The following is a 144179-nucleotide window of genomic DNA, read 5'->3' on the forward strand; positions in this document are numbered from 1 at the left end:
CCATTTTGGTCCAAGGGTGTGGATTTTACAGCTCTTTCTATTTAAGGTTTGTTTTTCGTTCTCGTCCCCAAAACTCCCAAAAACTTCAAAAATTTAAGTCCGACTTTTGCGGCTTCTAATAGTACTGATCATTACCTTTCCAACGCATGTCTAATTTTGAAAATCGGTTAAACCATTCAATTAGTCTAAGAGCTAGTGAACCCTCCGACTAACGGTCGTCCTGTAAGGCTAGAAATTTGTCTAGTGATAATTCATAGCACACCAAGGCTAAAAACCATGACCTGGCAGGCATCAGCCGTGCACGTGTATCTACCAGGTGAATCGAAAAGTGCAAATTTAGGGGGTAAAATAAACTTTCCCCTGTAAAGTTTAAATTTAAATATGCGTTTGAGTAAGTCATTTAGAAGAAATATGTAAAATGACAGGCGATTCTGAAGAGCATAAGACCTTGCCAGGCGAGGGGAAAGATTAGAGGTTTTTCCTAAAACTATCTTTTTTGCATCGAACAAAGTTTTTTTAGGTTTTCTGAGTCATTCCAAACAGAAAAGGTCTTTAGTGACTTTTCTCTTAGGTTAATAGTTTTTGTTATATAAGCGATTAAAAATTTTTAAAATTGCGAAATTGGCCATTTTTAACCCTAACTCGGACATTTAACTAAAAATTTCAATGTTGCCAAGGTAGGTAGATATTCTTTAAATATTGATTGATGAAATCCCGAAGAGTCTTTTGCAATACAATATCGAAAACCCCTTTGTTTTTTAATTGCTAATCAAGCGGGCGCTACACTGTAGTATAAGTGAAGACGTTTGAGTTTTGCAAAAATTCAGTATCTCGAGAATGGGCAAATTTGAAGAGAAATCCTCAGACAGATCGACTTTTATTTTTAAATTAGGACTTTTTGGCATATATATAATACTAGTGACGTCATCCATCTGGGCGTGATGACGTAATCGATGATTTTTTTAAATGAGAGTAATGGTTGTGTGATTGCTCATTTGAAAGGTTATTTGATTCTCTATTCAGTAATATAAACCTAAACATAATTATTTATACAGGGTGTACAAACAATTTTTTTCTTCTTTTTGTCTAAATTAATTTAATAAAAAAATTTTTTTTATACTCGCTGTATAAATAATTATGTTAATGTCTATATTACTGAATAGAATATTAAATAACCTTTCAAATGAGCTATCACACAAACCCTACTCTTATTTAAAAAAATCATCGATTACGTCATCACGCCCAGACAGATGACGTCACTAGTATTATATATAATGTATATGCCAAAAAGTCCTAATTTAAGAATAAAAATTGACCTGTCTGAGGATTTCTCTCTAAATTTGCCCTTTCTCGAGATAATGAATTTATGCAAACTCAAACGTCCTCACTTATACTACAGTGTCGCGCCCGCTTGATTAGCAATTAAAAGACAAAGGAGTTTTCGATATTGTATTGCAAAAAACTCTTCGGGATTTCATCAATCAATGTTTAAAAAACATCTACCTACCTTGGCAACATTGAAATTTTTAGTTAAATGTTCGATTTAGGGTTAAAAATGGCCGATTTCGCAATTTTAAAAATTTTTAATCGCTTATATAGCACAAACTATTAACTTAAGACAAAAATCACCAAAGAACTTCTCTGTTTGGAATGATTCCAAAAACCTAAAAAACTTTGTTCGATGCAAAAATAATAATTTTAGGAAAACCCCATAATCTTTCCCCTCGCCTGGCAAGGTCTTACGCTCTTCAGAATCGCCTGTCATTGTACACATTTCTTCTAAATGACTTACTCAAACACATACTTAAATTTAAACTTTACAGGAGAAAGTTTATTTTTTCCCTAAACTATGCACTTTTCGATTCACCTGGTAGATACACGTGCACGGCTGATGCCTGCCAGGTCATGGATTTTAGTCTTGGTGTGCTATGAATTATTACTAGAAAAATTTCTAGCCTTACAGGACGACCGTTAGTCGGAGGGTTCACTAGCTCTTAGACTAATTAGTTAACGAGCTCAGAAGTATGACTCAATTTTTATTTAAAAAAGGGAAACTGTGAATATGTATGTATATGTGTTTGAAAGTTAAACCAATTTGATTGTTTTTTTTTGTGTTTGAAGAGGGGGTCTGGGCAGATTCAGAACTGGTGTAATTTGTGACTTTTGACCACCCATAAGCCAGCTAGAGGACTTGGTAGGTACAAAACGGCATATTTTTGGGGGTATGTATCTTCGGATCAAGAAGAGACCGGAGAACCGCAAATACACCAGATCAATAGTGTTGAGTTAAGCTTTCAAATGGTGTTTAAGCCGTCAGGATCAGATATACACACGGCTCAGTATAGCCGAAAAACTGAAAAACTATACTTTGACAATTTTGGTTTTTCGACAATTACTCAAAATTTCAACCTACGAATTGCGCCAATAACTGAGCATTTGTAGAAGGACTCTAGACGAATCTAACGGTGTATCCGTTTAACGGTGTGTAAAAAGGTTTCATTTAAGGCTTCATAAATATGATCAAATCTATTTCCTACGGGAAAAACGGTTTCTCAAGCTCAATAATTCCTGTAATAACTTCGGTTATCATACTTGACCTCAGATCCATCAGATACTACTGGTAAATACGTTTCAAACTCATGTTTACTGATCAAAATCGGTTAAGCCTTTTAGAAGTTATTAAGCTACAAAAGTATAATCCAATTAACGATTACTCCCGAAATGGTTTATGTAGTTGTAGTGATTACGACGCTAAATTTGATCTGGCAACGGGCAATCCTACTTCACTTACCGGTCATCTCATATTTTTTTTTTCAATCTATTTCGAAAAGAAAAAAATCTAGTGTACATTTGATGGACACTAGATCATTTGGGAGATATTGCAATAAAGGTGACCATTTATAAAGCTTAACGAGTAATAGAGGAACATTGCATTCAACTTCATACATTTAATTTATAAATAACTTTGAAAAACTCTTGATACAAGGATAAAAAACCGCTAAACGCCTTAAAAATGAGTGGCGCATACAATATTCCAGCTACAAAAGATCTGATATGAATATTACGTGGCGCGAAAATGTATTTTCATTTTGATGTAAAACAAAATTCTAGTTTTATTTTAAAAGATTTTTCCATAATATTTGCTAAATTTGAAGTAAACGCCCCACAAAAGAGTTTCAAAATTCAAACTGTATCAAAGTTACTCTTTTGTGGCGCGCTTACTTCAAATTTAGCAAATATTATGGAAAAATCTTTTAAGAGGAAACAGTAGCGATCAACAGGTAGCGAAAACGCGTTCCAAGATTGCGGCTGTAATTTTGAATATTTTTTCGAGATATTTGGCACACGTATTCGTAATATAATAAAGAATGGCGGTACAGAGCCCAATTTAAAAAATATATTAATATGTTGAAATTACTCTGTAATTAAGTACAATATTAAAAAAACGAGCCTGTACCGCCATTAAGAAGAACAAAAAATACACTTTCTTCAAATAAACTTTTTTATCCGATGCCTAGATTTTGTGTCATTTTGGAACTACTAATGAAATAAAAAATTTTAGTAGTTCCAAAATGACACAAAATCTAGGCATCGGATAAAAAAGTTTATTTAAAGAAAGTGTATTTTTTTGTTCTTCTTAATGGCGGTACAGGCTCGTTTTTTAAATATTGTATTTAATTAGAGAGTTATTTCCACATATTAATATATTTTTCAAATTGGGCTCTGTACCGCCATTCTTTATTACGAATACGTGTGCCACATATCTCAAAAAAATATTCAAAATTACAGCCGCAATCTTGGAACGCGTTTTTGCTACCTGTTGATCGCTACTGTATAAAACTAGAATTTTGTTTTGCATCAAAACGAAAATACATTTTTGCGCCACGTAATATTCATATCAGATCTTTTGTAGCTGGAATATTGTATGCGCCACTCATTTTTAAGGCGTTTACCGGTTTTTTATTCTTGTATTATACAGAATGGGAATTGAACTGCCTGAATTAAAACTTGTAAGATTTTTAAATCTTAACATTTCAGGGTACTTTTTCTTTCTCTGTGTTTTAATAATTATCGTACTATAATTGCGCCATTGTAAATCTATTTTTTAAATTAATTTTCTAGAACCTTGGTGTTAAAAGTAATAATAATAAAAAATTAAATTAAAATTTATTCTTATCTATTATACACTTAACACTCATGAAAATAGGATTTATCTAATCATATTCATCTAATCATATACTTTCTATTATGGAATTAGCAATCATTATTAATAAAAAATAAACACTTATATACGTTTCTTAGATATGGGAAAATTCCTAATTCATGTAGGCCTACTATTAATTTTTAGAGAATTAATATTAATTAAAATTAATAAACTCATTATTAAATGTACTCAACATTTTTCTTAAACCTGCAGGATACAAGTAGGTTGCAGGATACAAGTAGGCTGTTCAAAGTAAGGTCGTAAGGTCTTAAAGTTGTAAGGTCTATTTTTTTTAAGTGTCCCACGTTTATTTGTTGGACAAATAGGTACCACAGGTGGTATCGTGGTATTCTAGGTTTTTTGGAACGCTGAATCGAATGGAAGTGGTCTGGAAGCCCAAATATGGTCAGTTTAATTGTTATCAGAGGCGGCGTAGGGCGTGGGCGACGTGGGCAACTGCCCAAGGCTTCGCGGTCCGAGGGGTCTCGCGCCATGGAGATTTATGTATCTTTACTTATTAAACTTATTGTATATTTACTTATTAAACCTAAGCCATGAACGCGCCGAAAAAAGTGATTGCGCCTCTTTCGCTCGCGAGAAATCCCCGCTGCATTGCAAGTCACCGCTGGCCTAAAATTTCATTTATTTATTTAAATTGATATCAAAATTTGATCCTATTTTACGACAAGATATGAGACATATTACTGACAAACAATGAAATGAAATGAAATGAAACGATATACAAAATGAATTGATCACACTGATGTCAAAACAAATAGATGTACAAAAAGCAAATAGATTGACAGGACGCCTTAATAACACTATATGGCGAAACCGACATATTAACACTGAGATGAAGTCAAGAATTTATAAAGCCAGTATAAAACCAATAATGACAAAAGCATCAGAAACATGACCCGATACAGCCACAACATAAAGACTACTGGAAACGGCAGAGATGAGAGTACTGAGAATAATTACAGGAAATACACTGAGAGATCAAAAAAGGAGCGAATATATTAGAAGACAATGTAACGTACAGTGTATAAACGAATGGACACTAAATAAAAAAAAAGAATAGAACAACCACGTAACCAGAAAGGGGAGACACGTGTGGTCAAAATAGCACGAGATAAATCACCAATCGGCAGAAGTGACAACCTTCCATAGAGGTATCAATCCGCCAATGAACAAGCAGAATTGCTTATAAAGAGGAAGAAGAAGAAGATGTCAAAACGGTAACCGGTGAAGTGATCCGCAAATTAAAAGAGGCAAAATATTATTCTTTTTTGCTTGTGATGTCTGTGAACTTAAGATTTTGAAATATATCAATGGGTACAATAGAAGAACACTTTATTGGATTTCTTGTTGTACACAGGCCACAGGCCTATATGTGAGCAACATTTTATGTGGTCCACTAAAGCATTAATGTCGCTGGTTTGTGTATTCATTATAAACCTAAATACCTTATAATTCCCATTTTTTCTTGTCTTAAGCAAGCAAAATCATTTATATTTTAATAATATTTACACATTACACCATTGCGGGGAGTTGAGTAAATTAGAGCATGTGATTTTCGATTGCGCAAACTTCCAAATGCTGGATCAACAGTTATAATCTAGGCGCCAGAGGGGTCACCGTGTCCTTTTCAATTCTGATGGACAAACTCAACGGTTTCTTATGGATTTTTGTGTGGGCAAAAAACTGTTAATAACAATTTAATTGTTTATAAGGCTCTGGCTCATAAACTAAAAGAGATAAAAAAATGTTTCAAATAAAATTGGTTCCTTAATAAAAATCGAAGAAAAAAAAACGTTTACTAAACTTAAATCCAACAATTACAGCTCAAGATATTGTAATATTAGTGCATAATGCAAATTGCAAATTGCAAAACAAGTTTTTTCGAAGCTTTGTCAATCGTACGTAACTCAGCTTCTACGCATGCAAATGAGTCTTAAAAGATCTCATTTTAAAGCTTAATCAATAGGATTCCAAACAAAGTTTGTTATATTACTTTATCTTTATTTGTTTTAGATTCATACCCGTTTGAAGTTATAATTTTCTTAAAGTTATAATGTACAATTTAATTGTTTATAACAATTTTTGACCACTCGGATCGAAATCCGCCCTCGAAATTCGTAATCAGCAGCCAAAAATCCATAAGAAACCGTTAAGTTTGTCCATCAGAATTGAAACGGACACGGTGACCTCTATTTGGCGCCTAGACTATTTATTATACAAGAATCTACAAACAGTAGGAGTTACTCACCCCACCAATTTAAATTCCATTCTATGTACAAATGTACACGTCATATAAATTTCTATAAAATTGTTTATAACTACTTAAAATGTTATATCTGGTATATTGGTAATATACATATTATAAATAAATATCTTGTTTTATTATAATTTATTATGAACTCCATGTATGTATTACAAGATTACAAGATTACAAGTATGTCTAAATCTAAGTGTCAACGTTAACGTCAAGTGAAAAGACCACTCCCTTGTCACCTGTAGCCAACACACAATCATATATTTACCTACATTAAACATATTCAACACTATATACAACATCCCCCTTTTTACAAAATATAATCTTTTAACCTACTTGGTTGGTTAATGCTGCGACCAGACCTTGTCACATAACCAGCTTCATTATTACAAGGCTCAGCCACAGCACTAGTGCAAGGATCAACCTCTGTGACATTCTCAGAGTGATCCGGTAACACATTACAATGGTGTTTAGATTTTCTGACATGAATTGAGTTTCGCCTGACAGTATTACCTGTGTCTGTTTGTAATACATATGACCTGGGCCTCGATTTTTGACCCTTCGCTTCGTTATCGAACGTATTCGTTTCGTATACTAAACAGATACGAAACGAATACGTTCTATAACGGAGCGAAGGGTCAAAATTGAGGCCCAGGGCCCTTGACTCTGTAGTACCTTAGCTGGAGACCACGTTCTTTTGGCCAATTTTGTATTACCACATCATCCCCGGCTGAAATGGAGCTCTTTCATGAGCTGTGTTATTATAATATTTTTCAACCTTTTGTCTGTTTTTGAACAATTTATCTCTAACATTTTCTACTACTTTAGGTTCTAACATTTCTGCTGTGCATGGCATGGTACTTAGCATTCTACTCATCAATATCTGACTTGGGCTCACATCTAATCCAGCCACTGGTGTGTTACGGTAATAGAGCAATGATTTTTAATATAGTCTACTATTGTTAAAAATTATTAGTATGTATATCTAAATGTTACATTTGATATACAGGATTGGTCGAAACTCGGAATAAGTATTTTCTGAATTTTCTTAAATGGAGCATCCTGTATTTTAGTATTGTAACGAAATGATATGGTACTTTTTTATTTCTTAAGCATTCCCTATACCTAACTGCTTTAATTTGTGCTTAATTGTTAATCGCGCCAACAATGTTAACTACGTAGGTATTTTGATAGCTCAACCATTATTGGTAATTTTTAGGATCAGTCTAGATGAATATGTATCTATTTCCGAAAAATTATTTCCGATTGAATATGTTCACGACCAAACTAATAAAATTTCACTATTTTTTGTTTCAATTATTATTTGGCTTGAATCACCAATAACTCACAAACTAAAGCAGTTAGGTATAGGGAATGCTTAAGAAATAAAAAAGTACCATAACATATCATTTCATTACAATACTAAAATACAGGGTGTTCCATTTAAGAAAACTCAGAAAATACTCATTCCGAGTTTCTACCAATCCTTTATTCTAAAATTAAAAATTTAACTATACTAACAATTCTTAACAACAGTAGACTATATTAAAAATCATATGAACGTAAATAAAGTTTTTGATGGCAAACTACTACAATTCTACAGGATGTGAATATTGCTACGAAATTAATTCTCTTTTAAACTACCCTACATAACATTACAAAACCTTATATTTTAACAACGAAGACATCGAGGAGAATTTAAAAATGTAAAAATATACAGGGTGCCCCATTAAAAAAAAACGAAGTTATAAGCAACATCCGGTATAATCGGAAGTAGGAAATATATGAAAATACTTTCATTAAATAGATCACTCTTCAAAACCCTTTCGTTCCCATTTTCATGATTCTGTTGCCTTTAGTTTTCGAGATATTTCTAATAGCACATTTATCTGCCTCACCCTGTAGACATAGTAAAAACCAACCAAATTAATAAATGTCTGAACAACTCACATCGGGTGGGGTTTGAACTCAAGATCTAAATTATCCCTGCCCTCACTAACTGAGCTATCTACAATATCCCACGGGAGTCAGTCTGTCTCTTTAAACATTTGCATTTAATAACCTTATATTACATAATGTGCTAAAAAACATGGTTAAAACACAAAAAAAAACAAATAAATAACATTAACCCATTGATATAAAATTGCACACTCTGCAGAAAGTTTACAAGTACGATGTTTAATCTTTATACGATGCGGTATTTAGAATCCTACTAACTGATAAGGAAAAACAATTGAGTGTGTGTCGTATTATAAGTTTTATCAACTTAGGCGACGTATCTTTAAAAGTTTCAATAGGATATTACTGTCGGCGTCACAACACAGATTATTTTATGAAAGGACAGCTATTCTGAAAATCTAGACAATTAATATACAATTATTTTCAGAGCGAAGGCGTCCGTCGCCGTCGTCTGCTAGGAAAGAATGTATTACATAATATTTTATTTTTACATTGTAATAATTTATTATGACCTCTGAGTACGTGTCAAATAAATATGTCAAGTGTTCTTTTAATGAATATTTTGATTTGCTATGTATGTTTATTGTATTTTTGTTACCTACATATCTTTTTGCGTCTCATAGTCTCTAAGCATATAACCGAACTACTATATTCCCTAAAATGACACTCAATCCTAACTGCAAGACGCAAGAGTCTCGCAGGTTTAGTCTTGTTCTTGCTCGGGTCTTGCACGGTCAGTCTTGGTCTTGGTCTTGCTAAAATAAAGCGGTATTGGTCTTGATCTTGCGAAAACGCAAGAACAAGACAAAGACTGCAAGACCAAGACCAAGACCAATTTTGGGCAACACTTGTCTTAATTAACTAAATTCAAAAAAATATTCTTTGGACACCCTGTGTAAATAATTATGTTATTGTTTATATTACTGAATAAAGAATTGCATAACCGTTTAAATGAGCTGTCACACGATCCCTAGTCTCATTTAAAAAAATTATCGATTACGTCATCACGCCCACCCATATGCCAAAATATCCTAATTTCAAAATAAAAATAGACCTGTTTCGGGATTTGTTTCCAGAGTCGGCCATTTACGAAAAAATTAATTTATTCCAACCTTTACGTGCTCACTGTTAAAAACCATATAATATGGTCGTGCACATATACAGCACGACCGAATTCACTTTGTATTTGAGATTTGAATGCGCTCTGGTGTTGACATTCAGTTTTTCCAAATTTTCTGAATTTTATTTTGATGGTAACGTCTCGCCAAGTAAAATACCTGCACGGTACCAAAATAAAATTCAGAAAATGCGGAGAAACAAAATGTCAACAACAGTGCGCATTCAAATCTCAAAAAACATAAAGTGAATCTGGTTGTGCTATACAGGGTGTAATAAAAAGGCATGTCATAATTTAAATCACATATTCTGGTACTAAAAATAGTTTGATTGAACCTAACTCACCTTAGTACAAAAATGTGCACATAAAAAAAGTTACAGCTTTTTGAAGTTACAAAATGAAAATCGATTTTTTTAATAAAATTTATTAATGTTTTTAATAAATAACAGTGAAATTTGTAAACCGCATAGCAAATTTATAAGGGTTTTGTTCCCTTAAACCCCCCCCCCCAAAAAAATTTGTATACGTTTCAATTAAATTATTATTGTAGTAACATTAGTTAAACACAATGCTTTTAAAACTTTTTTGCCCTTTAATACTTCGTACCTTGTATGTGTAAACTGCACTAATAAGTATATTTTTATAGAAGAATAAAGTACTGAAGTAGTGAGAATTCTGACAAACTTGTGGGGGAAAGTAGTAGATTCCAATTATATGGTCTCATGGTTCCAAGAGTCTCATGGTTTTTACCACGGTTCATCCAAGGAAACAAAATCAAGAGCTTGAGATGAAAAATTGGTTGGTGTAGAATTTTAGAACGATATTGACATACTTCTTTTAGATGATAATCAATAATTGATAACATTATCGAAGTTGTTTATTTAGTCAAAAAATATAAATATAAGTTTATGAACCATTGTTAATGAACGTCATAATAATGTTATTAGTGAAATTGTTTTTTATCGTGTTCGTTTTCTACCAAACAGTGGAAACGGTATGTAAAAGACTAATACACAATTATTGACAGTAGATATTTTATATAAAGTGGATCCTCGATAAGTCGGATTAATAGGGACCGCGGCCGATCCGGGTTATAGAAAATTCGGATTAGCCGGAGAATATGGTAAAAATTAAACAGATATAAATAATAAACAAATACACATTATAATTACAAAATCATGAAATACATATGCACAGTACATCTAAACCATTACGTACAGTTGTATACAGTACCTATTGTTTATTGTTAAAAAACTCAGTCAAAGTGAAAAAATGTTTGTTTTGTCTGATGAAAATCGGTCCGGGTTACCCGGACTTCCGAGTTATCGGAGGCAGACTTATCGGGTTTTCACTGTACATACATTTATTATTCTTGAAGCTCTTATGAGCTTTGTCTATAAGGTGCTTTACTTATTATAGTTTATTAAGTATATTTAAAACTAAAATCAACAAAGTGACTCCCTGGCTTATGGCTAAAGTTGAAGTAAAACAATTTCTTCTTTTTCGTTTGCTTATGACTGTGTTTAAGCGTGGGCTATTTCTATGATATTAAACCTTTATCGATCTGGCTAAAAAAAGGTCCAAAACTGGCTAAAAAGATGGCGTATTAAAGCAAATGGATTGAAATGAACACATGTGACGTTTACCCTCCGCAGAGATACGTGCCCACCTGTTCAATTTATTGAGTGTCAACTTCTACAATCTGATAGCGCCAAATACCTCGGAATGCACCTGGATCGACGACTGACTTGGACAAAACACATATTCACTAAGCGCAAGCAACTTGGCCTCAAATTAAGAAACATGTATTGGCTCATCGGTCGCAGATCAAAACTCTTCATAGACAATAAAATATTATTATACAAAACAATCTTAAAACATGTGTGGACCTACGGCATCCAGCTGTGGGGAACTGCTAGCAACTCCAACATATCCATCTTGCAGAGGTTCTAAAATAAAGTACTACGAACTATTGTTGATGCTCCCTACTACGTCAGTAACGAAATCATTCAGCATGATGTCCCTTTGGAATCCATCAAAGATGCCATACATCGTTTTAGTGTCAACTATAGTGAAAAAGTGTCAGTGCACCCGAATCGGTTAGAGGCCCAACTAAACGTGCGCGATGCCAATGAAATCCGTAGGCTAAAACGTCTACTGCCATCCGATCTATCTATATTACACATACTTTAGTTCATTTTTTTTAAGGCAATTTATTGTTAAATCATACCAACCATGTTTAACTTAGGTTTAGATATATTTAAAAGAGATTATTCATCGGAATAATACTCTACATGTCATCAGCTTCATTGTCAGAAAAAATGCTTATTACCTCTAATAGGCAGATTGCAGATCTCTCAAGGAGTTAATAAAAAAAATTTCATTTAAAAAATCATTGATTACGTCATAACGCGCGGATGGATAACTTCACTGGCTACTTTTTTCAGGATTTTTCCTTAAACTCGCCGGCCTATGAAATAACGAATTTATTCCAAACATTTGCACCATACTGTATATATGTCCACAGTACCTAAATTTTCTTATTTTGACAATGTTTAGAAGCTCCACACCTTTATGTACCAGTTCTAGGACTCTTTCATTACTGGTGTGAGTAACCCAGAAAATTTATAGTGTTCTCCGGTAGCATCACAAATCAAACGCCTTCTTTTTCTTCATTTTGTCGACCTTTAACGTCCGTATTTCTCAACCATAAAGGAAACAAGATCACACATAACATTTCAGTGTTTTTAATCCCGTTTTCGTTGTTAAGTTTCTAGGCCTGGATCCCGCGTACCAAAAAAAGTTGATTAATAACAAGCTGAAAATTTTTTAATGGCTTAACCGTATCTAGTCGGACAAACTTTGATGTATGGGAACACTGGAACAGGGGAAATTTTAATTGTGGAACATGATTTTAAATGTGAATCGTGACAAGTTTATGATTGTGAATAGGTTGTTTCTAAGTTTTTTCAATAGCAAAATTTATATAATATATGAAAAAATGTTTGTCCGACAAATTTGTTGGGCATTTTAATAAGTCCGACACGTAGAACATGTCAAATGACAGGAATTATATTGGCTGTAAATAGCAGTCTGATTTTTGCATGAGAGTTTAATGAAAGGGTAACACATCAATTATTGGAAGTTCTGTCCGGCAAAATACATAGAACGTTTTCGAAGTCTGACGTTCGAAACCTGTAACCTGTTTCACAATTAAAACTTCCCCTGTTCTACTGTTCCCGTACATCAAACTTTGTCCGACTAGACACCGTTAAGCTATTAACAAATTTTCAGCTTGCTATTAATAAACTTTTTATTGGTACGCGTGATCCAGGCCTATTCTGAAGGTAAGTGTTGATTGCAATGTACTTAGTACAATGTTAATTAGAATAATTAAAGTTGAAGAAACTAGCAATTTTTGCTGCAAAAAAATACTCACCAAACCAGTGGTGTTTAAAAAGTAATACCCATCACATTTATTTGAGTTGTTTCAGCGTTTGCCTATTTTCTGCTATTTTATGAGCTTTCTTAGTAATACACTGGAACCTCGATAAGTCGGATTAATCGGGACCAAGGGCGATCCGGGTTATCGAAAATCCGGGTTAGTCAGAGAATATGGTAAAAATTAATAAAATACAATAAACAAATTCTTCTTCTTAACGTGCCCTATCAAGTCCCCTTGACGTTGGCGATTAACATGGCGAAACTGTCTCTGTTTCGAGCTATTCTAAATAGGTGTTCTGCTTTCTTTATTCCTGCCCACTCCCGGATATTCTTCAACCAAGGGGCCTGTTTTCTACCAATTCCTCTGCGTCCTTCGATTTTACCCATCATAATAAGTTGAAGAATATTATACCGGTCTCCCCTTACTACGTGTCCAAAATAGGCCATCTTTCTATATTTGATGTTATCAAGCAGCTCGCGGGTAGCATTTGCTCTCTTAAGGACTGCCACATTTGTCAGCATAGCCGTCCATGGTATTTTCAGTATACGTCTGTGCAGCCACATTTCAAAAGCCTCCAAACGGTTAATGGTGGATATTTTTCATGTCCATGCTTCGACACCATACAAGAGGACTGACCAAATGTAGCATTTAATTATGCGCTTTCGAAGTTGAAGTTGCAAGGTATCATTACAGAAGAATGACCTCATTTTTAAAAATGTCGTGCGGGCTATCTCGATTCTACTTTATCTCTTTATCTGGATCTAGTTGTTCAGTAATTTGGCAACCAAGATATTTAAAACTGGGTACTCTTTGAATTATATGACCATTAACATATAACCGTGAATCTTGATGGGCCAAACGGCTAAATACCATGTATTTTGTTTTTGAACAGTTTATATTTAGGCCAAACTCTCTTCCCACTGTGTCAATGGCATTTAAAAGGTGTTGTAATCCATTCATATCATCACTTGAAATAACTGTATCGTCTGCATATCTGATTGTATTTATCAAAATTCCATTAACTTTCACACCCCATTCCAAATTATGCAGCGCTTCCATAAATATTCTATCTGAATATAAATTGAATGACAGTGGGGACAGTATACAACCCTGTCTGACACCTCTTTGTATTTTGCATATTTCTGTTGATTTTTCATTTATGCAAGCTGTCGCTGTTTGACGCCTGTATAATTTTTCTATGATTCGTACATCTTGACTATCAACTGCTTTATCCTTTAATATTTTAATTAATTTGTGATTTTGTACTCGATCAAAGGCCTTCCCATAGTCAATAAATACAGCAAAGACGTCTTTCCTTTGATCTCGGCATTTCTGCAATAACACATTTAGTGCAAAGAGTGCGTCCCGGGTTCCCAGTCCATTTCTGAAGCCAAACTGTGTTTCATCCTGGTCTTCTTCACATTTATCTCTGATTCTACTGTGGAGGGTACGTAGAAAGATTTTCAAAGTGTGGCTCATAAGGCTTATCATTCTATAATCGCTACAGTTTTTCGGACGTTGTTTTTTTGGTAGGGTTATTAATTCGGACTTTAACCAATCTTCAGGGATATCACCAGTCGAATAAACATCATTGAAAAGTTTGACTAGTATTCCAATGTTTTTCTCATTTATGAGCGTTAACATTTTTGTAGGTATGTTGTCGGGACCAACGACTTTCTTGTTTTTTGCCAATTTCTGTAGCATGTAGTATTTCTGATTTTAGTATTTCTGGTCCTTCACCTTCATCTAAAGTCTCCAGTTCTTCGGGTCTATCATCATTATACAGTTCATTTATATAATTATACCAGGTAGTTCGAATTTCGTGTTCGTCTATTATCATTTTTCCCGACGAATCGGTTATAGTATGTGGAGTTTTCTTATGATAAAGTCCAGCTACTTCTCTAACTTTTTTAAACATATTAAACGTATTATATTTTTCATTTAACTTTTCTAATTCCTTGCATTTATCCTCCATCCATTTTTCTTTAGCTACCTTTGTTTTTTGTTTAATTAGTTTCTGTTTTTCTTTGTATTCTCTTTTGTTATCTTTCAGTTTTCTTCTCTGCTCCATCAATAACAGATTTCGTCAGTCATCCATTGTTTTTTTTTTGTGCCTCTGCATCGTTGTTGTATATTTTTCCATTACTTTCCAGGTAAGATCTTTAAACGTGTTCCATATTTCTGTATTGTTTTCATTTGTTGAATTCTTTAGCTGATTATTCAGGTCATTTTCTATTAGTGTTTTGTTGGATGCTGATATATGTAATTTTGTTGTTTTGGGGCTTTCTTCGACTTTTTTGAGCTTCACTTGGATGTCAGCTATTAGAGGGTTATGGTCTGAACCGATATCTGCACCAGGATATGTCGTTAATCTCTTGACACCATTCTTAAATCTCTTGTTTACTAGAATATAATCTATCTGATTTCTAATTATATGAAGTGAGTTATCTCCTGGTCCCTTCCATGTATATAATCTTCTTTTGTGTAATTTGAACCATGTTTGCGATTATCATGTCATGTTCTTGACAGAACTGGTATAATCTATCGCCTGTTTCATTGCTCTCCCCCAGTCCATATTCACCTATCAGGTCAGATTTTCGTCCTTGACCAATTTTCGCGTTAAAATCTCCAATAATATATGTGATTTCGTTCCTTTTTAGATTAAGTGTCTGTTTTAATTGACTATAGAATGATTCAACATCATTGTCATATTTCTTTTTTGAAGTAGGGGCATATATCTGGATAACATTGACATTAAATGGTTTACTATTTAATTGGAGTATCGCTAGTCTATCGATCACAGGTACAAAATTTTTAACATATTTCTTGAATTTAGATGTTATAAATATGCCAACTCCATTCCTATGATGTACGTCATCTTCTGCACTTCCAGAATAGTATACTGTGCCTTCATCTTGTTCACATGTTCCCGCTCCAGGCCAGCGCAGCTCACTGATGCCCATTATATCAATTTTTAAGGGTTTAACCTCTTGAACTAAGTTACTGAGCTTGCCTGCTGCATAGAGGCTTTTAACATTCCATGTGCCTAATGTGATTGTACTGCTAGACATTTTTAAAGTTGTCGTACTTTTAAATTGTAGGGGTTTCGTGTGGTGACGACCGGGAAGGCCCTACAGTCTGGTGCGCACCCTTCCCTGCTGGATCTTGGTTTCCGAGATCCATGATCAGTAATACTCTGATTATGTTTGGATTGCGCCATGTTAACTTTACTCGGGAGAAATAATTGGAGTGGTTTCCCGTTGCCTTCCCCAATGATTTTTCTGGCGCATTAGGTTTACTTCTGTGGGTTGGATAATCGGAAAGGATTTTTGGATATTTGTTAGGAAACTTGGATCGGGACATGACCTCCCCTATTTGGGTTTGGGGGATAGCCATGGCTTGCGTGAGCAGGTTCGCGTCCCTGAAATAGATCTGATTTACACCGGGATCGTATAAGTGTATCTATCCGCTACTACAATAAATAAATACACATAATACGCATATACAATAAACAAATACACATTATAATTGCAAAAACATCAAATACATATCACAGTACATCTAAATTACGTACAGTTGTATACAGTATTGTTTATTTCTTGGTAAAAAACTCAGTCAAAGTGAAAAAATAATAAAACTGTTTTAAAAGTGAAAAAATGTTTGTTTTGTCTGATGAAAATCGGTCCGGGATAGCCAGACTTCCGGGTTATCGGAAGCCGACTTACCGGGGTTCCACTGTACCCGTTTAAAGCTGTGCCAAAGCTGTGTGCCAAAAACTGTTTTTAATGCGTGAAGAAATTGATTATGCTAGTATCTTTTAATCTAAAATTAACGGTTATATACTTATTATTATTACGAAGACGATTATCTTTTTTATTTTAACTTGCTTATTCTTAACCTATTCACTCACAAAGCTCACTTATACTCTTTTAATTGTTTAAAGAAAATTTTTAATTTTAGTTTTAATTTTTTTTTTTTCAGAAGGCATCTCTACTAGATGTTAGTAACCTGGATGAAGATGAATTGATTGTAACGTTGTTAAAGCCCTCAAGCAAGATTCGCGGACACAGATTAATGACTCGATTGGGACAAGACTACTATGCTTTCCAAGATATTCCTTATGCTCAAGCACCAATTGGTAAAAATCGCTTTAAGGTTAGTTACTGTTCAGTTATTTAGTACATATTAAACTGTTTTGAAAATGATTAATCTCAATTATTTTTCAAATTCCTTCTTCCCATTTTGGTAGTCCTTTTCTGAATTTTTATTTGTCACACGTGGTCTCCGTTATATTTCTCAATAATTATTTATCTGTCCATGTTCTGCCTGGCTGCAGTCCATGTCTGCTTCAACGTAGCGACTCATACTATTAAATCTATAAGATTTGTTCTATTTCTAACGTGCCTGAGCTCCTTATTATTCCTTATTGTTCCTAGGGTTATTCGCTTATAGGGTTCTATACTAGTATATAGGGTTATATATTTCACTTAGGCAATACGCTGGTATCTGATGGGCCTATGGAGGAGCAGTACCCCAAGGAATAAGGGCTTACGGCTCAGTGATACCTCTCCATAGATCTCTATAGGGATGTATCTAACACTGCCTATTTCATTATTATCTGAGTTCCTTTGCTGACTTTTTCCTCAGTAGTCTCAGCAATTTCAGGAAACCTCTCGTAAGAGACTGACGTAAGGCGAATGCATTGCAAACCGTTAAATTCAAGCTCCCTGTGAAATAATTGCGCAACCAAATTCTTTCAAAATGTCCATTTTGGCTTTTCTTTTTTTTAAGAGGAGCATATTGATCGATTCGACCGTTACTTGATGGAAGTTCATTTTATCTAACAATAAAAAACTAAAAACTTTTGATTTCGATACTTCCACAAAATTTATTATAAAACTATATGGCTACAGCTGTTTCGGCTGCCTTTCTCAAGATGTTGAGAGAGGCACTCCTTTATAATAAATTTTGTGGAAGTATCGAAATCAAAAGAAGCATATTATTTTTGCCTACAATTTGTTTATAAGTAGATACATGGGTTCGTTTTTAAATTTAGAATAATGAATTGTCTCAATAATTGTACATTATATTTATTGATGCAGATAATACGGTCTATACATATGATCAAATAAAATTAAGAATGTGATCTTGAAAAGTAATTGGAAATTCCCCCCGATTTTAAATACAAAGCTCATTCACCATAGTCATAGCTACTTCACGATCTCTGACTTGCCTACCAAACATCTCCTATACATTACTACCCATAACATTATTGAACTTGCTCCACAACTTAAACGACGGTTGAACGTGTACTCACAAGCATTCTGCTTCAAGTGGAATTTTTTTGTTTATTTATAGGGAATTATAATGATTTTAATGTATGTATTACCATTGTGTATTCTATCTTTTCTTTGAATAAACATTATATATATTACTCTGCAAATCCCTCTCCGGTCTTCATCCACACTCCTTCATGGCCATCGGGAGAATGTAAGCCAAATCGTCAACAAAAAGCATATATTATTCTACTACACAACGATCCAGATTAGATGTAAGTGTCAAATTACAATCTTGCTAATTGATCACGTGAAAGCAATTTGGGTCCAATGGCTGGTTTGCAAACTTTCAAAGAAAAAAAGTTAACCTCTGTCTCAAACTCATACCGACCAAACACTAAAATTTGTACCTACCTCGAACTTTGTTTAAGTTGATTTTTTGACTGTATTGACGTTAAATGACAACCTCGCAAAGAAATCTATCATAAATATTGTAATTTTACCATTTCTTCACCACTGCCAGTGGCAGCGTACTGTCAGTGTTTTTTGATCATAAAGTAAATTTTAGTTTAAAAAATAACCTCTTTAATTTTAATTTTAGCCAGCAATTGCGTCAGAGGGATGGCCAGATATACTTGACGCAACTAGTAATAAAAAGAAATGTTTTCAGCCCGGATCACCAGTTCCATTTGATACACTAATAGAAACTGAAGATTGTTTACTTGTGAATGTATATACACCTGTGGTAAGTTACATGTTGATAACATGCTCATACTTAAATGTTTTTTTAAACTTTTGCTCATTTTTCAAAAAAAAATGCTAATTAATCTACGAAAGGGTACCAGTCCGAAAGTTCTTCTTAGTGACTAACCTGATGCAAGTATTTTTAACAATAGGTATACATCTCAATAGAAATATTAATCAAAACAATGATAGCTAATATGGTAGCCTAAATGATATCAAAGCGTCGATATTGATCATGGAACTAGCAGAAGAAGAATTGGTTCTGTCGCTCTTTACCATTTTTAATATTATCATAATATTATATTTTTATCAGAATATATTATTATCTTTTCCGCTTACATTCCGGTTTTGTAAAGTTCCGTCACGTTAATAAAATATATTATTTATCAGTCTGTCCCAACGATTCTGGGGGAATGCCAGAAGAAAAATTCTTCGAAATGGAAAATGCAATCAAATAAATTAAATGGAACGTAATAGGAGTCTGCGAAACAAGACACTGAGGTGAAAACTTAAGACACCTCTTCTACAGCACTGGCTCCGAAACCGAAGTAGTTGGAGTAGTCGGTTTCTTCGTCCATAAAAAACATAAAAAGAACGTAGTTAATATAAAAAGTGTATCTACAAGAGTGGCCTATGTACCTCTAAAGCTCAACAATATGTATAAACTGAAAATTATTCAGGTATACGCTCCAACAACACAACATCCAGTCGAAGAAGTTGAAGACTTCTTTGATGATATAGATGTACCTCTAAAAGACACACCTACCCACTTTATAATTTTGTACGGGGATTATAAGGCAAAATTAGGTCTTAAAGAATACGAAGCAGAGACATCACTAGAAAATGTTGGATCTCTAGGTAGAAATGAGCGGGGACAAACACTCGTAGGATCCTTGCTACAAAATAACCTGTTCCAAATGAACAGTTTTTTTGTTAATAAACTACATAGAAGGTGGACGTGGGAAAGTCCTGATGGTAAAACAAGAAATGAAATAGATTACATTATCAGCGACAAAAAACAAATTATCACAGACGTGAGCGTCCTTAACAAATTTACTACAGGAAATGACCATCAAATGGTGAGGAGCCACAGTAAAAATAGACCTCAAAAAAGAACGAAATCGTTTGATAAAAAAATAAACGCTGCTTTGGAAACACATACAACTCCAGATGAAAGTATAAATAACTTAAATGGAAACATAATTAGATCTATTGAAGAAAGTCAACTAAAAAACTGTTCAAAAAAAAGAAGAGAGATGAAAAAATAAGCTCACAAACTAGAGAACTAATCAAAACTCCAAATAAAATAAAAGGAAGTGAAAACACTGAAAAACGTGCGTTAACATACATCAACAAGAAAGTGCCAAAAGAAATCAGTAAAGACCTATGGAAGTTTAAAACTCAAGGCATCAACAAAACCATAGAATGAAACGGAAGTTTGAAAGTTTTATGAAGGGAATTTAATAATGGAAAACGCGAAATACATACATTAAAAAATAAAAAGGGCGAAATAACATCAAACAGAGAATATTTACTTAAGAGGAAACAGTAGCGATCAACAGGTGGCGAAAACGCGTTCCAAAATTGCGGCTGTAATTTTGAATATTTTTTCGAGATATTTGGCACACGTATTCGTAATATAAATAAAGAATGGCGGTACAGAGCCCAATTTGAAAAATATATTAATATGTGGAAATTACTCTGTAATTAAATACAATATTAAAAAAACGAGCCTGTACCGCCATTAAGAAGAACAAAAAATACACTTTCTTCAAATAAACTTTTTTATCCGATACCTAGATTTTGTGTTATTTTGGAACCACTAATGAAATAAAAAATTTTAGTAGTTCCAAAATGACACAAAATCTAGGCATCGGATAAAAAATATATTTGAAAAAAGTGTATTTTTTTGTTCTTCTTAATGGCGGTACAGGCTCGTTTTTTAATATTGTTTTTAATTACAGAGTAATTTCTACATATTAATATATTTTTCAAATTGGGCTCTGTACCGCCATTCTTTATTATATTACGAATACGTGTGCCAAATATCTCGAAAAAATATTCAAAATTACAGCCGCAATCTTGGAACGCGTTTTTGCTACCTGTTGATCGCTACTGTTTCCTCTTAATATTGTGGAAGATATTTGGAACTATATGGAAGCCAAAGGCAAAATAAAACTGATCTGAAGGAAGCGGTTTCAAAGAAAATAATAAAGCAAAGCTCCGAAATACTACCAGAGATAACCACTAGCGAAATCCATCAAGTACTAAGAAAAACAAAAAATTGAAAAGCACCAGGTGAAGATGGAGTCGTAATAGATGCCATTAAAAACGGAGGCCACATTCTTGTAGGTAAAATAACAAACCTCTTCTAAAAAACTTATGCCTTTATCAAAAGTCATTACCTGAATGGAAAAACGCTGTAACAATAGTTTTGCATAAGAAGGGAGATAAAACAGACTAAGAACATTACAGACTTATCAGCCTGCTAAACCACTTATACAAACTCTTTACAAAAGTAGTAACATCAAGAGTAGAAAATAAGCTAGATTTTTACCAGCCAAAAGAACAAGCTGGATTTCGCACCAACTTTGGAAGAAACGACCATCTGCAGGCAGTAAAGTTACTAATTGAAAAGTCAATAGAATATAATAAGCCCTTTGTCCTACTATTCGTGGATATTTACAAGCCCTTTAACACGATGGAGCTGGGTAGCATTTTAGAAGCTCTAAATGAAACACTCGTCTATAATATCTATAGACACTGGTCTATAATATTTATAAAGAGGCAACAATGAGTGTTAAGATACATATGATAAAACCAAACAAATAAGCATAGAACGTGTCGTAAGACAAGGCGACACACTCTCGCCAAAATATTCTGAACTGTTCTTGAATATGCCTTTAAGATGCTCAACTCGGACAATAAAGGGATCACAATATGTAGATGTAGAACAGTTAAATCATCTTCGTTTTGTAGATGACATAATATAATCCTTATAACTGATGGCCTAGGAGAAGTAAAGGAAATGCTAAATGAGCTAGACACTATCTGCTGGAAAATAGGCCTGAAAATGAACTTTACTAAAACTAAATGTATGACTAATCTGATTCCTAATTCCTAGCGGCAGCTGATTATACGTGAAGAAGAAGTAGAACTATAGTGGAAAAGAACGTTTACTTAGGTCATGAAATTAGCATTGGTAGAGACAACCAAACATGCGAAATAAAAAAAAGATTAACTCTTGCTTGGGCAGCCTACGGAGCGCTGAGAGACATATTTAGGAGAGGTATACCGATTAGTTTAAAAAGACAAGTGTTTGATCAATGTGTGCTACCGGTAACGACATATGGAGCAGAGACACTGACTCTAACCAAGGCAACAGCGTCGAAAATGAGGGTTGCTCAAAGGCGTATGTAAAGATCCATGCTGGGCGTAACCCTATGAGATAAAATAAGAAATAAAAATCTCAGACAAAGAACCGATATCACAGATGGTACACAACGGATCACCAAGCTCAAATAGAACTGGGCAGGATACGTCGTCAGACTAAAGGAGTTAAGGTGGACACGAAAGCTAATAGAATTGAGACCAAGAGAAGATAAACGCAATAGAGGAAGGCCGCATATACGAAGCACATATGACATCAGGAGCATTAGTAAACATTGGCAACAATCAGCACAAAACCATAAAGTGTCGAAACAATTGAGGGAGACCTATATCCAGCAGTGGACGTAAATTGATTGGACGATGGACCAAGATTTTGCGCCTACCCCCTTAAATATAAAGTTTGTCAAATATTATATATAATATATTTTGTTTTAGAAACCTGGCACTCGCCCTTATTTGCCTGTTTATTTTTGGATTCATGGAGGAGGTTTTAATACAGGTAACGGAGCAATTGGCACATTGGATCCCAGAAATTTTATGGACTATGACGTAATAGTTGTAACAATTAATTACAGGTTGGGAGTGCTAGGTAAGATGTTAAACATATTTATTATTATCGCTGCTGGTCGATATACATTTATTTATAAATACGCGACTACTGGTCGTATTATGGATTATGGTCCTATACAGTGCGTCCATAAAGTAACGCATAAATTAGATATTTCGTAAACCGACGACTTTAAGAAAAAATCCCGAAATAGGACGATGTTTATTTTTAAATTACGATTTTTTGGAATATATATCATACTAGTGACGTCATCCGTCTACGCGTGATGACGTAATCGATAATTTTTTTAAATGAGAATAGGGGTCATGTGATAGCTTATTTGAAAGGGTATTGAATTCTCTATTCACTAATGTAAATATTAACATAATTATTTACATAGGGTGTTCAAAAAAATATTTTTTAATTAAAATAATTGAGACAAAAAGAAGAATGTATGTCATTTATTTAGTTCAAAATGTGTTTTACTACTGTCAGAAAACAGAAAAAAAATTTATTTGACAAATAAACATTGATTTTCGCTTAAACGAAATGTTCAAACTGGCAGGTGGGTGACAGCTTTAACATTGAATTTAAGCGAAAAACAATATTTATTTGTCAAATAAACATTTTTTCCTGTTTTCTGACAACATTAAAACGTATTTTGAATTAGATAAATTACATACATTCTTTTTTCTCAAATTATTTTAATTAAAAAAATGTTTTTTGAACACCTTGTACAAATAATTATGTTAATGTTTATATTATGGAATAGAGAATTGAATACTATGGCGTCACTAGTATGATATATATGCCAAAAAATCGGAAATTACAAATTAAAATCGACTGTTTCGGGATTTTTCATTAAAGTCGCCGGTTTACGAAATAATGAATTTATGCGTTACTTTATGGACGCACTGTATATTTGGATTTTTGTACCTCGTGAAACAAATTTTGACTTCATCAGATGTTGCATTGCTAAGGAAGATCTGTTTCCTGTCATTATTCGCGTTTTAACTTCTCGCTCTATTTTTTTGTCATTTGTGATTTTTGCTCCTAGGTATTTTAATTATTTAACCCCTTCGAGGAATATAAGAACAGAGACAACAACACAAGCAACAAAAGCAGCGAGACTCGTGGTTGCCTCCGAGAAACCATATGGAGAAACAAATATCTGACCACGGAAGCCAAAATAAAAGTATACAAGACAACAGTAAGGCCGTCCGCACATGGGTCGATCGAAGACACGTCTCGAAGTTCGCGCGTCTTGCTCGTCTTCTACGAACCCTGCGGCACAAGCGATTGTTCTCCGCACACTAGTCGATTCAGTTTGCTCACATCTTCCAATCAGGAACAACGCATTTTTTATATATCAACCAAAACGACTATTTCGATCTATGAAAACTACGATATTGTTACATTTTTAGTATAATTTGAATACAATGAGCATTATACTGAGGACATTTTTCTACTTCCCCAACGAATTTTATACTAAACACCTAGAAACAGAAGTTCAATGTTTTCAGAATTTTATATTACAAACAATATAGGTATTTCCACAAAGTTAGTAGGTAGTATGTACTACAACTGAACATAACCTTAATGAAGTAGAAGCATCAGAAGACGACCAAAATCTATTAAAGGTAGAAAATAAGTTGCTAAAACGACTGATTACCGAGATGGAAGATAAAAATGGTATTCTAAAAGAAAATAATAGATTATTGTTGCAAAGAATCAACTTTTTAGAAAAAAATGTATATGGAAAAACCACTGATCAAAAAACTGTAAACAGTAATTATCAACAAAGTGAGAAAAAAAGTGAAAGTGAACCATCAACAAGTGAGCCCATGATACCCAAAAATGTCCAACAAAAACCTGTTGTAGAAGCAGAAGCTACCAGTGAGAAAAAAAGTGAAAGTGAAGGTGAACTTGGTGAACCCAAACTGATGTCAACATCACAGAACATGCGGCATGCACAGACGGTAAATAAAACCTACAGTGAGATTGTAGCAAACAGTAGATCTTTTACACCAAAACAGTTGACAGCTGGCAACATCAACAACAAATCAAATAATACTGTTCCGATAAATAGAAAAAAACCAAATAGTTTAAACTATGACAAATACAAACCAAATTTTTGGAAATAAAGTAGTCAGTAATTTTACGACCGTCCCTAAAATGGGTCACGTTCATGTGTCGCGTGTGGGTGTAGAAATGGAAAGTGAGGACCTTTTAAATGTTCTAAAAGAGACTGCTCCAGATATTAATTTTAAATGTGTTCAATGGCATAAAAAGGAAACGGCATCATCCTTTAAAGTTTCTTTCCCCTTAGAAAAACTTAATGAAATAAATAATCCGTCATTATGGCCCCAAGGGGCAATTGTTCGAATATTTAAATTTAATCGAAATTTTCAAAACAGTGCAGCCGTATTGGAAAAGGACTAGTCAACACAAATGGAAAAAATATTGATGTTAAGATTAATGTTTAGCAAATAAAATAGAAATGATTGATTTATTTTTGTTGGAATTTAACTTTGACGTTGTCTGCTTCTCAGAGCACTGGCAGAGTGAAGCAAATCTCAGATACATAAATATCGATAGGTATTTACTTGGTAGCAGTTTCTGTAGGAAGAATAAAAAGAACGGTGGTACTGTAATCTATGTTAAAAACACTTTAAAATTTGAAGCTATAAACTGCGATAGTTTGAATATTTTTTTTTTAATTAATGGCTTTGACATAGCCAATTAGCCAGATAGTTTTAATATTGAACAAACATCTGAATTTTGTGGAATTTTTCTTCAAGATACTAACACTGTTGTATTGGTAGTGTATAGTTCTATTAAATGTAACGATTTTAAGTCTTTTTTCAAAAATTTTGAAAATCTATTGGATCACATTATGAGGCCAAATTTGAATGTAGTGATTTTGGGAGATTTTAATATCAATTTTAAAGGAAAAACGCCAAACATTAGTGAATTGACTTCTATAACATCATCTTTTGGTATAAAACAATTTATGACTATACTCGAGTTACTGCTACATCTGCCACTTGTATAGACAATATTATGACAAATTTTGAAGAAAATCAGGTTCAGACAAATGTCCTTGAACCTTGTTTTTCAGACCATCGCGGACAGTATATTAATTTAATCAAATCATCAAATAAATTAAAATCAAGTGTTTGCACTAGAGCCTTTACACAGGAAGGTATTTTAAAAATGAGAAAGTTTTTATCAGAGTTGGACTGGAACATTTTTGATAGTGATTTTGATGTAGATTGCTTAGCAACGTTTTTAATAGATAATTATAATTATGCAGTATCTCATTATTTTCCACTAAAAACATTGTTTATTAAAAATAAAAAATGTCCTGTAAATTGGTTTAATGACAACTTAAAAAATATGAGAAATTATCTGCATTCTTATAAAATACGTGCTGATTCTAGTAAAAATCCAATACATTACAACGAATATAAAAAATACAAAAATCATTATATGTAATTCCGAGTTGAAAAACGCGAAAAAGATGGCTTATGAGAAATTAATATTAACATCAAAGAATAGATCCAAGACGTGTTGGAAGATAATTAACTATGAGCGTAACAAAACCAATAGTTCACATAATATAACAACCAATTTATCTTGTGATACTTTCAATAACTTTTTTGTTGAAATTGCTGAGAACATTATAAAAACCCTTCCTAATACATCAGACGACATAATCTTGAACTATCAAAACTTCCCAGCTCCATCGAGTTCATTCTTTCTATCTCCAACTACTCAACAAGAAGTATCGGAGGTTATAAATTCACTAAAAAATTCAAATTGTTTGGATACAAATGAGCTAAACACTTCTTTTATAAAAAATACTTGTGAAATAATTACTGATCCTTTAACACATCTCATTAATAACATTTTTTCAATCGGGATATTTCCAACTGGATTTAAATACTCCAAAATTGTTCCTGTATTTAAGAAGGGCGATCGTGATCTTGTAGACAATTATAGACCAATTTCTATCGTTTCCATATTCAGTAAAATAATAGAAAAAATTCTGAAGCAACGCATAATATCGTACTTTGAAACCAATAACTTTCTTACCAGTTCACAATATAGTGTAGGAAACAGAGGTGGAATTTTGCAAAATGGACACAAGTCCGGTTTTATTTTTTTCTGTTATATCAAGGGGTGCTTATTATAAGACTAACTTTTTCTGAAAAAACTTCGCCCCGGAATCCCCTTTTCACTCCTTTAAAGGGGGTAATTTGTGGTTTTTGCGGAACGTAGCCCTTCCTGTACCTTTTACAAAAAATTTTTTTTACAGAAACATGAAGAGGACTATATTTTCTACGATATATTTCCGATAGCATATGTCTATCATCCACCGTTTAGCGAGGGTGGCGCCCCAAAGTTGACAAGTTTTTAAAAAAGATGTTTTAAATAAATATATATTTTTCCCCAACTGTAACGGAAATTAAGAAGGAATCCTGCGGCAATTATTCACAAATAAGTAACTGATTTTTTGGTATAGGTTTCACTTAAGGGTAATTGCCCTATTTTTAATTACAGGGTGGTACATTTTAAAAAACCCCTTTCTATACCATCTGAACCGTTTATGCTAGAGTAAAAAGACTTTCAGCGATTACCCATGTACTGGTTTTATTTACAAATTTGTATAATGCACCCCCATTTTTCCCCGGAACCACCCAAAAAAAAAAGAAGAATTATAAATAAAGTGATTTTCTTGGAATATTTCACACACAATGCCTTTTATTAATATGCTTCATATATCATTTTGTGAATGTTATTATTACCCATGCATGGACACCAAAAGCAATTTCCTAGTGCAACCTCTGTAGCCAAAAAAAAAAAAAAAAATAAAAGGGGGGGTTTTTTTTTTGTTTTTTGCTTTTTGATCCATATGGGCATATGCTTCATCAATAGTGCTTTTCAAAAATATATATATGGTGATTGCAACATCCCTGCGGAAACCACCAGTATCCTTGAAAATATATTGCAGAAACTACCCCTATCCCTTGGCGAGGATGTTTTTACGATTTTCTCATTACCTATGCATTCTTTTTAAACAAAACTTATACAAGGTTAAAGACCACTATTTACTCTAAAAATTAGGTCCTATTCATTTTTTTCGTATAAGCAACCGTTACAGCACAGTGGCGCTTATATATGCTTTGGCGGGCTCCAGTTTTTGTTTTTTTTTCGTCATCTGTTCGTTTTATTGATAAAGTACTTATGTAAAATAAAACAACACAGTGTAACCTACAAATTATGACCTATGCACATTTTACATTCTTTGCTCCCCAAAGCCACAGTGGTGGCCCAAAATTTTTGCATATTTTCGCCACCTACACGCATTTTATTGCATTAATGCTACCTTAATAGCACAATATTCACCCCTAAGTGGTCGCTAAGCAGTGGCGGATCCAGGGAGGGGTGATGGGGGCGATAACCCCACCCCTCTCAAACAAAGTGAATTTAAAGATTATAAAAATATTCATTTATTTTTATAAGAAATACTTATATTATATTAATATAATTTTTATAAGAATGACTTTTTATGCTTTAGTGACAGTGGCGGATCCAGCATCGTTAAGAGGGGGTGCCAATTGGCTAAATTTCTATAAAAATAAATGAATATTTTTATAATCCTTGAATATAATATCACTTGGTTTGAGAGGGGGGAGGTGATCACCCCCATCACCCCTCCCTGAATCCGCCACTGCTTAGCGACCACCTAAGGGTAAATATTGTGCTATTAAGGTAGCATTAATGCAATAAAATGCGTGTAGGTGGCGAAAATATGCAAAAACTGATTTTGGGCCACCACTGTGGCTTTGGGGCGCAAAGATTGTAAAATGTGCATAAGTCATAATTTGTAGGTTACACTGTGTTGTTTTATTTTACATAAGTACTTTATCAATAAAACGAACAGATGACGAAAAAAAAAACAAAAACTGGAGCCCGCCAAAGCATATGAGGTTTACGGCGCCACTGTGCCGTAACGGTTGCTTATACGAAAAAAATGAATACGACCTAATTTTTAGAGTAAGTAGTGGCCTTTAACTTTGTATAAGTTTTGTTTAAAAAGAATGCGTAGGTAATGAGAAAATCGTAAAAACATGCTCGCCAAGGGATAGGGGTAGTTTCTGCAGTATATTTTCAAGGAAAGGGGTGGTTTCCGCAGGGAAGTTGCAATAACCATATATATTTTTGAAAAGCAATATTGATGAAGCATATTCCCATATGGATCAAAAAGCAAAAAACAAAAAAACTTTTCAACCCCCCATTTTTTTATTTTTTTTTTGGCTACAAGGGTTGCACTATAAAATCGCTTTTGGTGTCCGTGCATGGGTAATAATAACGTGCACAAAATGATATATAAAGCATATTAATAAAGGGCATTGTGTGTGAAGGATTTCAAGAAAATCACTTTATTTATTAATTCTTGTTTTTTTTTGGGTGGTTCCGGGGAAAAATGGGGGTGCATTATACAAATTTGTAAATAGCACCAGTACATGGGTAATCGCTAAAAGTCTTTTTGCTCTAGCATAAACGGTTCAGATGGTATAGAAAGGGGTTTTTAAAATGTAACACCCTGTAATTAAAAAAGGGCAATTACCCTTAAGTGAAACCTATACCAAAAAATCAATCAATTATTTGTGAATAATTGCCGCAGGATTTTTTCTTAATTTCCGTTACAGTTAGGGAAAAATATATTTTTTTTTAAAACATCTTTTTTAAAAACTTGTCAACTTTGGGGCGCCACCCCCGCTAAACAGATGATAGACAGATGCTGTCGGGAAATAAATCGTAGAAAATACAGTCCTCTTCATATTTCTATAAAAGAAATTTTTTGTAAAAAGTACAGGAAGGGCTACGTTCCGCAAAAACAACAAATTACCCCATTTAAAGGGGTGAAAAGGGAGGTTCCGGGGCGAAATTTTTTCAGAAAAAGTTAGTCTTATAATAAGCACCCCTCGATATACCAGAAAAAAAGTAAAAATGGACTTGTGTCCATTTTGCAAGGTTCAACCTTTGTTTCCTACACTAATATGGGTTTAGAAAGGATCGTTCCACAACTCATGCACTCTTAGATGTGATGAGTGGCATAGTGGATGGCCTGGAGAAGCATAACCAAACTGCTGTAACGTTGTGTGATCTTTCAAAGGTCTTCGACTGTGTTTCTCATGAAATTTTACTAAAAAACTGCACTTTTACGGCATCAGAGGTACTCCTCTAGAACTAATTAAATCTTATCTAAGTGACAGATACCAAGCAGTCAGATACGGAAATTGTCTCTCTGAATTTAAGCATGTTAAGCATGGAGTTCCATAAGGTTCTGTTTTGGGCCCTCTATTATTTATTATGTATGTTAATGACTTGCCCAATTTTATGGCTCCATGTAAAACAGTACCATTTGCAGATGACACTACTTTTATTTTTTCTGACAGAAATCGTTCTCTTTTAGAAACCAATTCTAGGAACATAAATTCAAATGCTCAATCATGGTTCGCAGCAAATAAACTTAGACTAAATGACACCAAAACCCAAAATTTATTCATTTCAACTAATCCATTCGATGCTCATGTGAAAAAAAATACTGTAAAATTGCTGGGCATGACAATTGACAACACACTGACTTGGTATAACCATATTGACCATCTCAAAGGCAAACTTTCCAGTACTTTATTTTTACTTAGACAACTAAAACTTGTTACAAGTGTTGATACCTTAAGAACAATTTATTTTTCTCTCTTCCATTACTTTTTTGGCTATGGCGTTATTTTGTGGGGAAACTCTTGCAATGCACTAACAATATTTAAATTGCAAAAAAAAGCAATTAGAATAATTGCAAAAGTTGGTTATTTGGAATCTTGCAAACCATTATTTATTAAATATAAAATAATGCCCTTGCCAACACTATGGCTATACAATGTTCTCGTGGAAACACACAAAACTGCAGATACTTTAATTAAACAGTCTGACTTGCATAATTACAGCACAAGAGGTGCAAATAATATCAGAACAGTCAAATATCGTTTGAGTAAATCACAAAAAAACTCAATTGATTTTAACATATACACTCACCGGCAGAGAAAACGGGCACCCCAAAAAATGGGTCATTTTTAATGTCTTGTATTTCCTAAACCTGATGTCCGATTTAAGTAAATTTTTTAATATGTTATAGCCTTATTCTTTATCAATATCGCTGTAATAATATTGTTGCTAGACAGGTACATTGTCATTGTATACAGGGTGTACGAATCAAACTGTGTTTTTTTCTCAAACTTTGGAACACCCTGTGGAATGTTCTAGCTTTTATAAAATACTAAAATTAAAACATAACTATAACCACAGATTTTCTTAACATTCTGTTTTTTTATTCATTCGCATATGTTGGATAATAAAAAAGTTAGGCACTTTAACAACTACCCATGTTTTTCGTCAATACAGGGTGTTTTTCAATAAGTACGGCAAGCTTTAAGGGATAATTCTGCATGATAAAATAATGACAGTTTGCTTTATAAACTGATGCCCGCAAATACTTCGTTTCTGAGATAGGGGGTGTTGAAATTGTTCTTACAAACTGACGATTTATTTATTTCTCTAAAACGGTTTGTGATATGCAAATGAAATTTGGTAGATTTTAAGAGCTAGTTATTGCGCATTTTTTGGCATACAATTGTGAATTTTATATTCACCATTGGCGTGCATACGGGATATATTTAAAATATTTATACCCGTATGCACGCCAATGGTGAATATAAAATTCTTAATTGTATGCCAAAAAATGCGCAATAACTACCTCTTAAAATCTACCAAATTTAATTTGCATATCACAAACCGTTTTAGAGAAATAAATAAATCGTCAGTTTGTAAGAACAATTTCAACACCCCCTATCTCGGAAACGAAGCATTTGCGAGCATACGTTTATAAAGCAAACTGTCATTATTTTATCATGCAGAATTACCCCTTAAAGTTTGCCGTACTTATTTAAAAACACCCTGTATTAACGAAAAACAGGGGTAGTTCTTAAAGTGCTTAACTTTTTTATTATCCAACATAAGCAAATGAATCAAAAAACAGAATGTTAAGAAAACCTGAGGCTATAGTTTGGTTATAATTTCAGTATTTTATAAAAGCTAGAACATTCCACAGGGTGTTCCAAAATCTGAGAAAAAAACACAGTTTGATTCGTACACCCTGTATACAATGACAATGTACCTGTCTAGCAACAATATTATTACAGCGATATTGATAAAGAATAAGGCTATAACATTTTAAAAAAACTACTTAAATCGGACATCAGGTTTAGGAAATACAAGACATTAAAAATGACCCATTTTTTGGGGTGCCCGTTTTCTCTGCCGGTAAGTGTATAATGTCCTACCTATAGATTTTAAAAACCTTACAATCAATAAATTTAAAGTCATTCTAAAAAAATATCTACTGAGATTTGCTTTTTACTCTGTTAGTGAATATTTCGATCATTTTAAAGCAGTATCATGGACATGAATATTACTCACTATGTTTTCCGATGTCATATTTTGTAAATGTGCGTGAATGTATTTATATTTCTATATGTTATATTGTATATATTATGTACACATTATCTCATGTATTTTATATATATCAAATTGACTTGCTACAATTCAAAAAAATTTTTTTGTAAACGTAGTCAATAAATTATTGAATCTTTTGAATCTTTGAATCTACAATCAACGAACATAACATGCACCGATCTTTAAATAAAAGTAAATTTCATTCAGCGCAAAAAACAACAAAAAACGAAGGAAACAAATAAAATAAACTACCTATTATGACTGGAAACGTGCGTCTCACTCGAACTTTCTCGTCCACTACGGATCGCAAGCGACGAGAGTCGTACAAGACGAGGAGATTTGCAATCCTAAACGCTCCGTGTACGGAGCTCAATGCCACAACGAAGGAACTTAACTGGCGGGGAGAGACCTACGTGACTGGAATCGAGTCGAGTAGTTCGAGCGTCGCCCCATGTGCGGACGGCCTAAGACTTATCCTAACATATGCAGTGGAGACAATGAAAGTATTAAGATCAATAGCGCGCATATCAAATAAGCGATAGACAAGGCAACAGAAGTATACGAGAACGATGCAAAATTCAAAATATTAAAAGGTGGATAAAAACAAGAAAGAAAAACTATAACGAACATGTAAACCGAATGGAACCAGATATATTTAGCGAACATCTCCGTAAATGCAACAAGCCGTATAGCAGAAGACCCATTGGAAGGCCACCGAAAAAGTGGAAAGACAATCTATTGTCAACACCAACTGAAACAGAATAAGAGGCAGACAAACAGGAGTAATCCTAGTCGCACGAAGAAGAACAACCCCTTCAAAATAATAATCGTTTATAGTAATGTTTTACCTTATTAGCCGTCGTTCTTGTTTTGAGACGACTATGTATTTTGTTTTGTCTTCATTTATTTTTAGACCCATATTTATGCAGCTTTCTCAAAGCTCGAGAAAATATCCTTAATGGCTTGATTACACGTAACGAGTACAGTGGCGAGACAGCAAACTGTTACTAGGCCGAGACAGTGGTGAGAGCGAGAGATGGTTTATACGTACATATTTGGCAATTTTTGAATTTGGAGGCGAGTCAGTTCAGTTTCGATTCACAAAAACAAGGAGTAGTGTACTTATGGATCATAAAGCTAACATTAAAAATACATCAAACGATACAAGATTTGACGGATATATTATGAGAAGGAGATAAGCGTCTTTGGACTATAGACTATATACAATGGATTTTAAGAAGACCAAATCTCGCTGCTCCCGATTTCTTCGATTCATTGATTTTTTATTTCTTGTCTAGGTATATGTCGAATTAAAAAAAAAATTATTTGACTTCTTGAGTTTTAAAACCAGCAATATTTATTTTGTCTACAATCCATACATATGCTGCATCACGTTTTTGTTTATTTTTATACTCCAAAGATTTGAAATTTCATAAGCGCGGGTGTGACTTATACAACTGAACTAAACTTTATAGTCCTATCTGAGTTCCATTTGTTAGCTATTTGAGCTATTGAGAATCAAAAATACCATTGATTAACACAAGTCGCCTCCTCTGATGAAGTGGTAATGTGCACAGTTACACAGCGAGTGTTGTTTACACATACCGAGTGGATTGGCGAGTATACGATTGAGGGGTGGGAGGTGGAAGACTCGGCCTAGTAAATAGAACAAGATCCGAGTGACTGTCTCGCCATATGACTGGGTCGAGTGCTCGGCCAAGTACTCGTTAGTATGTTTATACCAAACGAGCACTCGGCCGAGAACACTGTCTCATTGCAATACTCGTTACGTGCAATCAAGGTTTAACTTCTAATGTTGATTGTGCCACTGCATCTACGTCATCGGCAAAGGCGAGTACGAATTTTGCTCCCCGGGCAATTATGTCTGGTTTGATTTTTGGATAAATTTTTCGCATGACATATTCTAAGGACAGGTTAAACAACAATGGGGACAACGGATCTCCCTGTCTCAGTCCAGAATTTACGCAAGAAGCATTTGATATTTTTCCCCCTATAACTTGTGTAAAGGAGTTACTTACAAACATTTGTGTTTAGTTTCTTGGGTACGCCGAGCTCGATTATTGTCTTCCATAATGTTGCACAATTAATTGAATTATAAGCCTGTTTGAAATCTACAAAGATCTGATTCACGTCCTGACTATACTTCCAATACTTTTCAAGCATTTTGTCTTATTGTAAATATGTGAACAATGGTCGATCTTCCACTGATATCAGTCACTCAAAAATTCTAATCCCTGCTGAATTTTCAGAGACATTAATTAGTATAGAGTACGGAAGGCGGAAGGAGAGTGTGATCAATTCTGCTGAAAAAGGGATACTCTCTATACTCTACACTCTATATATATGAGGAATGATATCATTGAAGTATGTTGATTATGATTAGAAAATACCTTATGGACATTTGTGCCAGAAGAAATAGACGAATACAAGCATGATTTCGACTATAGCAGCTGTCATGCCATCCATTGGAGGTTTCCTAGAGCAGTGGTTCTCAACCTTTTTGAGTCATGTGTCACAAAATAATTTTTATTATTTTTGGTACCACCTAACTGAAATACCTATCTAGGTAGGTAATCTAACTAACTATAATAGTGGTGCTGCTTTTGGCTGTTTTTGCGTTTTGTGTACCACCACAAATAATGATATGTACCACCAGTGGTACATGTACATGTACCACAGATTGAGAACCGCTGTTCTAGAGGTCTTTTTGTATTGGATTTACGTGTTTTTGCCATTTTAGATTTCTGGGTCAATTTTGTCGATATCTATCTCACCATATCCTTAACCCCAGTTTCTCTTAGTGTATTCTCATTCCTTATTCTATATTTGAAGAAATTCCTATTATGGTCTTAATACTTTCATTTCTGAAGTTCTTTTTAATCTTTTTGTAAGTTGGGCGTCGTTTCAACTCTTGTTAACGCTTAGTATGTTAGTAATGACACTTTAAATTCGTTAGCATTATACTGTGGTAATGCCTTTAGACGTGTTTTCTTGCCTAACCCTTATATATTTTTCTTATTTTTCTTCCTCTTTCTAAGCAATTCTGCTTATTCATTGGCGGATTGATACCTCGATGGAAGGTTGTCACTCCATTTTTGCGCGGTCGGCCGATATTTCCTCTACCGATTGGTGATTTATCTCTTGCTATTTTGACCACACGTGTCTCCCCATTCTGGTTATGTGGTTGTTCCATTCTTTTTTTCTATTTAGTGTCCATTGGTTTATACACTGTACGTTACATTGTCTTCTAATGTCTCCACTCCTCTTTCGATCTCTCAGCGTATTTCTTGTTATTCTTCTTATTACTCTTATCTCTGCCGTTTCCAGTAGTCTTTGTGTTGTGGTTGTATCGGGTCGTGACTGTTGGTCTTAGACTGGCTTTATAAATTCCTGAATTCATCTCAGTGTAAACATGTTGGTTTCGCAATATAGTGTTATTAAGGCATCCTGCCAGTCTATTTGCTTTTTCTACTTGATTTCTCACTTCTTTGTCCAGGTCTTCATAATGTTGACAGGTTGACAATGTAATTTCAAAGTATTTAGCTTCCATTACTTATTAAATACTGATACCATCAATTTCCATTTTACAGCTGATTAGTTCTTTTCTGATAACTATTGTTTTAATTTTCTGAGATGAGATGGTCATATTGAATTATTTTGCTCTTGTGTTGAATCTGCGGAGTATATTTGCAGACAATCTTCATCTTGGACTATCAAATTGCGTCGTCTGCGTAGCAGAGTATTTTTACTTCTTTGTGTCACGTTCTATATCCTCTTGCTTTGTTGACGTTTTTGATGATTTCATCCATGATTAGGTTGAAGAGCATAGGACTCAATGAGTCTCCCTGTCTTAATCCGCTGCCTATATCTATAGGTTCTGTACGTTTTCTATCTATTCTGACTTCCATTTTGTTGTTTTGGTAGATGTTTTCAATAGTTTTTATGAAGCCTAGGGGGACTTCTCTATTATACACAAGATGGATTACATTTTTGAGACTTATTCTGTCAAATGCTTTCTTCAAGTCAATCAGACATAGAAATGCTGGTCTGTTATAATCTGGTGATTTCTGAGTAATTTGCTTTATGGCCTTGTTGTTCATCTGCTAAATTTATCCTCTGTTTCATTAGGTATTGTAATATTTTAGTTGTATATTTTAGGGTAATATTTTACTAGTTTATATTTACCTCTGTAATTTTCTGGCTGCTTTTTATCTCCTTTTTTGAATAGTAGAATTAGTTCGCTCGTTCTCCATTTTTCCGGTATTTTATTGTGTTTTATGATTTTGTTAATTAATGTTGTTAATTGTTTGCTGCTTAACAATATTTCAGTAATTCGTTTGATATTCCATCCTTACCTGCCTAAGCTTTATATCTGGATGCCAAAATACCGTTAGAGTATGATATACTACTAAATTTGGACTTAAATCAGCATTTATGGAACTGGATCCTGCGTATCAAAAAAAAGTTGATTAATAGCAAGCTGAAAATTTGTTAATAGCTTAACGGTGTCTAGTCGGAAAAACGTTGATGTATAGGAACACTGGAACAGGGGAAGTTTTAATTGTGGAAGAGGTTAAAAATTTGGAACGTCAGACTACGAAAACGTTCCATGTATTTTGTCGAACAGAACTTCCAATTGATTTGTTGCCATTTCATTAAACTGTCATGCAAAAATTAGACCAAAAATTAGTGTTTATCACCAACTGAGCATTTTAATGAGTGGAACACGAAGAACATGTCAAATGACAGGAATTGTGTTGGTTACTAATAGCAGTCTGATTTTTGCATGAGAGTTTAATGAAAGGGTAACAAATCAATTGGATGTTCTGTCCGACAAAATACATGGGACGTTTTCGTAATCTGACGTTCCAAATTTTTAAACTGTGCCACATTTACAACTTCCCCTGTTTCAGTGTTCCCGTACATCAAAGTTTGTCCGACTAGACACCGTTAAGCTATTAACAAATTTTCAGCTTTCTATTAATCAACTTTTTTTGGTACGTGGGATCCAGGCCTATTATCGTTAAAATGTTTTTTCATCTCGACCATCCCATTTCATTTTAGTTTTATTGATGCATTTAGACTATGTCTAATCTGTTCAAAGAATTTTTTTTTGCAAGTGTTGACAAAATTCTTGTCTAAGATCTCACCCTTTTGACAACCAGAGACATATTTTTCTTTAATATTCTCCAGGCAAGCATTTCTTGACTGTACACATTGATGCTTAAAAACAAGGACGTAGGCTTTATTAACAGCAGTTAGACAAAAAACATAAGTTTGGGAGTGAGACGTACTGTTTCGCGCAGGTGGGCGGGCTGTTTCTACCAGTGGCGGAAGGAATTCTAAAATAATTTTTAATACGTATATTTAATTAAAAGTGAATAATTGCCAAACTGGCCGTTTCGATGGTAACACTAGTAAACAAGAACCACTGCGCATCGTCGAGTTATGAAGCATATTCCCAAACTTAAGTTTGTTGCAGACCTTTCTGAAGTAGCAGGTTCTTCTCAAATTCGGACATGGTTTTTCCATTTTTATAACTTAAAGTTTCATCTTATAGTAAATATAAAAATATAAATATATGGTAATTAATATATTACAAAATATGCAATATTAAGCCAATAAACATATTTTTGGAGACATCAGTCTTATAAATTTTTGGACGATGTGACAATAACAGCATAAACAAGTTGAAAATGCGAGCATTATCATAACGAAAACTTTGTTTATTTACGTATTTAAATTCATAATATGGAAAATTGCTATTATGAAAAGTTGTTTAAAATTAAAAACTGTTTTAATGTGCAATAATATCATTCTAATTTAAATATTGTGAACTATAAAGGTATTTTACTCTTAAGCTAAATTCATATTATTTTATGTTATCGGTAAAAATGAATAGTTATAATTCATTCTTAACGATAGAATCATTAGTTTTCGAGATATTTAAAGCTAAAAATTAATCGGCACAATATATTAGTCAAAATAAGTATGCCGTTATATGTGTGTAACTTCAAATATCTCGAAAACTAATGATTTTATCGTTAAAAATGAAGAGTATATTTATTATTTATCTAGAAACTACTGGAAAATCGAAAATTTGCGATAAAATGGCAATTCCGCCAGTGGCGTAGAATTAATACTTTGAGGTCTAGAATCTACAACTCAGATATTGGACATTCTTGATGAAGCAACCTGTACAAGAGGCTACTTTTACTATCAATTAAAAAAGATAAAATATTTTTGCTACTTGGTATATGAAGAAAATTACAGAAAAGTCTAGAGTTACCAGAGATATCAAAAATATGGACCCAATCCTCTCGATTTCCCAATCAATGAATCAATGATAGAATTTTAAGATTTCCATTGCAACGAATTTAGAATTTTTTAAAATATTGACTAATGAAAGTTTTTTAATTTCCCTTATTTTTTAGGTTTTCTATCAACCGATGACGAAAGTATTCCTGGAAATTTGGGGTTAAAAGATCAACAATTTGCTCTAAAATGGACTTACGATAATATAAAAGCTTTTGGTGGTGATCCGAAAAAAATCACTATAGGGGGTGAAAGTGCAGGAGCTTCATCAGTTAGCTATCATCTATTGCATACTGGAAATAAGGGTAACGGGATTAATTTCATAGAAGTACTACAAAGCTCATGTTAATTGTTACTAGAGGTACAAAAACGATTTAAGGAATTTAAATTTAATAGTAGTGGAGGAAAGTATGCTCAATGTGCAGTCACTCGAGCGTTATGGGGACTTATTGGGTTGTGAAGAGTAGGTCCTAAAACTAAAAAATCTTAAGTAAAGTTTTCCATTCTAGTGGGGACTTTCTATTTTTTTTTAATTTAATTTTCCATTTCCAACAATCGTTTTTTTTTTCGATTATAGAGCCGTCTATCCATAATTCGAAAAAATGTCTCGAATAAAAGTTATTTATTTTTGCGTAAGGAATCCAAAACTGCAATAAAAATGGGGCTCCCATTTAAGATTTTAAAGTAACCACCCCACCTTCTTGGGGGTCGTGTTTAGTGCCATTCGATAGCGTATCTTTAAGTTTTTCGATCTGATGTTCATTTCGCGAAATATCGCGGGATTCGTAGTTAAAATTTTAAATCTACCCCCACCTCTCTCCGTGGGGAGTCGTGTTTGGTATCCTTCCATAGATTTTTGCAAGTATAATATTAAAATATTATACTTTGCATATATAATATTTGCAAGTATATAAAAATATTAAGCTGTATTTTTTAGTTTTTCGATCTGTCCAATATATGGTAGAGGTACATTTACAGGGTATATACAAGGTTTCTCCCCATATGATAATCTGACGCGCACGAGTAACTGCAAAAATCCCCGCTTGGGCTCCCCTACCATAAAGCAAATAAAACTAAGATAACTATAAAGTAGTTGGGTCAAATTTAATATTAAATAATATACAGTATTATGTAAATGTAAGGAATAACTTCGTTATTTCGTACTTTATACTTTTTTAAGGAAAAATCTTGAAATAGATCGATTTTTATTTTTAAATTATGATTTTTTGACATATTATATAATATAATATAATATAATATAATATATATTATATAATATAGTACGATATTATCGTACTAGTTACTTCATCTATATAGGCGTGAAGACGTAAATGCATACTCCATTTTTTTTACTTTTATAATATAAGCTACATTTTGCTAAGAATATTTTTTTCAATAAATACTTACTGTTGAGTTTTTTGAGAAAACCGTCCAAAAACATGTTTTTTTTTGTTAAAAATGAGCTCACTTGCAAATAATTCGAAAAGTATTGACGAGTGAAAAAACTCTACACAACAAAAGTTGCTTAGAATTAGTCATTTTATCCAATTCCGGATTTATTTTTAATGTATTTTTTTTCAGCTCGAGAAGGGGATATTCCCTCAATTTTTGTAAAATTGATGGGATGTCGAATTGTTAACATTTTCTTATATAATAATAGACAATTTCAACTACCTATTCCTAAATTATCATCCTTCTTTTATTTTTTTTTTGGTCAGATTGTTCTTTGATCGGGCTAATAATAATTATTTAAATTTTCAGATTTGATTAAAGGCATTATACAAGAAAGCGGTTCCGCTCTTAACACATTTGCATACCAGATTAATTGTACAGAGAATGCCTTTACATATGCTAGGCTTCTTGACCAAACTTTTGCCTCAAATAGCTCTCAAGATTTGCTAGAACTTCTACAAAAAACTCCAGCAGAAACTTTAATAGAAACTCAGTCTAATGTAAGTATTTCTATTTGTACACAAACATACAATAAAATAACAAAACTAAAAAGGAAAAACAAAAATATTTTGTCTTATTGATTTGAAAAGAAGTAAAGAAAAATTTATATCTTTCTTCTTCTTAAAGTGCCCTCTCTTCAATGGAGGTTGGTACTACAATTGCCAACTCTTGTCTGTTTTTAGCTGTTTTTATTAGCTGTTCAAAATTTAGCCCTATCTCTTGTCGGATATTTCTTAGCCGCGATAGTCTTTTCCTGCTAGTCCCCTCTTTCCCTCGATCTTTCCTGTCACTATAAATTAGGCATATTGGTACTTATTATTTCTCAGTATGTGGCCTACATATGATGCTTTTATAACTTTCAAATTGTTGAGAGGTTCTCGTTCCTTGCTTATACTAATGCCGGATTTATCCTCACCCATTGCCACTGCTGCTGCCGATGCCGGAAATATTGCCCGAAATACGATATCGACGCGAGTGAGGTGTTCACATAAGTTCCTCGCCAATGTCCTCACAACTCATTTACCGAACGACTCTCAAGAATGAAATCTGACGACAGCCTCGTCTTGCTCACTTACTCACTTGCCGCTTTAGAGAGAGAGTAGTTGAATGTGAATACTCACTCGTGCTCGCGCTGCCAGTCCTTTGACTTCCATCCCGAAAACTGATTTTGGGAACGCCGTGCAATTGCAGTTAGCATGAGCAGCAGCAGCGCGAGTGAGCTATTTACACATTCACGCTGCCCACTTCCCTGCCCAATTCCCTGTCCAACAGGACTGAATGTAAATGCGGTATATGAAATTCTTCGTTTGACGTACGCTATATCCATGAAATTTTTAGGATTCTGCCGTAGATCCACATTTCAAAGGCTTCCAATTTATTTACGGTTGATGGTTTAAGGGTTCACATCTCAACCGCATAGAGAAGAGTCGACCAGACGCATTTGGATAAACGTAGTCGAATTTCAAGTTTTATTCGAGAATCACATAGTAGTCTATTGATTTTTCGAAAGATTTTCTGGCCTGTTGTATGTTTAATAAAAATAATCAAAATCAAAAGATGACGACAAAAATAGATTTAGTTTTTTTGTGTTGAAAAAATTCATATTATCTCTAAAGTAAAGAACATCTAAAAACATTGTTCTACTATCTATATAATATACAGGGTGTCCAGAAACTCTACCGACAAACGAAGACAGGAGGTTCTTCAGATAATTTTAAGATAATTTAACCCAATTCACTTAGTCCGAAAATGCTTCCTAAGGGAGCTAGAGCTCTTTGAAGATGGCGTCCTGTAATTAGTTTTTCTTAAATACCTCCAGAATGCTTCTATTTAGAAAAACAAAAATTGGTGCGCGTATTTATCTTCAAGATATAAATCTAATCCATCTATTGCAAATTTCTAGTACCGATCATAGGCGTCCGTTTTAGGTAGGGCAACGGTTATTTTATCGCATAACTTTTTTTATCTTTAACTTTTATGCATTTCTGACACTGGATTATTAAATTGTAAAGTATTCTAGTACTAAAAGGTACTCTTGTTTTAAATCGGTAGGGCACACCGTTTTCTAGAAAAATCGATTTGAAAATTTTTCGCTTTATGAATTAAAAAAAAATTTCAAAAAAAAACTGTTTAGAAAGACGAAAACTGGTACATTTATTTATATTCCAGAGATAAATCGATTTCATTAATTGCGAATTTCTAGTACTGGTCATAGGCGTCCGTTTTGGGTAGATCAACTGTTATTTTATAGCATACCTTTCTTGTCTTGAATTTTTGAGCATTTTTGACACTAGATTATTAAATTATGAGGTATTCGAGTACTAAAAGATACTCTTACTTTATGTTGGCAAAATACTTCGTTTTTTGTTGAAAAGTTCTTTCAATTTTTTTTCAAATTCCAAAAACGAAAAACTTTCAAATCGATTTTTCTAGAAAACGGTATGTCCTATCGACTTAAAACAAGAGTACCTTTAAGTAATAGAATACCTCACAATTTAATAATCCGGTGTCAGAAATGCATAAAAGTTAAGGACAAAAAAGTTATGCGATAAAATACCCGTTGCTCTACCCAAAACGGACGCCTATGATCGGTACTAGAAATTTGCAATGAATGTAATCAATTCATCTCTGAAAAGTAAATGTGCATACCAATTTTCGTTTTTCTAAATAAAAGCGTTCTAGAGGTATTTAAGAAAAACTAATTTCATGACGCCATCTTCAAAGAGCTCTAGCTTCACTTAAGAAGCATTTTCGGACTAGGTGAATTGGGCTGAATTATCTTAAAATTATCTAAGGGATCTCCTGTCTTCGTTTGTCGGTAGAGTTTCTGGACACCCTGTATATCCGTCGGGTAGTATTGACTGACACGTTATGTGTCTATAGTCTGTAGTCTATAGTCTATAGTCTATAGTCTATAGTCTATAGTCTATAGTCTATAGTCTATAGTCTATAGTCTATGAAACTATAGTTTTGTTTTGAGGTTTCAGTCCTTAATTTATAGGGAAGGATAACAGAATGTCTTTGTTAATATCGTACTTTTGCAAAATTTTATTGGCTTCATCAGGATATGCTCAAAAATTTTATAATTATATTATCAGTAAATACAATCAAATTAAGACGAAAGAACATTGTATAAAAGAAGCATAAAACTTACTACACGAGGTTTGTCTCTTCAATTTTTAACATCACAAAACATTAAAACTCAAATTTTTAATCTACCAGCAATTACAATGTTTTAACGTTATTTAACTTAAAGATAAAAGATACACTTGATTAAATAAGCAATTGGACTGCATACCTAAGTCCTAGGTTTTCACCCAAAGCGGCCAAAAGTAGAACCGGAAGTCGATATTTAAACTCTTCGTGTAACTTTGCGTCGACTGATATACGATTTGACTAATTTTGAGTAATTTTTACTAAATGTTCAGTCACAACTGTTTAACCCGAACTGACTTCAAAATCGGAACTAAAGATTCAAGATAGCCTTTTCAATACGCTTCCATTGATATGTCACATGTACTATTTCTACGACTATAAAGGCGCATTTAAATCAAAGCGAACACGAACGAACGAAGGAACGAATTCGTAGGTGTTCGCTTGGCTATTCGTTCGCTACAAAGTAGGGCCATTTACATTGAAGCGAACGTTCGCATTCGTTGATGATCGGGAGTGCATATTGCCCGCAGATGTTTTTAAGATGGGCCAGTGGCCAGTCACACATATTGTGTTTATTGTCGTGTTCTTGTTGGGTAAATTTTAATACAATATGTAATAGCTTATTGTAAGCTTATAAAACGCAATGTGTTCTGTAAGGAAAAAAATATGTCATATTCATAAATATAAGTATAAATTTTGATACGATTTTGTTCTGTCTCTATTCTATAATTATTTAATTTACAAAATTTGATTTTAATTATTAAATTGAAATAAAAATTATTTCCATACTCAAAAATAATTTATCCAGGCATTTTTTATTATTTTATTGAAAATTTTGATTAAATGTTTTATTTATTAATATTTTATTTAAATCTGGCATTATCAACTAAAGTTTGAGATAAATAAAACGTCCAAAAATGTCTAGCAATTATAAATTCATATTTCTTCTTCTTCTTAAGATGCCGTGCATTTCTGCGTAGGCGTCCACCGTACATTGCTTTGTTTATAAAACATTATTGTTTTTAGCAACATTGCAAAGCATTTTATAGCCGTGGATTCTTGGCCACTAGCGTTCCCCTCGTAATATGTGCCCCAAGTATGCAGTCTTCTTACTTTTAACATAATTAAAAAGTTACCTATCCTGCAAACCCGCTCTTCTTAATACTTAATAATTTCTGACTCTGTTCATGATATTCTAAGCATTCGACGAAGGCACCACATTTCAAACACTTCAAATTTGTTAATGGAACTGGCCTTTAACGTCCATGCTTCCATTCTGCACAAGAGCACAGGTCAAACGTAACTCTTTTTAGCATATAAATTACTGACAAAATATTTGTATTCATATTTCTAATAATGACAAAAGTAATGACAAAAAAAATTATCTTCTTAAAATAATTTTGAATTCAATATATTTAGGTAGGCACCTGTAATGTGCTTCAAACTAATGAAAGCAATCTGTATCAGCAGCCAGGTAGCAGGTATTATACGCTGTTTGAGGGAGCATAGAGAATAATATATTAAAGAACCAGCTTTCTTAAAATTCTTCCTCGAAAAAGTTGCTTGCTCTTGGTATTATGACTATATTATGTTTAAATAATAAATTTTAAAATTGGTGTATCAAAATAAATTTGCTTTTAATTAATTTTAGCAATTAATTTGATTTGCTTACCTCATTAGTCTTTCTGGATTGAAATTTATCCAATAAAAACATTAGGCTTTTAAAAGCAAACCACTTCGAACCCTCTTTTTGTCTTTCTCGTCTAAATGATACCAGAAGCTAATTCATTTTTTTTAGTTCAGAGACATCACAACCCATTCCTACAGAAATGTTAAAACAAGCATCAGTTTTTCTGTTTATTGTTTTATATAGCTTCGATTTCGGGTTTCATAGGCATTCTTCATTTCTATATAACTGATAATTGAAGTATCTTTTCATTGGTTCATTTCATATTGCAAAATTATGTTTTCCCGACTACACAATAAACCACCCTCTCAAACTAATGTTTGTAAATAAATTAAATCAGTACTTCTAAACGAATTCGTTCGCTACCTCTATCCACACACACACAAATATTGGAACTCTAAAACCGGAAGTCCAAAGTCAAATTTCGTATCTTCAATACCATCCTTGGGTTATGAGCTTTTATTTGAAACCTCAGTTGTTCTATCTGTATTAATAATGGAGATGTTATTATCGCGGACAGACGAACAGACAGTCATAAAACCGGAATATAGACACACCCAAACTTATATGGAATCATCTGATATTTCCAGGGGCGTCATTTGATAGGGGGCAGGGGGGGCATTTGCCCCCCCCCTGACCCTGAAAATTACTGAAATTTACAAAAAATAGATCAATTTTGTATTATGTTTGCATATAAATGTATTGTATATATAATGCTTGCCCCCCCTATCAAAATTTCAAATGACGCTACTGGATATTTCCTATTATTTCGTGCGAATTAAAAAAAAAACGAATACACGAAGTCAAACAATATTTATTTTAAAGCAACTTAATAACAAATACATAACAAATAAATAAAACAATAAAGTATTTAACAAACAAATTAAAACTAGTTGTTTTAAAGTGCATAGCATAAAAAATTAATTGATTGGTTGACTTACCTGTTAAGGAGGGACAATCATAATTGTCCTATCTTACATTTCGAACATTTGTACTTATGGTAGTGGTCTTTTCGGGCCGCTGATCACAGTTTAAAGAAGCAGAAGAAGAAAAAGAAGATTATTAAGCTTCTTGACAAGTGACGTCCGCGCATCACTGTTTTTTTTTTTTTTATTTTTATCGCACAAGACATGGGTGGGTTCAAAAGAATCAATGGGGGGGAGCGTACAAATGTTCGAAATGTAAGATAGGACAATTATGATTGTCCCTCCTTAACAGGTAAGTCAACCAATCAATTAATTGTCCTTCACATAACATTTCGAACATTTGTACTTATGGTAGGCTGTTGAAAGATTAAACAATATTGTGCGATAAATAAACAAAAGTACATTGCCATCCAAAAATGAATAGTACTTAGCAATTTTTTTTTTTTAGAAACTTTACACAAAATATATACATATGTATACCTAACTAATATATTAGAGCAATTATTAATTAAGATTCATGTTTATATTTTAATTATATGAGATGTGTACTTTCAACCAGGTACAAATAAACATAATAAGAAAATTAATGTTCTTACTAACATTAGTAACCTACACATGTGATATAATTAGAATTACATACAATTACATGGACTCACCAGACAATACGGTTTTGCAAAGAGTCCGTAATCTTTTGCTAGAGGTTTATTATAAAAAAATATTGAATACTTGAGAATTTTCTGTCCATCTCGCCGTCTCTCTAATATCTTCTATAATCCAGTTCTAACTCCCGCTGAGGTAGATGCATGTCTGACACTATACACTTTAAAAATATTAGTGTCTATATTTTTAATTTAAAAAAAATGTTATATCTATCTACTCAACGCCTGGGTAGATGTTGCTTTATACGTCTCTTTTTTTTTTTGTTTTTAGTTATAAACAAATTGTCTTCCGATTGAGGACGAATGTTTTAGAAATCTCTAAACACTCTCAACTGTGTTTTTTGTTTTAAATAGGTTGATATTTGTTTGTTTATTATTATTATTATTATTTTTTGGGGAAGTCTTTATCCTCTGTAATATCAAAATGTCAATTTTATCTTGATCCATGAAAATATTCTGAATTTTTATTAGGTACAGGGTTTGCAACCTCTGAACTGAAGTGAGTGCAATCAACATTACAAGTTTGTAAGTAAGATTTTTCAAGGAAAGGCTTGTGAGACGAAATAATGTTTCTAAATAAAGTAATACTGGTAGAGGGTCCCAAGTTAATTAATATTTGGGCAATTAAGGTTTGAGGTTATATATACATTTGTAAAAAAATTTAAAAATGTTTTTATAATATTCTAGGATATCTTCTATCAACGCCAATGCAGCACTGTGAATGTTAATACGAGCTATAATTATAATCCGGTTCTCCGATAGATTTAATAAAATTAAAATTTGATAATTCATAAGCAAAATGGTTATTATTTTATACTAAACCGTCACCATCTCTTGAAAACTGTATCATACAGATTTAGTGATTTGTTGTAATAGATGGGATGGAATCCTCAGGAATGCCTTTTCTTAAAAAGCTTGCCTGACAAGAATATGGAAACCCAAAGGATGTCCTGGATATAAAACCCCAAAAAAAAATTCTAGATTAAATTTTTATCAGGTCCATAATTATCTTTTTGGTTGTGTAAGGTATGGTGGTCAAAGGTTGTGTACCAAGGCTGAAAAACATAAAATTTAAATCCATGCCAATCTAGAGTTAAGGCATTGGCTTTCTCTGATCCGGGGTCAGGGTTCAAAATTACATACCTTGCACATTTTTTTTTTTTTTTTTAGGATATGTGGCAAACATATCGATTTCTGGAATAAGAAGCTGCTCAAAAATTATAGTAGCACAATTATCACTTAAAGAATACCTACTCTGTTTCTATTTTTCAAGATCTTGATTCCGAGTCAGGAAAAAGCATTTTTTTTACTGTTACAGATGCAAAAATAATTTTTAAATTCCTATTTTCACAGAATTATTAAACTTATCTGCAAATGTTGAGTACTGTACACTACCCATCTTGTTAATGCAAGACACAGCTGTTGCGTTATTTATCCCTAGCAAAATGTTACAATTCCTATATTCGTTGAAAAAGGATTTCAAGCCACTATATGCTGCTAGTAACTGAAGTACATTTATATGTAGTTGTTGTTAATGACTCAAAAAACCATGAGTTTTGTTATCAATGCAGCATACCCGCCATGCTAAAAGATATATGCATCGCAAAATATTTCAAGTACATAATTGGATTATTTTATATTTTGCTCACTAATTGGTATGTTATTTAACCACCAATTGTAATCATTTTTAAGTATTTAGGTATGGTCATTTTAGTGTTACAACTATTAGTTTAAGAAAGAGACTACTTTTATTTTGTATTTATTTATATATATATATTTTTTTTTTAGTATAATTTTCCATATTTAACTTCCATAAATGGACGAACTGTTACAAACTGACCGATTAAGGCTGCAAATGATCTTATTTTACATGTACTTTTATTTTTGATGTTCTGAATACTATTAGATTTTTTTTTTTGTCAGCAGGTGCAAAATATATCAGGTTCGAATCAAACGTAAAACCAAGAAAAGTTATATTTTGTGGGGGTGAAAGTATACTTTTCCTTTTTTTTTATTTATAGTAAATCCCAAGCAGAAAAAACATAGAAAATGTTTAAACAATATTTTCTTTACATTTTAAATATGATTTTGAAATTGGTAAATGGTCCTCTAAACAATTGACAAAAGTAAAGCCTCATGTTATTAGATTATTTAGGGCTGGTTTTAAAGTTTTTGTAAATATAAAAGCCGAGATATTATTCAAACCAAACGGTAAACAGTTTAATTAATATAAAAAAGTTCTGTACTTAAATTTTAAATATTTTTTAGAATTTTAATGAACAGGAATAGCAAAATAGACAACTTTTAAATCTATTTTCTTGAAAATGAGCTTGAGGACTGACCTATTATAGTCTTCCAGCTTAAAATATGTGGCTTCTATAAAGCAATTCAATTGTTTTAAATTCAAAACAAAATCTCTGATTTCCGTCTTTTTAGGCACAAAAAACTACGAAAAATAAATTGTCCTTTTGTATGTGAAGAAGGAGAAATAGTAATTTTTAATTACTTTTCAAGTAATTTTTTTTTTTTTTTTTTTTTGTCATACGACCAGTTTGGGTCTATGAGAACTTTTGGTGCTCTCTCTTCAGAGGGCGTCGTTTGAAATAAAATATTAAAACCTTAGACCAAACTTAAAAATTTCTTATCTGAAGTAATCCCTTTCCATATTTTAATACAGTTAGCCATATTACCCTATTAATTTTTATTGACATTTAGTATGACATCCTGGTTGTTCTCATTTGCTTTTGGTACTGCTGTCTGTTCGATTGTTTGCATCTCGATGCTAGTAGAGGGTGATTTGAGTACTGACTTTGTCCAATTCTTGGTCTGCTGAAGGTTGGATTGAAGTTTAAACGCTGCTGATTAAAGTTGCTAGATTCTGAAAGAACTCTTGATGGATGCTGAGTGGAAACAGCAGCTTGGCTTTGTGGTATAGTCTTTGGATAAACAGTGGTCTTTTGTGGCTTCGTAATGACTTCGAGATGACTTAGTAAAGCTGATTTTGTATCTTTGTTTAATATTTTTGACAAAACCAAACAAAAAATTATTGTAAGTACACTCACTAACTTTGTAATATTAAGGTAGACGATAAAAATCAATGCAGAATGTGCAAAAAGTAGTTAAATATATTTTATTCTATTCTAAACTTCTGGGCTACTATAAGTAACTCTGCGAAATAGGAGTAGCTCAAAATAAAGATTTTCTGGGCTACTAAAAAAAGTACCCTCTTCTAGTTTTATTGTTTGAGGACAAACCAAACAAACATTTAATGTAAGCAGTAAACTTACTACCCTCGTAATATGAAATCTAGGCAAAATGTGCACAAAGTAGTTGAATAAATACATTTTATTGTATTCTAAACTTCTGGGCTACATTAAAGTACCTCGGAGAAATAGAAGCAGATAAAATAATCATAAAGATTGTCTGGGCTGCTAAAAAGTACCCTCTGCTGTAATTTTATTGTTTGAAGACAAACCAAACAAAAAGCTTGGTATAATTAAACTTGCTTGTAATCTTAAATCGAAGTAGAATTTACAAAAGTAGTGAAATAAATATAATTCTATTGCATTCCAAACTGCTGGGCTACTGTAAAAATACCTCTGAGAAATAGAAGCAGATAATGATCATAAAGATTGTCTAGGCTACTAAAAAATACCTCTGCTCTAGTTTTACTGTTTGAACACAAAACCAAACAAATAATTTAGTGCAAGTAAACTTGCTTGTAACGTGAAATCGAAGTAAAATTTATAAAAGCAGTTAAACTAATATATTTTGTTCTATTCTAAACTTCTGGACTACTGTAGAGTACCTCTGAAAAATAGAGGCAGGTCAAATAATCATAAAGATTTTTTGGGCTGCTTAAAAGCACCCCTGTTCTAATTTTATTGGTAAACCCTTTATTTTATTCTATTTTAAACCTTTGGACTATAATTTTATTTTTAAACCCCTAATAATGTAGTCTGTATTACTTTGGGCTACCTTAAGGTATCCTTATTGACACAAACAATTTAAATTTTTGCACAATATCATGTCTGTCGGACATTTTGCTACAAAATAAACATTAATAGGAAAATCAGTGCAGTGTGGCAACATAGCGCCTGTTACATCTCTGTGTGTTTTGACAAATACTATTGACGTTTTGAGTATTTCGAATAGGGAAGAAGGCGAGATATAGTAACTATGACAACAGAGAAAATATATTGATAACAACAAAAAAGGACCCCAAGTTTGAATTTGGTTAAAATTGTCATTTCGTAAATATTAAATATTTATAGTTCGATCTATTCACACATAATTTAATTTATCTAACATAAAATGATTCAAAAATATCTTATAAATAACTTGGTCTTTTGGGATAAAACCCAAAAATATCATATAAATACCTTAACTCTACCAGTTTCTGTTGCAAATTTTCATATTTCCGCCTCTTTCGGGATACACAATTATTCTCTGATGACTTTTGTGGTATTTTAAACACTGTCTAATAATTTTTATAAAACTATTTGGAAAGCACTTGTGATCAGTACACGCACAGAAAAAAAAACAGTGATGCGCGGACGTCACTTGTCAAGAAGCTTAATAATCTTCTTTTTCTTCTTCTGCTTCTTTAAACTGTGATCAGCGGCCCGAAAAGACCACTACCATAAGTACAAATGTTCGAAATGTTATGTGAAGGACAATTTCAATGTAAAAAGAATCCTGTTTAAATTGTTTTTATTTTTACGTCCTAGTCCTTAAACGCTCCTAAATCAAATTATCAACATTTTGTTGAGGAAGGTTGCTCCATCCTTGAAGAGCAGCTTGTACTAGCCGTGCGGTGTTTTGTAGATTATCCCGGCGAGATCTAATTTTTCTTTTGAGCATATCCCACAAATGCTTTGTAGGGTTAAGCTCGGGTGAGCGAGCACGCCACTCCAAACAAGGGTTATCTTCTGCTTCAATGATGTCTCTAGTCAGTCTAATGATATGTGGAGGTACATTATCATGCAATAAAATTAAATGTTCTCCTGTTACACCTCTCCAGAGCCTAACTACAGGTTATCAACATACCTGTGAGCAATTTAAGTTCATTGGATAAAAATTAAAGGAGCTTTTTTACGGATCACAATTCGTCTCCAGAACATTACACTTCCCCTTGTATATTTGTGAACAGACCCGACAGTTGCCGTTCTTGCTTGTCTTCTTCGACCTCTAAGTATACGATTTTGTGGGTCATCTGATTTTACACAAATCCTGATTTTTCTGAAGATAGTCAAATATAGAAGATAGACAAATTTTGTCAATTCTCAATGCTCCAGTTTTGGTGGTGAAGACACCAATTTAGGCGATCAATCTTTTCCCATATCTATCTCCTGATGTATACTTCTTGGCACGAACTCTTCCTCTTATCGTTTCAACAGAAACAGTTACACCTGTAGCTTCTAAAAGCTGCCTTTGGAGCTGCAGGTGAGAAATGGTTAAATGTCTTTCAGCTGATTGGAAAATTAAACGATCGTTGAGAGCCATTATTACTTTTTGGCGAATTTTCCTTGCTTTATTTTTGAGGTTTCCTAGTTCCTGTTACCAAGCATAGATTTTGGACAGAACGCCCTGTGTTACGCCAGCTCTACAGCTACAAGATCTTCCTCCACAAGACCAATAATGTTTCCCCGTTGTTAAAGTTATATAAACCCACATGAGGCATATTTTCGTTTTTGGAAGCAAAAGTTAGTTTATTTATTTTCGTTCAATTCAAAAAGTTAAAAGAAGAGAACGAGGAACTCAGAAAAGAAAATGAAGATATAAAAGCAGAATTAACACAAATAAAAGAGAATATGAAATGGATCGATAAAGAAAAAGGAAAAATAATATATAATATTGTTCTAAGCGGCCTGAATATTGATACAAGAAATCAATCAGACCTCAAAATAGCCACGGAGAACTTTTTACAAACCAATCTACAGCTAGAAATAAACATCAGAACTGTAATAAAAATAGGAGAATCCCACTATATCATCCAACTGTATATTGGTGAAGACAAGCAAACAGTTATGGAAAACAAATATAAACTAAAAAACATAAGAAATCAAAAAATCTTCCTAAACAATGAAATGACGAAACGAGGGAGGAAAATACAAAAACAGCTCCGAGAACTACCTAAAGACGATAAAGAAAAGGGAAGAGAAGTAAAAATAGGTTACAATAAAGTGACAATAAATGGGGAGGAGTGGAAATGGAATAGAGTAAACGAAAAAATACAGAAATCTGTTCCAAAAAACTAAGGAAACAACAAACGAGGGATAGTAAAGATGATGACGACAACGCAAAGACAACGGAATGGAACTTGGATAAAGAAAAACATATAAAAGGAAAGGATAATCAACAATAAAATGAACAAAAGAAAAATAACATTGAAAAAACAGCTAGTACGATTGGCGTGGAAATGAAACAAGGACAAGACGCAAAAACGAGAACAAACGAAAATAACAACTTGAAAATTGGTACATGGAATTTAACATCACTTAGAGGAAAGGAATGCGAATTAGAGCAAGAAATGGAAGAATTTAAAATGCAAATAATAGGTATTAGCGAAACAAAGGAATGTGGAAGGGGAAAAGAAAAAATATCAGAAAAATACACAATGTATTACTCCGGGGTAGACAAAGAACTTAGAGCGAAAGAAGGAGTAGGCATAGTAGTCACAGAGACAATAAAAAAAAAGAGTATCAAATTTCAAACTTATATCGTCGAGAATAATGTATATAAAATTAGAAATGGAAGAGGAATGGTACATAGTGCAAATATATGCACCAACAGAAGGAACGGAAGAAGAAAAAATGGAAGATTTCTACAATGAACTACAGAATACCCCAGATGCGATAAGAGAAAAATGTGATAGAGTAGTGTTAATGGGAGATTGGAACGCAAGGATAGGGAAAGATGAAAACAAAGGACTTGAGTGCATGGAAAGGCATGGTGAAGAGATACTAAACAGAAATGGAAATAAAATGATCAGATTCTGCCAGACAAATGACCTATTAATAGGAAACTCGTTCACACAGCAAGTACTACAAGATAAATATACATTTGTAGCAGAAGGCAGAGATGCAAAAAGCATAATATATTACGTAGTCTACACGCAAGAAATGAAACAAAATATAAAACAAGTCTGGACAAAACAGAGAGCAGAGATCGGAACTCATCACAGACTGGTAATGGCAGAGATGACATGGCAAAAACCGGTACAACAAGAACAGATAGAATACAGCAGAATAGCCATAAAAAAGCTAAATGATGAACAAAAGAAAAGGAGCTATCAAGAAGAAACTGATAAGGAGTTCAAAATAAAGGAGAGAAAGAAAATAGAAATGGATATGGAGGAAAAATGGGAAAAATTTAAAGAAATAATAATGAAGAAAGCAGAAGAGATATGCGGAAATCTAACAGTGAGAAAATTAAACAAAAAGACGGAATGGTGGAATGCAGATATACAGGAAGAAGTGAGGAAAAAGAAAAAGGCATAGAAAAAATACAATATTACAAGAGAGGAACAAGATAAAAAAGAATACCAAAAACCAAGAAACATGGTGAAAGAACTAGTTAGAACAGGAAAGAAAGAGTTGGAAGAAGTTCGGCGAATCACCAAACCAAAATTACAGAGACAACAACAGTTGCTTCTGGAATAAAGTAAGGAGCCTAAGAGGAAAGAAAAGAAAAGAACTCATAGGAGTAAAAGACAAACACAACAAACTAAAGACAAATACAACAGAGATACTAGAGGTATGGAGAGAATATTATGAAGAGAAATATATGGGCGAAGTAGAGACAGAGGGAACCATAGAACAGACAGCAGCAGACGAATACCAAATGGAAGAAATAAGTACAGAAGAATTGGAAGAAGCGATAAGTAGAATAAAAATAGGAAAAGCGAGCGGAGCAGATAAAACTAGTGTTGCCAAAAATCGGTCTTGGTCTTGCAGTCTTGGTCTTGTTCTTGCGTTTTCGCAAGAAAAAATGCTTGTTCAATATTTTTCAAAAATCTATCGAATGACACAAAATACGACCCACCAAGGAGGTGGGGTGGAGGGTTACTTTGAAATCTTAAATAGGAATCCCCATTTCTTATTGCCGATTTGGATTCCTTACGCAAAAATAAGTACCTAGCTTTTATTCGAGACATTTTTTCGAATTAGGGATAGATGGTGCTATAATCGGAAATAACGATTTTTGGAAATTGAGAATTAAGTTAAAAAATGGAAAATTCCCACAAAAATGGAAAAGTTAACTTCTTTTGGTTTTTGGACTTAATCTTTACAACCCAATAGGTCCCCATGACGCTTTAGTAACTGCAAATTTAAATAAAAAAAATGGAAAAGTTAACTTCTTTTGGTTTTAGGACTTAATCTTTACAACCCAATAGGTCCCCATGACGCTTTAGTAAATGCAAATTTAGCATCCAAGTCCCCTACTTAAATACTATTTTTTATAATATTTTAAATATTTTTTTAGATGCATTCGGGAGAACTATTAGGTTTTATGAGTGGTGATTATTGGAAACCAATTATTGAAAGTGACAGTAACACTGATGCATACGTAACTGGACCCATGCAAGAAAATTTTATGCAGGGAAATTTTCTTAGGGTTCCCTCATTTGTCGGTTTTAACTCAGAGGAATCATTAACATTCTTAATGGGTAAGTTTTAAATTTTTTGTTAAGGGGGTAGGCTCAAAATCTTGGCCCAATGCTATTTAAATGCATTCATTTCTTATGAAGTAATACTTAGTATTTTTGAAAAATTTAAACGCAGAATAAAATTTTACATTATTACTGAGGAAGGCCAAAAGTCCCTGCCTGAAAACTTCTATAATATTTATTTGATTACGTTGCTTACAGCAGGAAAGAGAAAATTAAGTGTAATATTTAATTTCAAATATTTCATTGAAAAGAAACTTCTTGTTTATTCTAAGGGATTTGGCCCTCGGTAATGTAATCTTTTAAAAATATTTATTAGTTTTCTGAAGATTCGAAAAAAATGATGCATATAAATAGCACCGGACCAATATTTTGTGCCTACCTTCTTAATGCATAGAATATAAAGTCATAAATATAATTAAACAGTCGACAAATTCAATTTGGACTAGCTCAAAATGATGCGAACAGTAGTAATCTTCATACTCTTTGCTTTCCAGAAAAGAGATTTTTACGAGTAAATCTGCACTTTAGCCAATCGGTTCAAAGAGTATTTTTTGAAATTTCTATTCACATTTTTAACAACAAATCTTTAACTCTCTTGTAATTGATCGATTCCATTACTTTTCTTATCCTTTCTAGCGGTGATATTTTTTTGGTATTTTATTGATTTTCTCATCTTTTGGCTTGTTTTTATCAATATCTATAGACTCATCTTTAAGCTCTTTACTACATTCCTAATGTTGATCCATCTGATCAGCAACCCACGTGGTGTGGGGGAGTCGTGCGGATCGAAGGGCTATATCTTTATCAGTTTTATCTATCGTTTGGAATTTTAATTAACAATGTAAATTTAACACATTTTCATACCATTTAAAGGTTTATACCTAGGTATTTTTGATGGCTCAGCATGTGATTAACCTGTTCTAGTACCGATGATGATATTTTTATATCCAAAACGTTCTGTGATTTGATGTAGCCGTTGAATCGTTGAATCGTTCTTTTTCTTCTTCAGAAGCAAATCCACTAATGGATGTTAGCGATCACATTTTCCATTAACTTTCTGTTTCTTGCAATGTGTATTAGATATTGTATATCGTTAATCCATGTACATTGCCTTATGTTTCGGATCCAGGACATTTTCTTGCGTCCTATTCCTCTCTTGCCTTCAATTTTACCCTGAATTATAAGCTGAAGGAACTGGTATTTTTCGTTTCGCATGATGTGACCCAAATACGCCGTTTTTCTTTTCTTGATGTTTTCGAAAAGTTGGTGCCCTTGTTTGATTCTTTTAAGGACATCTACATTTATGACTTTCGTCGTCCATGGTATCTTTAGGATACGGCGATAAAGTCACATTTCGAAGGCTTCTAATCTTTTTATATCCCTCGTTTTGAGTGTCCAGCCCTCTATGCCATATAGCAGCACCGACCACACGTAGTAATTAGTTTAGTTGAATCGTTAAAGGGATTTTAATAAAATTTTGTACCTTTTATAAATGATTTTTTTAATAATCATAAATCATCATTAAGTTTAATAAGTTTAATAACATAGTTTCTTGACTTATCTCTTTATAGCAGCGACTGAGGATCAATATGAGAAAAGTGTGAAACAATTTGATGAGCACCCCGAACTTATGATATCGAATAAGTTAAATACTATTGGAAATGAAGTAAAAGATGTAGTTCACGATTGGAAGAAAATCTACACTGATGTACCATTTGCACAAAACAAGGCTGCATTTGTAAAAGTAAGTTAATCTAATACAAGGTGCTCCAAGGAATATGTGTATAGTAGTAAAGGAATTCTGTCAGAATGCGCAAAAACTGGCGATATCAATGTTTACGAAATTTGAAGATAAGAGCATGCCGATATTTATGTAACATCCTATTCATCATGTAAATCAGTCATTTTAGAAGTACAGTAGAAGTACACTAAACAACATGCATATTAGTACAAATAATTTATTAGACAATAAAATATTAAGTAAGAATAGTTAAACTTTTTTCTACTTTTAAGGACAAAAAAAGCAAATTCATTAGCTGATCCGAATTCAAAATAATTATTCTGCACATCATATTTTTGAGACGTTATTTGGTTAAAACGTCTCATTTTTCTTAGTAGAAACATGTATTAATTTGTTGACTAAATTACGGTTCTGTTGATATCCGAGAGGACTTGGTATTCACACAATGTTGTCAAACTGGATTTTATTATATTCGGTTTAAATTTTCTAGCCGATTTCCGAGCTGACTGTACCAGCCTAAAACTCGGCAACATATATGTTTTAACATCATGCAACTTTAATTCTGTGGTTGAAGATTGCAACCCCCTAATTTTTTAAATGGGGACACCCTTAATTTGTAAGTGGTTTTACCTATACAATCAATTTTTAAGTTTTTGCCGATAAAACGCGTTTTATATTTTCTTAAGTTTAAAAATTAAAAATTTATAAAAGAAAAGCGACGCCATAGGGCTTTTAGTTTTCTTAACTTTAGTAATATAAGGTGATTATTAGTGATGTTGATTATAGTTACTTTCGAGTATTCGTTACAAATCGTTACTTTTGTATAAAGTAATCATTTAAAGTATTCGTTACTTTGATTATTTTGATTACTTTTGTTACTTTTGTATTTGAGTACCGGTAATCATATCGAGAATCGCATTCCTCAATACATATTTTGTATTAGTATTAGTAGGATACTTTGATTATTATGATTACTATTGTATTTCAGTACCGGTAATCATATCGAGAATCGCATTTCTCAGTATTTCGTATAAGTATAAGATCCGATATAACGACTTTCACCGATCTATTTAATGTATAGAAATTAAATTTTATATGTAATTGTTCTGTCATTGCTGCTTCACAATATCAGTAATCTCGAGTAATCTGTTTGCATCAATTAAGTGCCAAAAACAAACCCAAAAAACTCTAGATGACGTACCTTAGCAGTAACCCTGGGCATCCAAGTGCTTCGGAGGTCGATTCTGATTGCAAAATCGTGTTCAGTGACCCTAAATGCCCCGATATAAGAAAATCTGGCCCTTAATATATTGATTTTAACATGTTTATGCATTTTTCGATGCGTTTTATACACTTTAAAATGTAATAATGATAATGCATTTCCACCCATTTTTTTATTGTAGACTTTTTACCAGACGTCATCCTAATCCTAAATACAATGTAAAAAGTTGCAAGTCTCTATGTACCTACTATATTTAAAAATAGATTTATTCCTGTGTTTTTAGTGTTAATGCCCTGGTCTAATAAAAACAATGCCATACCTACATGTAAAATTAAAGTTGATGATCATAGTCTAAAAATATTATCATTTCTACATATTTTAGTAGATACAATACTCAAAATCAAAATGGGTACTCGCTCTGATTGATACGTTTGGTACGAAGTAACGAAGTAATCAGAGTAATCAAAGTAACGATTTGCCTCTCTGTATAGTAATCGTTACTTTCGGTATTCGTAAGTAACGACTACTTTGTAACAAATAGTTACTTTTTCAACATCACTAGTGATTATTGGTCATGCTTGACCAGATGGGGAAAGTTTAAAACCTAATAAAAGCCCTAAAAATTTTAAAAGAACCGATATATTTCTGAAAATGACATCCAATAACTTTGTTTATGACACATAGAATAAGAGGTACTTACAAGCTTGAACATTGACAGCAGGCAAGGTTAGATAGGGCTGAATTATTTTTTTGTCTTCTATTTAACTTATACAATACATATATTTTCCACGATCGTAGGCGTGGGTTATCATCATTTTCAACCCGTACACATCCACTGCTGGACATAGGTCTCCCTCAGCTCTTTCTATCTTTCTCTGTTTTGTGCGGCTTGCATCCAGTTTCCGACAATACGCTTCAGATCGTCAGCCCATCTGGTTGGTGGTCGTCCTCTGCTCCGTAGTGCTTCTTCTCGTGGCCTCCACTCGACAATACGTTTTGTCCATCGGTCGTCTGACAATCTGGCGACGTGTCCTGCCCAATTCCACTTGCGCGACGCGATTCTTTCGACGGCGTCCGTTGTTTTTGTTCAACGACATATTTCTACGTTTGGGATTCGGTCCCTCAGGGAGACACCCAACATCTGGCGCTCTATAGGCCTCTGAGTTATGCGAGTCTTGTTCACTACCTTTTTTGTGAGTGTTAATGTTTCCGCTCCATAAGTGAGTACAGGCAATACACACTGGTCAAAGATTTTCCTTTTCAGGCATATGGGTAAATCCGATTTAAATACATAGCTCAGTTTACTAAACGCTGCCCAGGCTAATCCTATGCGATGTGGGAGCTCGCACGTCTGGTTATCTCTTCCCAACCGAATTTCATGTCCCAATTACTTATGAGATGCAGTCTGCTCAATATCCATTCCATCAACAACAATATTACGATTTAGCACCAGATTAGTCATTATTTACGTCTTGTTGATATTAATCTTTAGTTCGACCTCTAAGGAAGCGTGATATAACTTGTTCAACATTATTATTGCATCATCCATACGATCGGCTATAAGGACGATGTCATCTGCGAACCTCAAATGACTGAGCTTCTCTCCATTTATATTGATACCATATTCGTTCAGATCTGCCTTCTTAAAAGTGTGTTCTAAAAGGGTTGTGAACAGCTTTGGTGAGATGGTGTCTCCTTACCGTACTCCTCGCCGCACACAGAACCTATTAGTTTGTTGGCCAGAGAATCTTACATTATCAGTTGCATTGTGGTAGATATATTTTATCATGTTAGTGTAGCGATGGTCTATTCGGCATTCTGTCAATGCTTTTAACATTTTCTGCTGGTTTATGGTATCGAACGCTTTCTCGTAGTCCACGAATATAAGTGCCAATGGTTTGTTGTATTCCGCCGACTTCTCTATCAAGTTTTTTATTACCAGTAAGTGGTCGTTACAGCTATATCCGGATCTAAACCTTACTACTTACTTACTTACTTACTAGCCAACGCCCACCCTTGGCATGTTAGCCATTTGGCGGCGCGCTGACCAGTATAGACGAGCCGTTTCTCGTAGGCGATCTTCATCCTCCTCGGGTGGGTCTGTTATCAGGGCTGGGCACTCTGGGAGGTGAGCAGCATCCATTTGGGGCTGATTACATAGTGGACAGTTGTCATTTTCACGGACGCCGATGCGATGTAGATGGGAGGCCAGGTAGTCATGCCCCGTAGTTGTTCTGAACGCGGCTACACTGATGGGTCTCGGCAAGTTGTGAGGGATTGGTGACTCTATTAGGTGGGCCCAAGATTTTCCAGCGCCGGCTTGTATTTGCTGGTCTTTTATCCTCGCTTTGATTCCTCTTTTAATGGTGGAATTTGCTGATGTGTACGATTGGAAGCTAGGGGGCTGTGGAAGAGTAGTGCCTTCTTTTGCAAGTTCATCCGCCGCTTCATTCCCTTCAACACCGACATGACTAGGGATCCATTGTAAAGTAATCAGCCACCCTTTTTCCAGCAAGTTCGATAGTTGGACGCGGCAAGATATTGTTTGGGCACAGTCGGTATATCGATTTGTCGACAGGGCGAGGATTGCGGCTTGGCAGTCGATGAAGAAGGCAACTTTTTGGGGGTGTTGGAGATTCTCGAGACTTTTAGCGGCTTCGTGTATAGCAGCAATTTCGCCATCATAGTTGGTGAGAGGGGCACCCACAGCTATGGAGCCTTTGGAGAACGTTGAGACATATGCTGCTCCTGTTCTCCCCGAGTCCGGCATCGAGGAGCCATCGCAGTATATGTGGAGCCACTCATGCTCTGGGTAATTGGTGTGTATCGTCTCTAGGGCGGCTTTCCTTAGGACAATGTCTGACGATAAGTGCTTCGGGTCGTTATGGTTTTTAAGACGCAATTCTGTGTTTGGTAGACAGCTGGCGAGTGTAGTTTGCGCTGGGAAGGGGGAGGCGTTCGACAGGTCAATGTGGTATTTTTCCAAGATTTGATTTGCTACTGTAAGCGGAGTGGTTTGTGTTTTAAGACGTGAGGCTGCTTGTCTATATTCGTCCCATTTTTGTGGAAGTATTCGTCTTTGCCTTTCCCAGAAGGTTAACGCGTGTTGCTCTCTGCGGCTTTGTATTGGTCCAATACCGGTCTGGGCTTCCATTGATGTAATCGGTGTTTATTTTGGAGCACCGGTGATGACGCGAAGGGCAGTGTTCTGGGCGACTTCAAGCTTGGAGGTGGTGTTTGTACTCGCAGTTATTGTAGCTTCACTCCCATATTCTAGTATCGACCGGACATAGGTTTTGTATGTTGCTACCAAGACATCTTGCGTGGCGCCCCATTTGGTTGCTGTGAGACGTTTGAGCAGTCGACATCTCTTTGTGGCTTTCTCTGCAATGTCGTCGATTTGAGGTTTCCACGTCATTTTCTTATCTATGTACACCCCCAGGTATTTTGTTACATCCTCTCTTTCCAGGTCGACTCCTTTGTATGTCAGCTTGACAGCAGTCTGCTTTGTTGAAAGGGTAAGTACTTGATATACGGTTTTGGTTGTACTGACAGTTAGGCAGTTTTTATCCGCCCATTTTTCTAGATTTTTGAGAGCCTGTGTGACGTTCCGCCCCTTATAGAATCGATTATTGATGGGAAGATATTATTTAACTATCCAAAATATTATTTAATTATTTTCAGAATTATTTTCTTTCAATGTTTATTCAAATAGAACTTAAACCCATCTCAGAATTTTTAAATGCTTGATGACGTCACATTTAAAACGTGGCAACATTGGTTTCCCCACTTTGACAGCCAATGCTTAGTAGAGGGGTACGAAGGATTCAGCTGTGAACGTGAGCCTTGGATTGCGATTGTTTCTCGAGTGTTCGGTCTGAATCGTAGTGTGCGGGGTCATTAGACTCAATTATTCACCTCTAATTCTCAGTTCCAAATTGATTAAATATTACAATAAAAGTATAGTGAAGTTATCCAGCAGCAGTGGATTTGAAGAATTTTAGAGCATACTATATCCAATGAGTTCTACCCCGCACCTACCATGAAATCTTAAAGCCACCCTACAACAACACCAAGGCCAGACCACACAGAGAGAAACAATCAATAGGCGACCAGCCTGGATTATTTCCACATTTTCTTTTTTTGAGTACCTCCAGCTGCTTTCCAACAGTTTTGAGTACCTTCAGCTGCTTTCTACCAGTCTTCCTCTCCTGTACCTCCAGCAGGACAGCTGCTAGCGAGAGTTAGCACCCTTGGGTGCTCATTACATCAACTTCAAGATTAGGAAAGAGTGGTTTGTTTGGGAACATTTACTGTGCTCTTATTAAAGACAGACTGGTTTTGTGATATTTAGTACATTTTTTTTTATAGTTCAATTGCACACACATTTTTCCTGCTTTATATTTTTTATAGGTTTTTTTTTCTTTACAACATAATATTTAATTGATAGCGTTCCCCAACACTCTGCAATCTATAAAGGTATAAATTTCTGAGCTCAGATATTTTCCCTGATAATAGTAGTCGGTACTCTTATCTTGATTATTTTTAGGCTGTGTTCCACTTTTGTATAATTATTTAAACTCATTCCATTATTTTAGTATATGTTTAATTAAATTTTTAAAAATTAACTTCACATATTAGTCAAAATTGTAATTATTAACTTTATTTAACTTGAACTTATTAACTTTACTTAACTTTAACTTATTAACTTTATTTAACTTTAACTTTAATTTATTAAATTCATATGAACTTCTGGATTCTAATCCCTCAGATTAGTTTTTGGTTTCACTTGTTATTATTACTATTATAAACCACGAGTTAGGAAAAGGATCTGTGTATCCACTCGTAGGTTTATTTATTCAATAAGGCTTGTGCCTGTCCCACTCACAGTGAGGTATTTATATGTTATATATAGTATCAGGTAGTATTTAATTAAGGTGTACGTATTATAAACGTACAATTATTATTTGGTGAGGGTTCTACTAACCTAGTTGTAAGTTGTACTTCCTGTATTAGAGGTACCCGTAGTCAGTTTTTCTAACCTTATAAAGAGTATTCTTAGATCATAGTTGTATGATGATTTTGTAATTGACTTTCACTAGTATCACTTTTTCCTGTCATGTTAGAGTTACACACTAGTTACTTGTCCTAACTCAGAGATTGTTAAAAAGATCTAGTAGTTACATTCAATAAATATACATTTATTGTGATTTTTTTTTCTTATTACTCCTTTATTTTTAGTAGTATATTTTATAATTTAATAATCTTTAATAACTTTTCACATACTTGTACTACAAACTTAACATACTCTATAGCAGCGTAGAATACCTGGAAGAGCGTTAACCTAGTTATCCTTCTTCTGGCGCCCAAAAATTCATTCTATTTTCAGTATATTATTATATTTACTCTATCTATTTTCTGAACATTATCTTCATATCTTCTTTTCGAGCCATCATTGTCACTTCCTTTAATCTATTGTCTGGCCAAAAATAGCCGTGCAAATTGGCCGAATCCTTCCTTGAGTGTCAAGTGGCCCTTCTCATACATTTAGCTAGCCATTCAAGTTATATCTATCTGTTAATGATTTCTCATCTCTAGTCCTGTATCAATTCGATATTCTTTGTCTTGGCATCCTTCCATACAAATACTACTACAAAGTTGTATTTTAGTTACTCCAGCTTCTTCAACGGAGAAGCCACACATTTTTGTCCTTTGGCTACATTAAGTAGATCTTCTTCTTTACTACTTCTGTTGGAGTTTACCACTCCCTTTTCATTCACTCCAACAAAAAATCATCAGCTAGTTGTTACATCGGCTTTCCAACGTGGTGGCTTTATTTTTGGTCTGAGACAGTATTCATTTAGGTCAATTCTTCTCTTTTATCTGAAATCTCTTTGTTATTTCCGTTTGGTATCCTATACACATATTGTTACTTATTTATTTTATTTTTAATTTCTGATACATATCAGGTATTCTTAAACGCTGTTTTGATTTTTGTTTATATTTTGGGACCTCATTATAGTATATGTTTGTGCAGCTTACATTCTGGGTTAGATTTTGAATTTTTATTGGGAACTTATATTTAATATTGCTATTAATAATATAATTCATATAACAATTTTATTTCTTCAGTCAATAGTGGTATAGTTGGAGGTACAACTAAGTGTTGATTATTATTATTATTATTATAGATATATATTTTTTCTAGAGTGGTGGTAAGTTACATATAAATAAAAAAATTTACTTCCAGTATTTAGGTAGTAGGTTTACTTGAGTATACAATATTTATTGGATTATTTATCCATTTATTTGATCTTATATATTTATTTGATCTTATTTATTAGATTATATACTGCATTATATATATATGTTTTTTTTTTGCTGGCTATTTTGATTTTGTTGGTGTGTTGCTGATATTTTCTCGGTTTATATTATATATATTTTGCGTGCAAACTTTCATATTTTCATATTTTTCATATTTCTGTTCTTTGGACTATTTGTCAATAACTTTGCTCTCATCATGTGTGCTTTTAAAGCTGAACATCTTCTGGTGGATGAATTGGATTATGAATTAAAGATTCGGGACATAATGCCAGAGGAGTCGACAACTGTCGATAAAAAACGCAATCTTTTGAGAGGTGCTTTGAAACAAGAAGCTGGCAATAGAAGTTTTCTCCAAATTTCAGCTGTATCCCTTCCTTTTGAGGAACAACAAAAAGGAATCACTGAAACATTGGACAGCTTGTCTAAAAAAATCGAAAAGTTTAGGGGAACTGTAAAGGATACAGAGTATGCGCGATTAACATCTCGTCTAGGCCATATTTCTGCCCGTGTACACTTGCTACACTGTCCTTCTGAAGAACAGGAACCGTTCAAGAGGTCTGTTTCTCTTAAAATATTAACACTAGAGGGTGAACTTGATTCTAGAGTTAACCCCATTGCTACCTCTACTCCTAATGCTTCAGTCAATGTACCTAGCTTTACGTACTCCAAACCTGTTCAAGTACACAAATGGGGTATTTCATTTTCAGGTGAAAAACAGCACACTGATGTGATGTCATTTTTAGAAAGGGTTGAATGTCTTCGAATATCTAGAGGTGTTTCGGAAGAGGATTTGTTTGCTGCTTCTGCTGAGTTGTTCACCGGGACCGCTTTTACATGGTTTATGAATAACAGGGGTAATTTTTCTTGTTGGTCTGATCTGATTAAAAAGTTGAAGTCGGATTTTCTTCCGTATTCATTCCAGGATGATTTATTAGATCAAATTAAGAATCATAAGCAGAAACCTGGGGAATCTGTTACTATGTTTATTAATACTATATTAGGTATGTGTAGTCGTTTAGACACTCCTTTGTCAGATTTAGCTAAAATTAAAATCATCCTTAAATGTCTATTGCCCTTTTATCATCAACAATTAGCTCTTATGGACATTCAGAACATTGATGACCTTACTATAAAATGCAAACGTTTGGAGGAAACGTTATCCTGGTCTTCTCAACCTCCATCCACATCTCGATCCTCTTCTAACTCTTCTTCTCAGCCAACTTCCTTTAGGCAACGTTCTTGGCTAAATAAGGGTCATGAACATAATGTTTCGGTTGTTAGTTCTCTTGTCTGCTGGAATTGTGATCAGCCTGGTCACCCATTTTACAATTGTGGGATTCCTCAAAATCGTATTTTCTGCCATGGTTGTGGCCGAGAGAACACCCTTAAAAGAAACTGTTCTAAGTGTTCGGGAAACGACACGTCGGAGGTCCGTCCCCTGAACGTTTCTCCGTCCAACATCCAATCAGGGAATCAAACCCCATCGTCAAACGAAACTGCTGGACCAAGCACATCCAGCAACCCAAACCCATCTTCACGAAAAGGGAAAGGGGTGTCGTTCAAGAAAGCAGCACACACCACAAAACAAAATTAAACCAGAAATTTATTTCTATAGATAATACGTTAGATTCGCTTGATTCAAATGATCACAGATGGTCATTTACAAACGCTTCTTTGATTGGTAGTGTTCAACGTAACAATAATAATTGTGATAGTAATGTGGTTCCATTATCTATATTAGATTCTAGTTTTGTTAATGATGATGATACGTCTGGGTTAGTTCCATATAACGGTTGTAGACAACCAAATACTTTAGATCTAGATATTAATTCGTTATTAGTTAGGAAACAAAATGATAATAGGCCATATCTTCCTATTCAAATTTTAGGACAATCGTGTTTAGCTTTGTTAGATAGTGGCTCTAATATTTCATTGATAGGGGCACATTCGTTAAATTTATTGAAAAATTCTAGTATTCCCATTATGCCCATTTCATCTTTGCAAGTATCTACTGCAGATGGTACAGTTCAGTCCATTACGGGCAAACTCCAAATTAAAATCACAGTGGCAGATTTATGTAGGGAAATTACATTTTATGTTATTCCTTCCGTGCAGAATTCTATAATTTTAGGTATGGACTTTTTCAATGCTTTCAATAGTACCTTAAGTTGTTCTGATTTTTCTTTTTCCATATCTGAATTTAATTTATCTACCCTTAGTGCTATTCACGATTTTGCTAGTTTATCAAGCTCTGAACAAAGGCAATTAGAGAGTATGATCTCTAAATTTACTACTCTTTCTTCAAAAGACAAACTAGGTCGTACGTCGTTAATCTCTCACACTATCGAAGTGGGAAATCCCACTCCTTTCAGATTATATCAGTACCCCATACCTCAAGCCTGGCAGGCAGATTTAGAAAAGGAAGTAGATTCGATGCTTGCTTTAAATATCATAGAACCTTCAACATCGTCCTACTGTTCTCCGCTCTGGTTAACGAAGAAGAAGGATGGATCCTTCAGGATCTGCTTTGACGGTCGAAAACTAAACAGTATCACAACTAACAGGGATGCTTATCCTATCCCCAGAATAGATGTGATTTTGAGCAAACTTCAGAATGCCAAATACATCTCTTCTATTGATTTGTCTAAGGCCTTCCTACAGATCCCACTGAGTGAAGAGAGCAAGAAGTATACTGCTTTTGCTGTCAGTGGTAAAGGATTATTCCAGTTTGTCACCATGCCTTTCGGTCTTGTTTCTGCTCCTCAGACAATGTGTCGTCTGATGGATTTAGTCATTGGTCCACCGTTAGAGCCCTATGTTTTCTATTATTTAGACGATATTTTGGTTGTCACTCCTGATTTTTCCCTTCATATGGAAATTTTAGATAAGTTATTTTTACGTCTTAAGGAAGCTAATCTAACGGTCAATCTGGATAAATGTCAGTTTTGTCGCCCTAGTCTTAAGTTCTTGGGTTATGTTGTGGATAACCAGGGGCTGAGGACTGATCCTGAGAAAATAGTTGCTATCAAAAATTTTCCTATACCAAAGACCACCACCCAAGTCCGTAGGATATTGGGAATGTGTGGCTATTATCGGCGATTTGTACCGTCCTACTCTACTTTGTTGTCACCTCTTACTGATCTTTTGAAGAACAGGAAAAAGGGACAGACCATTACTTGGACTCCTGAGGCTGACGAAGCTTTTAGGCGCGTTAAAGATGCTTTAACGAGCGCTCCGGTTATGATGTCACCTAATTTTGATGAGCATTTTTATCTAATGACAGATTGCTCTAATACAGCTTCTGGAGGCGTATTATTTCAGTTGAAAGATGGCTCCGAACACCCCATAGCGTACACTAGTAAGAAGTTGAACAAGGCCCAGAAAAACTATTCAACTACGGAGAAAGAACTCTTAGCTATCATCCATGGGTTAGAAGCTTTTCGTTATTATCTGGAAGGTCGTAATTTCACTATAATTACTGATCATAGTTCCTTAGTATGGCTTCATAGTATGAAAAACCCTTCACAGAGGCTTTCTCGATGGATATGCAAACTGGCTGCCTATTCATATAAGATTGTCCATAGAAAGGCAAACGGGGTAGTGGTCGCAGATGCTCTTTCACGTGTCCATGATATTAATGTCCTAGATCTGTCCTCTTTAAGTCCTGATATGTGGTATCAGAATATGATTGATAGGGTCACTCAAGACCCACAAAAATATCCTGATTTTAAGGTAGAGAATAATATTCTGTACAAACACATCTTAAGTCCGATAGAGTCCTTATCCAATATGTCGGAGTGGAAAATAGTTGTACCTACGCCAAATAGGGAAAATATTCTGCATATGTTTCATGATGAAGTTACGGCGGGTCATTTTGGTTTTTATAAGACTTATCACCGTATTGCCGAATTATATTATTGGCCTGGTATGCGGAAGTCTATAAAAAGGTACATTTCTAAATGCATGGTTTGTGCTACTTGTAAACCAAGTAACCTACCACAGGCTGGACTTATGGGTTCCTTCAGGAACATAAATTTTCCTTGGCAGATGATCTCAATGGATCTCATTGGACCTTATCCTCGGAGTTACAAGGGTAATACCTATTGCCTGGTAGTTGTGGATTATTTCACTAAATTTCCTTTAGTTTGTCCCCTTCGCCAGGCCACAACTCCAGCAATTTTAAAATATTTGGAGGAACAAGTCTTTTTGGTGTATGGTGTTCCTCAAATTGTGTCATGTGACAACGGTCCTCAGTTTGTATCGAAGGCCTTTAAAGATCTTCTAGCTAAATATAAGGTTCAAAAGACCTTTTATAATGCTGCCTACCATCCACAAGCAAATCATACTGAGAGAGTAAATCGCAGTATTGTCACAGCTCTAAGGTCCTATACTTACCCTGATCACAGAGCTTGGGATCAATATATTCATTCCATAGCTCAAGCCATAAGGACTTCTGTCCATGAAGTTACCCAGTGCTCTCCAGCATATTTGAATTTTGGTAGGAATGTGGCTTTATCAGGTGATTATTTTGGTGTAATTTCAGACAATTCCGAAAATCTTCCTCAAATATCTGAGAAACTTCATCGCTTAGATGATCTCCAGACGTTACCTCATATTTTCGCAGACATTAGGAAGAAGTTAAAAACTTCTTACCTAAGGAACCAGCAGCACTATAATTTGAGGAAACGAGATCTGCGATTCTTTGTTGGTGATCGAGTCTTAAAGCGCAATTTTGTCAAATCCAATAAGGGTGATGCCATTTCTGCAAAGTTTTGCCAGAAATATGTCCCATGTACTGTCTCAAGGGTAATATCTCCTTTGATTTATGAATTAAAGGACAATTCGACTAATAAGCGAATTGGTCAATTTCATGTAAAGGATTTACTGCCTGACAACACCATGGACGATGTGGATTCTTCAACTTCATCGGAAGAAGATTAGCTTAACAGGGTTGTTTAAGCTAATATCTTCCTGTGTTTGCCTTTAATTAGTTTTATTATGGTATAGTATTTTAGTTTAAATTGTTAATCACCAGATAATGCCTGACCATAGCAATTTTTATCCTTCGGCATGGCTTGATGATTTCTCACGTATTAGTTATTAGGTACCGAATTCTTGTGTAATACCGCTTGTATGAGTTTATTATTATTTTTTTTGTATTATAGATTGCATTTGAGTCATTATCGACAAATATTCTCAAATACTAATCCAGCCAGTAGTATTACCAAGTTAATAACCTCCACTTGTACTCTTAGTTTTGTACTCAACCTCTCAGAATAAAAGGGCTGTTGATTATTATATATTAAGATATTTGGATGTGTGGGCTCATACAAGTATTCTTGCTTAATATAGATGGAGCTATGTTACACTACCATATCTTAGATTATGTGTTATATCTTGGATATTTGATTACATACCTATTATTTTTTTTTTTATTGTTTTTATATCATGTCATTGGATTTGCCATATTGGAAAGAAGTTGTGGTTGTTAATTTGTTATTGGGTTACTTTATTGATATTTGTCACAGGTACCTTAAATACTTTATATTAATTCGGATTCTTACTTCCTCCACAGGATGATTCTGGAATGAATTTGGAATTTTGATTTATAAATGAATTCTTGAGTCCTTCATATTTCTTCTTATGAACTAGTCTGTTAATGCTCAAAGTTGGTGAATACGTGGGTTCGAAGTTCAGCAACTGATCACTGCTATCCGATTTCGTAATCCATGTCTTTCTTGTCAGAGTAGGCAGATGTTTATCCATGATAATATTTCTGGTTGGGAAATGGTGTACAACACTTCCTAACCATTCTTGTGCAATTGTTCCAAATATTCCAGGCACATTTTCACACGATAATAGGGAAGTCTAGTTTGCTTATTTTATGTCTCTTAGTTCATAGTATATTGATGCTTGACTTTCCATAGACGTAGAGTCGTAATGTTAGTGATTAACCCACTGGGACAAATTATTGATTTTCTTTTTAGTAGATTCCCTCTTCTTTCCTTAGGCATTAATTGTTGCTTAGATTCAGGAATATCTCCTGGATAATCCTATGTATGTTCACATGAATATACAGTCTTATGAAAGATTGGGAGCTCGTTCCCGTCATATTTTGTATTTACCATGGAGTCATAGAACTTATAAGTTCATCCTTTATTTTTACTATTTAGTTTCGATAGGCTCATATTACCGGATGAGGGTAGATCTAGAGCTAATTTAGTTAGTTATTTAGTATTAGTGAGAATTGGTCCATAAATCTTCCTGATCGTTCTTCTTTGGATATGCTCCTATAAATCTGGTGTCCATTGCTAGTCCGATTTTGGATTAAGTGTCCGATTCTTCACTTATTTTGTTTATTTGGTTGTATAGGTTCGTATTACCGGATGTGGGTGTACGTAGACCTAATTTATTTATATGATTTAGTATGGATGTGAATTGGTCCATAAATCTTCCTGGTCGTTCTTCATTGGATATGCTTTTGTGAATCTGTTGTCCATTGATAGTCTGACTTTGGATTGAGTGTCTGATTCCACATTTATTTTGGTTAATGTGTTTGCATTCCTTTGGTATGTTCACTATTTATATTAGTTGGTATTGGTGAAAATTATTCTATAAATATTCCTAGTTGTTCTTCTCTGGATATGCTATTACGAATCTGGTGTCCATTGCTAGTCCAATTTAGGATTGAGTGTTTGATTCTTCACTTATTATAGTTATTGATTTCATTGGTGACTTTAGTATATGTACTTGCGTTATGGTATGAATTGGCTCTCACCTTTGCCTGGTTGTTCGTCCTTGGATATACTCCTTATAAATCTGATGTCCATGGATAGTTCAACTTTGGATTTACTGCCAATTCGACACTTATTTGTCATTATAAATTATGTCTCATCTTTAGCACTTTTACTAGGACTTCGGGTCATATTTTGCAATTTCCGTTATTTGCTGCAGTGACCATCCTACTTTCCCTTGATTATTAGTGGTGATTATTTGTAATCTTGCGAATCAACGGGGAATGATACACTAAGCACTACTACTCTAGTTTAATATTTTGAAAAAAAAAAAAAAAAAAATTTTTTTTTAAATAAAATTTTTTTTCTGGTGGTTGAAAGGGAATGTGACGTTCCGCCCCTTATAGAATCGATTATTGATGGGAAGATATTATTTAACTATCCAAAATATTATTTAATTATTTTCAGAATTATTTTCTTTCAATGTTTATTCAAATAGAACTTAAACCCATCTCAGAATTTTTAAATGCTTGATGACGTCACATTTAAAACGTGGCAACATTGGTTTCCCCACTTTGACAGCCAATGCTTAGTAGAGGGGTACGAAGGATTCAGCTGTGAACGTGAGCCTTGGATTGCGATTGTTTCTCGAGTGTTCGGTCTGAATCGTAGTGTGCGGGGTCATTAGACTCAATTATTCACCTCTAATTCTCAGTTCCAAATTGATTAAATATTACAATAAAAGTATAGTGAAGTTATCCAGCAGCAGTGGATTTGAAGAATTTTAGAGCATACTATATCCAATGAGTTCTACCCCGCACCTACCATGAAATCTTAAAGCCACCCTACAACAACACCAAGGCCAGACCACACAGAGAGAAACAATCAATAGGCGACCAGCCTGGATTATTTCCACATTTTCTTTTTTTGAGTACCTCCAGCTGCTTTCCAACAGTTTTGAGTACCTTCAGCTGCTTTCTACCAGTCTTCCTCTCCTGTACCTCCAGCAGGACAGCTGCTAGCGAGAGTTAGCACCCTTGGGTGCTCATTACATCAACTTCAAGATTAGGAAAGAGTGGTTTGTTTGGGAACATTTACTGTGCTCTTATTAAAGACAGACTGGTTTTGTGATATTTAGTACATTTTTTTTTATAGTTCAATTGCACACACATTTTTCCTGCTTTATATTTTTTATAGGTTTTTTTTTCTTTACAACATAATATTTAATTGATAGCGTTCCCCAACACTCTGCAATCTATAAAGGTATAAATTTCTGAGCTCAGATATTTTCCCTGATAATAGTAGTCGGTACTCTTATCTTGATTATTTTTAGGCTGTGTTCCACTTTTGTATAATTATTTAAACTCATTCCATTATTTTAGTATATGTTTAATTAAATTTTTAAAAATTAACTTCACATATTAGTCAAAATTGTAATTATTAACTTTATTTAACTTGAACTTATTAACTTTACTTAACTTTAACTTATTAACTTTATTTAACTTTAACTTTAATTTATTAAATTCATATGAACTTCTGGATTCTAATCCCTCAGATTAGTTTTTGGTTTCACTTGTTATTATTACTATTATAAACCACGAGTTAGGAAAAGGATCTGTGTATCCACTCGTAGGTTTATTTATTCAATAAGGCTTGTGCCTGTCCCACTCACAGTGAGGTATTTATATGTTATATATAGTATCAGGTAGTATTTAATTAAGGTGTACGTATTATAAACGTACAATTATTATTTGGTGAGGGTTCTACTAACCTAGTTGTAAGTTGTACTTCCTGTATTAGAGGTACCCGTAGTCAGTTTTTCTAACCTTATAAAGAGTATTCTTAGATCATAGTTGTATGATGATTTTGTAATTGACTTTCACTAGTATCACTTTTTCCTGTCATGTTAGAGTTACACACTAGTTACTTGTCCTAACTCAGAGATTGTTAAAAAGATCTAGTAGTTACATTCAATAAATATACATTTATTGTGATTTTTTTTTCTTATTACTCCTTTATTTTTAGTAGTATATTTTATAATTTAATAATCTTTAATAACTTTTCACATACTTGTACTACAAACTTAACATACTCTATAGCAGCGTAGAATACCTGGAAGAGCGTTAACCTAGTTATCCTTCTTCTGGCGCCCAAAAATTCATTCTATTTTCAGTATATTATTATATTTACTCTATCTATTTTCTGAACATTATCTTCATATCTTCTTTTCGAGCCATCATTGTCACTTCCTTTAATCTATTGTCTGGCCAAAAATAGCCGTGCAAATTGGCCGAATCCTTCCTTGAGTGTCAAGTGGCCCTTCTCATACATTTAGCTAGCCATTCAAGTTATATCTATCTGTTAATGATTTCTCATCTCTAGTCCTGTATCAATTCGATATTCTTTGTCTTGGCATCCTTCCATACAAATACTACTACAAAGTTGTATTTTAGTTACTCCAGCTTCTTCAACGGAGAAGCCACACATTTTTGTCCTTTGGCTACATTAAGTAGATCTTCTTCTTTACTACTTCTGTTGGAGTTTACCACTCCCTTTTCATTCACTCCAACAAAAAATCATCAGCTAGTTGTTACACCTGGTTCATTACTCCCTCGAGCGCTTTCAGACTGCTACTTGATGCCCATATTAGGAGGTCATCGGCATAGAGGAGGGCATCAACACCAGGTGTCTTTCTAATCATTGTGAGCACATCGTTTATCATTAGGTTGAACAATTGACAGCTGATGACAGCTCCTTGTGGCAGCCCTTGTCTTTGTAGTCTGAATTTGGAACAATGGTTGTGAAATTTAACTCTCTGATACCTTTCACCGAGAAAAGATTTTATCCAATTGAACAGTTTACCGTCAATTCCAGACTTTGCTATCTTGTGTAACAGCAAACCTCTCCATACTGTGTCGTATGCAGCTTTGAGGTCTACTAGCACTGCAACTGTTGATATCTTACGGTGGAAAGCATCCTTGACTTTTTGAGCAAACTCGACTACATGGTCCATGGTGTTCCTGTGTTTCCTGAAGCCAGCGTGTGCGTCGTCAATCAGTTCAAGATGGGTTATGGCTCGGTTCAGTCTGTCCAGGACCATTTTTTCGGCTACTTTGCATAAGGAGCTTGTGAGGGATATTGGCCGGTAGCTATCAGTCAGGCTCGGGTCTTTTTGTTTCTTTAGGGTGGGTATGACCTCGCTCTTCCTCCATTGACTTGGGACTCTTGAATTCCATGTTAGGTTAATCAAGTTCAGAATAGTGTTTTTGGCTGCGGCTCCCAGATATTTAAGCATTTCCGGGTACAACTCATCAATCCCTGCTGCCTTTTTCGTTTTTGTGTCAGAGAGAGCCGCTTCCAGCTCTGATATCGAGAAATCTTCTGTACAGATGTCCTTTATACTTTTGCTCATCCGCCGGGGAGGAGGATAGCGCAACAGTCTTGCTCTCTCCCTCTTATTTATCTTAATATTACTCACTTTTGTGTAGTGTTTACAGAGTTCGTTTGCTATATCGGCATGTGTAGTGAGTTCTCTAGCCATGCCTCTCATTGGCATTTGCTGTTGCTTGTTTCCATCATTGTTTAGCGTAGTAACGAACCTGTGCGCTTTGACGCCGTCTTTTCGGAAGTCGAGCTTAGCAAGGAAGGATTTGAAAGCTTCTCTTTTCCCTGACTTAATGGCTTGAGTTAGGATCGCTTTTCTCTTTCGAAGCTCTACACAATCGTTCATTTGCCTGGATTTTTCAGCTTTGCCCCTGGCTTTATTTCTGGCAGCTTTCAATTTGGATAGCGTTGGGGACCAGAAAGTCTTATACCCCTTAATTTGACCTAGCGGTATGCACCCTTTTGCACATTTAAGTATGGCCTCGGTTACTTTCTTTGCTGCTTCTTCTGGTTATTGTAGTGTTAGTTGAGTAAGGACTTCATCTGTGCATTCCCTGTACTTTTTCCAATCCGCCTTCTTAAAATTTTAGCGCGGGGCGCGAGTTTGGGCTTTTTTGTCCTTTACCAGTTTGCATGTCACTAGCAGAGCGCGGTGACCACAGCCTGCTGCGTCGTCCAGGAGGGTTACACTGGTCTTCCCTGTAATGTTTGGGTGTGTTACGACAAGATCGGGCCTTGATTGACTTCCTATAAACGATAAGAACGTAGGTGGGGTGTTCACTACATCAAGATAGTTGTTATCCAAAAAGTCCTCGAGGTGTTTCCCAACGTTGGTGGTTCTAGAGTAGCCCCATCTCGTGGATGGACTATTGAAATCTCCAATTATGATGGTACTTGGCTGGATTTGTTGCTTTACCAATTCCAATGCAGGTATATTATCTGGCGGATTGTATAGTAAGAAAAGGGTGACATGTTTCGAGTTTTTCCAGACTTCGACCTGGAACATTTCCAGTTTATATCTATCCTGCATTTCGTGGATTATGTTAGTCTTGCATACTAGAGGGGTTTTGATTCCGATGATAATTCCTGACGCTACTTGTCGACTCCTCTTCAGCACATGGGTTGAATAGCCAACTGTAGAGTAGAGGTGAGGTGTGTCTGTAGCGGCTCCTGCCTCTACAATGACATATATATCAACGTTCTTTTCGAGAACGCTTCGTTTGAGTTCTAAAAACTTGCTGTTGCTTAGACCTCCAGCGTTCCAGAAGATGACTTTGAGGTCTGCGTCGCTGCCCTGAGAAAGGCCGTTTCGAGTAGGGATTCGTACACTCATGGATCAGCGCGCGTAACGACGAATCGCTGCTGCTCATTTAGCGTTACCCAGGGGACACGTGTGATCGTACCTTACGATAGACCACGGACGCGAGCAACTCTGTCCCCCTTGATCTAAACCCAGCTTGTTCTCTAGGCTGATAGAAGTCTAACTTAGCCTCCAGTCTTTTTTTGATAATTTTTGTGAAAAGTTTATACAATGTGTGATAGCAGACTGATAGGGCGGTAGTTTTTTAGATCTGTTATGTCACCTTTGTTGTGCAATAAAACAATGACTGCATTGTTCCATTGAGAAGGGGTTTTTCCTTGGTAAATGCATTCGGTGAAAAGTTTGGTAGGCGTAGTTAGCGAGTAACTATTACTATAGAGTGTAGAGGTTTTGAAAGTTTTGTGGTAACCTGGATGATTTGAAAACAGTGTTGTAGAGATATTATACAATTCCTGTCAAACCTGTGGATTGATAATAAATTCTATTAAAACAAAACTTATGGTTATTTTAGAGACAAAAAAGTACCGCGTAATTTTGTTATAAACAAGTCTTATGGATCAGAAACTTGGACACTCAGGAGAACTGAAATGAATAAGCTTGCGGCCTCTGAAAAATCTTAAATACCTAGTGTAATGTGTAGTGTGTGTGCTGAGTAAATGTCTTGTTACTTTGCAAAGTCATCGTTGTCTTTACAAAGAGATGCTAATTAATTGTATCCCAACGTCTGCGGTTCACCAGTGAGTACCGATCCCATAAGGATAGAAACAATTTTCATTTATTCCTTCTTAATAATGGAAAATTTCCTATTCAGCTGAGATTCGAGCTCACGACCCCTGAATTCCTGAATTCAAAGGTGGGTCTACTACCACTAAGTATGGGGGACAAATTAAATTAAATTTGATCTGTTTGGTGTATTTAAACTATTGGGTCAACCTCTAACAATAATTTTATTAGTAATTTTACCAGTCATTCAAAATAAAATCTCATTCGTTAAAGCTTTTAATTGTTTAATGAAAATCCATTTAAAAAACATAATAATATGTGCTTTATTAAATCTGTATTTTATTGTATTTTTAGTATAGTAGTGATGCTGGTTATATTCATCCCTTAACACGGCAAGCAGAGCTGACCTCACAATTCGCTCCCGTTTATATGTACCAATTTGCGTATGGAGAGCCATTCTTGAATGTATCAGGTAAAATATATGAAAGCTTATTGTTCAGTTATAAAGCGCCACTTTAGATACTGTAGTTCTAGAATTATTGTCCAGAGAAATAAGGTATTCCTGTGGGCTCGACCCCCTCCAGATATCTAACAACAGACAATTTTATGGACTTCAATAATACAGACCTCTATATTTCCTACAGTGGATTCGGTGGACTTTTAAGTTATCAACAGTTTAAGGCCAATAGAGTAAGAGCTGGTATAGGTGAAATTTGCTAATAATTTTAGGCACGATAAAACCCTATAACATAAATAGTAGAACCTAAAAGAAAACGTATGAACACTGTGTCGTCAGTTTTTAGCGGCACATGCGTCGACAGTGGCGCATTAAACTTTCCACTTAAAGACGGGATAAATAAATTAAAAGGCACCCTCCTTCACTCCCAGAATTCAATTTTTTTCGTTTTTTTAAGTTCCATATGAGTAAAAAATAAGACAGCGTAGTGAGTTCTATGTGAGTAAAAAATAAGACAGCGTAATTTTAACCCACCAGTCCCTTCCCCCCTCCCCTGCCATCAAAAACTTCATTTTTCGTGTTTATTTTAGTGTGATGCAATTAATTTTAAAATTTCAAAGGACTCATAGGCATAGTTGAGGCTTTTGCAAAACACGTCTATTTTTTATACATAGATCCGTAGGTTAAGTGTACATAACATCAAAAAAAATTTTTTTTGGAAAAAAGCGTATACCATTTTTTTGAAGATGACTGGAGAATAAATTTTTTTTATTTTGTGTATTTTATCAGACATTGTGTTTTTAATTTTTTCCAGATTTTTCCGTAAGGTTCGCCACCTTCAAAAATTCAAAAAACTCTTTTGGAGGGTGTTTGGGGATTTTCTCTAGTTTATAGACTTCAAAATAGATCAAAGTAATGTTTTTTTATAGGTTATATATTATGAATTGAAGTAAATGAGACCTTTAGAACATTTAAAAATGGAAGAAACACGTGCGAACCCCCAAAATCCTACAAAAACCAGTTTTTTTAGATTTTTGAAGGTGGTGAAACTTACGGAAAAATCTGAAAAAAATTTAAAACATAGTGTTTGATAAAATATACAAAATAGAAAAGAAATTAGACCTCCAGCCGTCTCAAAAAAATTTTTTTTTGAGACTATATACTTAAACTACGGATCTATAAATAATAGACACATTTTGTAAAAGCCTCAACTATGCCAATGCATTTTGTGAAATTTTAAAATTGATTTCATCCCTCCTAAAAAAAAGTAAAAAACGTAAAATGAAGATTTTGATGGTGGGGGAAGGGGTAAGTGGGTGGTGGGTTAAAATTACGCTGAGTCTTATTTTTTAATCACATAGAACTTTAAATAAAAAAAAATTGAATTTTGGGAGTGAGGGAGGGTACCTTTTAATTTATTTATCCCGTCTATAAGTGGAAAGTTTGATGCACCACTGTCGACGCATCTGCCACTAAAAAGTGACGGCACAGTGTTCATACGTTTCCTTTTAGCTTCTACTATTTAAGTTATAGTTTCTTATCGTGCCTAAAATGATTAGCAAATTTCATCTATACCGGTTCCTAGTCTACAAAAATGCACCATTTTGACCCTTTCGGTCCCAGTAGTGCACAGTGTACAGTGTACTGTACAATATTTTTAAGGCATCTCAACCAAAATTTTAGTTAAATTTTACCGTTAAGTCACAGTGTACATGTGAGTGTACAAATACACAATAGATTTGTCGCAAGCAGATGCTCTGCTCCAGCGTCAAACAAATGAAATAAAATAAAATATTACAAAAAACATGGATCAAAAATTGTTAAACTTAGATTTTTGGAGAAAACGTCAAAAAATTACCAAAAAAATAATAATATAATGTGACAAAAACCCAGAGCCAGATTTAAGGGGAGGCAGACTGGGCAGCTGCCCGGTGCCCCCACATTACGGGGGCCCTACAAAGCACCAAACTTTAAAAAAATTAGAACGATATTCAGATACATTAATTCTGTTCAATCAATTAACTGTGATATTTGGTTTCACGGAAGGTTTCATTTATGTTGAAAGTTTTTTCATATTTTTGCTAAATCACGGTCATAAAGCAGAAGATATATTTAATTCTCTAGTGACATTCTTATAAGAAGATGATGTTGACTTGAATAACTGCTGGAGGCAGTCCTAGAAAACTACCCGGACTTAAAGCTATACGTTTTACTACGTTTATTTTTAATATTTTACTGTAACAAGATCTGGATTCTGCGTACTAAAAAAAAGTTGATTAATAGCAAGCTGAAAATTTGTTAATAGATTAACGGTGTCTAGTCGGACAAACTATGATGTATGGGAACACTGGAACAGGGGAAGTTTTAATTGTGGAACAGGTTACAGGTTTCGAACGTCATGCTACGAAAACGACCCATGTATTTTATCGGACAGAACTTCCATTTGATTTGTTACCCTTTCATTAAACTCTCGTGTAAAAATCAGACTGGTATTTATCACCAATTATACATTTTAATAAGTCCGACACGTAGATCATGTCAAATAACAGGAATTATGACAGGTGAAAAATAGCAGTCTGATTTTTGCATGAGAGTTTAATGAAAGAGTAGCAAATCAAATGGAAGTTCTGTCCGACAAAACACATGGGACGTTTTAGTGGTCTGACGTTCCAAATTTTTAACCTGTTCCACAATTAAAACTTCCCCTGTTCCAGTCTTCCCGTACTTCAAAGTTTTTTCAACTAGACACCGTTATGCTTTTAACAAAATTTTCAGCTTGCTATTAATCACCTTTTTTTGGTACGATCCAGTCCTAGTACAGCTCTTGTATCTTTTATTATTTAAAAATACACTAATCACAAAAAGGACCACATAATTTTTGAAACAATTTGAAGAAAAATGTTTAAAAACAATTTTTTATTTCTATCACAATGTCATAATACTCGTCTATAGTGTCCTTTAGGTTTAGATATGTAGAAAGGAACCCATAACATTTCAAGTTAAAGCATGTTTTTACCAAAAAACAAACAGTAAACACAACGTTGTTAAAGGAGAATATTTATTTTGGACATTTGTGTTCGGGAATTTGATCTGTGTACCATGTCTGCGCGTTTTTAATGAGAAGGTGCGTTCTTAAAAAATTGAGTAATAAAACTTCAGAACAAGCAGCCCAAATTGTAGGTTTAATTGGAGATGGCCGATCGCAGCAATATCTTGCTGATGTTATGAGAATCCACCAATTCAGCGTTTTAAGAGCTTTAAGAAGGTATAGAGAAAGTGCAGGATACACAAGAAGACCAGTTTCGGGACGTCCCAAGTGCACGAAACCCGCAGATGATTGTTAGTTACATCTACAGACTTTACGTAGATATCATGTTACAGCTAGACTACTGCGAAATTATATTTCCACAGCCCGTAATGTTTAAATAAGTGCCAATTCTTTAGAAAAAAATTAAGGGGAATTTGGAATCAGAGTCAGAATACCTGCTACTGCTTCACCATTAGCGAGGACATATCGTATGGCACGTTTAAATTTTGCACCAGGACATGTCGATTGAGATAATAACGACTGGGATAATATTCTCTTTATTGATGAGTGAAGACTTGCACTTTGTGGATACGACAGTGCAAAGTGTCTGTCGGATCCACAGATTGCAAATCTTGACTTATCAGTAAAAACAATATTGGTCCAGTCGTTAATATAGCTGTAACATGATGTGTACGCAAAGTCTGAGAATGTAAACATTTATCCGCGGGGTTCGTGCACTTGGGAAGTCCTGGAACTGGTCTTCTTCTGTATCCTCCACTTTCTCTATAACTGCTTAAAGCACTTGAAAGGCTGGATTGGTGGATTCCCATAACATCAGCAAGACATTACTGCGATCGTCATCTCCAATTAAACCTACAATTTGGACTGCTTGTTGCTGACGTTATATTTCATTTTTGTAAGAACGCACCTCCTCATTGAAAACAGACATAGTGCACAGATCAAATTCTCGAACACAAACGTCAAAAATAAAATATTCTGTTTTAACAACGTTTTCGTCTTCTTCTTCTTCTTCTTCTTCTTCTTCTTTTAATAGGTAATATCCTGTTTCTTTAGTTACAGTCTGGAGCTCCAGCTCTCGTACCATCGCTTTTTAGGTTTTGTTTTGCAAAAACGATAAACAAAACAAAACTTTTATTTACTGTTTGTTTTTCTGCAAAACCACGCTTCAATTTGAAATGTTATGGGTTTGTAGATACCTGGCTGTACATCATTGGCTGTATATCATAGTTATAACAACAATTTTCTTAATGGTAGGAAGTAGGGCCTCACACCAATTCTGTATATAACTGCCTTGAATCCGACTCTGCTGAAAGACCAGTTCCTTTTTTACCTTATTGCTCTGGATTAGTATTGACATTTTTGCTGATGTTGTTCCAGTGCAGCAAGCAACATAATGATAATTATGGCCATATCGTCCTTTATTGTAATAAATTCATTATTAATAATGTTCGTGATATTGAGGAAAAGAGTATTTTCGAATAATGTATATCCCGGATATTTTTTACTATTATTTATTATTTTAGATTTTTTTTTCAAAACACTTACTGTTAACTTGTTTAAGGTACGGAGCACGTTGGACACGCAGAGGAGTTAATGTACTTATGGAATTTGCCATTTCTTCCTGTTGGGATTGATGAACAATTTCGTACCATTCTTATAAAGTTTTGGACAAACTTCATTACATACCAGTAAGTTTAAGTTTACCTTTATTAAAAGCAGGTTTACCTATATAATTGGTTTTAGATACAGTATGAAAAAAGTAAGAACTAAAAAAGGATACCAAATGGGAGAAAAACAACTTAAAATAATCTGCTATGCGGACGATGCAATAGTAATCTCTCAAAGTGAAGATGATTTATAACGTATGCTGCATCAATTCAACATAATCGCCAGAAAATTTGACATGTTAATTTCCTCACAAAAGACAAAATGCATGGTTATAACAGCAGATCCAATAAGATGTAAATTGGAGCTGGAAGGTCAGATAATAGAACAAATGATGGAGTTTAAATATCTAGGCATCACACTATCTAGCTACGGAAGGCTCGGAACAGAAGTGGAAGATCAAGTGAATACAGCAAACAGAGCCGCAGGTTGCCTGAATGAGACAATATGGACAAATAAAAATATCGGAAAACAAATGAAAGGCAGAATTTACAAAGCAGTCATCAGACCAATAATGACATAAGCGGCAGGAACACGACCCGACACAGAGAGGACAAAAAGATCGCTCGCAACAGCGGAGATGAAAACCCTTCGAAAAATCCATGCTAAGAATCTATAGGACAGAGCTATAAGTACAGATATACGACGGAGGTGTAAGGTGTATAACATTAATAACTGGGTAAGAAACAGAAGAGTAGAATGGAATGACCACATAAGCCGAATGACAACAAATGGGATAGTCAGGATAGCGAGAGAAGGTTCCCCAATAGGAAGACGATCAGTGGGAAGACCACGAAAACGATGGAACGACAACTTACTAGAGGCATATTGAAAAAACAGACAGAGTCATGTCTATACAAAAAGAAGATGAAGAAGAAGAAGAGGATAAAGTATGAAAACAGTAGATGCTAATTTTACTTTTAGACGAGGTTTCATTGTTACGAAACCTTTTGTATTCGATTCGAGACATCTTAAGGAAAAAAGTTGACCTATTGGGATGAGGGACAAATGAAAATTGCATCGTTGTAGGCGGAATACGCATTTTGCATAGTCCATCTCGGAAGTGTTCAAAAAATAAAAATTCACAACTTGGAAGCTAAGCATTGAAATTAGTTTAATTTTTATTCCAGGGGAGTTTTTGAAGTCGCTGAACACGAATTCTGGTTGGCGAAACTGTATTAGCTACCTGGTGCCCGGTATTCCGGTATTCACGTCGTCTTCTGGACTTTTATCAAAATTCAATATGAAAATCGTTGAAACGTGTTATCCCGACATTTTTGAGGTCGCTGAACACGAATATTGCTGCGGCGATGCTGTACGAGATACCTGGTGCCCGGCATGTACGTCATCTCCCGGAGTTTTATGAAAATTTGTTATGAAAATAGTTCAAATTTAATATCTAGGGGTTTTTGAGGTCGCTGAACACGAATATTGGATTGGTGAAACTGTAATAAACCGGGAGATATTAACAGAAGTTCAACCACTATTTTCTAAGTCCTGCCCTTTGCAATACTGGAAGGTTAGAGAAGGTACTTACAATTTGTGGAAAAATCCACGGGTTTCCTGTGACATGTTCCTGTGAAAATTAGATTTTCCATAAAAAAAAAATTGGAAGTTGCGATGAATTTTTAAGTCCTGCCATATCCATAGAATAACAGGATACTATCTATTCTATGAAGAACATTTTTTGGGTAGGACGGTTGCAAAAGGACTAAGGGAGTATACAGATATACAAACATGTAATGAAAATAATGAAATTTTCATAATTTTCTAAGTCCTGCCAACTTAATAAATTAATCATATTTATTTCAAAATGACCAAAAAAAAAATGTTGGCATGACGTCACCTAATGTTTAACTGCACTTCTTTCTTGGAAAATTCTGTATAAAATTTTCACTCTGGTTTCGTGATTTTCTAAGTCATAAAATAAATTTTGTTATAAAATAAATAATTTCAGTAGACATTATTCAAAATGGCAGGATGTTTAGTTACACTTTTTTACTATATATAGTTAAAAAATGTGTAAGAAAATTCGTGGAAAATTACACGATTTTCAGTAGTAATTGCACAAGAGCTCTGAAATTATTGAATTTTTCCCGAGTGACACTTTGACAGTTTTAATTTCACGAGCCGACGGCGAGTGAAATTATGTCAAAGTGTCACGAGAGCAAAAATTCTATATTAATTTCAGAGGTCGAGTGCAATTTGTTGCGATTATTTCATGAATAAAACTGTTTAAAACCAATATTTTATTGTAATTTATTTATGTAAGTACCATTAAACACACAGTTTTTATAAATATTTGACGATTGAAAGTCATCACTTTTATAATTTTTAAAACATTAATTGTCATTAATGTCACTGAATGTATTTTTTCGTAGCAACGAAGGGCATCTGACGTAATATACTTAACGACGGGAGATTATCAAAAATTATCGATTTAATTCAGATTTCTGTAGCTTTATATTGGTCAGAATCTCCTATGAATGAAATAATCTAAGTAATGCCATTTCGCACATATCTCAAGAAAGTTAATATAAATCTATTTTCAAAAAGGCAGGATGGTTGTATAGTTATTTCGTATAAAAAAATTAAATTGTGTGTCTGTAAAATTATTTCAGGGTGTTATACAAATTTATTCATATCACCACAATTTTCTGAGTCATACCATGTCAAGTATGCTTAAAAAACACTAATCTAAAACCGTTTACAACTTGCAGGATAACCGCAAAGATGAATAATATAAAAAATTAATTTGTATATCATTAAAACAATCGTATCCTATTAAATATTATTTTCCTGAATAATGTCTCGGAATTTTTACACACTTTTCAAATCTAATAGCAAACTGTAGCATCTTTATTTTAAGTGATTAGATCATATTTTTATCTAAGTAAACGCAATAAAATAAATAAACAATTTTTACAATTTATTGGTTATAGTAGGGAATTTACCTACCCATTATATTATACAGGGTGTCCAGAAGCTCTCATAACAAACGAAAACCGGACATTCCTCAGATAATTTTAAGAAAATTTAACTCAATTCACCTAGTTCAAAACTGCTTCCGTGGAAAGCTAGAGCTCTTTAAAGATGGCGTCTTGTAATTCATCATCGTCATAATTCAACCCGGATCTATCCAATGCTGGATATAGGTCTCCCTCAGTCTTCTCCATGCATTTCTGTCCTGTGCTGTCTGCATCAAGTTTCTGTCGATCCGTTTGATGTCATCAGACCATCTGGTTGGCAGACGACCTCTACTTCGATATGCTTCGTCTAGAAGAATCATATCGAAGTCTTGTAATTAGTTTCTTTAAAATAGCTGCAGAACGCTTTTATTTGGAAAAACGGAAAACTGGTACACTTATTTATCTTCCAGAGGTCAATTGTCAAATATCAATTATCAATTGTCAATTTTTAGTACCGGTCATAGGGGTCTGTTTTGGGTACGGAAACGGATATTTTATCGAATAACTTTTCTGTCTAACTTTTAAGCATTTCTGACACTGGATTATTAAATTCTGGGATACTTTTGTACTAAAAGGTGCTTTTGCTTTAACTCAGAAGAATACGCAGTGTTCTAGAAAAATCGATTTGAAAAATTTTTCGTTTTTTGGTTTTTTTAGTTTAAAAGAATTTAGAAAAATTCTATTTAGGAAAATGAAAACTGCTACGTTTATTTATCTTCCAGAGATGAATCGATTTTATCAATTGTGAATTTCTAGTACTGATCATAGGCATCCGTCTTGGGTAGATCAACGGATATTTTATCTCATAACTTATTCGTCTTTAAATTTTTAGACATTTTTGAGAGTAGAGTATTAAATTATGAGGTAGTCTAGTACTAAAAGTTACTCTTGCTTTAAGTCGTCAAATACACCGTCTTTTTTTTATTTTTTTTTAATTTTTTTCAAATTCAACAAACAAAAAATTTTAAAATGGATTTTTCCAGAAAACCGTGCATCCTACTGACAAAGCGGGAGTACCTTTTAGTACTAGAATACCTCACAATTTAATAATCTAGTGTCAAAAATACCTAAAAGGGAAAGACAAAAAAGATTCCTATGACCGGTACTAGAGATTCGCAATTGATGGAATCGATTTATCTCTGGAAGAAAAAAAGGCGGACCAGTTTTTGTCTTTGGAATTGGAAGCGTTCTGGAGATAAAAAACTAATTACAACGCGCCATCTGTAAAGAGCTTTAGCTCCCTTAGGCAAGCCGCACATCAAAGAAACATGAAACGTAAAACATGAAACATGAAACGTAAAACACGTTTCAATAAAATAAAACACAGGTAAACAAATCTTGAAGTCCGCCTACCAATGAAACGAGTGTGATTCATGCTCATAAAACATTTTTATTTTCGGAAAGTTTCATAAATGGCCGGACGTCTGTTTGTTTAGCAGTGTTTTATTTCCATGAAACTTAAATCACGTTTCATGGAAATACAACACTGCTAAACAAATAGACGTCGGGCCATTTATGCGACTCTCCGAAAATAAAAATGTTTTATGAGCATGAATCACACTCGTTTCATTGGTAGGCAGACTTTAAGATTTGTTTAGCCGTTTTTTATTTTCATGAAACGTATTTTACGTTTCATGTTTAATGTTTTACGTTTCATGTATCGTTGGTGTGCGGCTCGCCTTAGGGAAGCCGCACACCAAAGAAAGATGAAACGTAAATATGAAACATGAAACGTAAAACACGTTTCATGAAAATAAAACCCTGCTAAATAAATAGTAGAAGTCAGCCCACCAATGAAACGAGTGTGATTCATGTGCTTGAAACATTTTTATCTTCGAGAGGCCCCACACGAAAGAAACATGAAACATAAAACATGAAACGTAAAACACGTTTCATGAAAATAAAACATAGCTTAACAAATAGAAGTCCGCACACACAAGAAGCGAGTGTGATTCATGAACATAAAACATTTTTATCTTGGTGAAATCTGTTTCAGGAAATAGATCGTATACAGGAAATAGAAATACCAAAAACTACCTGAGTAATCTGTCTGTATCAATTTACTGTCGAAATTAATATAAAAATATGGTATAGAAAATGCTTAACAAATAAAAAGGTACCATAAAATATAATTTTATTATAATACTAAAATACAGGGTGTCCCATTTAAGAAATCTCAGAAAATATTCATTCCGAGTTTCAACCAACCCCGTATACTAAAATTAAACATTTTGGTATACTATTAATAACTGACAATACTAGACTATATTAAAAATCGTTTAAACATAAATTAATAGAAGTTTGGATATCAAATCACTAACAATATGTATAGGGTGTTAATGTTCCTACAAAATTAACAAAAGACGTAATTATATTTTAAACTACCTCGTATAATATTTCAAAACACTGTATTTTATTAAAGAGAACATCGAGTAGAATCCAAAAAAACAAAAATTTGTGTCACCCTGTGAAAACGGGTAGCCCTGTACATTAGAAAATACTGTTAAATCATAGTCCTATCTGTGGCCCATGTTTTACCTAAATAACTTTTTTCGTATATCTTACGACAAACGAATAATTGGACTTGGTCACACTAATGCCCCACCCTGTATACAAAATAACCATAAAACCATCCTGCCTCTTTGTAAATAGACATATTAAGATTCTTGAAACATGTGCAAAATGGCATGACTCAGAAAATCGTTGACTTGTTCACGAATTTTCTTACAAATCTAGGACTCCTGCCGTCTTACAAGAACCGTTTAACCTTCCTGCCGAGTACCGAAAAGGTATTGATTGTAGTTGAGTATTATAACTTTTTTAAAAGGCAGGACTAAGAAAATCACGGAATCAGGGTGAAAATTTTCCGCAGAATTTTCCAAGTGACAAGTATATATGACAAGTATAGTCATTCTGATAGATGGCGCTAAACGAGTAAGTCGTGTTTATGTCGAGATCCGAGAATTTTTGATTTATTTGTAATTAATTGCATTCTGTTAGTGGTTTTAAGTATTAATCCCTGTACAAACGTGTGTGTGAGTAATAATATGCCGACCACAAGGAACAATCCTGAAATGGACAGCAAATCAATCGCTACACGTGTCGCGAAGCTTGAGGAATTCCTTCAAAAGGGCATAATGGATTTAAAATCGCAGATAACCAGCAGTAATCCAGGTACGCATTTTACCCAGATCAATGAATTCGAGAAAAATGCTTTGGAATTGATAGATTCTATTAAAGAGGAGCTAAATAAAGTTCAAAAAATGGTGCTACAGAACCAATCCGATATAGAGTACTTAAAACAAGACAAACGAAATAAATCTCTTGTTATAATGGGCGTTAGTGAAAAAGAGAAAGAAGACCTTCCTGACGTTGTGGCGAACTTAATTGGCAATAAATTAAAAATAAATATTTCACCAACCAGTTTTGATTGTTGTTATCGACTAGGAAAAAAGCGGAGCAATGATAGGAGACCAAGACCAATTGCTGTGGTATTTATAAACAAGTGGTTAAAAGAACATGTGTTCAATCAAAAGAAGAATCTTAAAGGCTGTGGTGTGGTGTTTAGTGAGATGTTATCACCCAGTGGTCAGGAATTACTTAAAAAAGTTCGATCAACTTTTGGGGTAAAGAATTGCTGGACATTTCAAGGTAAAATCTATGCTTTTCAAAATGGTTCTAGGAAACTCATATCATCTGAAAATGACCTTTCGACATAATAATTTATAAATGCAATTAATTAAACATTAAATTTACATGGGACAATTGCTCGGAGCTTGACAAATCTCAATCTGATTTGTTTATCTATTTATCTATTTGTTTATGTATTTTTGTATCTATGCTGTATTTAAAATAGTATTTTTCTAATTTAATTGATACATTGGGCATTAGTTGCTAATTTTTAAGTAGGTATTGTTACTGGCAGTTAAAGTTTGCTTTTTGTTTTATTTAGGTTCGTATACTTGTTTACATTTCAGAGATTTATTATTTACTACAATTAGTACAGGTAATTTGGGGAGATTTTTTGTTAATTATAATTTATAAGCAGCCACTGATACTATTTGTAAGAAATGTTATTTAAATATATAATATATGCATCCGATTTAAGCAAATCATGAATAATCTAAAATGTGCTCACATTAATTCTAGATCTTTAGTTGCTCATTTCAATGATGTAAAAAGGCTTGTTCTGGATAATGATTTGGACGTATTAGGTGTAAGTGAGACCTGGTTAAGTAGAGGTGTTTCTAATCATATTATTGATATTCCTGGTTATCAGTTTGTAAGAGTTGATAGAAATAGAAATACTACGGGTGGAGGTGTAGGAGTTTATTTAAAGAGTAATATAAATTATAACATTATACAATCAACAAATGAAATAGAACAGATATGGTTAAAACTTTCGTTTAAAAATGAAACATTAGCAATCGGTGTGTGCTATAATCCCAATGAAATATTTTATAAAACTTTTTTCGACTCTTTTGAAACAGTTGTATCTTCAATATTGCCCTTAGTAGATCATATACTGTGCTTGGGTGACTTTAATGTTGATCTATTAAACTTTAGCAATTGTTCTACACAATTCGTTATTGATTTATTAAATGGTCTTGGGTTAAAACAGCTGGTAAATCAAGCAACAAGAATAACAAAATCTACATCCACCCTACTGGATTATGTGATCACATCAAGTGAGGATAAAATAATTTCAGTTGAAATAAAACATATTCCTGAAATAAGTGATCATGAAATGATAATGTTAAAGGTAAGTTGTGAGGTTAAAACCAATAAAACAAAATTTATTACTGGTCGTAACTTTAAAAACTTAAATTATAATCAATTTAAATCTGATCTGGAGTCCATACCATGGAGAAATATTTATGACCTCACAGATGTAGATAGTAAAGTAACTTTTTTGTCTGAAAATATTGTTACATTGCTTGATATTCATGTCCCAATTAGGACTTACAGGATTACAAAGAAATATGCTCCATGGCTGACTGATACGATTAGAGCTTTAATGCTGGATAGGGACAAAGCATTTTTAAGTTACAAAATTTCTAAAAATATTGCACATTGGAATAACTACAAAAAATTACGTAATTTAGTATCAGCAGTCACTATAAAAGAAAAAAAATCATTTTTTAAAAATATTCATGTTAGATCTGCCAAAGATATGTGGAGCAATTTAAAATATTTGAGAAATGACGACAAGCATGAGAAAAGTTTTGATGTAAGTAGCAAATGGAATATAAATGACATTAATAAACACTTTATTGAAGTTATACCAAAAATGAAAGAGGACTTAGATACAAAAATGTTTTATCAAAACAATGTTAAAACTTATTTTAACAAATTGCTTAATTTTAAACCAGTCTCTGAAACTGATATTTTATATATAATAAATAAGATAAAGAGTAAAGCTGTTGGACATGATGGTATTAACATATTAACATTACAGTTGTGTATTCCCTATCTTCTTCCGTATATCACGCATATTATCAACTTTTGTTTAAAACATTCTGTTTTTCCTAATAACTGGAAACGTGCGCATGTTATTCCATTACCTAAAACTAAAATTCCTAATAGTTTAAATGATCTTAGACCTGTAAGTGTTCTGCCAACATTATCCAAAATTCTAGAAAAGGTAATTGAAAATCAGTTAAGTACTCACTTAAATAAGAATAAAATTATTCCTTCTATACAGTCCGGTTTCAGGTCTGGGCATAGTTGTCTGTCTGCTTTAGTAAACATTACTGATGACATCTTCAAAGCTTATGATCAAAATAAAATATCAATTCTAATTCTTTTGGATTACTCGAAAGCCTTTGATACAATTAACCATGATTTATTATCCTATATTCTACAGTTCTCTGGGTTAGATGAAGGAGCAGTCGAGTTAATGAAATCTTATCTATCAAATAGATATCAAGCTGTAAAACTTCATCAAGAAATTTCTTCTTTTTTAGAACTTAACAATGGTGTTCCTCAAGAATCGATACTAGGTCCCATTTTATTCTCTGTGTATACATCAAATTTTCCTTCTGCTTTTTTGTCTTGCACTCAACACTACTATGCTGATGATACACAACTTTATATGTCATTTAATTTAGACGAGTGTGAACAAGCAGTTCATGCAATAAATTATGATTTATTAAATATGCAGATTTTTTCTCAAAATCATTGCCTAAAACTGAATGCGTCCAAAACTCAGGCTATTGTTTTTGGTAGATCCTCTCATCGAAAAATATTTTTAGAAACTTACTCAAATAAACTGCTTTTAGAAAATGGTAACTTAATTTTTAGCAAAAAGGTAAAAAACCTGGGGGTTTGGTTGGATGAAGACTTAAGATTTACACACCATGTTAGTCTTTGTTTACAAAGAGCATACGGGGTACTTAAGCTTCTATACCAAAGTCGTAATATATTAAACAGTGCTACCAAATCCTTGTTGTGTGAATCTTTAATTTTATCAAAATTAAATTATTGCGATGTGCTTTATAACTCATGCCTTACTGAGACTGATTCTAGGAGAATACAGAAATTACAAAACTCCTGTTTGCGATTAATTTTTGGAATTAGAAAGTATCAAAGTATTAGCCACACTTTTACTTTAAATAAGTGGTTAAACATGAAAGACCGCAGAAAACTTCATGCTTTATGTTTCTACCATAAGATTCTTCGGGAAGGGGTACCTCCTTACCTATACAATAGAATAACTTATAGAACTGATGTCCATAACCTTAATCTAAGACATAGGAACACTCTCTCTTTACCACGTCACGTAACGCATTTTTTCAAACGCTCATTTTCTTTTTCAATTGCGAGTCATTTGAATAATTTTGATTATGATATTCGTACATTATCCGGACATAGTTTTAAGGAAAAAATGTTTAAATATTTGTTATCTGAGCAGTAATGCCAAGCCTACGATTTTTAGAGTACCTAATTTGCATACTATCTAGTAGTATCAGTATATGTAAGTATATTTATATACAAAATATAGTTTTTCGCCCTTCCATTAGGAAATGGGGGTTAGGTGGAAGAGCAGCTGTACATTGCTGTCCTTCAATGATGTACAAGCTGAACCTCGCCCTACAGACCAATTAATATTTTTGTTTTGTTGTATAATTTTTGGAATACTAATAAAGACATTTATTATTATCCAGATTTAGCCATACGGCTCACACTCCCTCTGAGGGGAAAATTGACTCATCCCAGATACCTACGGTATCAAAAGGATTAAGCTCTGGTGGGACTCTTTCCGTGTTATCGAGCCCTAGGTGACTTGGAATGCAGGTGTATCTCCCAAAAATTTTCTTACACTTCTGGCCGTCGCAAGTAGTACAGCTTTCTGCATGGTCTTATAAATATGTTCATTGAGACCCAGCTTTTTTATGCTTTCGAAGAGGGCCTTCGGAATGACTCCAGTAGTAGACATAACAATAGGTATCGTCTGGGTACTTTGCATTCTCCATTGTCTCCGTATTTGAATTTCCAGATCTCTATACTTGGCGATCTTTTCAGTAAATTTACTACGTAGATTATTGTTGTTAGGTATCGCCACATCAATTAGTGTTGTTTGTCTTGTTAATTTATTAACTAGTACGAGATCTGGTCTATTATGTGCCACTGTTTGGTCTGTGAGCACACTGCGGTCCCAGTATAGCTTGTAGTTGCCATCCTCAAGCATACTCTCAGGAACGTATTGATAATATGGGAGATAGTCCGTTTGGAGAAGTCCCAGCTTGTTAGCTATCTCTTGATGAAGGATTTTTCCCACTGCGTCATGCCGTTCCTTGTATTCAGTTGCAGCAAATGCCTGGCAGCCCCCTGTAATATGTTGGATGGTTTCTTGGGCTTGACATCCATATCGGCATCTGTCGTTTTGAACCTGAGGGTCTTTGACGATATATTTCAGGTAATTTCTGGTTGGTATAACCTGATCCTGGATGGCCAGTAATGAACCCTCCGTTTCAGGGAACATCTTTCCTGATGTCAACCAATAGTTCGACGCTGTATTGTCGACATAGTCTTGGCTAACCTCATTGGGATGTCGCCCGTGCAGAGGTTTACCCATCCAGGTGCGCAGTTTTTCGTCCTTAGTAAGGTGGTTTATGCGCATTTCTGGTTCCCTCAGTTTGATCGGTGTTGTGTCATCTACTGCGCAGATTGCGCGGTGTAGAGTAGATGTCTCAGCCTGCATCTGAAAATAAGTTCTTAAATTAGCAATTTGTTTATCTAATTGCTCACCTATATCCATAAGTCCTCTTCCTCCTAAATACCGGGGTAATGTCGTTCGTTCTACTGCACTTTTAGGGTGGTGTTTTTGTGCCTTTGTGAGGTGTGTTCGTACTTTTCGCTGAAGATTTTCTATATCCGTTTTTGTCCACTTAACAATACCAAATGAATAGCTAAGCGCGGAACAAGCGTAGGTGTTCAGTGCCTTAAACAAATTTTTACTGTTAAGCTGTGAACGAAGCAGTTGTTTTACCCTTCTTATAAACTCAGTTGTTATCTCAGTTTTCATTTGCTTATGGTCAATTTTCCGCGCCTGCTTTACTCCAAGATATTTGTACATATCGTTATCGCCCATGGCCTCGATGTTCTGGCCATTTTGCATATCGAATCCACCGGGCTGTACCTTTCCTCTGACTATATTCAAAACACGGCACTTGTCTAGACCGAACTGCATACTAATATCATTAGAGAATGTTTCTACAGTTTTTAGCATCTCTTCTAGGTGTTCTCGAGTGGAAGCCATTAATTTCAAATCATCCATATACAACAGATGATTGAGCTTCGCTACTACAGTATTATTGCTTTTAATGCTAAAACCTGAGTCAGTGGAGTTTAATAGTTGGGAAAGGGGGTTCAAAGCTAAACAGAACCACAGTGGACTCAACGAGTCTCCTTGAAACAGGCCCCGGCTGATTGCGATATTTTCGGTTTCGATATTGTTTTCACCAGGTATTTGGAGGTGAATTTTAGTCTTCCAATCTCTCATTATATGCCTTAAAAAGGTCACTATGTTATCATCGACTTTGTATATTTTCAATATATCTATTAGCCATTCATGCGGTACTGAATCAAAGGCCTTTTTATAGTCAATAAAAGCAGTAAAAAGGTTCCTTTTTTTAGTGAATGCCTGGTTAGAAATGACTGAGTCGATGATAAGCTGTTCTTTGCAACCCATGGAACCCTTAGCGCATCCTTTCTGTTGAGGCTCTATGATATTGTTTAGAGCACAGTGTTGGTAGATACGCCGGGTTACACAGGATGTGATCAATTTATACAAAGTTGGAAGACAAGTAATTGGGCGGTACTTGGATGGATCTTGGGTGTTATTTTGATCCTTGGGTATTAAATAAGTAGTTCCCTGAGTTAGAAATGATGGTAATTCCTGCGGATTAGAAATAACATGATTAAATAATGTTGATAAGCACTCATGAATACTCCAAAACTTTTTAAGCCAAAAGTTCTGAACTCCGTCTGGTCCAGGAGATTTCCAGTTATGAAGCTCTTTGATGACATTTGAGACTTCTTCAGTCGTGAATGGTTCGTAGTTAGCAGTGACGTAGTGGTGACAGTTGTGCGTCGTATCTTCTATCCAGCCAGCATTGTTGTTAAGAGCAGCTGGTGTGGAAAGTTGATTTCCCCAAAACTCATGAATTTCTTCTTGACTTGGGTAAGACTTGTCGACACTTTCTACGGTTGAATTGAGTTTTCGGTAAAACGCCTTCTCAGAGTTCTCAAAAAATGCATTGTCACATTTTCGGTTGTTACTAACTTTATACCTTCTTAATCGTCCTGAATAGACGGAGAGTTTTTGTTTTAATGTATCCAAACACTGTTGAGCTGTGTTATTTTCTGGATCGTATCTCGAGTGTCTTGCAGTGCTCCGCATTATTTCTTCAGCTCTCTTAATGACTTTTCTACTTGTTACACCTCTTATATATTCTGTGACTTGACCAATATCCCTACGCAGTAATTCAATTTTTCCGAGAAGTCTTTTTTCCCAGGGTGCAATTCTGTTACCAGTCCTTCCGTTATTAGTACCCCGTCGTGTTCTGATCTTAACGCCCATTACATTGGCAATTGCTGTTGCTGCACAGTAGATTAGCATATGCAGATATTCCAATGTGTGGGCTTCTACGACATAATTGGGTAGGACTTCAGTATTCACAATTTGTAACAGCGCACCTAGTTTCTTACAAGAGTTTATTCGTGGTAGCGGTGGTCTGCTAAGTGGATTTGTTCCATTAAACTCTTGTACGGCACGAGCCATTTCGCTTTCTAGACTATCGCGCAACTCGTTGTTTTCCTGCTGTGTATTATCAGGTTGAGTTTCTGGTATGGGAATCTCAGGAATCTGCTCATCAAGGATTTCATTAGGGACTTGATCTAAAACTAGCTCTTGGTTATTAATCTCCCGTTCGACTTCGCTTTTGATCGTATTGCGTCTAGTCTCTGGGATAAGGTTGTTTCTTATGATTACCCGGTATTGATCTGATACTCTTTGCTCCGATACTTGAATATCTGGGTACTCCCTGCAAAATTCGGCATACAGCTGTTGTCTGTAGCCGATCGTTTCTTGACCGAGGTTGGTCACCTTATAATAGAAGCGCAAAATGCTTTCGTTGATGGACACAGTCCATTTCATGCGCTGCCTCGGTCGTCCCGCTTGAGTGAGCGCCGGCTGATGTTCCAGCGCAGCACCTTCAGCGAGTGGAGCTCTTGCTGTTGTTTGGCTCGCTTGTGGTTGTTGTTCTTGTTGTTGGGCTGTAGCTGTTTGTGTGACAGGGGCCCGCCTCCTCAACACCCTGCCACCGACGTCCCGCATGCTGTCACGTCCAGCGCCGGCTCCAGACGTGCCCTGGCGATCCCCAGGCAGCGATCCTAAACATAAACCATAATTCTCCATATCAATGGGTGTGCATTTTATACCTACTGCCAGGTGTCAGTTTTTGTTCCACGGCAAGTATCCCTGCTACTCTCTGGGTACTGGCGCTACGAATACCCAGAAAGTATCCCCCATTCGCAGGGGGCCGCGCCTGATAGAAGAACTGACAAAAAACTCCCACAGGACATTTATTATTATTTTTACATTTATTATTATTATTATCCCAGATTTAGCCATACGGCTCACACTCCCTGTAAGGGGAAAATTGACTCATCCCAGATACCTACGGTATCAAAAGGATTGAGCTCTGGTGGGACTCTTTCCGTGTTATCGAGCCCTAGGTGACTTGGTATGCTGGAGTATCTCCCAGAAATTTTCGTACACATCTGGCCGTCGCGAGTAGTACAGCTTTCTGCATGGTCTTATAAAGGTGTTCATTTAGACCCAGCTTTTTTATGTTTTCGAGGAGGTTCTTCGGAATGACTCCAGTAGTAGACATAATAATAGGTATCGTCTGGGTACTTTGCATTCTCCATTGTCTTCGTATTTGAATTTCCAGATCTCTGTACTTGGCGATCTTTTCAGTAAATTTACTACGTAGATTATTGTTGTTAGGTATCGCCACATCAATCAATGTTGTTTGTCTTGTTAATTTATTAACTAGTACGAGATCTGGTCTATTATGTGCCACTGTTTGGTCTGTGAGCACAGTACGGTCCCAGTATAGCTTGTAGTTGCCATCCTCAAGCATATTCTCAGGGACGTATTGATAATATGGGAGATGGTCCGTTTGGAGAAGTCCCAGCTTGATAGCTATCTCTTGATGAAGGATTTTTCCCACTGCGTCATGCCGTTCCTTGTATTCAGTTGCAGCAAATGCCTGACAGCCCCCTGTAAGATGTTGGATGGTTTCTTGGGTTCGGCATCCATATCGGCATTTGTCGTTCTGGATCTGAGGGTCTTTGACGATGTGTTTCAGGTAATTTTTAGTTGGTATAACCTGATCCTGAATGGCTAGTATTGAACCTTCTGTTTCAGGGAACATCTTACCCGATGTCAACCAATAGTTCGACGCTGTATTGTCGACATAGTCTTGGCTGACCTCATTGGGATGTCGCCCGTGCAGAGGTTTGCCCATCCAGGTGCGCAGTTTTTCGTCCTTAGTAAGGTGGTTTATGCGCATTTCTGGTTCCCTCAGCTTGATCGGTGTTGTGTCATCTACTGCGCAAATGGCGCGGTGTAGATTAGATGTCTCAGCCTGCATCTGAAAATAAGTTCTTAAATTAGCAATCTGTTTATCTAATTGCTCACCTATATCCATAAGTCCTCTTCCTCCTAAATACCGGGGTAATGTCGTTCGTTCTACTGCACTTTTAGGGTGGTGTTTTTGTGCCTTTGTGAGGTGTGTTCGTACTTTTCGCTGAAGATGTTCTATATCCGTTTTTGTCCACTTAACAATACCAAATGAATAGCTAAGCGCGGAACAAGCGTAGGTGTTTAGTGCCTTAAACAAATTTTTACTGTTAAGCTGTGAACGAAGCAGCTGTTTTACCCTTCGTATAAACTCAGTAGTTATCTCAGTTTTCATTTGCTTATGGTCAATTTTCCGCGCCTGCTTTACACCAAGATATTTGTACATATCGTTTTCGCCCATGGCCTCGATGTTCTGGCCATTTTGCATATCGAATCCACCGGGCTGTACCTTTCCTCTGACTATATTCAAAACACGGCACTTGTCTAGTCCGAAGTGCATGCTAATATCATTAGAGAATGTTTCTACAGTTTTTAGCATCTGTTCTAGGTGTTCTCGAGTGGAAGCCATTAATTTCAAATCATCCATATACAACAGATGATTGAGCTTCGCTACCACAGTATTATTGTTTCTAATGCTAAAACCTGAGTCAGTGGAGTTTAATAGCTGGGAAAGGGGGTTCAAAGCTAAGCAGAACCACAATGGACTCAACGAGTCTCCTTGAAACAGGCCACGGTTGATTGCGATATTTTCGGTTTCGATATTGTTTTCACCGGGTATTTGGAGGTGAATTTTAGTCTTCCAATCTCTCATTATATGCCTTAAAAAGGTCACTATGTTATCATCGACCTTGTATATTTTTAATATATCTATAAGCCATTCATGCGGTACTGAATCAAAGGCCTTCTTATAGTCAATAAAAGCAGTAAAAGGGTTCCTTTTTTTTGTGAATGCCTGGTTAGAAATGACTGAGTCGATGATAAGTTGTTCTTTGCAACCCATGGAACCCTTAGCGCATCCTTTCTGTTGAGGCTCTATGATATTGTTTAGAGCACAGTGTTGGTAGATACGCTGGGTTACACAGGATGTGACCAATTTATACAAAGTTGGAAGACAAGTAATTGGGCGGTACTTGGATGGATCTTGGGTGTTATTTTGATCCTTTGGTATTAAATAAGTAGTTCCCTGAGTTAGAAATGATGGTATTTCCTGCGGATTAGAGATAACATGATTAATTAATGTTGATAAACAATCATGAATACACCAAAACTTTTTAAGCCAGAAGTTCTGAACTCCGTCTGGTCCAGGGGATTTCCAGTTATGAAGCTCTTTGATGACATTTGAGACCTCTTCAGTCGTGAATGGTTCGTAGTTAGCAGTAACGTAGTGGTGACAGTTGTGCGTCGTATCTTCTATCCATCCAGCATTGTTGTTAAAAGCAGCTGGTGTGGAAAGTTGATTTCCCCAAAACTCATGAATTTCTTCTTGGCTTGGGTAAGTCTTGTCGGCACTTTCTACGGTGGAATTGAGTTTTCGGTAGAACGCCTTCTCGGAATTTTCAAAAAGTGCATTGCCGCTTTTTCGGTTGTTACTAACTTTGTACCTCCTTAGTCGCCCTGAATAGACGGAGAGTTTTTGTTTTAATGTATCCAGACACTGTTGGGCTGTGTTATTGTCTGGATCGTATCTCGAGTGTCTTGCAGTGTTGCGCATTATTTCTTCAGCTCTCCTAATGACTTTTCTACTTGGTACTCCTCGTAAATATTCTGTGACTTGGCCAATATCCCTACGCAGTAATTCAATCTTCCCTTGCAGTCTTTTTTCCCAGGGTGCAATTCTGTTACCAGTTCTTCCGTTATTAGTACCCCGTCGTGTTCTGATCTTAATGCCCATTACATTAGCAATTGCTGTTGCTGCACAGTAGATGAGCATATGCAAATATTCTAATGTGTGAGCTTCTACGACGTAATTGGGTAGGACTTCAGTGTTCACAATTTGTAACAGCGCACCTAGTTTCTTACAAGAGTTAATTCTTGGTAGCGGTGGTCTGCTAAGTGGGTTTGTTCCATTAAACTCTTGTACGGCGCGAGCCATTTCGTTTACTAGGCTATCACGTAACTCGTTGTTTTCCTGCGGTGTATTATCAGGTTGAGTTTCTGGTATGGGAAGCTCAGGAATCTGCTCATCAGGGATTTCATTAGGGACTTGATCTAAAATTAGCCCTTGATTGTTAATCTCCCGTTCGACTTCGCTTTTGATGGTATCGCGTCTAGCCTCTGGGATAAGATTATTTCTGATGATTACCCGGTATTGATCTGATATTCTTTGCTCCGATACTTGAATATCTGGGTACTCTCTGCAAAATTCGGCATACAGCTGTTGTCTGAAGCCGATCGTTTCTTGACCGAGGTTTGTCACCTTGTAGTAGAAGCGCAAAATGTTTTCATTAATGGACGCAGTCCATTTCATGCGCTGCCTCGGTCGTCCCGCTTGAGTGAGCGCCGGCTGAGGTTCCAGCGCAGCACCTTCGGCGGGTGGAGCTCTTGCTGTTGTTTGGCTCACTTGTGGTTGTTGTTGTTGTTGGGCTGTAGCTGTTTGCATGACAGGGGCCCGCCTCCTCAACACCCTGCCACCGACGTCCCGCATGCTGTCACGTCCAGCGCCGGCTCCAGACGTGCCCTGGCGATCCCCAGGCAGCGATCCTAAACATAAATCATAATTCTCCATATTAATGGGTTTGCATTTTATACCTACTGCCAGGTGTCAGTTTTTGTTCCACGGCAAATATCCCTGCTACTCTCTGGGTACTGGCGCTACGAATACCCAGAAAGCATCCCCCATTCGCAGGGGGCCGCGCGTGATAGAAGAACTGACAAAAAACTTCCACAGGCTTATTATTATTATTCCAGATTTAGCCATACGGCTCACACTCCCTCTAAGGGGAAAATTGACTCATCCCAGATACCTACGGTATCAAAAGGATTGAGCTCTGGTGGGACTCTTTCCGTGTTATCGAGCCCTAGGTGACTTGGTATGCAGGTGTATCTCCCAAAAATTTTCGTACACATCTGGCTGTTGCGAGTAGTACAGCTTTCTGCATGGTCTTGTAAAGATGTTCATTTAGACCCAGCCTTTTTATGCTTTCGAGGAGGTTCTTCGGAATGACTCCAGTAGTAGATATAACAATAGGTATCGTCTGGGTACTTTGCATTCTCCATTGCCTTCGTATTTGAATTTCTAGATCTCTGTACTTGGCGATCTTTTCAGTGAATTTACTACGTAGATTATTGTTGTTAGGTATCGCCACATCAATTAGTGTTGTTTGTCTTGTTAATTTATTAACTAGTACGAGATCTGGTCTATTATGTGCCACTGTTTGATCTGTGAGCACAGTGCGGTCCCAGTATAGCTTGTAGTTGCCATCCTCAAGCATACTCTCAGGGACGTATTGATAATACGGAATATGGTCCGTTTGGAGAAGTCCCAGCTTGATAGCTATCTTTTGATGAAGGATTTTTCCCACTGCGTCATGCCGTTCCTTGTATTCAGTTGCAGCAAATGCCTGGCAGCCCCCTGTAAGATGTTGGATGGTTTCTTGGGCTTGACATCCATATCGGCATCTGTCGTTTTGAACCTGAGGGTCTTTGATGATATATTTCAGGTAGTTTCTGGTTGGTATAACCTGATCCTGAATGGCCAGTAATGAACCCTCCGTTTCAGGGAACATCTTTCCTGATGTCAACCAGTAGTTCGACGCTATATTGTCGACATAATCTTGGCTGACCTCATTGGGATGTCGCCCGTGCGAAGGTTTACCCATCCAGGCGCGCACTTTTTCGTCCTTAGTAAGGTGGTTTATGCGCAGTTCTGCTTCCCTCAGTTTGATCGGTGTTGTGTCATCTACTGCGCAGATAGCGCGATGTAGATTAGATGTCTCAGCCTGCATCTGAAAATAAGTTCTTAAATTAGCAATTTGTTTATCTAATTGCTCACCTATATCCATAAGTCCTCTTCCTCCTAAATACCGGGGTAATGTCGTTCGTTCTACTGCACTTTTAGGGTGGTGTTTTTGTGCCTTTGTGAGGTGTGTTCGTACTTTTCGCTGAAGATTTTCTATATCCGTTTTTGTCCACTTAACAATACCAAATGAATAGCTAAGCGCGGAACAAGCGTAGGTGTTTAGTGCCTTAAACAAATTTTTACTGTTAAGCTGTGAACGAAGCAGCTGTTTTACCCTTCTTATAAACTCAGTAGTTATCTCAGTTTTCATTTGCTTATGGTCAATTTTCCGCGCCTGCTTTACTCCAAGATATTTGTACATATCGTTGTCGCCCATGGCCTCGATGTTCTGGTCATTTTGCATATCGAATCCACCGGGCTGTACCTTTCCTCTGACTATATTCAAAACACGGCACTTGTCTAGACCGAACTGCATACTAATATCATTAGAAAATGTTTCTACAGTTTTTAGCATCTCTTCTAGGTGTTCTCGAGTGGAAGCCATTAATTTCAAATCATCCATATACAACAGATGATTGAGCTTCGCTACCACAGTATTATTGCTTTTAATGCTAAAACCTGAGTCAGTGGAGTTTAATAGCTGGGAAAGGGGGTTCAAAGCTAAACAGAACCACAATGGACTCAACGAGTCTCCTTGAAATAGGCCCCGGTTGATTGCGATATTTTCGGTTTCGATATTGTTTTCACCAGGTATTTGGAGGTGAATTTTAGTCTTCCAATCTCTCATTATATGCCTTAAAAAGGTCACTATGTTATCATCTACTTTGTATATTTTCAATATATCTATTAGCCATTCATGCGGTACTGAATCAAAGGCCTTTTTATAGTCAATAAATGCAGTAAAAAGGTTCCTTTTTTTGGTGAATGCCTGGTTAGAAATGACTGAGTCGATGATAAGCTGTTCTTTGCAACCCATGGAACCCTTAGCGCATCCTTTCTGTTGAGGCTCTATGATATTGTTTAGAGCACAGTGTTGGTAGATACGCCGGGTTACACAGGATGTGACCAATTTATACAAAGTTGGAAGACAAGTAATTGGGCGGTACTTGGATGGATCTTGGGTGTTATTTTGATCCTTGGGTATTAAATAAGTAGTTCCCTGAGTTAGAAATGATGGTAATTCCTGCGGATTAGAAATAACATGATTAATTAATGTTGATAAGCACTCATGAATACTCCAAAACTTTTTAAGCCAGAAGTTCTGAACTCCGTCTGGTCCAGGCGATTTCCAGTTATGAAGCTCTTTGATGACATTTGAGACTTCTTCAGTCGTGAATGGTTCGTAGTTAGCAGTGACGTGGTGACAGTTGCGCGTCGTATCTTCTATCCAGCCAGCATTGTTGTTAAAAGCAGCTGGTGTGGAAAGTTGATTTCCCCAAAACTCATGAATTTCTTCTTGGTTTTCTTGGTTATTATTATTATTATTATTATCCAGATTTAGCCATACGGCTCACACTCCCTCTGAGGGGAAAATTGACTCATCCCAGATACCTACGGTATCAAAAGGATTGAGCTCTGGTGGGACTCTTTCCGTGTTATCGAGCCCTAGGTGACTTGGAATGCAGGTGTATCTCCCAAAAATTTTCTTACACTTCTGGCCGTCGCAAGTAGTACAGCTTTCTGCATGGTCTTATAAATATGTTCATTGAGACCCAGCTTTTTTATGCTTTCGAGGAGGGTCTTCGGAATGACTCCAGTAGTAGACATAACAATAGGTATCGTCTGCGTACTTTGCATTCTCCATTGTCTCCGTATTTGAATTTCCAGATCTCTATACTTGGCGATCTTTTCAGTAAATTTACTACGTAAATTATTGTTGTTAGGTATCGCCACATCAATTAGTGTTGTTTGTCTTGTTAATTTATTAACTAGTACGAGATCTGGTCTATTATGTGCCACTGTTTGGTCTGTGAGCACACTGCGGTCCCAGTATAGCTTGTAGTTGCCATCCTCAAGCATACTCTCAGGAACGTATTGATAATATGGGAGATGGTCCGTTTGGAGAAGTCCCAGCTTGTTAGCTATCTCTTGATGAAGGATTTTTCCCACTGCGTCATGCCGTTCCTTGTATTCAGTTGCAGCAAATGCCTGGCAGCCCCCTGTAAGATGTTGGATGGTTTCTTGGGCTTGACATCCATATCGGCATCTGTCGTTTTGAACCTGAGGGTCTTTGACGATATATTTCAGGTAATTTCTGGTTGGTATAACCTGATCCTGAATGGCCAGTAATGAACCCTCCGTTTCAGGGAACATCTTTCCTGATGTCAACCAATAGTTCGACGCTATATTGTCGACATAGTCTTGGCTAACTTCATTGGGATGTCGCCCGTGCAGAGGTTTACCCATCCAGGTGCGCAGTTTTTCGTCCTTAGTAAGGTGGTTTATGCGCATTTCTGGTTCCCTCAATTTGACCGGTGTTGTGTCATCTACTGCGCAAAGTGCGCGGTGTAGAGTAGATGTCTCAGCCTGCATCTGAAAATAAGTTCTTAAATTAGCAATCTGTTTATCTAATTGCTCACCTATATCCATAAGTCCTCTTCCTCCTAAATACCGGGGTAATGTCGTTCGTTCTACTGCACTTTTAGGGTGGTGTTTTTGTGCCTTTGTGAGGTGTGTTCGTACTTTTCGCTGAAGATTTTCTATATCCGTTTTTGTCCACTTAACAATACCAAATGAATAGCTAAGCGCGGAACAAGCGTAGGTGTTCAGTGCCTTAAACAAATTTTTACTGTTAAGCTGTGAACGAAGTAGCTGTTTTACCCTTCTTATAAACTCAGTAGTTATCTCAGTTTTCATTTGCTTATGGTCAATTTTCCGCGCCTGCTTTACTCCAAGATATTTGTACATATCGTTATCGCCCATGGCCTGGATGTTCTGGCCATTTTGCATATCGAATCCACCGGGCTGTACCTTTCCTCTGACTATATTCAAAACACGGCACTTGTCTAGACCGAACTGCATACTAATATCATTAGAGAATGTTTCTACAGTTTTTAGCATCTCTTCTAGGTGTTCTCGAGTGGAAGCCATTACTTTCAAATCATCCATATACAACAGATGATTGAGCTTCGCTACTACAGTATTATTGCTTTTAATGCTAAAACCTAAGTCAGTGGAGTTTAATAGCTGGGAAAGGGGGTTCAAAGCTAAACAGAACCACAGTGGACTCAACGAGTCTCCTTGAAACAGGCCCCGGTTGATTGCGATATTTTCGGTTTCAATATTTTTTTCACCAGGTATTTGGAGGTGAATTTTTGTCTTCCAATCTCTCATTATATGCCTTAAAAAGGTCACTATGTTATCATCGACTTTGTATATTTTCAAAATATCTATTAGCCATTCATGCGGTACTGAATCAAAGGCCTTTTTATAGTCAATAAAAGCAGTAAAAAGGTTCCTTTTTTTAGTGAATGCCTGGTTAGAAATGACTGAATCGATGATAAGCTGTTCTTTGCAACCCATGGAACCCTTAGCGCATCCTTTCTGTTGAGGCTCTATGATATCGTTTAGAGCACAGTGTTGGTTATTATTATTATCCAGATTTAGCCATACGGCTCACACTCCCTCTAAGGGGAAAATTGACTCATCCCAGATACCTACGGTATCAAAAGGATTGAGCTCTGGTGGGACTCTTTCCGTGTTATCGAGCCCTAGGTGACTTGGTATGCAGGTGTATCTCCCAAAAATTTTCGTACACATCTGGCCGTTGCGAGTAGTACAGCTTTCTGCATGGTCTTGTAAAGATGTTCATTTAGACCCAGCCTTTTTATGCTTTCGAGGAGGTTCTTCGGAATGACTCCAGTAGTAGATATAACAATAGGTATCGTCTGGGTACTTTGCATTCTCCATTGCCTTCGTATTTGAATTTCTAGATCTCTGTACTTGGCGATCTTTTCAGTGAATTTACTACGTAGATTATTGTTGTTAGGTATCGCCACATCAATTAGTGTTGTTTGTCTTGTTAATTTATTAACTAGTACGAGATCTGGTCTATTATGTGCCACTGTTTGGTCTGTGAGCACAGTGCGGTCCCAGTATAGCTTGTAGTTGCCATCCTCAAGCATACTCTCAGGGACGTATTGATAATACGGGAGATGGTCCGTTTGGAGAAGTCCCAGCTTGATAGCTATCTCTTGATGAAGGATTTTTCCCACTGCGTCATGCCGTTCCTTGTATTCAGTTGCAGCAAATGCCTGGCAGCCCCCTGTAAGATGTTGGATGGTTTCTTGGGCTTGACATCCATATCGGCATCTGTCGTTTTGAACCTGAGGGTCTTTTATGATATATTTCAGGTAGTTTCTGGTTGGTATAACCTGATCCTGAATGGCCAGTAATGAACCCTCCGTTTCAGGGAACATCTTTCCTGATGTCAACCAGTAGTTCGACGCTATATTGTCGACATAATCTTGGCTGACCTCATTGGGATGTCGCCCGTGCAAAGGTTTACCCATCCAGGCGCGCACTTTTTCGTCCTTAGTAAGGTGGTTTATGCGCAGTTCTGCTTCCCTCAGTTTGATCGGTGTTGTGTCATCTACTGCGCAGATAGCGCGATGTAGAGTAGATGTCTGAGCCTGCATCTGAAAATAAGTTCTTAAATTAGCAATTTGTTTATCTAATTGCTCACCTATATCCATAAGTCCTCTTCCTCCTAAATACCGGGGTAATGTCGTTCGTTCTACTGCACTTTTAGGGTGGTGTTTTTGTGCCTTTGTGAGGTGTGTTCGTACTTTTCGCTGAAGATTTTCTATATCCGTTTTTGTCCACTTAACAATACCAAATGAATAGCTAAGCGCGGAACAAGCGTAGGTGTTTAGTGCCTTAAACAAATTTTTACTGTTAAGCTGTGAACGAAGCAGCTGTTTTACCCTTCTTATAAACTCAGTAGTTATCTCAGTTTTCATTTGCTTATGGTCAATTTTCCGCGCCTGCTTTACTCCAAGATATTTGTACATATCGTTGTCGCCCATGGCCTCGATGTTCTGGCCATTTTGCATATCGAATCCACCGGGCTGTACCTTTCCTCTGACTATATTCAAAACACGGCACTTGTCTAGACCGAACTGCATACTAATATCATTAGAAAATGTTTCTACAGTTTTTAGCATCTCTTCTAGGTGTTCTCGAGTGGAAGCCATTAATTTCAAATCATCCATATACAACAGATGATTGAGCTTCGCTACCACAGTATTATTGCTTTTAATGCTAAAACCTGAGTCAGTGGAGTTTAATAGTTGGGAAAGGGGGTTCAAAGCTAAACAGAACCACAATGGACTCAACGAGTCTCCTTGAAATAGGCCCCGGTTGATTGCGATATTTTCGGTTTCGATATTGTTTTCACCAGGTATTTGGAGGTGAATTTTAGTCTTCCAATCTCTCATTATATGCCTTAAAAAGGTCACTATGTTATCATCTACTTTGTAAATTTTCAATATATCTATTAGCCATTCATGCGGTACTGAATCAAAGGCCTTTTTATAGTCAATAAAAGCAGTAAAAAGGTTCCTTTTTTTAGTGAATGCCTGGTTAGAAATGACTGAGTCGATGATAAGCTGTTCTTTGCAACCCATGGAACCCTTAGCGCATCCTTTCTGTTGAGGCTCTATGATATTGTTTAGAGCACAGTGTTGGTAGATACGCCGGGTTACACATGATGTGACCAATTTATACAAAGTTGGAAGACAAGTAATTGGGCGGTACTTGGATGGATCTTGGGTGTTATTTTGATCCTTGGGTATTAAATAAGTAGTTCCCTGAGTTAGAAATGATGGTAATTCCTGCGGATTAGAAATAACATGATTAATTAATGTTGATAAGCACTCATGAATACTCCAAAACTTTTTAAGCCAGAAGTTCTGAACTCCGTCTGGTCCAGGAGATTTCCAGTTATGAAGCTCTTTGATGACATTTGAGACTTCTTCAGTCGTGAATGGTTCGTAGTTAGCAGTGACGTAGTGGTGACAGTTGTGCGTCGTATCTTCTATCCAGCCAGCATTGTTGTTAAAAGCAGCTGGTGTGGAAAGTTGATTTCCCCAAAACTCATGAATTTCTTCTTGGCTTGGGTAAGACTTGTCGACACTTTCTACGGTGGAATTGAGTTTTCGGTAGAACGCCTTCTCAGAGTTCTCAAAAAGTGCATTGTCACATTTTCGGCTGTTACTAACTTTATACCTTCTTAATCGTCCTGAATAGACGGAGAGTTTTTGTTTTAATGTATCCAGACACTGTTGGGCTGTGTTATTTTCTGGATCGTATCTCGAGTGTCTTGCAGTGCTCCGCATTATTTCTTCAGCTCTTTTAATGACTTTTCTACTTGTAACACCTCTTATATATTCTGTGACTTGACCAATATCCCTACGCAGTAATTCAATTTTTCCGAGAAGTCTTTTTTCCCAGGGTGCAATTCTGTTACCAGTCCTTCCGTTATTAGTACCCCGTCGTGTTCTGATCTTAACGCCCATTACATTGGCAATTGCTGTAGCTGCACAGTAGATTAGCATATGCAGATATTCCAATGTGTGGGCTTCTACGACATAATTGGGTAGGACTTCAGTATTCACAATTTGTAACAGTGCACCTAGTTTCTTACAAGAGTTTATTCGTGGTAGCGGTGGTCTGCTAAGTGGATTTGTTCCATTAAACTCTTGTACGGCACGAGCCATTTCGTTCTCTAGACTATCGCGCAACTCGTTGTTTTCCTGCTGTGTATTGTCAGGTTGAGTTTCTGGTATGGGAATCTCAGGAATCTGCTCATCAAGGATTTCATTAGGGACTTGATCTAAAACTAGCTCTTGGTTATTAATCTCCCGTTCGACTTCGCTTTTGATCGTATTGCGTCTAGTCTCTGGGATAAGGTTGTTTCTTACGATTACCCGGTATTGATCTGATACTCTTTGCTCCGATACTTGAATATCTGGGTACTCCCTGCAAAATTCGGCATACAGCTGTTGTCTGTAGCCGATCGTTTCTTGACCGAGGTTTGTCACCTTATAATAGAAGCGCAAAATGCTTTCGTTAATGGACACAGTCCATTTCATGCGCTGCCTCGGTCGTCCCGCTTGAGTGAGCGCCGGCTGATGTTCCGGCGCAGCACCTTCAGCGAGTGGAGCTCTTGCTGTTGTTTGGCTCGCTTGTGGTTGTTGTTCTTGTTGTTGGGCTGTAGCTGTTTGTGTGACAGGGGCCCGCCTCCTCAACACCCTGCCACCGACGTCCCGCATGCTGTCACGTCCAGCGTCGGCTCCAGACGTGCCCTGGCGATCCCCAGGCAGCGGCCCTAAACATAAACTATTAGTCTCCATTCTCATGGGTGTGCATTTTATACCTACTGCCAGGTGTCAGTTTTTGTTCCACGGCAAGTATTCCTGCTACTCTCTGGGTATTGGCGCTACGAATACCCAGAAAGCATCCCCCATTCGCAGGGGGCCGCGCCTGATAGAAGAACTGACATAAAACTCCCACAGGTTATTATTATTATTATTATTATTATTATTATTATTATTATTATTATTATTATTATACTTAAACATTAGGAGACGTCATGCCAATATTTTTTTTGATCATTTTGAAATAAATATGTTTAGTTTATTTAGTTGGCAGGACCTATAAAATCATGAAAATTTCATTATTTTCCTTACATGTTTGTATACATATATACTCCGTTACCCCGTTTGCAACCCTCCTGCCCAAAAAATTTTCTTCATAAAATCGATAGTATCCTGTCTATCTACGGATATGGCAGGACTTAGAAATTCATCGCAAAACCCTATTTTTATTTTTTGGGAAAATCTAATTTTTACAGGAAAATGTCACAGGAAATTTATGGATATTTCCACAAATTGTAAGTACCTCGTCTACCCTTCCACTATTGCAAAGGGCAGGACTTAGAAAATCGTGGCTGAACTTCTGTATAATATCTCCCGGTCTATAAGGGGTATCTGGTGGTTGTCATGTACGTCACCTTCTAAAGTTTTAAGGAAATTTATTATGAAAATCATTGAAACCTGTTATCTCGAGAGTTTTAGGTCTCTGAAAAAAAATATTGCTTCGACGATGCTGTACCAGATAACTGGTGTCCTGTATCTACGTGGTCTTCGGAAATTTTATGGAAATTTGACGATTTATGGAGACGACGTAGGTACCGGGCACCAGGTACCTCGTTCAACATCTTCTATATTCTATGCAATATTCGTGTGCAGTGATCTCAAAAACCCCAAGATAATATATTTCGACTATTTTCATAACGAATATCTATAAATCTCCATGCAACCATGTAGATACCGGGCACCAGGTACCTAGTACAGCATCTTCTATGCAATATTCGTGTTCAGCGAAATCAAAAACTCAGAGATAATAAATTTCAACTATTTTCATAACGAATTTCCATAATACTCCAGGAGACGACGTGGATACCGGTCACCATGTACATCTTACAGCTTCGACAACCCGATATTCGTGTTTAGCGACCTTAAAAACCTCGGGATAACAAGTTGGAACGATTTTCATAACAAATGTTCATAAAACTTCAGGAGATGACCTAGATAATGTGCACCAGGTACCTCGTACAGCACCTTCGATGCAATATTTGTGTCCAACGACCTTAAAATCCCCGATATGATGAACAACTATTTTCATAACGAATTTCCATAAAACTTCAGGAGACTACGTAAATACCAGGCACCAGCCTCGCGGACACGATATTCCTGTTCAGCGACCTCAAATCCCCCGAAATTAAACTTATTTCCATGCTATATTCCGAGTTGTGAATTTTTATTTTTTAAATACTTTGATGCGCACTTTGAAAAATGCATTTTTTGCCTAAAACAATGCAATTTTCATTTGTCCCTCATGCCATAGGACAACTTTTTTCCTGAAGATCTTTCGAATCGAATGTAAAATGTTTCATAACGATCCGTCTTACTTTAAAAAAGTTAGAAGTGTAATGCTTTATTTTCTTGCTTATTTATAAACCCATGTTGAGAAATTCCAAAAACAATAAGTTTGATATATTTATTTTTCATTGACCATAATAAGTAAGAAATTATAAGATTAGTTTTCTCTTCTTTCTAGTGTGTCTGATCCTTTAAGGACATTGGCGATCATAATGTCCACTTTACGCTGTCTACAGCAGTTTCTAAAGTGTTCTACATATTGTGGTTTTTCCACTCCACTACCTTTAGTGCGGCAGATTCGTGCAAATATTATAAGAATTGTGCATTTAATGATAGAAGCACATAATTTGGACCACATAATATACTACACATTTAAAGGTTCAAAATTAGATAGGAGGCCATCTCAGATTTTGTCTTTTACAAAAATGGCGGGGATTCAAAATGGCGACTATACATATGTGATTAATAGAACGATAATGTTTGAACAAGATTTCAGATTTCAACCAAATTTGGTATATATGTTCTTTTTTTGATGTATAAGATCGATGTCTTGAAGCGGAAGAATCGGTTTACTAGAAGTTGTGTTTTTCCTGGTTTATATGTAAAAATATGTTGTTTTTTTTTCAATTAATTCACCCTGTATGTATTAATTTTTTAAATAGTTAATACGGCCATTAAAAAGAGCGTAAAAATATTTTTTAGGGTATATTTTTAGCTTTTTAGTTATGTTAATTATTATTTATTAAGTGCAAAACGTATCTTCACATGTACCTATAGTCCAGAAAGCCACTGCGCATCCGCTAGGAAAAATATTCTAATTCGGATTTTTTGCACAATCTTACTCAAAAAGGACTCCTTTTAACAAATTTGCATGTTGCCAGGACCAAAAGGTGGTCAAAAATTTTTTAAACGTTTTTTTTTTGTTTTGTTCCTAAAATTATTTTTTTCGCATGTAAAAAAGTTTTTTTAGGTTTTTTGGATCATTCCAAACAGAAAAGGTCTTTAGTGACTTTTCTCTAAAAATGATAGTTTTTGACATATAAGCGATTAAAAATTGAAAAATTGCGAAATCGGCCATTTTTAACCCTCAAAAACTATGTGAAAGACTGAAAATTTGAATGTTGCCAAGGCAGGTAGATATTCTTTAAACATCGATTGATAAAATCCCGAAGAGGTTTTTCCAATACAATATTCAAAACTCCTTTGTTTTTTAATTGCTATTCAAGCGTGCGCGACACTATTTTCCACCGACAGTATGGTGCAAATGAAAGGAATAAATTCGTTATTTCGTAAACCGGCAAGATTAAGGAAAAATCCCGAAACAGGTCGATTTTTATTTTTAAGGTATGATATTGTGGCATATATGGTATACTAGTGACGTCATCCGTCTGGGCGTGATGACGTAATCGATGATTTTTTTAAATGAGAATAGGGGTCGTGTGGTAGCTCATTTGAAAGGCTCTTCAATTCTCTATTCAGTAATGTAAACATTTATATAATTATTTATACAGTGTGTCCTTCTACTTATGTTTTTGTCAAATAATTTAATTTAATAAAAATTTTTTGGACACCCTGTATAAATAATGATATAAATGTTTATATTACTGAATAGTGAATTAAAGAACCTTTGAAATGAGCTAGCACACGACCCCTATTCTCATTTAAAAAAATCATCGATTACGTCATCACGTCCAGATGGATGACGTCACTAGTATACGATATATGCCACAATATCATAACTCAAAAATAAAAATCGACCTGTTTCGGGATTTTTCCTTAAAGTCGCCAGTTTATGAAATAACGAATTTTTTCCTTTCATTTCCACCATACTGTCGGTGGAAAATAGTGCCGCGTACGCTTGATTAGCAATTAAAAAACAAAGGAGTTTTGAATATTGTATTGCAAAAACCTCTTCGGGATTTCATCAATCGATGTTTAAAGAATATCTACCTACCTTGGCAACATTCAAATTTTCAGTTTTTCACATAGTTTTTGAGGGTTAAAATGGCCGATTTCGCAATTTTTCAATTTTTAATCGCTTATATGTCAAAAACTATCATTTTTAGAGAAAAGTCACTAAAGACCTTTTCTGTTTGGAATGATCCAAAAAACCTAAGAAAACTTTTTTCCATGCAAAAAAAATAATTTTAGAAAAAAAAACAAAAAAAAAACGTTTAAAAAATTTTTGACCACCTTTTGGTCCTGGCAACATGCAAATTTGTTAAAAGGAGTCCTTTTTGAGTAAGACTGTGCAAAAAATCCGAATTAGAATATTTTTCCTAGCGGATGCGCAGTGGCTTTCTGGACTACTATATGCGGCAGATTCGTGAAAATATTATAAGAATTTGTGCATTTAATGGTAGAAGCATATAATTTGGATCACATATACTACACATATAGAGGTTCAAATTTAGATGCGAGGCCATCTCAGTTTTCTTCTTTTTTCAGAAATGGAGGGCTTTCAAAATGGCGACTATACATATGTGACTAATAGCACGATAACTTTTGGACGAGATGTTAGATTTCAACCAAATTTGGTATATATGTTCTTTTTTTGATGAATAATATTAAGATCTTGAACCAGAAGAATCGGTTTACCAGAATTTATGTTTTTACTGTTTTTTTTTTGTAAAAATATGTTGTTTCTTTTTCAAGGTGATACCAGCGTTGAAAATAGCGTAAAAATATTTTTTAGGAAATATTTTGAACTCTTTAGTTATATTAGTTACCATTTAATACATGCATAACGTATCTTCACATGTAGGTACCTATGTGCGGCAGATTCGTGCAAATAATAATATAATAATTATTGTGCATTTAATGGTAGAAGCATATAATTTGGACGACACATACTACACATACAAAGATTCAAATTTAGATATGAGGCCATCTCAGATCTAGTCTTTTACAAAAATGGCGGGCATTCAAAATGAATCTGCCGTCCATAGGTACATGTGAACATACGTTATGCATTTATTAAATGGTAATTAACACAACTGAAAAGTTCAAAATATTTCCTAAAAAATATATATTTACGCTCTTTTCAATGGCGTTATTACCTTTTTGAAAATATTATATCTACAGGGTGAAAGAATTGAAAAAAAACAACATATTATTACATAAAAAAAAACAGTAAAACACAAATTCTGGTAAACCCATTTTTCCGGTTCAAGACCTTGATATTACTCTTCAAAAAAAAAACCTATATACCAAATTTGGTTGAAATTTGACGTTTCGTTCAAAAGTTATCGTGCTATTAGTCACATATATATAGTAGCCATTTTGAATGCCAGCCATTTTTGTAAAAGGAACCAAAACTGAAATAGCCTTGTATCTAAATCTGAACTTTTATATGTGCAGTATATGTGGTCCAAATTATATACTTCTATAATTAAATGCACAATTGTTTCACATATCGGCTGCACTACTTACATTTTTCAACCAGGACGAGCTAATCTCCCTAGTCTAGTCTTATTTTTTCTTCCACATTTCCTTTTGCAACCAATCTAATTAACTCATATTTTTCATATCTTATCATTTCACCCAAGAGCTCGTTTTTCTTGCTTTTATAGTGTTGAATATTTCTTTTTTTTTTCATACTTCTTAAGGTTCCGTATTTGGTATATGTATCCATAATATTTTCCACATTCGTCAACAACACCAAATCTCACAACTAGCAGGCCATTTTTCAGTTGCATTCGTAATTGCCCAGATTCAAACTTCATTCGTCGGTCTAATGAGCAAATTGCCTACATCACAAATTGAAAATTTTACAGCAGAGACAAAAAACTTTTGAACAAAAGTAAAAAAAGAGAAAATTGCCTAACTCCATGCAATACATAATTAGTTAAACAAAATATTTAAACAAACTTTCTACTTTTATACTATATCCATATTAAAATAATGGTAAAAATATATTTATTTACTTACATTTTCTAACGTTTTCTATCAAAACAACTTCAGAAACGCTGACATAGGCAATCTTCGTCTGAATGGGAAAGAACGTATGGACTTCAGCAAAATTCGTTTAGCAAAATTGGCACGAAATAAAAAAATAATGGCGGTTGTGGGAATTGTCAGGCGGTAGCTTTTACCGTCTACTACTAGATGACACCAAAAAACAATTTTCAGAAAAATGGACTTAGGCAATTTGCTCATTAGATCGACGAATACCAGGACAGAGAATACGTATCATCTCAATACACTAGATCTAATTTCTATTTCCAGCTTTCCATTACATAATACGGTAGCATTTTCTTGCTATCGGTTTTCATTTTTGGAGTCCTATACAGGAAACAAAAATAATTGATAACTATATTCTTTGATTTTAGAAACCCTACACCTCATTATGATGACATTATTTACTGGCCTAAAGTTGATCCAGAAAATTTAGAATATCTAAATATCAATGAAACCTTAGAGATAAGAACTGGTCCAAGAAACTATCTGGAAGTAAAAAATATACGAGAGAGATGTATAATAGAACCTTATACAATATATTAAATTTCAAGATTGTAAATATAATGTACCTATTCTATATTCCGATTTTTACTTTATTAATGAATAATACAAACTTATTTTGATTGTATTTCCAAGGATTCGGGGTATGAAGCTTATACTGGAGAGGCCACACGACCAATATGGTAGCGCAGTCTTCGTCAGACCAGATATCGACGTAGCGTCCCCATCTCTAAGAGATCAAAATGACATCGAGATCCTCACAGTGGAGATAAACTCCTGTACAGTAACGTCAATCTACAAACCACCAAACGCTGACTTTACTTTTGAGGAATCAAGTAACTTTCAGTCACAGCAAATCAAATTCGTACTGGGTGACTTCAACTGTCACAGTGTCGCGTGGGGTTACAACGAAACAGATTCCAATGGCGAAGAACTAGAAAAATGGGCCGAAAGCATGAACCTAAAATTTATTCACGATCCAAAGCAGCCTGCGTCGTTCAACAGCGGAAGATGGCGCAGAGGTTACAACCCAGACAATATATTTGTCAGCGACAGAATTGGAGACCAGGTGACAAAAATCGTTGGAAGCGCCCTCCCAAAGACACAGCACAGACCAATAATTTGTCTTTCCAACGCGGAAATCAGATACGAAATTGTTCCTTTCAAGAGAAGGTTCAACTTTACTAAAGCAAAATGGGAAAAATTCTCTGAAACATTGGATCAAGAAGTCTCCCAGCTAGAACCTTGCCCTGATTCATACGATAAATTTATAGAAATCGTAAAGCAAGTATCACGGAAATTTATCTCTAGAGGTTGTCGAACTGAGTACACAGCGGGGCTCAATGAAGAATCTAAACCCCTACTTAAAAGATACGAACAGCTATATGAAGAAGACCCTTTCTAGGAAGCGACAATACAGGCTGGGGAGGAAATGTTACATGCGATATCCGCCCACAGAACGGAAAGGTGGTGCAAGCTGGTCACGAGTCTGGACATGAAACAAAACAGCAGACGTGCCTGGAAGTTGATTCGGAATCTTGGCAACGATCCCGCTGCTCCGGCAGTCAACATGACAGAAGTCACACCCGATCAGATAGCCCATCATCTTCTAATGAACGGTAAGACGACATCAAGAAAGAACAAGGTGAGAGCTCAACGGAATATCGACGAAGAAAGAGATGTTCTAGGTACCTCTTTTTGTCTATAGGAGATGAGAGGCGCGATCCACCAAATGAAAGAAAATAAATCTGCTGGCCTGGACGACATACGAACAGAGCAAATAAAGAACTTTGGACTAAAAACCGTAGAGTGGCTCGGAAAAATGATGAATTGCTGCATCCGTATATTACAAATCCCCAAAATCTGGAGGAAAGCTAGAGTGGTAGCCCTCTTAAAACCAGGGAAGGATCCGGCGCGCGGATACAAAGAGCTTAAGACCTGTACCTCTCTTGTGTCACCTTTTCAAGGCCTGGAATAATTTTAGTCTCTACATAAACGGCTACTCGCAAAACTCGACGAAACTACAAAGGATTTTCGACTAACAAGGTTAGTGAAATGTCTCCTCCAGAATAGACGCTTCTACGTAACGCTCCAGTCCAAGAACAGTCGGTGGAGGGACCAAAAAATGGACTACCACAGGGAAGTGTCCTCGCGCCGATTCTATACAACATATACACCAACTACCAACCCATACACCAACAAACAAGGCAATTTATTTAAGCTGATGATACAGCTGTGGCAGCTCAGGGAAGAACTTTCAATGAAGTCGAAGTGAAACTGACAGATGCCCTGGGAGACTTAGCTCTATACTATGATAAAAACCATCTAAAACCCAATCAGACAAAAACCCAGGTATGTGCTTTCCACCTGAGAAACCAAGCATGTCCGAAAGCCGCTGGAGGTGGAATGGCGTGGTCAGATGCTGGAACATAACAAGACGCCAAAATACCTTGGCGTCCGTCTGGATAGAACTCTAGCTTACCGATGCCACTGTCAAGATGTCAAGAAAAAGTAAGTGCCAGAAATAATATCATCCGCAAGCTAACTAGTACTAAATGGGGAGCACAACCACACACTCTCCGCACTTCTGCCTTGGCATTATGTTTTTCGGCCGCGGAGTTTGGAGCACCAGTATGGGCAAACTCTGCTCACGCAAAGAACGTCGACGTGGCTCTAAATGAAACGGTCCGTATAATATCGGGTTGCCTGAAACCGACACCTATCGAAAAGGTATACCCCATAGCTGGAATTGCTCCACCACCTATCAGGAGGAAGGTCACGTCAGAGGTAGAACGGAAAAAGCAGGAGACGGACCGAAGACACCCCTTATATGACCACCAAACTCAGCCAAGCAGACTAAGATCTCGGAAAAGCTTCTTGAAAACATCAAGATCCATCCCCGAAGCGCCAGAGACGCACCGAATACACCTATGGCAAGCGTCAGCTACCGCGACACATTTTCCTCCCTCAGAGGAAATGGCTGCTTGACACAATTAACCGTATCCGACTTGGAAAGCGCTAAACAGACTAAGAACCGGCGTTTCACGTTGTGCTAGTAACCTGAAAAAATGGGGATACCAGGAGGACGATACCTGCGCCGGTGGCGCGGTTCAGACCAGCCGGCATCTACTATCATGCACAGAGATGAGAGAGACCTGCACAGAAGAAGACTTAATTATAGCAAATGACAGTGCCATATATGTGGCCAACCATTGGAAATACAGAATTTAAAGTTGTTGGTGTTCCGGGCATGGAAAGTAAGTAAGTACGAGTATTATATTATACGGTGTGTTCATAAAATGTGGAAACGGTCTATTACCTCATGACGTAATTATTTTCAGAGTTAAAGCTGTGAGAGGTCGATTTTTATTTTTAAATTATGATTTTGTGACGTTTATATCCCATAATAGTGACGTCATAGATTTGGGTGTGATGACGTTATCGATGATTTTTTAAATGGGAATAGGGGTCGTGTGGTAGCTCATTTGAAAGGTGAGTCAACTCTCTATTCAGTAATATAAACATTAACATCATTATTTATACAGGGTAACCAAAAAATAATTTTTTAATTAAATTAATTGACACACAAAGAAGAAGGTATGTAATTTATTTAACTCAAAATACATTTTACTGATATCCCAGTCCACCACCAGCAGTCACGTATTCAAACGAAACATGGACGATAACGAAAAAATAAGTAAATTGCTGGTGTGGGAACGTAAAATCTTTTGAGTAATATATAGCCTTGCATAGGTAGCATAGCAAACGAATGGAGGCGCAGACACACCAACGAATTAGAGTCTCTCTTCAGAAAGTAAATCTAGTAATATATAAAGACCAATAGACTAAGATGGACAGGACATATAATATATGCAGTAACAACACTCGCACACATAAAATACATCCAGAAGACTACAGAGGTATAAACTTCTTAGAAACTACCCTAAAAGTTACAAATAAAACTTTGCAAGAAACGATGAATCAGAGGATAAGTTTAGCAGATGGACAACAGAGTTTTTATACTAAAAGATCGTGTACAGATGCAACATTCGTCATAGTCATAAATCAAATTACTGAGAAATCACTAGAGTATAATAGACCAGCATTTCTGTACCAAGTGGGCAATACTCTTTGACAGAATTAGAGTCAAAGATATAATCCATCTTCTGTATAATACAGAAGTTCCCTTAATGCCATAAAAAGTATTGACAATATCTACTCAAACAACAAAATGGAAGTCAGAATATATGAACAACTTACAGGGCCAATAGACATAGGCATCGGAATATGACAGGTGGACTCATTGATCCCTGTGCTCTTCGATTTAATCATGGACGAAATCATAAAAAATGCCAATAAACGAGGACGATACAGAATGGGAAACAAGGACGTAAAAATAGACGACGCAATATTGATAGCCCAAGATAAAGATGGTCTGCATAGAATAGTTCGTAGATTAAACACAAGAGCAAAATAATTTATTATGACAATCTCATCCCGGAAAACTAGAACAGTAGTAATTAGCAAAAAACCCATAAGATGTAAAACAGAAATTGATGGCGGGAGACCGGCCCTGACAAGGTATGGTTAAGTTGTACTGATTTTGTACTCCTAGTTTTTAGTACAAACAAGTGGTATTATTAAATAGTTTTTAAAAACAGAATTGTTTATCTACTAGATACTACTGTAAGCTATCTATACGTAATTATTTTATTATTGTGAAAAGAAAACGTCAAATAATAAATATACACCATCGTACAATAATTTTGTGAAGTTAGTTAGCATGCGGTTGGTTTGTCACTTACCAGAGTCGAAGTGAAACTTTCGCCACCGCAGCTTAAAATGACTTCACACAATGTAAATACACCTTCCGATCTAACCAGTCCAGTAAATCAATGTTCAAACTTCACAAACAGTAGTTATGCATCAGCCGCTTCACATTCTTTTCCGAGTAAGACGCAAGCAATTGTATTTAGTTGTATCGATAATGCTAAACTGCAGGATTATCTTATTTCTTTGGGCACAATCATCAACCCAAAAAATATTATTTTTTCATCTAGATTATCACATAATATAATCTGCATGTATTTGGCAAACACACCGTAGTAAATAATTTCATGACACAACATGGCTCTATAAAAGTACTCGGCGAAGTTGTAACAGCACGAAGACTTGTCTCTCCAGCAGAAAGACTAATCTAATGTAATGTCTGCCCGTCAATTCCTCATCAAGTACTAGTTGAGGAATTACAGAATATCGGTTTAAAGCTTTATCGGTTTAAAGAATATCGGTTTATTTATTTCCCCAATAACATTTCTGAAAATTAGCTCGACTCTTCCCGAATATAGTCACATATTGAGCTTTCGGAGCCAAGTTTATATAGGCCCTATAACATCATCGATTCCAGATTGTATTCTAATAAACTTCGACCAAACACTTTACCGCATATTTTTGTCACAAGATACACTCACCTGCTTTATTTGCAAAAATACAGGACATATATCATTCCAATGCAATAACAGTTCAGTATCGGAATCAACTCATATTGCGTCGAACAATGAAGTACTCAGACTCAGCAATTTCATCACAAAGTCTGTTTGCAAAACCCAAATCCTCTAAATCAAAAAAACCGCTTTCATCTAAAGTCCCGTCTACACGGCAAACTCTTGAAAATTTTATTGATAATCATACCTCACCATTCGTTTTAAATTACCACCAATTATCCTTACTGATTGATAAGGTCCAAGGCTCTCCCGATACTATTAGCGTCGTTAAAGAATTTACAACCGATATGGCTGGTTTACTTTATCTTTTACAAAGCAGCTATTAATATGCAAATGATAGATCTACAAAAACCAAGTTTACAAAACTTCAAAAGAAACTACACAAACATTTAGGAAAAGAGATTTCTGACTTAGACAGTGACTCTTCTGTAGACAATCGTTCAGTATCATCTAACTCCGAATCTGTTAACAACATTCAACTCGATATTTCAATGGAACATTGATGGATTTTTTCATCGTCTTCCTATGCTACAGCTTCTTTTATCTAAATATTCTCCAGGTATTATTTGTCTACAGGAGACAAACTTAAAGACCATTCACTTGTTTCCGCAAAGACCGTACAGATGCAAGTCGTGCAAGCGGTGGTGTAGCTGTAGGCACATATTCAGCTGAACTCTATGCCATATACCGTGCTGTGAAACTTCTTAACGAGCTTACACTCACAAAAGCCCTAATCACAACAGATTACCTTAGCCCTCTAAACTCATTAAAACACATTTTTCCGAAACATACTTTTGAAAAGTTGCTAAAATACCAGCTGTCCCAAGCTCATGAACATGAAAGAAGCGTCCAATTTCTATGGGTTCCCTCACACGTTGGAATAACGGGAAATGAAGAAGCTGATAGGACTGCACCAGAGGCAATTTTAAGTGATTTTTCGGAGCCGATAGGCAAGTGTGTTTCCAGTGACTTGAAAGCTTATTTTAAAAATAAAAAAATATGAAAAAAAAGTTTTTAGGAAACGCTTTTCTTTAGTTCCGGGTGACTAAAATTATGAATATTAAAAAATCAACTAAAAAGCAAAAAATAAAAAAAATTGAAAAAATCCAACACATTCGTCAAAGAAAAGCGTGGGGCGTCTTCATCGAATAAACGGTTTTCGCCCCACGCTTTTCTTTAACGAATGTGTTGGATTTTTTCAATTTTTTTTATTTTTTGCTTTTTAGTTGATTTTTTAATATTTATAATTTTAGTCACCCGGAACTAAAGAAAAGCGTTTCCTAAAAACTTTTTTTTCATATTTTTTTATTTTTTACTTTTTAGTCTTACACTTTTCAAACATTAAAATATATCGTCAGGTTTATTAAAATATGTATATAAAACATATGATATACAAACATAAAAAGTAGTCGGAATCGGCAAAAATTTGAAACTTCATTGTTTATTTTTGAAGCATAACGTAAACAATTAACGTAAAAAGTGAAATTATGTATAGTTCATATCATTAGCTACAATCCGTAAAAATTTCAAATTTCTAGATTGTAAAAAACAAGAGAATTTAAGGATTTTCCATTAAAATCGTTTTTTTAAACAATTATTAAACATAAACAAATTTTTTTATTGACTATTCGTGTATTGCTCCCGCGAATGCATATGTCTGCAAATTTTCATTCATTTGCATTGATGAAAAGGCAGGCAAATTGACCTCTAAAGATTTGACGCAAACTATTGAACTAAAGAAAAGCGTTTAAAAAAGAAGAATGTGTGTAACTTATTAAATTTAAATTAAAATACATTTTACTGCTGTCATAAACCAGACAAAAATGTTTATATCACAAATAATCATTGCCTTTCGCTTAAATTGAATGTTAAAACTTCCAAGAGGCAGGTGGCTGGCGGGAGCTGGCTTAAATATTTAATTTAATCGAAAAGCAATGTTTATTTCTGTAATACACATTTTTTCTGTTTACGGGCAACTGTAAAATGTATTCTGAGTTAAATAAATTACATACATTCTTCTTTTTGTCAAATAATTTAATTAAAAAATTATTTTTAAACTCAAAAATAATTATATAAATTTTTACATTACTGAATAAAGAATTGAATTGCCTTTCAAATGAGCTATCGCATGTCCCCTATTCTCATTTAAAAAATCATCGATTACGTCATCGCGCCCAGATGGATGACGTCACTAGTATGACATATATGCCAAAATATCGTAATTTCAAAATAAAAATCGACCTCTTTCGAGATTTTTCCTTAAAGTCGCCTTTTTACGAAATAACGAATTTATTCCTTTCATTTGCATCGTACTGTATAAACAAACATATGAATGTTCAAAATTTAAAACTTTATTGTTTATTTATGACGCATAACGTAAAAAATTAACGTAAAAAGTGAAATTATATATAGGTTATATCATTAGCTACAATCCGTAAAAGTTTCAAGTTTCTACATTGTATAAAACAAGAGAATTTAGGCATTTTTCCATTAAAATCGTTTTTTTTTATTTAAACAATTAATAAACACAAACAAAAATTTTTTGTTGTCTATTCGTGTATTGTTCCCGCGAATGCATATGTCTGCAAATTTTCATTAATTTCAATGGAAGAAAAGGTAGTCAAATTAACATCCAAAAATTTGACGCAATCTATTGAACTAAATAAAAGCGTTTAAAAATCATCGATTACGCCATCGCGCCCAGAAGGATGACGTCACTAGTATGACATATATGCCAAAATATCGTAATTTAAAAATAAAATCGACCTCTTTCGGGATTTTTCCTTAACCCTGGGTTGCTACACTTATTTTCTAAACTCAATCTGCTACATCGAGGTACAGTGGTACCCCAAATATAATCGACCTAAAATATTTATATATGTATGTTTTAAGAACTTATGACAAAAACAATCTTAAGATAACATGCTAAGAATTTATTTTGTATACAAAAATATTTTATTATATTATTATTCACAAGTATATTTTCATATTTTCTACACCCACTACTGCAAATTGGTGTAACTTACAAACAAGGTTGGGGTACAAGTGTACCCCAGGTAGCATTCCAGAGTTCAAGTAGCCTTTTTACGAAATAACGAATTTATTCCTTTCACTTGCATCGTACTGTATAAACAAATATATGAGTGTTCAAAATTTAAAACTTTATTGTTTATTTATGACGCATAACGTAAAAAATTAACGTAAAAAGTGAAATTGTGTATAGGTTATATCATTAGCTACAATCCGTAAAAGTTTCAAGTTTCTACATTGTAAAAAACAAGAGAATTTAGGCCTTTTTCCATTAAAATCGTTTTTTTTTATTTAAACAATTAATAAACATAAACAAAAATTTTTTGTTGTCTACTCGTGTATTGTCACCGCGAATGCATATGTCTGCAAATTTTCATTCATTTTCATGAAAGAAAAGGTAGTCAAATTAACATCCAAAAATTTGACGCAATCTATTGAACTAAATAAAAGCGTTTAATAAAGTGTTGTGTTTGTGGCGAAATAAGTGGTCTCAAAATAATAATTATAAGCTGAATAAAATCAAAAATAATTTGTCTCAGTGGATTCCGTCGTCGCGCAATAGACGAGAACAAATTACGGTTGCGCGTTTACGTCTAGGACATACCAGGTTAACGCACTTTTACCTTTTCACAAAGAATAATCCACATATATGTGATCAGTGTAACGTCAGATTAACAGTCGAACACTTTTTAATAAGTTGTAGTAAATATGACCAAGAAAAACAGCGCTCCAATATCCCAAACACGGCAAACGCTCTACGAGAGGTTCTAGGTCAAAACTGTTCCTATGAAAATATAGTTAATTATCTAAAATCCATAATCATTTTGTACAATCTGTAGTTTTTTACTTTTGTTATTTATATTTTGTTCCGTCGCTAATAACCTTTTGCTGGATGCGACTTATTTTTCTAATAAAAAAAAAAGAAATTGATGGCATCAGTATTGAAGAAATAATGGAAATAAAATACCTTGGAATTACACTGTCCAGCTATTTGTCGGCAAAGGCGTGAGAGATCAAGTACAAAAAGTAAGGATAGAGACAAGATCTAACAAAGCCACAACACAGACTACTGGAAACAGCAGAGATGAGAGTACTGAGAAGATTTACAGGAAATACGCTGAGAGATCCAAAGAAGAGTGGACAAAATGGACAAACGAATGGACACTAAATAGAAAAAACGAATGGAATAACCACATAAGCAGATAAATTACCAATCGGCAGAACAAGTATTGGACGACCGCTTTACAATGTGAAGTGATAATCTTCCATAGAGGTATCAATCCGTCGATGATCAAGCAGAGTTACTTACAAAGAGGAAAAATAGGAAAAACTGAATACAATAACATCTTCTTCTTCTTCTTATTTTTATATAGACATTACTCTGTTTGTTTTTCAATGTGCCTCCAGTAAGTTGTCATTCCATCTTTTTCGTGGTCTTCCCACTGATCGTCTTCCTAATGGGGAACCGTCTCTCGCTGTCCTTACTACTCAATTTGTTGCCATTCGGCTTATGTGGTCGTTCCATTCTACTCTTCTGCTTTTCACCCAGCCATCAATGTTGTCCACCTTGCATCTCCTTCACATATCTGCACTTCTAGCTCTATCCCACATCGTCTTACCATCGATTTTTCGCAATGTTTTCATCTCTGCTGTTTCTAGCATTCTTTTTGTCCTTTCCGTATCAGGTCGTGTTTCTGCCGCGTATGTCATTATCGGTCTGATGACTGTTTTGTAAATTCTGCCTTTCACTTCTTTTCCGATGTTGTTATTTCTCCATATTGTTTCATTCAGGCAACCTGCGGCTCTGTTTGCTTTATTCACCTGATCTTCCACTTCTGTTTCGAGCTTTCCGTAGCTGCATAGTGTGATGCCTAGATATTTAAACTCCATGACTTGTTCTATTATTTGACCCTCCAGCTCTAATTTACACCTTATTAGATCTGCTGTTATAACCATGCATTTAGTCTTTTTTTGGGGAAATTAACATGTTAAATTTTCTAGCGGTTATATTAAATTCGTGCAGCATACATTGTAAATCATCTTCACTTTGAGATATTAGTATTGCGTCGTCTGCATTGCAGATTATTTTAAGTTGCTTTTCTCCCATTTGCTATCCTTTTTTTGTTCTAATTTTTTTTTTATTATTTCGTCCATGATCAGGTTGAACAACAGAGGACTCAGGGAATCTCCCTGTCTTATCCCATTGCCAGTTTCAATTGGGTCAATTAGTTCTTCATCTACTTTTACTTTTATTGTGCTGTTCTGGTAGATATTTTCGATCGTTTTAATTATTCCTAGAGGTACGTCTCTTGCGTACAATAAATGGATAACGTCCTTTAATTTGACCCTGTCGAATGCCTTCTTAAGGTCCACGAAACATAAGTATGCCGGTTTGTTGTATTCTAACGATTTTTCTTGAATCTGCCTCATTATAAATATAGCGTCGGTGCATGATCTTCCCGATTTAAAACCTTGTTGTTCTTCTGCTAATTTTATAATTTTATTCAGTTTGTTTGTTATCACTTTGGTCGTTAATTTTAGTGTTGTGTTTAATAAATTAATTCCTCTGTAATTCTCCGGGTCTGACTTTTCTCCCTTTTTGAAGAGAGGTATTAGGATGCTTGATCTCCATTTGTAACAACTAGCTGATGATTTTCTGTTGGAGTGAATGAAAAGGGAGTGGTAAACTCCAACAGAAGTAGTAAAAAGAAGAAGATCTACTTAATGTAGCCAAAGGACAAAAATGTGTGGCTTCTCCGTTGAAGAAGCTGGAGTAACTAAAATACAACTTTGTAGTAGTATTTGTATGGAAGGATGCCAAGACAAAGAATATCGAATTGATACAGGACTAGAGATGAGAAATCATTAATAGATAGATATAACTTGAATGGCTAGCTAAATATGTATGAGAAGGGCCACTTGACACTCAAGGAAGGATTCGGCCAATTTGCACGGCTATTTTTGGCCAGACAATAGATTAAAGGAAGTGACAATGATGGCTCGAAAAGAAGATATGAAGATAATGTTCAGAAAATAGATAGAGTAAATATAATAATATACTGAAAATAGAATGAATTTTTGGGCGCCAGAAGAAGGATAACTAGGTTAACGCTCTTCCAGGTATTCTACGCTGCTATAGAGTATGTTAAATTTGTAGTACAAGTATGTGAAAAGTTATTAAAGATTATTAAATTATAAAATATACTACTAAAAATAAAGGAGTAATAAGAAAAAAAAATCACAATAAATGTATATTTATTGAATGTAACTACTAGATCTTTTTAACAATCTCTGAGTTAGGACAAGTAACTAGTGTGTAACTCTAACATGACAGGAAAAAGTGATACTAGTGAAAGTCAATTACAAAATCATCATACAACTATGATCTAAGAATACTCTTTATAAGGTTAGAAAAACTGACTACGGGTACCTCTAATACAGGAAGTACAACTTACAACTAGGTTAGTAGAACCCTCACCAAATAATAATTGTACGTTTATAATACGTACACCTTAATTAAATACTACCTGATACTATATATAACATATAAATACCTCACTGTGAGTGGGACAGGCACAAGCCTTATTGAATAAATAAACCTACGAGTGGATACACAGATCCTTTTCCTAACTCGTGGTTTATAATAGTAATAATAACAAGTGAAACCAAAAACTAATCTGAGGGATTAGAATCCAGAAGTTCATATGAATTTAATAAATTAAAGTTAAAGTTAAATAAAGTTAATAAGTTAAAGTTAAGTAAAGTTAATAAGTTCAAGTTAAATAAAGTTAATAATTACAATTTTGACTAATATGTGAAGTTAATTTTTAAAAATTTAATTAAACATATACTAAAATAATGGAATGAGTTTAAATAATTATACAAAAGTGGAACACAGCCTAAAAATAATCAAGATAAGAGTACCGACTACTATTATCAGGGAAAATATCTGAGCTCAGAAATTTATACCTTTATAGATTGCAGAGTGTTGGGGAACGCTATCAATTAAATATTATGTTGTAAAGAAAAAAAACCTATAAAAAATATAAAGCAGGAAAAATGTGTGTGCAATTGAACTATAAAAAAAAATGTACTAAATATCACAAAACCAGTCTGTCTTTAATAAGAGCACAGTAAATGTTCCCAAACAAACCACTCTTTCCTAATCTTGAAGTTGATGTAATGAGCACCCAAGGGTGCTAACTCTCGCTAGCAGCTGTCCTGCTGGAGGTACAGGAGAGGAAGACTGGTAGAAAGCAGCTGAAGGTACTCAAAACTGTTGGAAAGCAGCTGGAGGTACTCAAAAAAAGAAAATGTGGAAATAATCCAGGCTGGTCGCCTATTGATTGTTTCTCTCTGTGTGGTCTGGCCTTGGTGTTGTTGTAGGGTGGCTTTAAGATTTCATGGTAGGTGCTAAAAAAAACACAGTGTGGTGTTACTACCAATCTACCAATGTCAAAAAAAAGAAGCAAGAGATACGAGGAGGTGTTTTTATTCCTATGGGAATAAGAAGAAATAGGTCATTAAGTCCAAAAACTTGAATGACTAGACAGCTTGACCTTTTATCAGGTTGCTATCAGATGACCTTGGTCAAATAACACAAGTAATTTCCAATTGAAATACAAAATATAATTACTGTGAAAGAATATTTTATTATAATATATACACCGGTATATAGATATATTATACAAGGATAAAATATAGTAAGACTAAGCGATGGATACTTATTTGATCATCGTTCAAAAGATAGGAGTTCTGTAGACTTGAAAGGAATATAAAAAATTGAGTTTAAATTAGCTCTATTTTCCAACTGGAAGCACAAATTAACAACGAATATTGAATTATCTCTAGATGAGTTTGATCCATGAAAATAAAACATAAAAACCATGAAAATAGACTATGTGAAACTTAGTTAGCAAATGTCAAGGACTTCCAAAATGGCTGAATAAAATACTTAATAAAATGTGTATTTACCGGGGTAGAACTCATTGGATATAGTATGCTCTAAAATTCTTCAAATCCACTGCTGCTGGATAACTTCACTATACTTTTATTGTAATATTTAATCAATTTGGAACTGAGAATTAGAGGTGAATAATTGAGTCTAATGACCCCGCACACTACGATTCAGACCGAACACTCGAGAAACAATCGCAATCCAAGGCTCACGTTCACAGCTGAATCCTTCGTACCCCTCTACTAAGCATTGGCTGTCAAAGTGGGGAAACCAATGTTGCCACGTTTTAAATGTGACGTCATCAAGCATTTAAAAATTCTGAGATGGGTTTAAGTTCTATTTGAATAAACATTGAAAGAAAATAATTCTGAAAATAATTAAATAATATTTTGGATAGTTAAATAATATCTTCCCATCAATAATCGATTCTATAAGGGGCGGAACGTCACATTCCCTTTCAACCACCAGAAAAAAAATTTTATTTAAAAAAAATTTTTTTTTTTTTTTTTTTCAAAATATTAAACTAGAGTAGTAGTGCTTAGTGTATCATTCCCCGTTGATTCGCAAGATTACAAATAATCACCACTAATAATCAAGGGAAAGTAGGATGGTCACTGCAGCAAATAACGGAAATTGCAAAATATGACCCGAAGTCCTAGTAAAAGTGCTAAAGATGAGACATAATTTATAATGACAAATAAGTGTCGAATTGGCAGTAAATCCAAAGTTGAACTATCCATGGACATCAGATTTATAAGGAGTATATCCAAGGACGAACAACCAGGCAAAGGTGAGAGCCAATTCATACCATAACGCAAGTACATATACTAAAGTCACCAATGAAATCAATAACTATAATAAGTGAAGAATCAAACACTCAATCCTAAATTGGACTAGCAATGGACACCAGATTCGTAATAGCATATCCAGAGAAGAACAACTAGGAATATTTATAGAATAATTTTCACCAATACCAACTAATATAAATAGTGAACATACCAAAGGAATGCAAACACATTAACCAAAATAAATGTGGAATCAGACACTCAATCCAAAGTCAGACTATCAATGGACAACAGATTCACAAAAGCATATCCAATGAAGAACGACCAGGAAGATTTATGGACCAATTCACATCCATACTAAATCATATAAATAAATTAGGTCTACGTACACCCACATCCGGTAATACGAACCTATACAACCAAATAAACAAAATAAGTGAAGAATCGGACACTTAATCCAAAATCGGACTAGCAATGGACACCAGATTTATAGGAGCATATCCAAAGAAGAACGATCAGGAAGATTTATGGACCAATTCTCACTAATACTAAATAACTAACTAAATTAGCTCTAGATCTACCCTCATCCGGTAATATGAGCCTATCGAAACTAAATAGTAAAAATAAAGGATGAACTTATAAGTTCTATGACTCCATGGTAAATACAAAATATGACGGGAACGAGCTCCCAATCTTTCATAAGACTGTATATTCATGTGAACATACATAGGATTATCCAGGAGATATTCCTGAATCTAAGCAACAATTAATGCCTAAGGAAAGAAGAGGGAATCTACTAAAAAGAAAATCAATAATTTGTCCCAGTGGGTTAATCACTAACATTACGACTCTACGTCTATGGAAAGTCAAGCATCAATATACTATGAACTAAGAGACATAAAATAAGCAAACTAGACTTCCCTATTATCGTGTGAAAATGTGCCTGGAATATTTGGAACAATTGCACAAGAATGGTTAGGAAGTGTTGTACACCATTTCCCAACCAGAAATATTATCATGGATAAACATCTGCCTACTCTGACAAGAAAGACATGGATTACGAAATCGGATAGCAGTGATCAGTTGCTGAACTTCGAACCCACGTATTCACCAACTTTGAGCATTAACAGACTAGTTCATAAGAAGAAATATGAAGGACTCAAGAATTCATTTATAAATCAAAATTCCAAATTCATTCCAGAATCATCCTGTGGAGGAAGTAAGAATCCGAATTAATATAAAGTATTTAAGGTACCTGTGACAAATATCAATAAAGTAACCCAATAACAAATTAACAACCACAACTTCTTTCCAATATGGCAAATCCAATGACATGATATAAAAACAATAAAAAAAAAATAATAGGTATGTAATCAAATATCCAAGATATAACACATAATCTAAGATATGGTAGTGTAACATAGCTCCATCTATATTAAGCAAGAATACTTGTATGAGCCCACACATCCAAATATCTTAATATATAATAATCAACAGCCCTTTTATTCTGAGAGGTTGAGTCCAAAACTAAGAGTACAAGTGGAGGTTATTAACTTGGTAATACTACTGGCTGGATTAGTATTTGAGAATATTTGTCGATAATGACTCAAATGCAATCTATAATACAAAAAAAAAAATAATAATAAACTCATACAAGCGGTATTACACAAGAATTCGGTACCTAATAACTAATACGTGAGAAATCATCAAGCCATGCCGAAGGATAAAAATTGCTATGGTCAGGCATTATCTGGTGATTAACAATTTAAACTAAAATACTATACCATAATAAAACTAATTAAAGGCAAACACAGGAAGATATTAGCTTAAACAACCCTGTTAAGCTAATCTTCTTCCGATGAAGTTGAAGAATCCACATCGTCCATGGTGTTGTCAGGCAGTAAATCCTTTACATGAAATTGACCAATTCGCTTATTAGTCGAATTGTCCTTTAATTCATAAATCAAAGGAGATATTACCCTTGAGACAGTACATGGGACATATTTCTGGCAAAACTTTGCAGAAATGGCATCACCCTTATTGGATTTGACAAAATTGCGCTTTAAGACTCGATCACCAACAAAGAATCGCAGATCTCGTTTCCTCAAATTATAGTGCTGCTGGTTCCTTAGGTAAGAAGTTTTTAACTTCTTCCTAATGTCTGCGAAAATATGAGGTAACGTCTGGAGATCATCTAAGCGATGAAGTTTCTCAGATATTTGAGGAAGATTTTCGGAATTGTCTGAAATTACACCAAAATAATCACCTGATAAAGCCACATTCCTACCAAAATTCAAATATGCTGGAGAGCACTGGGTAACTTCATGGACAGAAGTCCTTATGGCTTGAGCTATGGAATGAATATATTGATCCCAAGCTCTGTGATCAGGGTAAGTATAGGACCTTAGAGCTGTGACAATACTGCGATTTACTCTCTCAGTATGATTTGCTTGTGGATGGTAGGCAGCATTATAAAAGGTCTTTTGAACCTTATATTTAGCTAGAAGATCTTTAAAGGCCTTCGATACAAACTGAGGACCGTTGTCACATGACACAATTTGAGGAACACCATACACCAAAAAGACTTGTTCCTCCAAATATTTTAAAATTGCTGGAGTTGTGGCCTGGCGAAGGGGACAAACTAAAGGAAATTTAGTGAAATAATCCACAACTACCAGGCAATAGGTATTACCCTTGTAACTCCGAGGATAAGGTCCAATGAGATCCATTGAGATCATCTGCCAAGGAAAATTTATGTTCCTGAAGGAACCCATAAGTCCAGCCTGTGGTAGGTTACTTGGTTTACAAGTAGCACAAACCATGCATTTAGAAATGTACCTTTTTATAGACTTCCGCATACCAGGCCAATAATATAATTCGGCAATACGGTGATAAGTCTTATAAAAACCAAAATGACCCGCCGTAACTTCATCATGAAACATATGCAGAATATTTTCCCTATTTGGCGTAGGTACAACTATTTTCCACTCCGACATATTGGATAAGGACTCTATCGGACTTAAGATGTGTTTGTACAGAATATTATTCTCTACCTTAAAATCAGGATATTTTTGTGGGTCTTGAGTGACCCTATCAATCATATTCTGATACCACATATCAGGACTTAAAGAGGACAGATCTAGGACATTAATATCATGGACACGTGAAAGAGCATCTGCGACCACTACCCCGTTTGCCTTTCTATGGACAATCTTATATGAATAGGCAGCCAGTTTGCATATCCATCGAGAAAGCCTCTGTGAAGGGTTTTTCATACTATGAAGCCATACTAAGGAACTATGATCAGTAATTATAGTGAAATTACGACCTTCCAGATAATAACGAAAAGCTTCTAACCCATGGATGATAGCTAAGAGTTCTTTCTCCGTAGTTGAATAGTTTTTCTGGGCCTTGTTCAACTTCTTACTAGTGTACGCTATGGGGTGTTCGGAGCCATCTTTCAACTGAAATAATACGCCTCCAGAAGCTGTATTAGAGCAATCTGTCATTAGATAAAAATGCTCATCAAAATTAGGTGACATCATAACCGGAGCGCTCGTTAAAGCATCTTTAACGCGCCTAAAAGCTTCGTCAGCCTCAGGAGTCCAAGTAATGGTCTGTCCCTTTTTCCTGTTCTTCAAAAGATCAGTAAGAGGTGACAACAAAGTAGAGTAGGACGGTACAAATCGCCGATAATAGCCACACATTCCCAATATCCTACGGACTTGGGTGGTGGTCTTTGGTATAGGAAAATTTTTGATAGCAACTATTTTCTCAGGATCAGTCCTCAGCCCCTGGTTATCCACAACATAACCCAAGAACTTAAGACTAGGGCGACAAAACTGACATTTATCCAGATTGACCGTTAGATTAGCTTCCTTAAGACGTAAAAATAACTTATCTAAAATTTCCATATGAAGGGAAAAATCAGGAGTGACAACCAAAATATCGTCTAAATAATAGAAAACATAGGGCTCTAACGGTGGACCAATGACTAAATCCATCAGACGACACATTGTCTGAGGAGCAGAAACAAGACCGAAAGGCATGGTGACAAACTGGAATAATCCTTTACCACTGACAGCAAAAGCAGTATACTTCTTGCTCTCTTCACTCAGTGGGATCTGTAGGAAGGCCTTAGACAAATCAATAGAAGAGATGTATTTGGCATTCTGAAGTTTGCTCAAAATCACATCTATTCTGGGGATAGGATAAGCATCCCTGTTAGTTGTGATACTGTTTAGTTTTCGACCGTCAAAGCAGATCCTGAAGGATCCATCCTTCTTCTTCGTTAACCAGAGCGGAGAACAGTAGGACGATGTTGAAGGTTCTATGATATTTAAAGCAAGCATCGAATCTACTTCCTTTTCTAAATCTGCCTGCCAGGCTTGAGGTATGGGGTACTGATATAATCTGAAAGGAGTGGGATTTCCCACTTCGATAGTGTGAGAGATTAACGACGTACGACCTAGTTTGTCTTTTGAAGAAAGAGTAGTAAATTTAGAGATCATACTCTCTAATTGCCTTTGTTCAGAGCTTGATAAACTAGCAAAATCGTGAATAGCACTAAGGGTAGATAAATTAAATTCAGATATGGAAAAAGAAAAATCAGAACAACTTAAGGTACTATTGAAAGCATTGAAAAAGTCCATACCTAAAATTATAGAATTCTGCACGGAAGGAATAACATAAAATGTAATTTCCCTACATAAATCTGCCACTGTGATTTTAATTTGGAGTTTGCCCGTAATGGACTGAACTGTACCATCTGCAGTAGATACTTGCAAAGATGAAATGGGCATAATGGGAATACTAGAATTTTTCAATAAATTTAACGAATGTGCCCCTATCAATGAAATATTAGAGCCACTATCTAACAAAGCTAAACACGATTGTCCTAAAATTTGAATAGGAAGATATGGCCTATTATCATTTTGTTTCCTAACTAATAACGAATTAATATCTAGATCTAAAGTATTTGGTTGTCTACAACCGTTATATGGAACTAACCCAGACGTATCATCATCATTAACAAAACTAGAATCTAATATAGATAATGGAACCACATTACTATCACAATTATTATTGTTACGTTGAACACTACCAATCAAAGAAGCGTTTGTAAATGACCATCTGTGATCATTTGAATCAAGCGAATCTAACGTATTATCTATAGAAATAAATTTCTGGTTTAATTTTGTTTTGTGGTGTGTGCTGCTTTCTTGAACGACACCCCTTTCCCTTTTCGTGAAGATGGGTTTGGGTTGCTGGATGTGCTTGGTCCAGCAGTTTCGTTTGACGATGGGGTTTGATTCCCTGATTGGATGTTGGACGGAGAAACGTTCAGGGGACGGACCTCCGACGTGTCGTTTCCCGAACACTTAGAACAGTTTCTTTTAAGGGTGTTCTCTCGGCCACAACCATGGCAGAAAATACGATTTTGAGGAATCCCACAATTGTAAAATGGGTGACCAGGCTGATCACAATTCCAGCAGACAAGAGAACTAACAACCGAAACATTATGTTCATGACCCTTATTTAGCCAAGAACGTTGCCTAAAGGAAGTTGGCTGAGAAGAAGAGTTAGAAGAGGATCGAGATGTGGATGGAGGTTGAGAAGACCAGGATAACGTTTCCTCCAAACGTTTGCATTTTATAGTAAGGTCATCAATGTTCTGAATGTCCATAAGAGCTAATTGTTGATGATAAAAGGGCAATAGACATTTAAGGATGATTTTAATTTTAGCTAAATCTGACAAAGGAGTGTCTAAACGACTACACATACCTAATATAGTATTAATAAACATAGTAACCGATTCCCCAGGTTTCTGCTTATGATTCTTAATTTGATCTAATAAATCATCCTGGAATGAATACGGAAGAAAATCCGACTTCAACTTTTTAATCAGATCAGACCAACAAGAAAAATTACCCCTGTTATTCATAAACCATGTAAAAGCGGTCCCGGTGAACAACTCAGCAGAAGCAGCAAACAAATCCTCTTCAGAAACACCTCTAGATATTCGAAGACATTCAACCCTTTCTAAAAATGACATCACATCAGTGTGCTGTTTTTCACCTGAAAATGAAATACCCCATTTGTGTACTTGAACAGGTTTGGAGTACGTAAAGCTAGGTACATTGACTGAAGCATTAGGAGTAGAGGTAGCAATGGGGTTAACTCTAGAATCAAGTTCACCCTCTAGTGTTAATATTTTAAGAGAAACAGACCTCTTGAACGGTTCCTGTTCTTCAGAAGGACAGTGTAGCAAGTGTACACGGGCAGAAATATGGCCTAGACGAGATGTTAATCGCGCATACTCTGTATCCTTTACAGTTCCCCTAAACTTTTCGATTTTTTTAGACAAGCTGTCCAATGTTTCAGTGATTCCTTTTTGTTGTTCCTCAAAAGGAAGGGATACAGCTGAAATTTGGAGAAAACTTCTATTGCCAGCTTCTTGTTTCAAAGCACCTCTCAAAAGATTGCGTTTTTTATCGACAGTTGTCGACTCCTCTGGCATTATGTCCCGAATCTTTAATTCATAATCCAATTCATCCACCAGAAGATGTTCAGCTTTAAAAGCACACATGATGAGAGCAAAGTTATTGACAAATAGTCCAAAGAACAGAAATATGAAAAATATGAAAATATGAAAGTTTGCACGCAAAATATATATAATATAAACCGAGAAAATATCAGCAACACACCAACAAAATCAAAATAGCCAGCAAAAAAAAAAAAATATATATATAATGCAGTATATAATCTAATAAATAAGATCAAATAAATATATAAGATCAAATAAATGGATAAATAATCCAATAAATATTGTATACTCAAGTAAACCTACTACCTAAATACTGGAAGTAAATTTTTTTATTTATATGTAACTTACCACCACTCTAGAAAAAATATATATCTATAATAATAATAATAATAATCAACACTTAGTTGTACCTCCAACTATACCACTATTGACTGAAGAAATAAAATTGTTATATGAATTATATTATTAATAGCAATATTAAATATAAGTTCCCAATAAAAATTCAAAATCTAACCCAGAATGTAAGCTGCACAAACATATACTATAATGAGGTCCCAAAATATAAACAAAAATCAAAACAGCGTTTAAGAATACCTGATATGTATCAGAAATTAAAAATAAAATAAATAAGTAACAATATGTGTATAGGATACCAAACGGAAATAACAAAGAGATTTCAGATAAAAGAGAAGAATTGACCTAAATGAATACTGTCTCAGACCAAAAATAAAGCCACCACGTTGGAAAGCCGATGTAACAACTTGCTGATGATTTTCTGTTGGAGTGAATGAAAAGGGAGTGGTAAACTCCAACAGAAGTAGTAAAAAGAAGAAGATCTACTTAATGTAGCCAAAGGACAAAAATGTGTGGCTTCTCCGTTGAAGAAGCTGGAGTAACTAAAATACAACTTTGTAGTAGTATTTGTATGGAAGGATGCCAAGACAAAGAATATCGAATTGATACAGGACTAGAGATGAGAAATCATTAATAGATAGATATAACTTGAATGGCTAGCTAAATATGTATGAGAAGGGCCACTTGACACTCAAGGAAGGATTCGGCCAATTTGCACGGCTATTTTTGGCCAGACAATAGATTAAAGGAAGTGACAATGATGGCTCGAAAAGAAGATATGAAGATAATGTTCAGAAAATAGATAGAGTAAATATAATAATATACTGAAAATAGAATGAATTTTTGGGCGCCAGAAGAAGGATAACTAGGTTAACGCTCTTCCAGGTATTCTACGCTGCTATAGAGTATGTTAAATTTGTAGTACAAGTATGTGAAAAGTTATTAAAGATTATTAAATTATAAAATATACTACTAAAAATAAAGGAGTAATAAGAAAAAAAAATCACAATAAATGTATATTTATTGAATGTAACTACTAGATCTTTTTAACAATCTCTGAGTTAGGACAAGTAACTAGTGTGTAACTCTAACATGACAGGAAAAAGTGATACTAGTGAAAGTCAATTACAAAATCATCATACAACTATGATCTAAGAATACTCTTTATAAGGTTAGAAAAACTGACTACGGGTACCTCTAATACAGGAAGTACAACTTACAACTAGGTTAGTAGAACCCTCACCAAATAATAATTGTACGTTTATAATACGTACACCTTAATTAAATACTACCTGATACTATATATAACATATAAATACCTCACTGTGAGTGGGACAGGCACAAGCCTTATTGAATAAATAAACCTACGAGTGGATACACAGATCCTTTTCCTAACTCGTGGTTTATAATAGTAATAATAACAAGTGAAACCAAAAACTAATCTGAGGGATTAGAATCCAGAAGTTCATATGAATTTAATAAATTAAAGTTAAAGTTAAATAAAGTTAATAAGTTAAAGTTAAGTAAAGTTAATAAGTTCAAGTTAAATAAAGTTAATAATTACAATTTTGACTAATATGTGAAGTTAATTTTTAAAAATTTAATTAAACATATACTAAAATAATGGAATGAGTTTAAATAATTATACAAAAGTGGAACACAGCCTAAAAATAATCAAGATAAGAGTACCGACTACTATTATCAGGGAAAATATCTGAGCTCAGAAATTTATACCTTTATAGATTGCAGAGTGTTGGGGAACGCTATCAATTAAATATTATGTTGTAAAGAAAAAAAACCTATAAAAAATATAAAGCAGGAAAAATGTGTGTGCAATTGAACTATAAAAAAAAATGTACTAAATATCACAAAACCAGTCTGTCTTTAATAAGAGCACAGTAAATGTTCCCAAACAAACCACTCTTTCCTAATCTTGAAGTTGATGTAATGAGCACCCAAGGGTGCTAACTCTCGCTAGCAGCTGTCCTGCTGGAGGTACAGGAGAGGAAGACTGGTAGAAAGCAGCTGAAGGTACTCAAAACTGTTGGAAAGCAGCTGGAGGTACTCAAAAAAAGAAAATGTGGAAATAATCCAGGCTGGTCGCCTATTGATTGTTTCTCTCTGTGTGGTCTGGCCTTGGTGTTGTTGTAGGGTGGCTTTAAGATTTCATGGTAGGTGCTAAAAAAAACACAGTGTGGTGTTACTACCAATCTACCAATGTCAAAAAAAAGAAGCAAGAGATACGAGGAGGTGTTTTTATTCCTATGGGAATAAGAAGAAATAGGTCATTAAGTCCAAAAACTTGAATGACTAGACAGCTTGACCTTTTATCAGGTTGCTATCAGATGACCTTGGTCAAATAACACAAGTAATTTCCAATTGAAATACAAAATATAATTACTGTGAAAGAATATTTTATTATAATATATACACCGGTATATAGATATATTATACAAGGATAAAATATAGTAAGACTAAGCGATGGATACTTATTTGATCATCGTTCAAAAGATAGGAGTTCTGTAGACTTGAAAGGAATATAAAAAATTGAGTTTAAATTAGCTCTATTTTCCAACTGGAAGCACAAATTAACAACGAATATTGAATTATCTCTAGATGAGTTTGATCCATGAAAATAAAACATAAAAACCATGAAAATAGACTATGTGAAACTTAGTTAGCAAATGTCAAGGACTTCCAAAATGGCTGAATAAAATACTTAATAAAATGTGTATTTACCGGGGTAGAACTCATTGGATATAGTATGCTCTAAAATTCTTCAAATCCACTGCTGCTGGATAACTTCACTATACTTTTATTGTAATATTTAATCAATTTGGAACTGAGAATTAGAGGTGAATAATTGAGTCTAATGACCCCGCACACTACGATTCAGACCGAACACTCGAGAAACAATCGCAATCCAAGGCTCACGTTCACAGCTGAATCCTTCGTACCCCTCTACTAAGCATTGGCTGTCAAAGTGGGGAAACCAATGTTGCCACGTTTTAAATGTGACGTCATCAAGCATTTAAAAATTCTGAGATGGGTTTAAGTTCTATTTGAATAAACATTGAAAGAAAATAATTCTGAAAATAATTAAATAATATTTTGGATAGTTAAATAATATCTTCCCATCAATAATCGATTCTATAAGGGGCGGAACGTCACACATTCTTGTGGTATTCTGTTTTGTTCTATTATTTTTTGGATTAGTTTTAATAACTGTTTGGTCAGGTCTTGTCCTCCATACTTTAGGAGTTCATTCGATATTCTGTCCTCTCCTGGTGATTTTTTTTTTAAAACTTACATTTCTTTTTGTAGAGTTTGTGTTTTACCTATATGATTTTCCCCGGCAAGATGGATTAATGATATAAACGAATTCAAAAGTTCGACTTTCGGTGACTTCTTTTAAGCTATGGCAGTTCTGTTGAATATACTTTTTGAATAAATACCAATCGGCTTTCTTTAGATTCCATTTTGGAATTGGGGTTGTATTAGTATCTTCATAATTACTGTTAAAAGAGACTTTAATAGGATAATGATCACTTCCAAATAAAAACGGAATTTTATCCCATGAAAACTTTGCTGACAGTACAGGATCACATAATGACAGGTCGATAGCTGATGAAGTACCTGTATGAATATTATATCTTGTTGATTGTCCATCATTCAGTACGTTTAAAAAAAAATACAATAACATGTATAGTATTAATAAAGATCAGTCAAATGATAGCTTTCCTAATTTTTTAAAGTGTTGTAATATGTATAATTGATTCCGAGTAATCAAACCAAATAATTAACATTATTGGCCATTTTTTTTTTAAATTTCGTTAAAATGTCTAACATTATTATTTGTGACATAAGTGAAGCAGTTAAGAAAAAATCAAAGATTAGCTTGTATTTTGTATTAAATGCGTGTACAGGTTGTTTGTTAACCTTAGATTCCTGAGGTTAAAATAGGTATCTATAAGCTAACTTTTACTTTAGTTCGAAAGTTGATAATAACCGAAACACAGGGTGTCAAAATTAAACTTTTGTTTCATTTATTCTTGACTATTTCTTGACAGCCATGGAATAACAACAGGAAATTTGGTAAGAGGGGGTTTTTGGGACGAGAAATCTAAATTTGCCACCAAAAATCATGTCTTACCCAGAGGGCACCACATACGTTTTTCAGCGTTCATTTAATAAGTTAAATTTTTTTTACTCACTGTACATACTTTTTGAATCAAAACTTTTATTCTCTGAATATTTTTACTTAAAAGAGGTTATTAAATTCGTCGCCCTACTCAACCGTTTTCGAGATAAACATAATTTTTTGAATAAGATCATTGTAGTTGCATCCGAAAAATAACTTAAAACCATAATAATTTCCAAAAATGCATCGAAAATTCTTTAAAATCGAATTTTTGATGCAATGACATAAGTATGAGAACTTGCAAAATTATCATGGTTTCAAGTTTATATTTTGGGTGTAACTACAATTATATTATGCAAAAAAGTATGTTGCATCCCAGAATTTAAATGCGTTTATTTCGAAAACGGTTGGGTTTAGTGAGATGAATGTAGTATCTATTATAATAAAAATATTAGGAGAATAATATTTTTGATTTAAAAAGTATGTAGAGTGTGGGATAAAAAAATTGAACGCTGAAAGACGTATGTGGCGCTCGCTTACCAAATTTCGTGTTGTTATCCCATGACTATCAGGAAATATTCAAGAATAAATAAAACAAAAGTTTAACATTGGCACTGCATTTCGGTTATTATCAACTTTCGTACTAAAGTAAGTTAGCTTAAATCGTAGACGTCAAATACAGTCATCTAAAAAAAAAGCTCCTGGAAATTGCTATTTAAATAGTGAAATAATATATTTTGGGCTTGTAAAACTCGATCTATTACATCCTAAATAGCTTTTTATTGCCAGTGACCAATAAAAACCTAGAAGTTAATTGTATTTGAATCTATTTTACCCCATTTGGGGTTTCCGTTTGGAGACGTCAATAATTGGAAGTGACAAAGTGTTCAGTTATTAAAAACTTTAAAATTTAATATGGACTATGCAGGAAGACCTCCAGATAAACCTCCAGATATTAACAGGATGGATCAAGATGATAATATAGAGAAAAGTGACATCAATATAAATAACACATACGACGGTAAATCAAAAAATAAAGGAGAAACTGTAAGTAATAAATCTGATAATTCTACAGACAATATAAGAGAACATTTCCTATATCAGAGCAGTGACGTAGGACATTATCATGTATATATAGAAAATAATACTCCGAACTTTAAAGGTCCGCTTAATGCTATCAAAATTGGCGACATTATACTCTCTAATTTTTCGAATTAGGTAACAAAATTACTAGTATTGATTCAATAGGCAAGAATAGAATTAGAATTAAATTTAAAGATTATCAATCAGCCAATTTTTTAATCAATCAAAAAGCTTGCTCATTGTTTACAAACAACAATTTAGATGTTTACGTTCCGAAGTTTATACTCCATAGACAGGGTATAATTAGGGACATAGATATAGAATTTTCAGAAGAATATATCAAAAATAAAATTAAACAATATGATATGCACTGTCAGTTCGAAGTAGTTTCGGTTAGAAGAATAAATAGAAAGGTAGAGAAACATATTGAAGATAAAACAATAATAGACAAAGTTCCAACAAAATCATGTATTGTTAATTTTAAAGCACAAACTCTGCCAAAATATATCACAATTAATAAAGTGATTAAAGACGTCGAACCATATGTTCAAAAAGTTCTATTACGTTTCTCTTGCCTTCGTTTTGGCCACCTTGGATTTAGTTGTAAAGCACGTCTCAGGTGCAACAAATGTCATGATTTTCATAATACAAAAGATTGTAAAGTAAATGAATATACTCCAACTTGTTTCAGCTGTCAAGGTAATCATTTGACTACACACCTAAGTTCATGTCCTGAATTTTCTAGACAGAAACAAATTAAGAATACGATGTCATCATTAAATCTAAATTTCTTTGATGCATGTAAACAAATTCCGAAAGTTTCATATGCCAATATTGCTGCCAGAAATAGTAGTTCTTCCTTGCCAATCAATTCTAATCAGAATGAGCAATCTTATCAAGTAATTCCAAATCAATCAGCTTCATCCGCAAAGAAATTCTCCTCACAAATGTTCTTCAGCAGTAATAACCCAGAAAATCTTAAGCGACACAGGTCAAGTTCTCCCAATCCTTTGGAATCAGCTAGAAAAGAAATACTTTCTCAAGAAAATATTCCTAGACAAAAAGGTGGTATTTATAATACGTCTAAATATACAGAGCATACAAATACAACAAACTTGCAAACACAAGGAGTACCATCACAATTAAATAATGTAATTTTAGAATTGGTTCTTAATATAATTAGTTCATTAAAACTCACTGAAAATTTAGACAAAAACAGAGATTACACAACAAATTAATAAGTACTTAAGTACGGCAGCGATCTCACAAGAAGACTTACTGTTTCAAACATCATGTCAGACACAACTAACCCTATAAACTTTTTACAATGGAACTGTCGCTCAGCAGTTTCTAATAAATCAAATTTAGAAGCCTTACTTATTCAAAAAAATGTATATGTGGCCATGTTATCAGAAACATGGTTTAAACCAGAAAAATTTTATAACTTCTCAGGATATAATTGTTTTAGATCTGATCGCCCTGATGGGTATGGAGGCACAGCAATTTTAATTAAAAATAAAATAATTACAGAAGAAATAAATTTATTGGATAATTATAATTTTACTTATACTTGCGTAGCTGTTAAAACTTCGTGTATCAAGAAACCTATATATATATAATATCCGTATATAAAGAACCAGGTATTAGAGTAACGGTTGAAGAATGGGTCAATTTTTTTCAACACATTCCTTCTCCATTCATCATTGGTGGAGACTTCAACGCTCACACCATGGCATGGGGTTGCGAAAATAATGATACTCACGGTAAAGTTTTATTAGAGGCGATAGAACAATGTAATCTATTATACTTAAATGATGGTTCTCCAACTCTTGCACTAACTTCCAGGCCATCAGCAATCGACATAACAATATGTACCAAGGACATTGTATCTAAATTAACTTGGTCTGTTATTCAAGATCCACATGGTTCTGATCATCTACCCTTGATCATCGCCTTGGAAAACTCGGAACAAGCAATACAACCTGGTGACAATACACACAAAAGATGGAATTTACATAAAGCAGATTGGAATTTGTATTCATCGAACTTTTATTCGGAAAAACAACCACAAACTTATGAAGAATTAGTTACCGAAATAAACCGATGCGCAACCATTTCAATTCCAAAATCATACAACAATAACAAATATCCTACAAACAAGCTACCAAAACCATGGTGGGATAATAACTGTGAATCAGCTGCAAATAACCGCAAAACAGCATATAGACGTTATAAAACAAATCCTAATCTTCACAATCTAATTGAATACAAAATTTAGATGCCTTAGCAAAGAAAACTTTTAAAATTAGAAAAAAACAAACTTGGATAAATTGCTGCGTAAGCTTAAACTCCAACACTCCAATCAGCGACGTCTGGAAGAAAGTAAATCGCTACAAAAACCGAAAGCAGTCCAATCAACTTCCGATAAACACCGAAGCTGCATGGATAGAAGAGTTCCATTTCAAGATTTCACCTCCTTGGGTTCCAAGTGAAATAAATGAAGCTACAGTTACCGTACCCAGAGAAAACTTCAATCTAGAGAAACCATTTGAATTATGGGAATTAAATCATGGACTCAAGCAAAATAATAGTTCATCTCCAGGGATGGACTGTATATCATATTCTATGCTATATTTTCTACCTACAGAATACAAACTATTATTACTACAAATTTTTAACACTATATGGCAAAACAAAAATTTAATTCCCAAAGCATGGAAGGACTATATTGTATTACCTATAAAAATACCAGGAAAACCAGATAACAAAGTTGAATCTTACAGACCTATATCTTTAAGTTCCTGTATACTAAAAACTCTAGAGAGATTAATCAAAAATCGGCTTGAATACTAGCTTGAGTCCGAAGATATCCTTCCCAAATCTTAGTACGGCTTTCGAAAATCCAGGTCTACACAAGATGCTCTCACTTTCCTAGTCTCTTCTTTACAGGTCAATTTTACAAATCAGGCGTCGACAGCTGCAGCATTTATAGATGTAACTTCAGCGTTTGATAACATCAATTTAGACATTGTTTATAAAAAATTAGTAGATCTTGGAATGCCAGTTAAAATTTCAAATTTCATTGTATTGTTGTACAAGAATAGATGGACTTACCTAAAAATAAACGAGAACCTTTTACCACCAAGGTTAACGAGTATAGGTATACCACAGGGTAGTATTTTAAGTCCACTTCTTTTTTCATTGTACAATATAGATTTAGAACACATAGTACCTCCACACTCTAATATTTTACAATTTGCAGATGATGTTGTGTTGTACACCTCCCATTCTTCTCTAGACATCTGTAGACGTCAACTTGAATTTACATTAGATTGTGTAAAAAACGACTACCATTCTCTAGGTTTTTTAATGTTGTTCTGAAGCTATTTCCTTGTGGCATTTTTATGATTAATTATTTATATGGGAAATAAGCCACAATTAAAATGAAAAAAATAATTTTATTAACGTTTCGACGCCCAAATCGGGTGCCGTTGTCAAAATACAAAATATTATCAAAATACAAAATAGTAATATTTTGTATTTTGACAACGGCACCCGATTTGGGCGTCGAAACGTTAATAAAATTATTTTTTTCATTTTAATTGTGGCTTATTTCCCATATAAATAATTAATTCTCTAGGTTTATCCATATCAACGACAGAGACTGAAATTTGTTTTTTCTCCAAAAAACGCCAAATTCCTCAAGGCACCTTCAAATTAGGTAGAATAGAATTTCCGATAAA

General features: G+C 34.9%; 1 protein-coding gene and 1 long non-coding RNA gene across 3 annotated transcripts; one reads left to right on the forward strand and one right to left on the reverse strand.

The window, feature by feature from the left end:
- Positions 1–10459: 10459 nt before the first annotated feature.
- LOC114339383 (juvenile hormone esterase) lies at positions 10460–114612 on the forward strand. 2 transcript variants are annotated; one of them, XM_050645548.1, is made up of 11 exons: positions 10460–10549; positions 16982–17155; positions 18878–19021; positions 22846–22999; positions 38995–39180; positions 40637–40827; positions 55243–55426; positions 57001–57173; positions 77233–77350; positions 81946–82072; positions 114407–114612. In XM_050645548.1, exons 1-11 carry the CDS (start codon positions 10478–10480, stop codon positions 114576–114578), a joined length of 1695 nt encoding a protein of 564 aa, XP_050501505.1. In that variant the 5' UTR covers positions 10460–10477; the 3' UTR covers positions 114579–114612. The 2 variants fall into 2 exon arrangements, with proteins under 2 accessions (XP_050501505.1, XP_050501506.1); XM_050645549.1 differs by having other exon boundaries at positions 16985–17155.
- An 11195-nt stretch (positions 114613–125807) lies between these two features.
- Positions 125808–128433, reverse strand: LOC126881329 (uncharacterized). The gene is made up of 2 exons (XR_007696803.1): positions 127544–128433; positions 125808–126982 (listed from the first exon to the last, which is right to left on the reverse strand). It is a non-coding gene; the product is annotated as an uncharacterized LOC126881329 (long non-coding RNA).
- Positions 128434–144179: the final 15746 nt, after the last annotated feature.

Source organism: Diabrotica virgifera, chromosome 3, assembly GCF_917563875.1.
Source record: "Diabrotica virgifera virgifera chromosome 3, PGI_DIABVI_V3a".
Classification (NCBI taxonomy): domain Eukaryota; kingdom Metazoa; phylum Arthropoda; class Insecta; order Coleoptera; family Chrysomelidae; genus Diabrotica; species Diabrotica virgifera.

What these genes read in the sequence shown, in the direction of transcription:
- LOC114339383 (XM_050645548.1), top strand. Translation starts at nt 10,478, where the DNA reads ATGAACGTCATAATAATGTTATTAGTGAAATTGTTTTTTATCGTGTTC. An exon ending in TCTACCAAACAGTGGAAACG is followed by an intron (nt 10,550 to 16,981) that starts GTATGTAAAAGA and finishes TTTTTTTTTCAG; the next exon opens with AAGGCATCTCTACTAGATGT. An exon ending in ACAAGGCTGCATTTGTAAAA is followed by an intron (nt 57,174 to 77,232) that starts GTAAGTTAATCT and finishes TTGTATTTTTAG; the next exon opens with TATAGTAGTGATGCTGGTTA.